Source organism: Meleagris gallopavo, chromosome 17 (genome assembly GCF_905368555.1).
Source record: "Meleagris gallopavo chromosome 17, MGAL_WU_HG_1.1, whole genome shotgun sequence".
Lineage (NCBI taxonomy): Eukaryota > Metazoa > Chordata > Aves > Galliformes > Phasianidae > Meleagris > Meleagris gallopavo.
In genome coordinates, this window is record NC_139420.1 from 10,384,665 (window position 1) to 10,528,843 (window position 144,179).

At 46.4% G+C, this 144,179-nt stretch overlaps 1 protein-coding gene and 1 long non-coding RNA gene across 2 annotated transcripts; both read left to right on the forward strand.

The window, feature by feature from the left end:
* Nucleotides 1-2,923: 2,923 nt before the first annotated feature.
* Nucleotides 2,924-68,364, forward strand: LOC100548206 (reticulon-4 receptor). The gene is made up of 2 exons (XM_085238664.1): nucleotides 2,924-3,485; nucleotides 66,719-68,364. Exons 1-2 carry the CDS (start codon nucleotides 3,464-3,466, stop codon nucleotides 68,146-68,148), a joined length of 1,452 nt encoding a protein of 483 aa, XP_085094790.1. The 5' UTR covers nucleotides 2,924-3,463; the 3' UTR covers nucleotides 68,149-68,364.
* A 5,570-nt stretch (nucleotides 68,365-73,934) lies between these two features.
* On the forward strand, nucleotides 73,935-78,665 carry LOC146543200 (uncharacterized). The gene is made up of 3 exons (XR_014886995.1): nucleotides 73,935-75,773; nucleotides 75,843-76,035; nucleotides 78,062-78,665. It is a non-coding gene; the product is annotated as an uncharacterized LOC146543200 (long non-coding RNA).
* Nucleotides 78,666-144,179: the final 65,514 nt, after the last annotated feature.

The following is a 144,179-nucleotide window of genomic DNA, read 5'->3' on the forward strand; positions in this document are numbered from 1 at the left end:
CCTCCCGTGTCTTATAACATGAGATTGGAAAGCCAGCTGGCACAAGGGTGAGCCACTTTGCATGCCAGGGTCACAGCCACCACCTTCCTTCATGGTGTCCTGTGTGCTACAGACTGTTGGGTCTTAAACCAGCCCAAAGTGGGGCAGGGATCTGCAGGAAAAGTGGGGCCAGCACTCTGCGGACGTGCTCTCTCCACTTCAAGATTAACCTTTCAGAAATGTCAGCCAAACAGCCGCATACAGCCTGCTGCCTTGGTGTTAGAACCTGTAATTTTTGGCCTTGTGACTATAGCTTCAGTTAACTCCTTCATTGCCTGTGTTCACTTTCCTGCTCTCCCTCAGACAATTCCAGCTCCAAGGTCCTTTTATCTGCAGTGATCTTCATGCTCTGCATGTAGGTGACCTCTCTTTCCCAATGCACTGCTTGGGATGGCAATGTCAGAGGGCACTACTCAAACACGAGTGCTTGGAGGTGTGTTTACAAGGAGGAGCAGCATATTGCTGACTTGCAGGAGCTGGACTGTCACTGCAGAAAGAGTAGGGCAGGGTGGGATCATCCTTCCTTACCTCCCCAGATGTCCAAAAATCAACAAAGTGTGCTACCAGCAGATAGCATAGGGACTCCATGTCTACTCCCAGAATTCACCTTTCCTTTAGACCTAAAACTCTTTCCATCTGCTTTTTCAGGGCAGATCTGCTACCTGTCATAGGACCCAAGGGAAACAGCAAACTGCTAAATGGGCCATGGTTCCATCTGAGCCAGGAGGGTTAGAAATTGAAAGCACAGCACTCCCTAGACAGTATGTTCTCAAAGAGTTTGGGGCAATGTGTGCAGGACAGGCAGAGAAGAGAGGGGCTGTATGGTGCAGGGTGGGGTTGGGCAGCATGCAGTGTATTGGGTGCAGGCTGGGAGTCGAGATGGGCAGGAGTACAGCTGGAGATTGCCCTTATGCAGAATGAGCAGAGGAAATGGTATGCAAAGCAAGTTGAGTAGGGAAGAATGGAATGAGATGGGATGGGATGGGATGGGATGGGATGGGATGGGATGGGATGGGATGGGATGGGATGGGATGGGATGGGATGGGATGGGATGGGATGGAGGCAATCCCCTGCCTTTGAGCCAAGCTGGGGAGGGAGCTGCCTCCAGGACCCCACACATCTAGTCCTGGCACAGGCGTTGTCCAAAGTCGAGGTGAGGGCATCCCTCAAAGCACATCCCGCTTCCAGCTGTTCCCCAGTTGGTGCCCCAAACATAAGCCTCCAACAGTGAGTGTTACTGCATAAGAGTGGGACTACTTTTACATTTGGGAGGCTCTGTCTTGTCCTGAGGAAAGCCAGATTCATCTCTATCTATTGGTGCCCTGAAAGACCTGCATGTGGAGTAGGTTCTGGAGAAGAGCCATACTGTAGGCTGTCTGGTGCTCAGGGTCCTACCTTGGCCTCTAAATCTTGAACTGCAGCAGAACATGACAGCTATTTCAGAACCTCTCCAGCTTTGTGCACTTCTATGACTTGGTGATGACACGGTGCCAAAAAGCCCCAAGCACTGTAAAAAATAAAGCTGTACTCCCACAGCTTGGCCAAGACACATTGCTCTGTTTGCAGTCCCTGAGACCATCTGTGGGACCCTTACATAGCTCTGCCAGCTGCAGCTGACCTGATGATCTGACATTGTTCCCAGAGGGAACCTTTCCCCAGCTCCACATTTACACTTTGCTTGTGGATGATGGGTAAAATGACAGCAAAAGGTATCTAGAAGACATCTGGAAGGCACACAACCCAGATGCTAGTGGACAGCTGAGGCTGCTTTCCTAATTAGAGCCCACTCTTAATAAATGCCCTCCAGCTGCCTCAGATGCCCAATTGAACTTTTCTTCGGTTGCTTTTTTTTTCTTTTTTCCCCCATAGATGACTAGAGGTATTGAAGGTCTTTGGTTGAGAGGAGGCACCTGACTCATTTGATACCATCCTTACAGAGCAAACTGGGTAGACCTTCAAGAATGTGGTTGCAGCACAAGCCCTGGGTGCAAGCAGCTCTGGAGATGGCCAAGATAAGGGTGGCAAGTCATAAGAGATATATGAATATTCAATAGTATACATACCTCCATATATATATAGGTAACTGCTATCTATATCTATATGTATAAACATATATACACATACATATATACAGGTAGCAGTTTGAAACCTCTCATTAGCAGAGCCACCATGTCTTCCTGTTCAAAATGTTCTGCTGTTTCTGGCACCATCCTTCCTGTCTCCTTTGCCCGTTGAGCAAATGAGTTCAGTTTAATGAGATCTGGCTTCCTGCTCCTCAGGACAGCTGCAGATGGGAGTTGCCCATGCAGTAAGCATTGTCTGCTCCAGGACAGGGAAACTAGTGAGAGGGATGAGGATGGAAAACCACCTTCACTTTGTTTCATCTCCAACCAGTGTAAATATTATGCTTGTAGGTAAACTGAGGTAAGCTCTTCTCCTTGCATCACGCAGGAGAACGATCCCAAAAGCATACGGGTGGAATGAGATCGGCTAGAGGTGGAGGAGTGGAGATGTGGCCTCTGCCTTCTCTGGGCCTCCCCGGGGAACGCAGTGACCCCACAGCAGCAGAAACGAACCCTGGCAGTGGGCCCTGCGGCAGAGCAGAGCCGAGCCGTGTGCCTCGCAATCTGCCCGGATAGGAGCCGGCTCGGGAGCGCCCGGATCCTTTCGTGAGCCCCGTGCCGAGCGCTGCGGGCTGCGGGCGGCTCCCGGAGATGCTGCCGGTTGGAGGCGGGGGAGCGACCGGCCCGATGCCCGCAGCCGCCCGGCCGGCCCTATCCGCGGCATCCTTTAGGTGGCACCTCTCCTCCAGGAATGAGCCTCCCGGCCCCGCACCGCCCTGCCCGGGCACCGCGGGGACCCGCCGCCGTCGGAACGGCTCCGGCTGCCCCCGGAGCGGCCCCTCCCTCCCTTCCTTCCTTCCATCCCGTGCCCGTCTCCCCCGTCCTCCCTCTCACTCCTCCAGCCAGTAAATCCGAGCTAGGCTGATTCCTCTCACGTCAAACCACATGATCCCATAAAACATTCATCGCCTCTCCAAGCCCCGCGCCCCGCTCGCTCGCTCCCGGGATCCGCTGCTGCAAGGCTCCGCGCTCCCCTCCGCCGCCTCCGGCTCTGCCTCCGCGGGATCCGCCGCAGCTCCGGTCCCGGCCCCGTGCGTGCGGCGGGCGGGAGGGAGGACGGAGGGAGGAGGCAGGCGGGCGGGCAGGGAGGGAGGGGGAGCCTCGCCTGGATGCTGACTCCCGCTCGGGGGCTGCTCATTCCCCCGATGAGCGAGGGCACCGGCACAGGGAGAGCCCCCTCCCCGCGCTCCGCTCCGCGCTCGGGCTGAAGTTTTTGCACGAGGACCTGCTCCGCTATCTCAAGGATTGTACCGCTGCCGCTCGACTTTGCGCCTCCAGACGTGCCTTCCCCGACCCCTAAGATGAAGAGGGCGATAGCTGAAGGTAGGTGCGTCCCCCCACCCCCGATACCCCCCCCCACCGAGACTCCCCAGGGCAGGGCAGGGCAGAGCGAGGTGGCCACATCCCCCGGTGCGGTGCGAACTCGGAACTTCCCTGCCTGCAACTTTCTTCGTCGAAACGGCCGGGTTGGGCTCCCCAGCGGTGGGCCGTTGGGGGAGCGCGGCCGGAGCCCACGGGCTGGGGATCCGCATCTCTCTGGGCCCGGGAGAGGCGGAGGGGTGAGCGGAGGCTGAGGCCGGGTTGGATGGGGGTAACACGGCTGCGAGCTGCGGGCTGAGGCCCCTCCTGCCCTCTCTACCCCCGCCTCGGTGCGGCCGGGCTCCCCCCGAAGTTGGGGCAGGCAAAGTGTTAAGGAGGTTGGGCCGGGGGAAAAAGCGGCATCCTCCGCTCTCAAGGCTGCCTCCCACCGGGGCGCAGCCCGTGCTGCTGGGGGAGGTGGCCGGAACGGCGGAGCCTGAGAGGAGGGCGGAGGCAGCCAGCCCGGCTTTTCCTCCGCTCCTTTCTGGGCTGCCGAGGAGCGATGCTCCGCTCCCGACGAGGCTGCGGAGGAGCTGCGGGTGCCTCCGGCCGGGGAAGTTGGCGGAGGTTGCGCGATCCTCGAGACCGGGGCTGTGCGGGGATGTGCACGGGGCTGACTCCTCTCTAAGGGACCCCCGCCCGCTTCGGTGCCCACCAGCGAGAGGAGCTCGTGGAGAAGCCCGGCAGAGCAGCCTCCTCTCGCTGCAGATCGCCCTTTTCCATCTGCTCGGGCGGCCCTTTTGCTTTTCAGTTGCCGGTGCGGAAAGATCGGGCTGCAGCCCCCCGTGAGGGGATGCCCCTCTGTAAGCTCGTGGCTTCGCCCATCCCATTTGCAGTCCCTCCGGGTGAAACCCGACATGAAGACCTGCTTTCGGAGGAACACACACACTCAGGTTCGGGCCACTTGGAGAAGCGTGCCCAGGTGTGCTGCTGGAAACCCAGCCCGAGGGCTGCAATACTGAACTCGAGCCATCAGCCCCTCGTAGCAGCTCCACCGCTGCCCAGGCTGCTGGCTGAGGGAGCGTTTGGCACGCAGAGCTGCACGGAGTCCCTTTCCCATGTGTGCCATCTTCTGCCCGCTTCCTTTCTCCATCAAAGATAGCCTATTTTTTTTCCATTTCATTTTTATTTTTATCTTTATTTTTTTTATTTTTCTTTATGGAAAGTACTCCAGCTCATTCATTTATGCCGGTCAAAAGGATGCTCCCCAGCTCTGCTCCAAACACACCACCTCTTTTGGAGGGCTCGAATCCTTTTCAAGTTCCAAAATGACCAATTGCTTTCTGTTCAGCAAACACCTTGGGGAGGAGCAGGGGGGAGCAGGTTGTGGTGCCAGCCTGCAGGGCCCTTGGGTGATGCTGAGATGCCAGCATCCCTTTGCTATGTGCTGCAGGCTTTTTGTTGACCCGTTGATCTGAGCCCCATGGCTGCCTGCTGTGATGCTGGCAGTGGTACCCAGGTGATGGGTGATGGGTGTGGTGCAGCACTGGGGCACTCTGTGATGCTGCAGTGCTGTCTCTGCACCGTGACTTTCTTGTATTTCCAGCTGCTACCGAAGATAATGAAATACAAAACCCTTGTTACAACAGCTTTATTTATAGAACAAAGCTTTGAGGGGGTTGACTTCTTATTTTTGATTTTTTTTTTTCTTTTTCTCTCCCTACTGCTTATGAGAGGCTATCGGTTGCTGGTAGGTGTGACTGTGAAGTCCTTATAAACCTTAGGAGACGATGTTTGGATGAGTGACCATCCTCCTGCATTTGGGCTATGTTTCCCACTGTGGGCTGCCAGGATGCTCCGAGTGCTTTGTAAGCCAGAAATAGCCACCAGGGGCAGTTAGAGACAGAGCTTTCACCTGGTGTTCTCAGCACTTACTGCTTTATTAACACAATTTGTTTATATTGAAAAAGGTTTTTCCAAGCGTTTTCTTTCTTTCTTTCTTTTTTTTTTTTAATAGAATTTCTTATGTATTACAAAATCCTGTACTATAAGAACCCACACCAACCTTGGAGAATATTTATTTGGAGATGCAGCAGCAGCTCCTTCTTTTCCTTAAGAGAAGACACCATTCATCAGTGCATTATTTTATATTTCCTTTCTGTACTTTGTTCATTCATTTCAAGGAGCCTCAGCATTTCCTGAGCTTTGTTCCCAGTTCCCCACCAGGCAGCACAATGCTTCGGTCCAACGTTCTGTGGGTCCATCCATGGATGTGTTCTGAGAGGCTTTTTGAAGTGGAATATCACAGCCCAAGTGTCGAGATGCCGTTGTGCTGCTCCATGCTGTGAGGTTGTGTCAGTGCAGATGTGGTTGCTGGCAGATGTGTCTCTGCTGGTTTGGTGATATTTTCCCCTCTAAGAGAAAGCTGGCCCAGAAAATAAGGGAATTGGAAGCAGTGAGAGCTGCCACTGCCCTCTGCACTGCTGTGGTTTGTGGGCAGCAGGTGTTCGTGCTGCTGACCAGAACGTGGGGAATGTGGCAGCCCTGTCCTTGCAAGCCCTGCTCTTTGTTAATTACCTGCATCCCATGTTTGGGTGCTTTGGGCTTTGTATAGTTGCAACTATGTTGGCAGCTCATAAAGTGCAGAAGTGGTGGTGGTGGGGAGGAAGGGAGTAAAATCAGCAAATCCAGCAGCACTTCTATTAATATTGGCTCAGAAGCAGTGAGAGAGACTGAAATGAGGGCAGAGAAGGGAAGGATGCTCCGAATCCCATCTCCTGGGCATGCTGCCACGGGCCCTGCATGCCCAGTGATGCTGCTTCATGGAGCTGCTGCCTGCCCCGAAAGCGCAGCATCCTCCTTCCCTCCCCAATCCAAGCCCCAAAGGAGGGGAGGAGGAAGAGGGAGAGGGGAGATCGGTTGAGCCAGAGCCTCGGCACAAAGCAGGACAAGGAAGATTGTGAGGAGCTGAGCTTTAATCCTTGTGCTGAGCCTGCCTGTGGCTGCTGTACCCACTGCGTGTGGCTCGGCTGTGCTGCAGGATGTTCCCCAGTGGAGAGGCTGAGGCCATGGGAAGCAGAACTGAAGGGAGAAGAAAGGAGTTGGTCTAATTAAGCATGTGCTCTCTTGCCTTGGATTTGCAATGCTCCACGCTGCCTTCACCTTCATTAAGACATTTCTCAGAGTGCCAAGTGCCTCTTTTGATGTTCCTAAAGGGGTTTGTTTATCCAGGAGACGCACGCACAAGGAAGCAGAAGCATCCTGTACCATTGCAGCACTGCATTGTGGTGCCTGCAAGGGTTGGGAATTGCACAAGGGTTTCTCCCTCCCATCCTCCTGCTGTATCCTGGAGCCAATTGGGTCTGTGTACTGTATGTGTGGGAGGGAGGTGGGAGCTTGTGATCCACGGAGCCCAACCTCTCCTTCCCTTTTTGCTACGGTTGCAACTCCTGGAGGTTTCCAGAGGCTGAAGGAAAAGGGAAAAAAACGATACTGTAAAGTTAAGAAGCAAAGGGTGGATCCTCCCATGTTTGGCATAGAAATGCCAAAGTAATTCCTACAGTGTGCAAACTCACCTCTCTTACAGCTACAGCCGCACGCAGCTGCATGAGATTTGGGTGATTTTTCCTATGGAGGTGTTCAGTGATGACTCAGAGCAGGGTGGCTTCAAAGTGATTATTTCCTACAGTGTGTTTGCAGCACACATGGAAATCCTACCTGGATTTGAGGCAGAAAGCATCTGCATGTGGCGTGCATGGGCTTTGTCCCTATTTCCTTTGCCTCACAGAGGTCTGGGCTTCTGCACCTTGCTCCAGGTTGTGCTTTTGACTTCTCTGTACCCTTGAGCAGATTGCTTAGCTTTTCTAGCTCTAATGATGAGAAAGTGATGCTGAGCTATCTCCCAGGGGGCCCAGAGTGCATACAGAGGTCGGCCCTGAGCTGAAGCATTCGGGTCCAGGCAGCAGTGACACGGCATCAGGACAGATGATGGACGGTGTTCTCCTTAGGGCTGGTGCTGCAGGTTTCTCTCTCCACTCTGGCCTTCCTCGTTGCCTTAGCATTGCAGCTTGGAGCCAAACATCGGCACCAGCACATTTTGCAGTATTTACTGTCTCTCTGCTCCTGGAATCAAGGGATTAGAAAAGTGCTTCGTTTTATTTTATAGCCTTCCTTCCTGGAGCTGCCAATGGAAGTCAAAGCATCGTACAAGAGCGTGCAAAAACACTTGAGAATTTTGGAAGCAAGGAAGTTCTTGCATATCGTGATTCTTAGTGCCATTTCTGGAAGTCTCATCAGGGCCTGCATCCTCTGGGATGCACTTGCCTTATTCACAATGTGAGCCACCATTTGCTCATATGCAGATGGGGTCCATGGTTCATTTCCACGCTGTGCTCAAGTGTTCTTTAGCTGTGAGTTGGAAACCCTTGAGGAAATCCAGGATTACCCTCCAAACACCTTGCTCTGCTCTGCTGTTGGCTTCCCCTTTTGCCCAAATTCCAGCTAAGAAGAAATCAGCCTTTGACCTCTGTCCCTTTTGCCACCAACATCCTTAAGTGATCAAAGTCCTTTTGCTAAATGATGCTGTTTGCTTCCTGGAATCTAGACTCAGAAAACCTTGCTTGCATTGCATGTTTCTGTACTTCATCTGTGGACATCTCCTCAAAGGTCTGGAGAGCCTTTGCTGCCAGCTATATCTCGATTGATTCCCATCCACATTTGCAATTCCATGTGGAAATGAGGAAAAAGCACAGAGAAAACAGGTGTTCCATGGGCAGAGTGAGGTTCACTGCCTGGATGGGAGTTTCCAGGTAGTCACAGCTTTGCTCCATCCCAGAGGAACTGGGTGCAGCCCTCAGATGGCTCTTTGCATTTGTTGCCTTTCTAAGGATGATGTTTTCTTTCATCTCATTGCCTTCCATTCAGCTTCCATTGGAAACAAAGGAATGTTTGTGTGTTCGAATGTGGTGCTTTCTTTTCTGCCCTCAAAAAAAAAAAAAAAAAAAAGGGATCATTATAGAGCCTTGCATGGATGTGCACGAACTGATCTGTTATTAGCGATAATTATAATTTACATGACTGTCTAGGAAGAGGGGTCATTAATACAGCAGAACCAACAACAACAACAGCAATAGCGGTTCAGCTTTGCTTACTGATGTGTCAGATTCTCTCCTGTGTGCTGCCCACTGGGGAAACTGGTTACATTTCACTTCTTTTCCCCGAGAATGAATCTTTTGCTAGAACCATCTGGCTGCTAAATTCTTCTCCTGAAGCTGTGCAGTTTGCTGGGAGTTCATTTGCGTCTTTAGCTACTAAGGAGGAAGTAAAAGTGACTGATGAGGCTGAGGCTGGGACCGTTCCCATCAAAGTGACAGCTTTTGTTAGCTGGATTGGGGAAAGTGTTTAAAATTGGTGTGTTTTCATTAAATTTTGAATACCGTGGGCAGAACTTCACTCTCGGCGCTCCGGTGCAGCTCTTGACTCTGCACCCTGCGTCGTTATGTCAGAGTGAATTGTGTGGCTGTTAAGATTTGTGCGCTCTTGTTTGATGACTTTAAATATTGATTTTAATTGGGTGCTTTTCTTAAAGCTGTGAGTGATGGCTGGGGCCGTGTGTGATGCACAGTGACGTGTGTGGGAAGGGGATGCCAACCCAGCTTGACTCTTAAATACACAGCAGGAGGAGGGGGACGGGGAAAACCTTTGCAGGACCTGGATTTGGCTTTCCTTGCTTCTAGCCAAGGGCTCTTCCAAGTGTGTGTGGCCAGCGTGATTGATGCTTCCCATGGCCGTGCTGACGTGGTTAGCGTTGGCTTTACACTAGAGGGCTGTCTGTCCCTTTCCCTTCAGAGGAAAGGCATTAGCGTGAGCGCTGGGATCGCTCCTGTCTTTCACAGCTTCCCAGCAATTTGACAGCAGCCCGTTTTGTTGGCTGGGTAACGCCATGAGGGTTTTATTTACTGCTCCCCACCTCCCTTGGTGCTGTGTAAGAGCATCCACCTCCTGGTCTGCAGGGTGCTTGGGAGCTGTCTGTTCAGAGTGATGTGGAAGCTTTCTGGTTTCATTGCAAGTCACTCCATCCTCAGGTCAGTAGTCTTTTTGTAGATCCAGCGGCCTTCAAACCCGTGGGACTTTTCCCCTCTTGTTCATCCAGGCATCCCTTGTGCCTGTGGGGAGCTGCAGCCCTGGGTGTCAGCAGCACAGCTCTGAGTGCTGTAGGGTGCACCGGGCTTGAGATGCTCTGGAAATGGCTTTCCTGGGGCTGGAGAGAGTCTTCAGTGCCCCAGTCTGAAAGATCTGGTAGTTTCCTTTCCACACATTTGGGTGGGACATCTTCCTCTGAACCATAGATTCATTAGGGTTGGAAAAGACCTCCCAGGTCCCCAAGCCCAACCCCAGCCCACCCCCAACATGCCTACTGCCCATGTCCGTTATGTCCCCCACATCTCCATGGTTCTGGATCACCTCCAGGGATGATGACCCCAGCACTCCCTGGACAGCTGTGCCACTGCATCACCGCTCTTTTGAAGAAGGAATGTTTCCTAACATCCAACCTGAACCTCTCCTGATGCAACTTAATACCATCACCTCTTGTCCTGAGAGAAGATTGACTGCTGACAACAGTGCTGGGCCTCTATGGGACCACTGGCTCTTGGCCACCACAGAGGGTAACTGTTTTGTCTCCACATGGGCACTTGTACTTCTGCTTTCCTTCATTCTGTTCCTGGTCACTTGGGGCTGTGCCTGGTGTGCACTGAGGTGTGGGCATCGCTCCTCTGCCAGCAGCTGATTTATCAACTTCAGGGACTTCTCTCCCTTCCTCCCTCCCTCCCCCCCTCTTCTCTCAATTTGCAGCTAATATGTCGTGAAGGGAGGGGGGGGAGGAATTAATAATGGTAATTACAGCAGCTCACGGTCCTGAACGCTGACACTAACCACGTGCACAGTGATGGATGGTGGGAGAACACAGTGCTGCAGGGATGCCACGAGTGGTGGTGGCTGCATGGAGCTGAACCCAGCAGGAGTCAGGTGGGCAGCAGGCTGCTTAAATGGCATCCCCAGCTCAGCAACCACTATTTCAGTTTTCCTAAGGCTGGGGCTGCCTGGGCCCTGCTCTGTTGTTCAGAGATTGGTGCTGAGTGAGAAAAAGGGGCCCTTGTTCTCCCAGGTTGGAAGGCAGCACCGAGGGAGCTGCACAGCCAAAGAGAGACATTTATATGAGTGGCAGAATAAATGAATCTGAGCTGCCTCCTGGGAACCAGCCCAGAAGAGACTGACTTTACTTGGCCATGGCTTTCCAGTGGGAAATGTTTTTCTTTCGCTGTATTTATTTTTGGCTTTCCTAGTGTTTTGCTAGGCTTACAATTAATCCTACGCTTCTGGGTGGCCAGCTGGGCTGCAGGGACAAAGTCTTCTTGAAAGCAGTTTGCTTGGTCACTTCCTGAGGACCTTGGATTTACGGGAAGCCTGGAAGTGCTTGACCTGATGCACTGATGGAGAAGTGCTTGGGTGCTGGGGCCAGGCTCAACTCTCCCCAAGGTGCACCTCTCCTGCTTTGGTTGCACTGAGCATCTCCCCCAGCAGTTGTTGGGAGGGCTCCCTGTGCTGATCTCCTCCTTTGTTGCTGGAGGGGGATCCCACCTCTCTGATGTGTTCAGTGTCTTTTGTGCGTGTTTATGGCCAGCACCCCACGGATGCCAGCCAACGCAGTTCTCCACATGCCATGGGCCCATTTCCCCACCTGCAGCCCCCTCCCTCCTCTTGCTGCAGCTGAGATGGATGTGTTGGGCTGTGTCAGCTGCAGTTTCTGAGCATTTCTATTTTGTTCCTCTACTCCTGAAGCGAAGGCTTTGTTGCTTGTCTGAATGTGACCCCCTTGCCCAAACTCCTAAAAAAGCACAGGGGTGAGAATGGGGCACCCACTGCCATCTGCTGCAATGCAGGCAGAGCACGAGGCTGGGGCACGAGGTGCAGCTTTGCTGTCAGATAGATCGCCGAGCACCTGACATGCTGCCCCAGTGTGTGACTGCAGGGCACAGACCCCAGGGAGGAGATGGGGCAAGCTGTGATCCTGTTGCTCTGAGCCTGAGGGGCACAGTGCTGGGCTGCTGAATATATGAGCTCTCCGTGTATGCAGGGCTGGAGCAGCACAGGCTCTCTGCAACGCTGAGGGATGCTGTGAGTGAAAGGGACGAGCCTGCCACTTGGCACGAGGAGAGGTGGGAAGTGATAATTGGAGACAATGATGGCACAGGAATGTCTCAATGTGATAGGAGCTAAATGACACGGTGAGGAATATTACACCTTGTTGCAAGTGTCAAAACCTGCACAGAGGCAAGGGAGAGGAGCAGGCCTTAGTGCAATCCAGCAGCTCCTGCAGAAGGGCCTTAACCAAGCTTTGGCTCCAGCTGCAGCCCACCTACCCCAGCAGCTCCCTCCACCCAATTCCCCAAAGCTCTCGTGCTTGGGGATGAAGGTGATGAGTAGGAATTGTCATTTATGCCAAGTAGCCTCTGGGCCTTTCTGGATTGTTAGGCAGGATGTGTGGTTGTTAGACCAAAATGTCCATCACAGAGTGCACATGTGCCTGGGTGCACGATGTGTTGGGGCAACTGCCTGTTGCAGGGGCAGTGGGGTGGGCTGAGCTGGGCTGTGTGGCCCAGTGGGTTGGAGCTGGTGAGGAAAGTGTTTGTAGCATCCAGGAGAAAGCATGGTGACAAATGGGATGATAGCTTGGCTGTTCCTTCTGGTATGACATAGGAGGAGAGTGTTTTGCAAGTGAAAGAGAACTCTGGAGCTGCCTTCCACAAGGTCCTGCTGAAAGTCCACTGAAGATGCAGCAAAGGCTGGATCTTTATATTTTCAGGAAAGCATCCAGCAATGCCAGCCTGCAGGCTCTCTCTCCTTGTTAGTACAGAATTGTCTCCATTGCTTCTTCCCAGGACACATCCAGCCCTGATTGTTCCTGGCAGATAACACGCCTTCCTCCTCAATGACCTTCTGCAGAATCATGGCCAAAGCTTCATCCATTGCTGTGGTCCTTCACTTTTGTCTCTCTCAGAACCAGGATTTGCTGTGCAAAGGGTCCCATGGGCAGCTCCACTGGGTGCAAGGTGGGTGCTCCCTGCATGGCAGGCTGGCAGCAGCCTATCTCAGTAGTAGTGATTGGTTCTTCCCAGCAGCCCTGGGAAATATGCAAATTTAACCTTTGAATTTACTGTGCTGTTCTTTTCCTGGGAAATGTCATTCAGGGCATCAAGCTGGGACTGCTGGCAGGGGAGTGGGCATCGTTGGCATATGCTCTGTCTGTGGGGGTTAAGTGAGGCTCCCCAGGGAACCTTCCCCACAAGCAGGAGCTTGCCATACTCACTGCCTTCATTGCCAGCAGAAGCTGTCCCAATGGGTGGAACAAGTCTGGGAGTGTTGAGCTGGCTCCTGGGTGGTGTAAGAAGGGTTCTGTCCCTGTTGTGGGTGCTGGGAGGAGCTGGCAGCAGTGGCACAGCAGTGCTGGGATGTTCCTCTGCCTCGAGGGATGGAGCTCATGGAGCTCTTATGGGATGTGACCTAAGCGATGCTGCAGGAGGGAGCTCCCAGCCTGGCTGGATGTGCAGAGCTGAAGGGAATCCCAGGTGTAGTGGCTGGCAGTGACTGATGGGACCATTCTAGCTTGGGCCGACACTACACTGAAGGGCTGAGTTTCCAGGCTGCCCCTGGGAGGTGTCTATGGAGCAAAACAAAGATGTGATTACAGCGCGGGCAGGAGTGACAGAGCAAGGAAGATGGATTTCAGCATGACTGAATAACCAAAGGCCATCTCCATGTCCCAGGAGGGCTCTGCTCTGCTTGCTGGGCCGGTCGTGCTGAAGCCATCCCTGTCACATCAACTCTGTTACTGCTGCTGGCTCCTGTCAGCATGGATGTGCCTCTCTGCAATCTTCCCATTGCATCTACGTGGGCTGTGCCAGCTGTAGAACTCAACAGTGGTTTGGGAAGGTGGAACAAACCTGTGCATGGCTCTGGTTGTGGTGCAGGTGTCCCCTACAGCTTTTCTGCAGAGTTATTACACTTCCCAGTGCTGTCTCTGTGGAGGAGAAGTGCTTTGGGATCAGCAACGCAGGAGCTCCCAAAGAACAAGGTGTGCAGCTGGGCTCTCCTGCAGCACCCTCCAGAACAGCCAGCGTGGCAGCTCTGGGCCAGCAGCACCCTGAGCTAACAGAGCAGGGTGCCTTCACAGGCATCCTTAAAAATAGCCAAGCAGAATGTCCATGTGATGGGTTTCAATAGGAAAATAGATTCATTTCCGAGCTCCTGGAGGGCTTTTTTGAAACAGCAGAGAGTAAATAAGGGTTTGGAAAGCGATGACAAATACCTTGGAGGTGCCCTTCCAAGCTGTTTGAAATTACATTCACATCTCCAGTGGCTCTGAGATGGGGAGCATGAGGCCCCAAAGATCTCCAGATCTAGCATGCTCTTATTTGCTTGGGTGCTAATTAAGAGAACGTCGAAGCTCTGATATGTATTCTGTAACTCCCTGTAAATTCAGATAAGAGACATTACAAATCCATCACAGGTGTATTAAAATCTCCTTAATTAATAAAATATAAACACAGCAGTCCCCTGGAGAATGACTGAGCAATGGATGAGGGCAGACAAAATGCAGAGCTATGAGGTGAGGTGGGGAGGATGCTGCCCATACTGTCCTCATTCCCCAGGAGAAAGATGGTATTGCAAAGATTTTCTGTACAGGAAAACTGCTGGTGGTTAAACATTCAAGCTATTGCCAGAGCCCTTGGTTTGGCCACCTGTGCTGCCTGGGGACCAAAAAGGCATCATGTTTGTGTACCTGCAGTGGTTGGAAAGATGAGTGCAGTGCAGGGATGGGTTTCCTTGTCCTGTGCAACTTGGGAGTGTGTAGCCCTGTGTCACCTAAGGGACACTGGTTGAAGCCCCTGTGCCAGATACATCTACAAAAGTCAGCCTGTCCCGAGGCTATGCAAGAATTCTGCACTGAAAAATGCTAAATGAAGTACACAGAGAAGAATAGATCCAAATGGAGACCAGGTTTAGAGTGTCATCCCCTCACAGCAATGGTTTGAAGCCAGTGGAAAAATGGGCTCTGTTGGTTCAAAGCATGGGGGACTGCTGTGACCATTAGGGCATCTCTGGACTTTGTGTGCTCCTTGACCGCAGATACCTTCCTGGCTCAGAGAGAACCCCTTTGTGACTAAAATTCCTTAAAACCAGTGTTATTATATGGAGCTTCCACCATATTCATGTTTTCTGGTTCAGAAGGATCATAGAATCATAGGATTATTCAGGTTGGAAAAGATCACTAAGATCATCAAGTCCAACCATCAGATGCTGGGGTTTGAGCTGCTGGTGTTGTTAATACACAGAGATGTAAGAAGGAGGTGGATTCCTGGATAGAGAACTCAAGTCCAGAGTTGTGATGAGCTTATGCCCCTTAAAACCTATAGAAAGAACTGCCCTGCTTCCAAATGTTAACAGTGCAGAGCAACCCCATGAGTTGTCCTTCAGAGGGCAGGAGCTGCTTCTCTTCTGGAAGATGGAGCATGTTGCATCTTTTAGCACCGATGGTGCAGTTTATTCAGCAGCAAGAAAGTAGTTGTGCCCCCTGTTTGGTGGGTTCAGTGGTCGGAATGTCCCTAACAAGGCTTATTGCTCTGATAACAGTGTTTGAGCCCACTGAGAAGTGTGCCTTGTCCAAACTGCCTTGCACTCCACGTGGTACCCTGTGTTGTGTCAGCTGGGGGTGATGAGGCTGTGTGATAGCTGGCTGGGTGCTGCACTCACAAATCAGCCTGGCTAAAGGGCAGCTCACCATGCAAAGATGCAAGATCTACATAATCCTGATAGCACCTTCAAGCTCTGAGAAGCTCCAGATGTGCTGCCTACAACAGACTCTATTCCTTTCCTGCCCTGGGGAAGAAAATCTGTGCCCTGTTGGCTGCACTGGCAGTATGTTCAGCCCCTCATGAGCCCAGGATGTCCTTCAGTGTCCATTACTGGCACCCAGACCCTATCCTGGCCATTCTCCATCCTGGATGATGACGTGCAGAGCTGCCAGCAATCCTGGCCCTGCAACACCTGCAAGGCAGCTGCAGCCAGCCATGAGATTGTCCCTCAGAGACACAGTTTGGGACCTCAGAGCCTGGCCTGAGAAGAGCAGGATTGTTGTGTCTCTGTGAGAAATTCTGCCTGGTTTTGAGCTTCACTGTCTAGACAGAGAGCAGTGAAAGAGCAGGGGGGGGTCATGCAGTGATGGTACTCAGAAAAGCAGCTGTATCCCCCATCCCCAGCAAGGGAACCCAAGCCCACCTCCTTGTGTTCCCACCATAGAGGTTTCCAGGCACCAAACCACTTCTACAGATGGGTAACAAGTCCAGTTTGTGTGATGTCCAGGCTCCCAAGAGCCTGTAAGCAGTTCACACCTGCTTCTGGAGCATCAGGCCTTCCATCAGAAGGTCTCTGCAGGTGCCCGTGGGAGCTGTGAGGGCAGGGCAGAATGCTGTGGTGCAGGCTTTGTGTTCCTCCTGGACACCTCAGTTCTGGGACACACCAGGAATCCTTGTCCCCACATTCACTGGTGCCCTACTGGGGAGTTTTGCTGTGACTTTGGTACACCAAGGGCAGCTCTGAAGGTCTAGAGAGGGATGCCTAGGGATTGCACATCCTGAAGGTTCTGCCATAGGTTGAGCAGATTAAAGCACCTGGGGTCTACCTGGCACTCTGTAACGATTCTTCACTGTCTTCTCTGCTGTTTAAGCAATGATTTGATGAGGGTATGGCCAGTCAGGCGTGTGGGAACAGCTGCTGCTCCAGTCCCTGCTGGAGTGCTCTGCCTCCTGGGTGCAGCTCAGGCTGATGGGGCTGGATGTCCTCCAGAGAGTGGGTTGTGGAGGCAGGTCCTATACAGGCCTGGGGCTCTCCATGTCATGTTCTACCTAAGAGATCATGTGCTTTGCCCTCCAGATTGGATGCAAAGGCTGCTTAGAAGGTGGATGGACCTCGATGTGCCCTCAGAGATTGGCCTACCACCCAGATGGTTTCTCTGACATACATCTTGCCTCCAAAGGTGTGGGCTGCAAGGACAAAAAGATGTCTGTCCCCTTTACCATGTTCCTCACTCTGCTTTGCTTGGCTGTGGAAACTTTGCTGTACACTATCTGATCTGTGTGTAACGTCTGTGGGTCCCTTGCTGTCTGGGGAAAAATGGGGCTGCTTAAAACCCCATTATGGTTAAAACCATAGGAATAAATTACTTGTCCTTATTGCGCTGCTAGGATTCACCCAAATCCCCACCAGAGGTAAGGGATGTTAGTCGTGACTGAGCTATGGGTGACACAGCCTGGTCCCATTAACCTATGCACTGCTGTATGGGAAGTGCTGAATCACGGCCTGAACCTCTGATTGACCACCTGAGGTGAGCAATGAGCCAGCCCTGGGAGCACAGGTGAAGGCAATTCACCTGTGCTACCAGAAGGGGTGGAGCCTGGCTGCACCTCTCCTAGACCCATTGAAGAGCTGACTACCTGTAGGGAAGGATCTCTTTTTCTGGAAAACCCTCCTTTGGGCCCAGGATGAGGGTAAGCACTCTATCTATTCTCTTTTTGGTATACTAACCTGCTTTGCTAAAACTCTCTTGTTTATTTCATAGATATAACATCTGTATATTCATTGATTATACAATCACCCTCTTGGCGCTCTCCTGAGGAGGGAACAGAAGTGATATGGGAGTCAACCCCTGGCTTGCTCTGCTCTGCAGAGACCTTGGCTGGGAATGTCTAGTGAGCGTTGGGTCTTGCAAGATGGATATATGCACACTTGTGGCTTCCCTGCCCCAGCTCAATAGACTTGATGCCTTTCCCATGCCTGGCAATATCATGGTTATATACAACCACAGCTGGAAGACATCTTGAGAGAGGGAGAGCCACAAGTCTAGCAGAGCTGTCTGTGCTCTGGGGTACAAGGCTTTCTTCCCAAATGCTTTCAGGAGCTGCTTGTCTAACTGCAGCTGTAAAGGAAAACAACAGAGCTTTCAGGTGGCACTGCCTGTTTTACTCTTTCAGGAGGAAGAGTGTCTTATTATAATTGCCTTGCTTATTTGGAAGAAAAAGACCACTGTAGTTACTAGAAATTCAATATAGAAATTACTGGTTACTACCCTCTGTGGACTAATTCTGAGGGTAGCAGAAGAATGAGGAATTTAATGCACACTATAATGAATGTCAATCTTCTCCCTTAATGAATAGGAATCACAGTTTGCTGCACATTGTAGAGAAATGAAAAGCATCCAAAGTTCAATCCACTCTTTCCTTTCTTTTTTTTCCTTTTTCTTTCTTTCTCTCCCCCCCTTTCCCCTCTTTTTTTTTTTTTTTTCTTTTTGAAGAGAGATAATACTATGCACAGCAGATGGGTACATCCATTTGTCAGTGCTGAGGATTTTTATCTTGTACCATACAAGTCAGGGTTTTCCTTTAACTGAGCTTTGTAAAATTTTCTATACAAGCAGGGGCATAATGCCATTCACGGAACTGGATCCTTCTGAGAAAGTGGATTTTTCCCTTCCTTCCTGTAGTAAACCATCCAGGCAATTAAAAGCAGAGATGATCCACTCTTTGTTTGGTGTGTACCAGCTATTCCCAGCCACGGCTCTGCTTGCTGGGTGCACAGAGGAGCATTTGTGTATGAGCGACAGTTGTGCAATGGGATCCCTTGGAGGGATGCACTGCCACGAGCTGCAGGCCACATTTGCAGCTTTACATCTGGAAAAGTCTTTAGGGTGAGCATGGACAGCATCACTCCTGGCTGAGGGAGCTGTGCAGGAATTGGTGTTTAAGAGCAGGGAGAGGATGTGCTCCTCAGCACAACATGGCCCACATGGCCTGCTATGGCTTTGTTGGCTTGAGGCAGGCTTGTAAAGCGTTATTCCTTAAGCCTGGGTGTCTTTTAGGATCATAAAGGCTGGAAATGACCTCTAAGTTGCCTAACTCCAACCCCAGTGCTCCCTCAGTGCCACATCTCCATAGTTTTGGAACATCTCCAGGGATGGTGACCCACCACTCCAGGGATGGTGACCCCACCACTCCCTGGGCAGCTCTGCCAGTGTCCAGCCATTCTTTCTGAGAATGAATTTTGGTTGGCTTTTTGGCTTTCTCCTTGCATCTCTCAGTCACAGAACCTGTCTGCGTGGGAGAACTAAGCTCACCTGAGTGCTAAGCCAAGCCCCAGTGCAACGAAGGAACACCAGTGGCACAAAGCCATGCTGCAGCTAATGTGATGCAGGGACTGAGAGCTGCAGAAAGAATCTGCCCCTACTGTAAGGTGATCCTCTAGTTCCCTGAGCTGAAGTGTCTGCATGCTTTTAGGCATCTCCATCATTGTGAGAATAGTACTTTACCATGACCTGTGCAACCGTCTGCCAGCATTGCAGACTTTGGGGTGCATGTGAGAATTCAGGAGTCCTACACACAGCTCCCAGGGCTCAGGGTAGGATGTATGGGTGCAACAAGGTGGCCCCTTTGGGAGGTAGAGGATGGGGAATATCTCCCACAGGCTGAGCTATGCCATCATGGGACTGGAGAGCTTCCTTGCTGCTGTGGTCCTGGGGATCCGGAAGGCGTTGTTCCATCTGTTCTCTCTCATGTGCAAATGCAGGCTCCAGCTGAGCAGATGCCGGCTCCGTGCCAGAGGAGTTTAGAGTTCCACTGTTTTAAAATATTTATTAATGTGAAGATGTAGTTATCACTTAAGCTGAAGCAATACAGTGGAAGTCTTTTTGTTGAAATGGAAGTTAGTGATGCTGAAAAGCCATTAAGCTGTAAATATAAACTATATTAAGTGCTCAGTAGCAACCTTAAATATCCCTTTGTTGGTTGCTTTTCTTCTTCAAGGCTGAGTGTCTGTTGAGGGGATTACTCAATGCTATCGCTCCGCAGCATGCCCAGCTCTGCCCGATAGCTCAGAGGGGCATGAATGGCTTTGCAGCAAGATTTCCCCACCAGCTCAGCTCAGTGCTGTGCCTTCCAGCAGCTGAAGGCTCCACAGCCATGTGAGTGCTCGATGGGAGTGGGATGAGATGGCCGAGCATCTCTGCTGCTCCTCCACCTGGAGAAATGGTGCTGGGTTCCCACACCCAAACTACATGTGGATGCCCTTTTTCTCTTGCCTTGCCCACTGGTATAGAGTCATATAATCATTAAGGCTGGAAAAAGCTGCAGTATTTTGCAGCAGCTTCTTGCTTGCCCTCTGCTAGGATCAGGGCTGCATTCCTCTCTTGTTCTGGATGGAGTGAGTGCAGTGCAGTAGGGATGCTCTGAGTGAGATATAGAGTGAATGAGTGCTGCCCATGGACGTGGCTCACAGCCTTCTGCATTCAGCCCTGCTGAGGAGCTCCCTCTCAGCCAAATAGGCTCCTTGCCCAGTACGGCATCAGGCTTGATCCTCTCGTCTCTGCAGATCAGTCAGAAGAGATGGGCTTTTCTCAGAAAATGCTATCAGAGCTCAAAGCAAGTGTCATTGGGTCTCTTCTAATCACACTGCCTCTGAGCCCTTCCCTGAAAAAGGAAGGGAGGAAAGAAGAAAGGGAGGGAGGGGGGAAGAAAGGAGGGAAGGAAGGAAAGAAAAAGACTCCTCTGCTTTGGTTGCTGAGAGCATGTATGGGTTTCTTAGGCAATTAAATTTTACATAATAGAGTAACTAAACTGTACAAATTTAAAGAGCACCTGGAATACGCAGGCATATTCTAAAATATCTGGTCCCGTATTTCAGCCCTAGCTCATTAATCTGTCATGTTTCTTGCTTCTTTTTCTTTCCTATCCACTCTGCTTCATGGCTGGGATATCTCTGGGAAATGCACCTCATCCTTGTTTGCCTATGGATCCTATTCTGTTTGTGCTCTTCTCTCATACACCATGGACATGAGCACATTTGCTCTTCAGACCTTGTGCTCGGCGTGCTGAGCATCACCTCTGAGCATGGCTCTTTGCTCTGCTTCTGCCTTGCTGCCAGCAGCCAAGCTGAGGTGATGCTGCAGAGCCCTGCTGTGCCAGCCTCTGCCCAGCCTGCCCTTCCTTGACTCCTCTCCTTCCCCCTCCTGCCAGCCCTGGCTGCTGCCTTGTCCCCAGGACATGCCAAAGCATGTAATCCCCTTTCCTCGGGGTGGCTAATTCTGGCACGCTGGCTCCTTCCCTGCCGCTGTCATCTGCTCACTTCCCCCCTAAGCTGCTTTTCCAGGTCAAGTGGACGGCAGGGATATTTCTGCTGCTGTTTCTGAGCAGGAGGTGCTCTCTGCCTGTGAGCTTATTTCAGAAACCCAAGCTGTTGGTTATGCCCTTGGGGCACCTCCGATGTTGTTGGGTTGTGTGGGTTTTCTCCCCACTGCTTGCAGGGCACAGCACTCATAAAGTTACTGCTGAAGTTACAAAGGACATTTTTCCCTTTACCCATCACAACAGCATCTCCAGCTCTCCAGATGAGCCCTCTCAGTCTTCCTTGGGGTTGCAGATGTTGGAAACAGCAGCCAGTAGAGTTTTGTACATTGCTTGCAGGAAATCACTGCTCTCCATTCAGTAAATCACCTTTGACTCCACTTTATACACTCTGGATAAAAACAGCAGGCTTTATTCCAGCAAAGCATAGAGCTGAAGTCTTGGTTATAACACTGGAGAGTTCTCCAGCAAAGGGTAAAACAAACATGAATTGCAGGTCGTATCGATTGCTGAGCTTCATCATCCCTTGCTCCTCCTGTGTTTTTGGTAGCTGGACAAGCCAGCCAGCACACATCATTGCCACCCAATGCAACAGCTGCCCTCAGAGGTTTTGCTATCACAGCACTTTATTGCAGCTCTGTCCCCTCTTCGTGGGATAAATCCAGCTCTTTTCAGCAGGAATTGTGTCTGCAGGAGCATCCAACATGGTGGGGGTCTGATTTAGAAGTGGACCATGATGCTTGCACAGTGCTGGTGGTATACAACCAAGGAGCACTTGTTAACAACAGGGGTTGTTCAGACCCTGCTCAGCTCCACCAAAACCAGGGTGTGGGTTGGAATGGTTGTGCCAAAGCCCTACCAGGTATCACTGGGGAATGCCTTGAGGGGTACCTCCAAACTAAAGGATCTCTCAAAAGAAAGCTTTATGACTTCTTGCTTTTCTGCTTGAGATGGAGGAAGGTGGCAGCCCTGCCCCTTGGCTGCAGCTTTTGGGGGCTGGAGAGAAGTAAGGAGAGCATCCAGGAGGCTGGATGGGCTTCTGGCCTTTCTATCCCTTTGTGATGCAGCTTGATTCAACCTCAGCCACTTCTGGGAGCTCCACTGAAATCCATCTGGAGGGAAAAAGGGAGAAAAAAGATATGATGACCTTCTGTTTGCCTGCGTGTACAACCCAGGCGCCTTGGTTGCTTCAGGCTTCTGGCCTAGATTACTACAGAATAGATTATTTTCGCATGGAATTGTTCATAAAGAGAGGTTTGGGATGCTGTTAATTTGCTCTTTGTTGCCCCTGAGAGAAGCAAAAGGTTTGGGAGCCCACAGTGGCTCCATAGGAACAGCAGCTGGTTTGTTTGTGAGACAAAAGTTGGAGGGATTTACTTTGCAAAGCAAAGTGAGCAAGAAAGGAAAGAAAAAGATGTGAATGCCATCTCCGGAGAGCCTTAAAAGTCTGAGCATCTCTGAGAGGCTTTAGAATTTTAAAGAGAAATAAATAAATAAATAAAATGCCTCCATCCCCCCCCTCAACCCCCCTTTCCCCATCCCCAACATTCTTTGTGGAGATTTCAGAAAGACTCCAAAATGTGCTGGCTGCTGAATTAATTATGAGCAGGTTTCCTCTGGCAGAGCCCTCGTTGAAGGCTGTATGTCCGACAGAAAATTAAAGGCTTTTTGGTGGAATTGGAACTCTTTGGTTCATTTTGAGGACTTCAAGTTCTTTCTCTTGTGCTGCATGGGAAGGGAATGAGAGTGTGCAGGGGTGGGGTGGGAGATGGTCCGTGCTGCTCTTGCTCTGTGCAGTGTGCTTGCAGAGGAGGGCTCAGGAGGCAATGTTTAAATCATGCAAGCAAGCAGAAGCCAGGAAAGCCCATCCTGTGGGCTGTGGGAGGGTTCCCCAGCACCTGCCTTGTAAGCAGGGTTAGAGTCAGCACTTCTCCTTTGGTTTTATGAGCACTGTGCCCTGCATCAGGCAGGGCTCGGCGGAGTGGCTCACAAGCAGCATCACCAGAAGGATGGTTCGTAGCCCCAGGATGAGGTGCTCTCCAAAACAGAGGGTTGTGCTGAGGATGGTAGAGTGATGCTGTCCCTCTGCTGCTCAGGGTCCCACACCTCCAAGAGCTGTATGGTGATGCGATGCCCCAGCTTGACCAGTTTGCTTTCACCACAGGAGGTGGTAAGGGTAGCTACCAGTCATAGATTGACTTCCAAATATTAAATAAAATCCAGCTATTGAATATGGCAAAATCTAGAGCTCGACCCTAAACTCAAACTCTACCCAAAGGAGACCAAAAACCTTAAATCAGTGCCTGCAGGAAGGTTAGGATAGAATCACAGAGTGGCGTAGGAAGGAAGGGACTTTAAACATCATCCACTTCCACCCCCCCTGCCATGGGCTGGTTGCCCCCCACTAGATCAGGCTGACCAGAACCCCACCTAGCTTAGGTTTGAATATCTCTTGAATATTTGGCTCTGGGAAGCCTGGTCTGGTGGTTGGTGACCCTGCACATGCAAGGGGAGTTGAAACTAGATGATCATTGTGGTTCTCTTCAACCCAGGCCATTCTGTGATCTCCAGGCGTAGGGCACCCACAGCTCCTCTAAGCAGCCTGTTTCAGTGCTTCACCACCCTTTGAGTAAAACATTTCTTCCTAAAATCTAATCTAAGTTTCCCTCCTTAGAGTAGTTGCCAGGCAAAGATGTACTTCTTCCAAAAATGACAACAGTTTCCAGCTACCAAATCTGGCAAAATGCTGGGCTGCAGTCCTGAACTCAAACTCTCAACACGTGCCAACAAAAAACTGAAATCAATGCCTGCAAGAAGGCAAGGCTAGCAAACCAGGCATGGGTCTACTTCCAAAAATGTCAGAATATCTCAGCTACACAATGCAGGGCTCAATTCTAATTCAGCAGAACCTCCATCTCTGGGTCATCACATGAGCCCTCTGCTGAGCCCAGCAGCATGACTTGCAAGGAGAGAAGTGGGTCCAGGGCTGCTCTAATTTTGCACAGGCAATGGGAAAAGTAACGGTTGAACACTTATACATTAAGTTATTTAAGGATATAATAGCACATGATGTTGTAGAGCTACCTAAACTGTGCTTCATCACCCCTTCTTCTGGCTTTCTGCCCACGAGCTGGATGTGTGATGTGTCAGGTCCAGCCAGCGTCAGTCCCCAGTGTGAATTATCAGCTCAATTTCAGACAGGGCTCTAAGTATATTTGAAACACAAAAGGGAACAGAATCCCCTTCCATCTCCTCCATGAGCAGAGCCCAATCAGAAATATTACAGATTGATCAGTATTTTATCTGGGAAGGAGGACAGCTCCTTAACATCGTTAAGTAGTGACCTTTAAAACTCATATTCTCCTGCCAGCCAGATTTGGCAATGGATAGAGAGGAGACGGATGGCGGCAATGGGGAATAAAATCAATTGTTTGCTGAGATCAGTGTGTGTGTGTTTTCAGTGGCATGGAGGTCCCTGGGCCGCTGTTCACAGTCTCTTTCAGCACATTTCTTTTTTACAGCAGAATAAATTCTGTTTGGGGCCCGAGATGAATTTTCAGAGTCATACGTCATGTTTTACAAGGGGCTGACAGCACAAATTGGGGGAGAATAATGGTGCCCAGCCCTAACTCACCTCAATGACTTTATTAGATTTCTCATCCAGAAGCAGATGAGCAGGCTGGGTTCTCGGGGATGTTTTCTGTTGGGAACCCCATCTGCTTAGTTTCAGGTTCAAATTTCAGTGTGTGTTAATGCTCTGTCTGGATTAGGCTGTAAAAGTGCTGGGTGGCAGCACCAGAGCCAGAGATGGAGCTGTTCGTTGGGTGCACGGTGCCTCACATTGGGCTGCCTTATATTTGGGTACCAGCCTCTGGTACAACCTGTCCATCGTTTGGGAATGAGGTTGTTTCGTGAGGTGTCAACCCCAAGTGATTCTGGGCAGGTTTGTTTTGAACAGCTCAGTTTATGGCAGCCCATGGCTATGTGGTAGTGGGAATCTACAGCTGTGATGCTCTATGTGTGGTCACATGTGCTTTAAGATCATGCTGGAGATGTGAAAACAAGATCTCAAGCCACAAAGATGGATCATAGAACTATTTAAAAGTCGTCTGGTCCAAATCCCCTCTGATGAACCCACAGCTTCATCACTGCTCAGAGCCCCTACAGCCTGACCTTGGGTGTCTGCAGGAACCACCACCTCTCTGGGACACGTATTCCAGTGCTTCACATCATCATGTCCCCACGGCAGCACCTCAGTGCCCTTGATTGTCACCATCTTAGTCCTCTGCAGAGTGATGGCACGTCCAGCTGCTTGTGCCTGTAGTGCACTCCTGCCGTGTGCCACAGCCACCCTCTGGTCCTGCAGATATTTGTCACCTGTGCATTCGTGGGTGGCTGGGACTTCAGCTGAAGGTGGACGGATGTGTTGGTGCTCAGGGTAGGGTTTCTGTCGCCTGTGGTTTTGGAGCTCTCAGCACAGCCTGAAGCATCTGTATGGGCAGCTGGGGGTGGGGGTGAGACCGGGCTTGGTGAGCTTGGAGGGTCAACTGTGAGGCCAGATCCTGAGCACAGATACTTGGTGTAAGGCTACAGTGACCCACTTATGTCTGAGGGGACATAGGGGGAACAAGGGACCAACCTCAGTGTTGGCCTGGAGGTGTCTCAGCTCCTTCCAATGTACCCTGCAGTGTCATCACAGGGCAGCGAGCTTTTAGAGATTAGCAGAGAAGTGCTGCATCTCTTTTACAGCCTTCTTCTCTGACCTCTGAGAGGTGATGGTGAGGACTCACTGCTCTTTCCCATGCATTTGTTGTAGGACAGTGGGATGGTCACTTATCCACACGATAGGCCTGGTGACAGTGACAGAGAGCAGCTGTGTTTCCTGGTCCTGGTGACAGCAGGAGTGGGGACACCACCACAAAATCATGAGTCACATAGACCAGCTTTGGTCTCCCATCACCTCTAAGAATGGAAATGTGTGTGTTTTTTTTTTCCCCCCTGATCCCTGAGCAAATACAGCAGTTGGCATTGCTTGTCTGTGCCCCTGAGCTGCGTGAACTCACTTCTCAACCCAGGGCAATTGCAGACAAAGCACCGATGTCTCCAATGAGGATTTCCCTGACTTTGGGATGCCTTTGCAGAGCTCAGACAGCCCTTAAAACAGAAGGTTACCCTAATTTACAGTCTCTGGATTTATGGCAGGCGTATATCAAAGGAGAATGTAATAGCTTTCCTTTAGCCCATTGGCAGAGGGGGGACTGTCCTCAGGACTGGGAGCAGGGACAGCTGTGGGCACATCCACCAAGGTAACTGTCTTAACTCTTTCACTTCAGAGCTTGTACTGATCTTGCTGGGCTCTCTCTGTCTTTTGGCCCAGCACTGAGGACTTGGAGTCGTCCCTTCCTTCAGCATCCTTTCTTGGTGCTCCCACTTGTAAAAGTGCCTTTGGTGTCCTTTGTTCTGCCTGACTTTGGTCTAAAGGTGGAAAGGCCAGATTAGTTCCTATGTTGCTCCTTGTCGCTATTCTAAGCAGCCAGAGAGCTGTGGGGTGTCATCTCTGTCCTCTCGTGGGATGCCCCATCACCTCTGCATTTCCTGCCCAATATGACAGAACTGGAGCAGCGTCCTGGGACCTGCAGTCTGCCCTGAGCTCTGCCCTTCCAGTGTCTCACTGTCTGCAGGAATGATGAAGCCCCAAGTGATGCCCTGGCTGTGGAGGTGCCATAGCCAGGAGAGAGCTGGTGGTGGCTGGAATCACAGAATCGCAGAATTGTAGGGCTTCAGCTGAATGGCTTCAGCTCTTTTTTGCTTCACACAGAGGGAATGCAGGGCTGTGGGTGCCAGCCCCATCTAACACACGACAGCTATTTGTAGATGGAAATTTGGGAGCTGGGGAAATAGGAGGACATCTGTAGGTATAGGAGGATGGTAGTTGAAAAGCTGTGTTCTTGTGGTCCAAGCTCTTGCATCTTTCCTAATCCTCTGCAATTGCCTGTGTGCAAATGGCTGTTTCCCTCTCCAGAATCCGGCATTGCTGCTAGAATATATTCTGCTTCTTTAGCAGTTCAAGAACTTCAGCAGTTACAAAAACTTCTCTTTAAAAATTCATGCTGTTCTGTATCATGTTAAATATTTATTCTTAAGGAACAATGCGTTCCCCTTCCCCCATTCTGCTATGATACCTCTTTTGCATATGAACTGATTAATAATTAAGAGTCTTACATTTTATTTTCACTAGCAGAAGATGTGCTCCGGCCAAGTGCATGCCTGCTGTGTTCTGCTGAGCTGTGAATTCACCTTTGCTCTCCAGACTGAAGGATCTTATCTGGTTGCAACTTGCAGCTCTCCTGCATTGAAGGTCCGTGTTGGCCAGGGTCAGTCTGGGACCTCCTTCAGATATGTAATACTGCAAAGTTTGGCTGTTAATGCCTTGGGGAGGATTGCCCCTTCACTTACCACGCAGCATGAAGCCAGGATGGCTTCTTCAGCCACGCACATTTTAAGGCGGAGAGCTCTTCTCTAAGCTGGGGCAGGAAATTACTAATGTGCCCATTGCTGGAAAGCTATGTGCCAACAGTAATGAATGCCTTGGGACCAACCTTTACCTCTGCTAGAGGAAGGAATGGAGAAGATATTGGATGCCTTGGCCAAAGTCAGTTGTGTCTATGAGTACCAGCTCCATGACTAACATCAGGGTGGTGGCACTCCTGATGCAGCTTTGAGTTCCTCTGGGCAACTCCTGGCAACAGCACTGTCACTGCAGAGCTCATGACCTGAGGCTGAAAAAAGAGCTGACATAAGGGCGAGCTGCACCCTGGGATTAGAAGGAATTAGTCCTGCTAAAAAGACAGGATTACCATTCAGAAGAAATGCTGAGGAAACAGCATTTTGTAATTCTCTGGGGGATTTCAGCATTATCCCCCTCTTCCTCCTTGCAGATTTCCCACAGAAAACAAAACTAACTCCCAATACAATCCCAGCTGGTTTGCAAACATGGGAACACCTTGCTTGCAGTAATTCACAGACATCATGAGTAATATTACTATTGCTTTTTTTCCCACCAATGAAAATGAGGCTTCAGGATCCATTTTAGAAGAGGTGTTTGAGGGTTTGGGAAAGAGATGTGATTCTTCAGAGCTCTGACAAAAACATCTCAGCTGGCTCTGCCCTTTAGGCCAGAATTACAGCATGAAGAGACCATGCAACACCCAGGTTTACGAATGCATTTGGGTGCAGATTCACCTGAAATGTTTGTCTCTGGCTGAGTTTTAGCAGCCTGGGTTGTAAGCACTGTCATAAAGAGCAAAGATTGCCTGGAGGGCTGCAAGCAGAGGAGAGGGATGGGTGATGGGAGGGATGGGCAATGGGAAGGATGGGTGATAGGATGGATGGGGTGCTGTGGCTGTGCCTGGGGTGCAGGGAGCTTGCATGGCAATAAGTTCTTCTTATTTAACAGCTTCATTAGTGAGCTGGAGGCAGGGAGAGGCAGAATGAGAGCAAGCACTGCAGGTGGTGGTGCTACAAGCAGGAAATAGTAGCAAAGGCAGATCCAGGGCTTTGCCTGCTTCTGGGCAGGCAGTGTGCTATAGCAAGGGCTCACTAAGAAGGCAAAATCTTGTGTTTGAGAACAGGAATGTGAGAGATGCGTTGTGACCTGGTAGAGCTCTCTGAACCTGTTACAATAGCTAGGCTGTGTGTGGGAATGCAGCTTGTGGTTTGGACAGACTGGCTTTGAAGGCACTAGAAGATGGAGATGCTACTGTTTCTCTTTGTTGTTCATGGTTATGGCTAATCAGTGTGGCTCATTTCTGATTTAGGTTCTAACCTTAAACAGCTAGGTCTTGCTTTTACACCCTCTGCTGAATTAAAGAGCCTTTGAGTACCCTCTTGTTTTCTTCCCCGAAAATGCTTAGATGCTGTTATCAGGTCACCTATTTTAGTTTCTCTTTAGAGGAGAGGCAGATCACGTGTCTTCCATCCCACACCATTTTTCCTGGCTGTTGGTACCATTCCACGCTCTTCTTTGCTGCTGCTTCTGCTCTTCTGCAGGGATTCAGGCCTCACCCTGGCTGTGACCACAGAATTGCAGAATCACAGATATCCTGAGTTGGAAGGGACCCACAAGGATTGTGGAAGCATCCTTGGAATATGACCTTAAAGAGCCTTAAAGATCCAATTCCAGTGTCCTGCCATGGGCTGGTTGCCCCCACCAGCTCAGGCTGCCCAGCGCCCATCCATGCCTGGACAACCGCTGGGGATGGAGCACCCACAGCTCTGGGCAGCCTGGGCCTCATCACCCTCTGAGTAATGAATTTCCCCCTCACATCTGACCTAAATCTCCCCTCTTTTAGTATAAAGCCATTCTCCTTGTCCTATCAGCATCAGCCCATGTAAAGATTTGCTTTCCCTCCTGGATCCCGTTGTCCCTTTTGGCTGGCAGGGCACACTGCTGACTCACATTCAGCTTGCTGTCAAGATATGCCTTTCTCCACACTCACTCGGAATGGCCTTGGACTGGAGCAATATTTTCCTCGTGCTTTCCCTGTGCTGCCAATTCCCTTCTGGACTTGCAGCAGGCCACGACTGTGTGCTCACATTTGTTGCTGGCATTCCGTCTGAGCACTGTGACTTGAGCTATGACACTGGCTGGGTGCTGAATTTGCAGTGAGCAGTTATTGCTTTCAGACATGCCCTGGCAGATTCACAGACTTGGGAAGGAGGCGGGGTTGGATCTGATGCGTTTGGGCACGGGCAATGAAGTTTATTTTATTCCTCTCTGTGCAAGGCTGATTGTCCTCATGCCAACCCTGCCCTCGTCGTGGAAAGCAGAAGCCTCTCTCCTTCCTTCCTCTGCCTTTACCTGGTGTTCCATGCTACCCTTCTCTTTCTCACTGGAGTTCCAAGCTGTTTCTAAAGCCTGGGCTCAGATGATAATGGAAGTGAGATGGCTTTGCTCTCAGTGACCTCTCCACACATGCAGAATGGGTGCACAGTCTTGGCTCAGGGCTTACTTGAGGTTTCCTTGTGCCAGGTGATGGAGACAGGACTGGGGCTCAGTCCCAGTTCTCTGTCCCAAGGTTTGACTCCTAGGCCCTCTGAGATGCAAGAGCCATGATCGTGCTATGACTCCCAAAGACAATCCAGCAGCCAAATTATTGCTGAGATTCTGTTTACAGAAGCTTTCTGATGCAAAGGTGAAAGTTTAATTCTCTAATAAGGGGCAGAGATCCAGGCTCTGCTGTAGGGAAGAGGAATTCTGGAATTCCAGCCCTCCAAAGATTGCTCAAGACAATATCCAAAGCAGGTACAACTTGTGAGGCCCAAGCCAGATGAGACAGTGATCCCACAGGTCCTGGTGGGCTGCATCCCAACCCAACATCCCAGCCCATATTTCCTCCTGGCAAGGTAAAGGCAGCTGAAACTAGGAAAATGAGGATAACCTGCCAAATGCCAGGGGAGAGCAGTGCCAAGATTGGCCTTTTATTTGTCAACTTGCAGACACTGCCTAGATGTGGCCACCTGTTGTCCTCCCCAAGTAGTCAGCATTTCTCAGATGGGAAGATGGGTAGATACATTTCAAATTAGGCAGAATGGGATCCTACAAAACCTCCCTGCTGAGTTGGGTGCTGCCCACGCACACCTGTGGTCCAGCCAGCTTGGCCTCCTGTTCTGAGCTTCTTGGTGTCCATCTCCTTCCTAAGACATATGGTGACTCTCAATTTCACTTGTCTCATTGTCCCTGCCCCTGCAGGGCTGCTCTCGTGCTGAGATCTCCCTGTTGTCTCCATCAACAGCAGTGAGCAGAGGTGTCAGCAAGTCCATGGCTGGAGCAGAGTGAGACAAAATTCAGCTGAGGGAGCTCATGTCCATAAAACTCTTAGCCAGGAGCACGAGCCTGCTCTGGTTAGCAGCCAGGAAGTTGCACTTGGGTCTGCGCAATGCCTCTAGTTCTGTAGCCCATACATGTTCTCCTTGTCCATGCTCAGCCATACTTTCTGCAGGTGTTCCCTCCTCCCTGTGTTCTTCAACACCCATTTCAGGCATTTACAGGCATTTCAGGTGAAGCCAGGCCAGGGTTTTGCTGGCAGCAAAGCTTTCATAGACAATATGTAGTAAGGCTAAAACTCCTTTCCTACAATCTGCGCCAAACTTGTCTCATGGGAAATTCCCCTCTTTAAATAGCAGGCTGAGTGTTTTTAGGTTGCAGAGTGGTTTTGCAAAGAATTTCATCAAGGACTCTCACCGCTTGACCTTTCCCATCTTGATGCAATTTCTGAGTGTGCAGCTTAGGCTGTGAAGTGCCACCAACAGCCCGATCTCCTTTGCAGAGACTGAAGCTCGTGAAGATCAGGGCCAGTTTTGAATAGATGATGCTGGTCAGTAGCACCTGCCCCTGGGAATGCTGTCAGGTCACAGCCTTTACACGTGGTTCTTACTACATGTGCTGTGCATGAGCTGTTCCTGTTCTGGGATGATGGTGTCATAGTGCCATAGATTCATAGAAACATTAAGGTTGGAAAAGACCTCTGAAATCATCAAGTCCAACTGTCCACTTACCACCAACTTAACCATGTCCCTCAGTGCCACATCTCCATGGTTCTTGAACAACTCCAAGGACGGTGACCCCACCAGCTCCCTAGGCAGCCTATTCCAACGCATTACCACTCTTTTGGAGAAGCAGCTTTTCATAATATCTAACCTGAATCTCCTCTGATGTAGCCCAAAGTCATCACCTTTCATCTTATTGCTGTTACTTGAGAGCAGAGGCTGACTCTCACCTCACTGCAACCTCCTTTCAGGATGTTGTAGAGAGGTCTAAGGTCTTCCCTGAGCCTCCTCCAAACTGAACCATCTCTGTTTTCCCAGCTGCTCCATGTAAGTCTCGTGCTCCAGACCCTTCACAGCTCTGTTGCTCTTTGAATGCTCTTTAATAGTTTTATATCTGGAGCTGCTCGAGCTGGCCATCTGCTGGAGTGGCTCTCAGCCATTACACCCTGTTAAAAAGACATCTAAGTGAAAAGGGCTCTCCAGACTGATAGCCAAAGGTGGAATGAGGGCTGATGCCAGGAGCTGGAGATAAAGCACACGTGCTATAACAGGAGCAGGTGGCAGGTATCACTGACATGTTCAGGTGACACAGTTTCTCCTAGGCTTTACTAACAAGTGACCATGGACCAGGCAGGGATGCTGTCTTAGGGACAGATTTGTTCTCCTTACAGGTCCCTGACCCATCTTCTCTGAGGCCAGGCCTCCTTCTTGCCCCATGGCACACACAGCTGCTGGAGATAGGTTACCATACCAATGGGCTCCATGCCTGGCCTTGTGGTCTGAGATGGACTGCATGGGTTAAGAGGAGGAATGTTCTCATGGAAGGCAAATACACTGCCTTGGATGCTGCTCCTGACCCAGTCTGATGAGATTTTGTTGGCTTGGACAAGCAGAGATCTGCTTGAAACCCAGCTTGGCAGAGGCCTAGCGATGTGCATACATATGAAGTGGCAATAGCTGAGCTGTTATGTGTAGGGAAAACAGGATAAACACAAAACAACAACAACAAGAAGATGCTTTTAAAACTTAAATTAGTTTTACTTCTTTTCTTGTCGTGAGCCTGAATTTTTTTCTCGTCTTCCAAGCTTGTGTTGTTAAGGTGGAGATTTTGTGCTTGTTTCTTTAATTAGTTTCTTAACATTTTCCCAGTTTTTCCATAGAGATGTTCTCTTCTAAAGAAGTCTGTTCCTTAAGGTTAGTTCTTAAAATGCTCATCCGTACTGAAAAATGGTGCCAAAGCCCAAGGAAAATCTTTCCTATATGAAAGATAAAGACATTTGCTGAGCAACAAACTGCTCTCTGATATGCTGAGGAGTCTCCCAGTAAAGAAGTCAAGGGGTTTTGGTTTAACAATATCCATCATCAAGGTTTGTGGGTTGAATTTACAGGGACTTTGGCTTTCCAAGAAGTCAAACGCTTTAGAAAAGCCCTTCTAATTCCCTGCAGATGGAGTATGAGGCTAATTTTAGACTGCTTCGTTTGGAGGTGTCAACTTGTGTATACAAGGATCTTACAGCAACTTTGTTCGAGCGTTGAAAACAGAAATCCTTTTTTAATGTTAACAAGGGATCAATGTGTTTTGAATGTGCAAAGATTTTATGCCACTGGGAGGGAAGATTTTTTATTTGTATATAATAAGCCCGTGGCGTGCCCGTGTTCTGAATAATCCATATTTTTCTTGTTGCTCTGCTTCAGGAAAGATGCTGTAGTAATGGAAAAGCTTGTGAGAAGGGCAATCAGGGTGGTCAGGGACATGAAATCTTGAACTGGGGAGGACCTGCAAAGCATTGTGTGGGGCAGAGCAGATGAGCAAGGAGCAATTAGTCTCTAATCACTGATAACACTTAGTGGAATGGTGAGGATGGAGCATTGCCTCGCGTCCGTCAGTTCTGGAACTCTTTGCCCCAGGATTCTGTGAGTCGAGTTAAAAGGGAAGAAAAGTAAATTGTCTTTCAGATGGATCCCTCTGTTTTAAAAAGCAGATGGTTCACATGAAATCCCAATTTTGGAAATCTCCAAACTGCTGACTGTTACCTCCGACAATGCGCTGGGAGAAGGGCTCTCCCATTCTTGCCCCATTTCCTCTGCTCTTATCTAAGCAGAGGATGCTATCTGTGCCAGAGGCAGGATGAAAGCTCTAATGATCTTTGTTCTGGTTCAATATGCCAGTTCTTATGTATATATATATATAAAAAAAAGAATTTCAAAAAGGTTTTGCAGGAGCAGCTAAGACCCAGATTCAGAGCTGCTTAAGTGTTGCAGAAATAGGGATTTAACTTTTAGAAGCTTGAGATTTCTTTCTCTATATGTCTTTTTTTTTTTTTTTTTTTAATCACCTTTCTAAAATTACAGTAAAGCGTCCCACAGATGCTTTTTTATTCTGGTTCAGTCCTGTGTGTGTGTGAGAGAGAGAGAGAGAGAAACCCCACACTAACTAAGTGCTTCATTTTCAAAGGCAAGGATACTATTCAAATGCTTGGTCAAACCTATGGAAATCACAGAATGGTCAGGGTTGGAAGGGACCTCAAGGATCATGAATCTCCAACCCCCAAAATCACGCAGTAAACATAAGTATTGAAAAAAGTTGCAGATGCTCTGAAACAGTATGAATTATTTTTAAACAAAAGCTCCCAAATAATTGTATTGGCTTTCCTTCTTCATCTCTGTCTGATTTAATCAGATTGAGGCTTTGCTGTGAGACCAACGGACCAAAGGCAACTAACCTTCCCAAGATATCCCCCAGCTGGAAAGGATGCTTCTCTTTGCAGTCAGGACATGTGACATTACCAGTTCACAACTACCCCTTGTAGGATGGTGACAGGTGTCTGCCCAGCTTTTCATGCCCAGCTCATGGAACGTGCTGTTGGAGGGGTGACTCAGGCTGGACAACCATTTGCCTTCAGCAAGACTCTGCCACCATAGGACTGCTGTTTCATGTGTCACAGCTTGGCATGGAGATCACACCTACATATTCATTGGGTTAAAGGAATAAAAGTAAGTTTGGCCTATTTATTACTGGTCTCTTGTGGTGTCACACTGGAACAGTTGCCCAAGGAGGTTGTGGATGCCCCATCCCTGCAGGCATTCAAGGCCAGGCTGGATGTGGCTCTGGGCAGCCTGGTCTGCTGGTTGGTGACCCTGCACACAGCAGGGGGTTGAATCTGGATGAGCATTGTGGTCCTTTTCAACCCAGGCCATTCTATGATTCTATGATTCTATGATTCTATGATTCTGTGATTCTATGATTCTATGATTCTGTGATTCTATTTCACCAAAGTCATCCTCCTAATACCAGCCCATTACAAAAAGTGAAAAACACATAGCACGTAGGCTAAGCTGACCAGGAAAACCATCTCAACTCCCAGCTCTCAGTCTGGATGATTCCCTTTGGCCTCTGCTCAACCACCACCATCCCTCCTTGCATGCTCTCCTGGATAAGAGGAGAATGGGAACAGCAGGTGGCTCTTTGGGGCATGGCTGACTGCTTGGATATGTCCTTGGCAGGGGAAAACATAGAGTTCAGAAGCAGGTTGGAACGATGTCCTGGGGACTCTTGAAAATTTCCATCCACATCACAGAATAGCTGTGCTCAGAGGAGACCTCTGGAGATCCTTCATCTCGAGGTTCTTTTTATTCTACTACTCTTGGAGCTTCCTTATATCGTGGTCTTGCCGCCAGCCTTTGAGCATCTGCCAGCCTGCTAACGAAATGCTCCTAAGCTGATTTGAGAAGAAATCTCTTTGATGAACAAAAAGGGACCCTCAAGTGCTGATTTTCTACCCGTTTCGTTTTTTTTTTTTTTCAAGATGTAATTGAACTGCAGTCATAGGAACATACTGTAGCAGTTTGCAAATTACATGCTGTAGAAGGTCCTCAGTGTCCTTTTGCAGTTTGAACTGTGTTTTCCCTCTCCTTCCCAGCATGCCTTGCAACAGGAACCTTTTCACAGCTCCACAAAGAACTTGAAATAAGACTATTTCAGAAATCATTGTTTATGCAATGTTTATAACGATCCTGGGATTCAAATTAAGCTGAAATAAACTAGTGCTCTGGTGGTTACTCTGCTAACACACAATATCTAAATTACCATTATGGAGCCTTTTTTTTTCCATGGCTTTGAACATCTTGAATTTTCCCAGCATTAACTGTCTAGAACAGCCAGTTAAGTCTCTAGTTTGCATCCTAAGTGTCATGGGCCTTTATACATGTGTATGGCTTTCTCTATGAGTAGTCTTGGTGAGCTCTTGCTCACCTCCTTAACCCCCAGCCCAGCAAAGTTTGATGTAGATATTGTGCCATCCTCTCACCCATCCTTCCCTGTTGCTCTGTGAGCAGCTATCATCTTGCTTCAAGATCCATGGAATTCTATTTCTGTTCTCCGTGTCTCCAGGTTGGACATGAACCTTTCCTTCAGGGCTTCCTGAGGTGCCACTTACCAATTGGTTAGACTGGGTGATCTTGGAGGTCTGTTCCAACATTGGTGATTCTGTGATCTTATGATTCTGTGATTCTGTGATAATAGAGTGATTGTCCCATGATGTCAGTGTTCTTATTCCCAAAACCAGCTTTTTCTTTCACTGTGACGCTCAAGCCTCGTGCTCTCCTGAGATATATATTAATAGTCTGCTCACCTCCTGTCTGCCTGAAGGAAGAGTGACCTACATGTGCTAGTCACTTAGAATCATTGAGTCATAGAATCTGTAAGGTTGGAAAAGACGTCTAAGATCTCTAAGTCCAACTCCAACCCATCCACACCGTGCCCATTAACCATTCCCCTCAGTGCCACATCTCCATGGTTCTTGAACACCTCCAGGAACGGTGACACCACTGACATGCAGAGGTCTTGCCTATCGTTCTCCAAAGCAAAAAGCAAAATGGCAGCTCTTATATTTAGCACAAAAGCAAAAGCTGTGTTTGTTGCACCAAAAACTTTGCTACTTCTTCCAAGTTTCTATTCTCTGACAGCTGGAATGGTGCACAGAGCAGATCATTAAGATTTAATTCAACCCATTGCTTTGGGCATGATCTGTGTAGCTTGTCCTGCAGCCCTTCCCCTTCTCTAGGCTGACCCGAGGAGCCAGTGGCACATTTACCCCAAATTATCTGCCACCCCTTTCAGCCCTCATCAAGGGCTGCATCCCTGCTTTATATGGTGGAGCTGCTGCCCAGGCAGGAGCCAGATCCTGGTTGGTTTTTAATGGCTGAACATGCATTTGTTGTATCAGGTGGTCTGGAGAGGGAGCAGCTGTAATGTTCCTCTGTCCGTAGTGACCCTATAAATGACCCAGCCCATCCATGTGATTCTCTGGATGATGGGTGCTCTCCTGGAGTTGCAACATGAGTAGAGGTTTCCCAGTGAAGAGCTCTGACTATTTCCCTCTAACTCAAGTTGGGATGATGTTTTTGAACTCTTCCATGTTTGCACTTAAAGCATTTACAGGACATCACTCACCCATTTATATGTGCTGTGTCAACTCCCAAGCACTGCTTGCATTCAGCCTTGCTGGAGCATGACGAAGCTCACACCTCAGCACATGAGCTGGGCATGCTACCTTGATCTACTCTCTGTGTCTGTGTGATGTCACAGCGTTACAGACAAACCCTCTGGGGATGCCTGGAGGCTCATTGCCAGGCAGCATCACGTCCCACCTTGGAGACCTTCCCTTGCAGAGTCAGCACTGGGCTTGCAGGGCTGTGGACACTGGGGGTCAAGGGGCAGTAGGAACCAATGGGATACATTCCCATCCCTGCTGGCATATTTTGTCATGGAGAAGCCATCCTCCTGCCATCAGACCTTGTCCTTGGGTGTGAATGGCTGGGCAGGATGTGCCAGCATCGCAGCACCCGGCTCGCCGTGTTGACACAGGCTCCGGGGATAACAGCATCAATACTAGGAGAATATTAATACTAACAGAAGGCAGAACCATTGTTTACCTTGCTTTTGTTAATCAGTTTGTTTCCATTCGTGATCCCAAAATGAAATTAAAATGCTCTGTTTACATAGCTGAATTATCATCTGCTCCAGCAGGTAAAGCACTTTGGCAGAGAATTAATGGAGCCACGGACAGATTTGTGTCAAAAATATGTGCATATTTTCTCACTGAAGGATTTGTTTGAAATGAGCTGGAATCCCATGCCTTTGTGTTTAAATAAAACATCATCCACCAACCACCCACACATACAGCTGCAGTGCGGTGGCCCTGAAACGAGTTCACCTTTAAAACAACTGACTGGAAGGCACTTCCCGTGCTGGTGATTCTGAGACCAAAGATGGCCTTGGAAGGTAGCTTAGGGATTCAGAATATGCTTGAAGGAAAAGAAGGAAAAGTGCAGTCTTGATGCCAGGGAAAGAAGGATTGGCTTCAGGTTGTCCTCGAGAGCTTGTGCTGAATATTGCTGGGGGGGGATCCAGGAATGGGTGTATTTCTGCCTCAACAAGAAGAGCCAAATTATCTTCTCCTGCACTGCAATGCACCCCAGCACCTGCCTCAGAAAGGCTGAAAAAATCCAGTTCTGATCATTTCTGCTCCAGCAGCACTAAATTTATAACCCAGCACAAGGAAGACAAGATCTAAAAACTAATTTAGCAAAAAATAGCCTTTGCAACTAAAAATTAATGCTTCAAGTGGCCTAAATGAAGCTTGAAAATAGCTTTTTTTTTTTTTTCTTGCTCCATCTGATGATCCACGTGCCTATTTGCAAACAATTCAAATGTAGTAAATTGAGAGGAAATATAAATCAGGTTCCTAAGTGAAGCCGCATAAATCCAATAAATGATTGATGAGAGAATCCTGTTTTAAGACATTGCTGTCTGTCTCCAGTGCTGAGGCAGAAAATAATGGGGCCGTCTCCTCTTTGGGCTGTGCTGAATGCAGCAAGCTTGCACCAACCTGTGATCCCAGCTCAGAGTCAGAGGTGACCTTCTCTATACACCCATCCAAGCTGCCCAAAACGAGAGCTGCAAAATTAGGCTGTGCTCACCAAAGATCTGGCACTGATCTTTGTGGTCTCTCCTCCAAGATGGGAATGGATCCATCAGCTGTGAGTCTGACCTTGAAGTGTTATGCTGCAAAGGGTTCATTGGCTCCACCAGTATGGACCTGCTGCAAAGGGACATCTCCTTTTGTGGGATGTTGTAAACATCAGCCCTGCTTCTCTCTTTGTGGGAACAAAGCATGCTGTGCATGTGCTAGCTGGCTCAGCGCAGGCATTAATGGTTTTGTGGGTCTCCATTTTCCTTCAGATCATAGAACCATAGAACCATTTGGGTTGGAAGGGACCTTAAAGATCATCTAGTTCCATTACTCTGCTATGGGCAGGGACAACTCTCACTAGACCAGGTTGCCCGAAGCCCCATCCAGCCTGGCCTTGAACACCTCCAGGGACACAGCACCCACAGCTTCTCCTGGCAGCCTGTGCTTCACCACCCTCATAGCAAAGGATTTCTTCCTAATATCTAATCTAAATCTATTCTCTTAAGCTCTTACCCCTTGAGCTATGACTACACCCCTTGAGCTATGACTACACCCCATGGCAAAGAGTTCCTTTCCAGCTTTCCTGTAGCCACCTTCAGTTTCTGGAAGGCTGCAGTGAGGTCTCCCTGGAGCCCTTTTTTCCATGCTGAACAATCCCACCCATCTCAGTCTCTTTACAGGGCTTCAGCCCTGTTGAGCATCCTTGTGGTCTCCTCTGGATTTGCTCCAACAGATCCATGCTCTTCTTATGCTGGGGGCCCCAGAGCTCAATGCAGTCCTCCAGGTGGGTTCTCCCAAGAACAAGGGAGACGGTTGCCCTGCTGGTCATGCCTTCTTTATGCAGTCCAGGATATAGTTGGTCTTCCAGGTTGCAAGCACACACTGCTGCTCACACTCAGTTTTATAACTACCAATACCCCAAGTCCTTCTGTTGTCCTACTCTGTTCCTAGCACAGTCTCCCATGCAATGGCTCTGGAACCCTCCAAGACAGCAGCTTGTAACCCAGGAACCGTTGTGAGCACCCAGCAGTTGTTAGCAATGCCTTAATGGAAGACTGTGAGATAGGGAGGGGACCTGGCCACTTCACCTAGCTGCCAGCATCCTGCCCTCCAGCACAAAGCTGATGTCAGAACATTCCGAGTTCCCTGAAGGGCCATTTACTCGTCCTGCTCAGATTGAACATCTCTGCAGGCTTTTGCAAACTGGGATATGACACATGCTGCTGATGCAGCCCTGAGGGCTGGCAATCACCAGCAGATTTTTCCATCCACAGAGTGAAGGGTGTTTCGGGACAGGGACAGACCTCATACAAGTTGTTCTGCAGCCTTAGAGCAGAGTAAAATGTGTTGAGGGTGCAACTTTCCCCATCTGTTCTGGGGATAAAGAATGTGAGGAACTGTGGGCTAATGGGGACCATCTGGTGCTGAGCTGTCCCACTGCCTCTGCTTTGAGTTATGTCAGCTTGGGTTGTAATGGGGTGCATCATCCTGAACAGGGCTTTCTTTTCACCTCAACCTATTGCTCTCATCTTTCTCCACCATTAGGTTACCCACAAGTGAAGGGAGAGGATGGTTTGCTTAGGGTAGCAACAGGGCAACGTGCAATATCGTGGAATCATAGAATCATAGAATCATAGAATGGCCTGGGTTGAAAAGGAGCACAATGATCATCTAGTTTCAACCCCTCTGCTATGTGCAGCCCAGGCTGCCCAGAGCCACATCCAGCCTGGCCTTGAATGCCTGCAGGGATGGGGCATCCACAGCCTCCTTTAGCAAACTGTTCAATGCAGTATGATGCTCTGGCAGCCTGGGACAAGTCTGCACCAAACCCAGAGACACACTGCTCCCTGCTTTGTATTGGGATTGGAGATTCAACCACTTTTTCCTGTCCCTGACAGGTGAAGACAGCTGCCATCAGCTCCTACTTCCAGACAGCTTGGCATAAATCATTGTGAATGGGAGGAGGTGGTATGTCTCTGCTCCAGGTTGTCCCTGTTTGGATTCAGCTCTGACACAGTTTTCATGAAAAATTTATATTGCAAGAAAATGGATTTTCGATCAAACCAGGCATTTCTGCATAAAATATTGTTTGGGCTGACATTCTCCCCCCTCCTCCTCCCCCCCATATTTTTCTACGATGCAGTTCCCTTCCTTTCTTCTCTCACCCTCTTCCAAAGATACGAGCATAAAAATAATTCTGAAACAGTGTTAATTTTTCAGTGAAAGCATCTGGGCTTAGGTGACAGAGGGCTGCATATTTTTAGTGGGGGAAAACAAACATCAAAACTAAAGAAAAGTCAGTTTTCAGAGATAATACCAACAGTCGTTATGGTAGAAATGCCAGCTATCTGGAAAATACTTTGTAGGAGAGAGAACGTGGTTTGCCTCGTGCTGCTAACCTGTAGCACAGCCCATCTTCTGGCAAGCCTTAGCTGTTCCCATGAGGATATTGTGGTGCTTGGCCATTAAGTCCCAAGGCCAATAGTCAAAACACAGCCAGCCAGCTGCCCCAGACCTACTCCCCACTGAGCTCCTTGACTCATCCTTTCTCCCACTCCCTTCCTCCCCTCCCATCTCTCCCAGATTCCCAAATCCTGTTGCTTTTCTTTCCCATCTCCCAGACTGTACTCACCCTTGGGACATGAGTGACGTTGTTTAATGGCAAGGTGGTAATGGGCTGATGGTTGGGCTGGATGATCTTAGTGGTCTTTCCCAACCTATGATTCTGTGATTCAGTGATTCTATGAGAAGAGCTGGTGTCATGGCCAAAGCTCAGAGGTCCACAGAGGAGCACACTGTGTCCCACTTGGCCCTCAGCTCTGCAGTCCTGGCCATGCAGAACTATGAGTGGAGTAGGGACAGCAGTGTTAATGGCCTTGGCTCCCTCCTTTTTCATATGGCCAAAAGCCCATGATGCCATTCTCACTGATGGCATTCACTGTGACATCCCTAAGCAGTCCTGCTTTGGATCCAGTGACAAACAGCCCAGGGAGGAGGAAGCAGTGCCTGTGGTTCCAAGGATGCCTTCTCTGCTGTGGAGCCAATTTCCATGAGTCCCATTAGGGCTGGCTTCTGCTGGTCAGCCCTCAGTGCCCCAGAATCAGCTTCCCTTCCCCCTATTTCTCTCTGGGCCATTGGCAGCCCCAGAGCAGCTTGTCTTTCCAAAAGCTCCACGTGACAAAAGCCTCTTGCAAAAGCAAAAGCAAAAGCTTTATTTCATCAAGCAGTGGATTGCTTTCCCCTGTTCTCATCCTTCAGGAGTATGACTGCAGAAGTGAGTGCCCCATGTATTTTGGGGTGCAGAAATCTCCCTGCACATCCCTTTGCCTTTACAGCAGCTGAGCTAATCAGAACAGGTCACCCAGGGGTCCCCATCTGTCCTTTCTGAAGTCATCTGATGTTTGGTTGCAGTCTCTGATGCCACTCCAATCCACTCCACTGTGAGAACTCACAATCCCAGTATTCCCACTCCCTGTGCTGGGAGCAAAGGGCTCCGGTGAAAGAGAGGGGCTGGGGCTGAGGGTCTGTAGCTCAGTGGAAGCTCTCAAGCAGGGGTTCCTGCTGGCTGCCCTTCAAAGGAGCAGAGCTGGCTCCGGAGAGACCCTGGCGAGATTCCCCCTGCCAGATGTGGCTGGCAGCTGGTGAGGCGCACAGCCCTGAGAAATTCTTGCCATTTTCCAGCTCTTGCTCTTTTGCAGGACTAGCAGAATTTCTCAGTGTAGAGACATTTGTCAATTTACATAATTAAAGCACTGCAAGCTCATCCAGATTCACAGATCCCTGTGCTAGCTCCCCAGAGACTCACCACTTCTCTCCCATGAATTATTTATTGGCAGCGCTGTTTCAAATGGGCCCCTTTGTCTGCTGTGTTTGCTCCAGATTTCATTTCTCCAAGGCGGGGATGATGCTGTGGTCCTCTGAGGCAGAGCACGGGGAAAGGAAAGACTCCATTTGCTGCAGCCCTTGGTTGTAACTCTGCCCATCAGGTGCTATCCCCATTGCAGCACAAAGCCTGGGCCCAGGAGCTCTGGGGACCCCAGTTTGGGGTGCTCACCTTTTATGGTCACCTTGCTCCTCTCGAAGCAGCATTGCTTTGCCTCTGCTACCCACTGAACGGGCTCCCCTGCCAGAAGAAGCTGTCCCTTGTTTGGACACAGAGAAAATAATGGATAACATGAGAGAGAGACAGAGGAAGGCAGCAGCAAGCAGTAGGTACATAGAGATGTTGCTCATACTTGCAGGATCTCCCTGCTGGAACTGTGTGCTTCTGAGTCCCACATCAGAGGAATACAAATATTTATGCTGCAGAAAGTCTTCTAATGAAATCTTGGACTCAATTCACTTCAGCCTTTTGAGGCCTGTTTGTTTTCCACTCCTGCAGCTGTGATGGTTGCAGCATCAGGAGCTCAGCATCGCCCAGCTGCTTTCCTCTCATCTCTCATGTGTCTGCAGAGCAGAATGGGGCCATGGCAGCCAGGTCGAGAGGGAAGCATGAAATCAAAAAGCAATGACCCCAGTGCTGAGTTAATCAGAGTGAGTCTGGCTGTCAGGTGCTGCATGCAGCTTTGCTAACAGCCGAGTGAAATGCTGAGAACAGAGCACACAATCATGGGATGGTCCTGGGATGGTCTATGGGACGGTGGGGCATGGAGTGGTCCAGCAATACCAGGGATGCTCATTCCTCTTTTCCACAGAGCTGATGGTTCATCCCAGACCAGGAGCTGGAGAGGGAGGTTGCAGTTGTAAATTCAGCCTGAAGAAGTTGCAGGCTGCCACAGTGAGAGATGCTTGTGTAGCATTCCTCCTCTCCCCATCCATGAATACCCACGTATGGTGATGTGGCCCTTCGCAGCCCATAGAGCAAGAGGACCAGGAGGCTCCCACACTAGAGACGGCAGGTTTGGCTGGTTGTACAACAGAGGGTTTCTCACCAGGAGCCTGCAGGGTTTATTCCTTCATCAGAAGGTGTGATCACACCTGCAGCGCACTCACAGGTGTAATTTTCAGCTCCTATCCCCTTCCTTAAATCAGATAGGGCAAGAAATGGTACAATGCAAGTGGGGGCTATTGTGGAAAACACACACACACACACAAAAAAAACAAAACAAAACCTCTGCAAAGGATTTTCACAGTGTGATGGAAGCTAAGAGAATTCATCTGGGCCTCTCAGTTTTTATTTTTATTTATTTATTTCTTCTTTTTTTTTTTCCTGGAGACTGCTGTTGCTGATGTATTATTTATACAGCGGGAAATTAGACTCCGAGGACTCAAGTATTCTTCAAATAAGCTTCCTAATTCTGTCAATTAAGAATGCACAGGCTGCTGGGTCTCTGGCTTGGGAAGAGCCACAGAGGAGTGAAAGCTGCCCCTGGTCATTGCTCTGATGTGCTGCATTGCCGGCGTGTTGCAAACATTTCAGCTGGAGGAAAAAAAGATCTCTGTCCCAAAATCAAAAGCTTCCTAGGAGCTCTGTGTACAGAAGCTCTTGCAGATTTCAATGGGACAAATAACTTTCTTGTGCTCTGGAGGGGGAGTATTGAAGCTGCAAACGAGCGGCCTCGCTTTGTTGTGCTCTGAAATCAAATCTGGTGCTGTTAACGGATGGCTGCCAAAGCTGGAAGACCACTGTTGTGAATTAGGGGGCGTTTGCTCTCTAATTAATGCTTTTAATTTTTCCTGTGTTCCCAGTGTAGTTTTAGAGCAAATTAGTTGACATGTAATTAGCATCCTCACTTCTTTACAGCCTTCACTTAACCAAGTGGAAGTCCGTTCCTGCACCAGGACATGGGGAGGTGTCCTTGGCCATGGAAGAGGGTTTGGGCATGGAGCTGCAGGACAGGCTGTTCTCACCTCCTGCAGCACAGGCTGCATCCCAAGGTGGAGAAAAGAAGGAAACAGACTGTTCCTGAAACTGTAAAATGCTCAGCCCTGGTCTGTGGCTGAAGGTGAGATGCTCAAGGTCAGGCTGGAGGGGCTGTGAGCATCTGATCAGCTGTGGGTGTCCCAGTTCAGTGCAGGGGAGGTGGACCAGATGGCCTTTAATGGTCTCTTCCAACTCACACGATTCTATGATTTGATGATGCTGTGTTCATTTCATAGCCAAAAAAAAGCAACAGGGGGTAGGGCAGTGCTTGCCAGCACACTTACAAATGCTTTGGAGCTCAGTGACATTAGGCACGGGAAGATGCTAAATGCTTGTCCTCCCCTTAGTGTTGTTATGAGGAAGGTGAGGAGGAAGGTGAGACCTCCCAGAGGACAAGTCTTTTTATCCCTTCTTATGGGTTGGACCCATCCCTTCTACCACCCCAGGATCACTTTGTGTTGAGGGAAGGAGGTTTACGTCTGCAGCAAGGCATTTCTTTTCTTTCCTTGCTCTGAATTTAGTGTCTGAAGGAGGAATAAATGCCTGCACTGAGATTGCCACAAAGGGACACTCTGCTCTGGGTCAGGGCTGGATAGGTGATCCCTCTGCTCCTGGAGAGCTGGAAGGCATTGGCACCACTATTGCCCCACCACTGGCTGCAGCTGGCTGCACACTAGGAAGAGACTTGCAGAGAAGGTGGAAGGTATGCTTGCAGATAGATCTCAAGGCTTCTGTTTGGCCACAGTAAGGTTCTTTGTTGGCAAAACGAAGTCAGAAATAGCAGTGCTCAGAATTTCTCTTCAGTAGTGCATGCCAGGGACTGGTTCAGCATGGGATTGACTCCTATGTGCCCGTGGGAGCATTGGTTCTTACACAAACAGTGATGCTCCCACCACCCTCCAGCTCATCATCCCAGTTCCCCTCATGCAGATGACACCACAGTGACCAGTTGCACACAGTCTGTGTGAGACGAGCTGTGGATCCCCAGCCAAAGACATGTCCATCTGCAATTACAGATGTATACAGATATTCACGAGCTGATGCTAAACCTTTGTGTCCTGGGAAGGCTGTAAAAGGAGAATGGGATGGGAAGGGCTGCCTGAGACATCATCCCAGCCCAGCAGTCTTGATAGACAGGGAAAGAAGCAGCAAACTGTGGCCTTGCCAGGTGATTTGTGCTAGGTTCACTGTTCCATCAAGTCCTCGATTTCATCACACTGAGTTATCCCAGCTTGCCCTTGAAACTGGGAGTGATGGAGATCCCACCACCCTCCCCAGAGATCTGCCCCACTGTTCTGACTGCTCAGGTCCTTCCTCAGGAATGGTCTCAATCTTCAGTCCTGCATTTGAAGCCCATTATTTCCTGGCGTGACCACAAGCAGGGAGAAATACTCTCTCTTGCTTTCTGCAATCCTTTATAGCCTTAGCTATGTGTATCTCACTCTCCATTGTGGGTTGAACAGGCTTTCCCTCCCAGCCTGCTGTAATACCATCCTTTATTGAAAACCTTAGCTTCTGGGAACATTGAAGTCATTTTAAAGGTGGTTTATAATCATGATGGCTGTGGAAAAAGCTGAAATAACTCACCCACCAGGATTCACACAGTAGAACCTCAAATCAATGGTTCTGCAAGACTGATTAGCTGGAAGAAATGCTGGGTTCTGCTTTAGGCATCACTATTAGTGCTTGTGTATCACAGAAACTTGTGCACGGGGCTGCTCCCCATCTTCCGCAGGTCATAGAATCAAAGAATTGCAGAATATCCCAAGCTGGAAGGGACTCATAAGGATCAATGAGTCCAACTGATTTCTAGTTCTGGTTTCTAGCTCTGCTTCTTAGTTAAAAGCAGCACATCCTCCCTCTTGGCACAGCATGGCCCACAACTGACCCTGGGATACTGCGGGAAGCCAACAAGCTGATAAATAGGGAGCAAGACTCAGCTCTGAATCGCAAAGCTTCAGCTCGTATTGAGCTAGAGAGGGAAAGCCTGCCAGCATGCACTCACTGGAAGGCTATTTCTGCTTTGAAGAAGATCGCGAAATATAAACCACACGTGATGTTAGATTTCTCCCCGTCCTTTGTGCTTATGGGGAATAAATGCTTTTCAGCTACAGTGAGCGCAGGGTTGAACCTCTCTATCTGAAAATGTTGGGTTTGCTATGGAAACCTGTCCCTGTTCCAACAGCTCTCCAGTCCTCATCCTGGGAGAAATCACAGATAACGCTTCTGAAGGGCCAACAGTGACTCAGAGGGGGGCACTGGTCCTCTCCTGCACCTCGCTGGGGCAAGTGTGGGGTAATACCCTGCTTTGCTGGCTGTGCTCTCCATTTGGGAGTTGGAGACTCGGTGCAGAGGTGGAAGCACAGCAGGAAGATCCCATCCTGCTTATTTCTAAACTAATCCTTTTCTTCCTTGCTGTTCTTATCCTTTTACTTTTTCAGTCCTTCCAGATGGGAGCGTATGGAGATATAAGCCTCAGTGTTTTAAAGAGGCAGCACACTTGCAAAACAAATACATACATGGTTAAAACTTTTGTTTTCCTTTTCCACTCAGTGCCCTGGTGCTATTTGGACTCTGCAGTGCCAAGCCCATCATCCCTCCCTTTGCAACTGGGTACAGGTCAATGAGGCCAAGAGCTCTCCCTTTGCCACCAGAGATGGACTGTGTTGTCATCTGTCTCTTTGAAGCTTATCCTAACAGCAGGAATATGTGGTTGCCTTCAGTGGGCTCTAAGCTAAAGAACTCATGGCTAGCAAGGTTTGACAGAGGAAATTCTCCCAGTCTGCAGAACGTGTTGACAAGGACTGTGTGTGGGAGGGCTCCTGTGCTGTTGGTGAGCTCCTGTCCGCCTGTCACTACAAGCACTGTAATCAGTTTGTCAGTGCAACGACCTTGGGAATAGATGATGTTTGCATTGTGTTCTTCTGTGAAAGAAAAAATGACTGAATTGGGCTTACGTGGTAAAGTTTGGGTAGCAAGGAGTGCCATCTGCTAGCAGCTCACCACAAAAACAAATCAGAAACCAAACGAAACCTATTCAGTGGGCAGGATGCTTGCTGTGTCTCAGGATAATGTGGCAAAGAGGTGATGACATGGGATGGTACTCACTGAACTACAAAACCAACTCGGTGTCGGCTTGTTTGAGTGTAGTTTTCCCCCATTCCTAGCTGCTGGGTTGCCAAGGTGTGGCTGGGACAGGGTGCCAGAGGCTGCAGGTGCTGGGTTCAGAGCTGAAATTATGAGAACTGAGAAATGTAAATGCTTTGGTTGAAGGGAGATCCAGACAGAAATTAGCGTGGTATGTACTGAGCACCCAGTTTGGGAAGTGGGCAAACACATGACAGGCACTGGGAGGTGAAGCTGGGAGACCAGGGAGCAGCAGGGCTTTAAGATGCATCTCCTTTGGTGCTGTGCATCCAAGAACCTCATAGTATCACAGGTTCATAGAATTACGAAGGTTGGAAAAGACCACCAAGATCATCAAGTCCAACCCCAAACCACCCCTACCATACCCACTGGCTGTGTCCCTCAGACCCTTTTCTTGAACATCTCTAAGGATGACTTCACCACTTCCCCGGGCCAGCTATTCCAGTTCATTACCATTCTCTCCAAGCAGAAATTTCCCCTGATATCCAACCTGATATTTCAGTAGCTGGCAGTGCTGTGGACCAGGAACCCTGTGGACTGGGAAGGGCTTCATCCACACTGTGATGCTGAGAATGAGGCCTATGGCTGATATTTTCTTATCGTCAGCTGCATCTGGAAAAGAAGAATCACGACCCAAACCTCCATCTTCTTCTGCTGGCACCATGCCCATTGCAACATCTCCCACTGGCAACTTCCGTGCTGGCATGCTGATCTGTTTGAACCCTGTACCTCTGACACAGCCATCAGTGATGCTCCCTCACTGCTTTGCTCGAAAGTGTACTCTGAATTTGCAGACAGCAGGATGGCCTTAAGTCCATAGAAAACAAGGCCACATGTCAAGCAGTGTGTGAAGTCCCCACACAAGTTCCTTGCTTGAGCAGCTGCAATTCAGGGACTGACATTGTGGAGAAACACATCTTTGTGGCCTCTTCTTTCCTTCTCGTGTCTGTTTTGGAGCATTTGCACTCTTTTAGTTTGTTCCTTCTTTCCTACTTCTTATCAGGCAATGGAGCTTTGCAGGGACCTCACTCAGAGGGTGGTGAGGCACTGGAACAGGTTGCCCAAGGAGGCTGTGGATGCCCCATCCCTGCAGGCATTCAAGGCCAGGCTGGATGTGGCTCTGGGCAGCCTGGTCTGGTGGAGACCCTGCACATAGCAGGGGGTTGGAACTGGATGATCACTGTGGTCCTTTTCAACCCAGGCCATTCTATGATTTCTATGATTCTGTGACCTGTTTGGGGATTCCTGGGTGACAGCAAAGTAGGTCAGTCCTACTGTCCCTGTCCTGTAGGACACTTGTCTCTCATTCTCAGACATCTCTGCTATGGGCGTGATGCTCAGCATAGATGCTGAGAAAGGTACAAATGCACAACGAGATTGAATCAGCTGCTCTGATAAAAGTTAGGCTGGTCTTTAGGAAAAATTTCTTCTCAGAAAGAGCAGTGATGCAGTGGCACAGGCTGCCCATGGGGCGGTGTGGTCACCGTCCCTGGAGGTGTCTGAGGAACATGGAGATGTGGCACTGAGGGATGTAGTTAAAGGGCATGGATGGGCTGATGGTTGGACTCCAGGATCTGAGTGGTCTTTCCAACCTTAATGATCCTGTGATTTCATAAAGAGGAGAAAACAGGGCTTTGTAAGGTTTATAACTGCCACTGATCATCTCCAGGATCATTTTGGGGATTTCTGGCCCTCACTCTCCCTAGGAACCTATTGTCAACCCCAGCACTGCTGCATCAGATGGGAGAGTCTCTGCTGCTCTGTGCCTGGCACCAGATCTGTAAATCTCAGCTCCCCCTCCTGCCTGCCTAGTCTCCCCAGCAGTACTTAAATCAACCCTAAATGAGCTCTTTTAAGAAAATGTAGGCAATCAGCAGTGAATTATCATGAGGCACAAGAGCTTTCTTAAAAGCGATGAGCACTTATTGGTCATCTGGACCACAGAAGGCACAGTTCTTTAAATCAAAGCCCACAGGTCAGCTGGAGAGCTGGAGCAGTGCCTCCTTCTGTGCTTCTTTAAACAGATTCTGCCCTGGGTTGTCAGCATCTTCTTCTCTCCCTCCTATCTGTTCCTTCAAACCATCTTCTTCGACACGATTCCTGGTGTGTTCTCCTTCCTTTTATCAAACTTGCTTTTATTAGCTGTTTGGTGTTGTTTGTTTGTTTGTTTGTTTTTTAAACAAAATTCTCAGAGAACAGATTGCTTGGGACCTTTTCATTCACCTCTTTCTGTCTGAGGTTTTGGGAGATAGACAGATAGATGAATTAATGCTTTCATCTCCTTTGCTGGAACAAAAAGGAAAAAATAACATTCTGAAAGATGGCTGAGTTGAGTTCCTGAGTCCAGAATTGGGATTTAAAAAAATAAATTGCTACATATCTTATGATCAGTGACAAAATCCTGAAAGTAATCATGACCTGCAGAGCTCCCAGAGCTCTCCTTGCCTTAATGGCTTGGCTGAGTCTCAGGGGGACTCCTTGCCTTCCCTCTCCTTTCCTTCCCTGTACAAGTGAGGGGGACAGTGGGATCAGAGCAGGCTGTGTGTAACAAGGAAGCAATACATTCATCATCATCCTGATCTGCTAATTTCTGTGTTGTGCCATAGCAGTGACAGCACTGTAATCTCACTCGGGAAAATCATCACCGTGGATCGCATTCTGTCAAGGAAACCACAAGGTAATGTTGTGACTTGCTTGTTTGATTTTCCTAGGTTTAAAAGCTTGTCAGAGCTCCCCCTTATTTTGTATGCGATGTTAATGTCAAGGGAGTTGTGATGGAATGTCATTCCTCCCCAAAATATTTTTCCTGCAAGTGAAAGAGATGCTTTGGTTTAAGGCGAATAAAGTGGAGCAAAGGCTGGAGTTCAGCACAAGAGAAGAGGCTGAAACAGCAGTGGCAGCATGCAGTGATACAGGAGGAAAGGGAGAAAAGGATGGCAGGGTTCTCCTCAGATACCTCTCTCTCTGACATCTTTTCAATGAAGTTGTTTATCAGTCATTTCTCAGCATGAAGCCTGCCACATTTGGTGCCTGATTTTGAAGGTATTTCTCCAGCCTTTGTCACCCTAACCTAGCACCAAGTCCTTCACCTGCAACGCGCTGAGCCGTGTGACCCCACTGTATAATAACTGGGGTAGAGAAGATGTCCCTGCTGCTCAGGGGATGCAGTGTCCAAGTGCTGCACTCTGAATGAATGCAAAAGGTCTTAAAGCCAGTGAATCTCATAATTTCCCTCAGTTTGGAGTGTATTCCCATGGGGCAATGAACTGTAGGGCGGCAGCAGCCAGGCTGGTGTTGGGTACTTGAGGCAGCTTTGCGCAGGATGCTCCTCTCCCTACAACTCTGACTGAATGTACAGGTATGAACTAGCTTCACTGCAGCTGTGGGGTTGGGTTGTGTCTGAACATGAGCAAGAAATAAGCTCCAAATAAGTCATGGAGGCTTCCAAGTGAAGAGTCTACCTACACTGCTGCCACCAGAGTGAGAGAAAGATTTAGGAGCCAAGACTGATGCAGAAGGCTGCTTGGTCCATCCTGCCAGGCTTTCACTGGCCACTCTCAAATGGTGTATTAAATATGGAAGGGATGATGTACTCTGCAGTTTCTCTTTCTAAACCTAGTGTAACCCCAGAGCAAGGACTGAAATAGGATTCCTTCCTCCTCTGTCCTTCTCTTAGCTTCATGTCCTGCCCCACTCTTTTGTTGTATATGTCATAGTAGACCCCTGCTCAGCATATTTCATCTCACAGGTTCCTCTTGAGCCAACTTGAATGTGGTTCTAATCTTGAGAGTTCAGGTTCTTGAAGCTGCTCCCCTTCCTCTGGAGTCTCCCCAGGATCACTGAGCTGCCACTTAGCGATGCACAAGAATAGCTTTGAGCTTGTGCCTTTGCCAGAGAAGAGCAGTTAGACGTGTTCAAGTTACATAGGGCACCAGATCTATGAGGAGACATGTGCCACGATGCTAATAAACCATCATCACCATTATGAATTGGTATCATTGGCTTCTTTTGTCAGAAACTGGTGATTTTTAACTGGCATATGGGATTTGATGTCTCTGCACAGAGGATATAGATATATGCCTCGGGCCAGCCCTGAGCAATTACTGAGGAATATCTCCTCTCTCTTGGCTGATGTGTGGGACCACCACTTTGTTTTGGGATCTCACCAGTTTCAGACCATGGTCAGGCTAGACAGTTTGAAAAACATTGTGTGACACCACGATGAGGGCTTCAGCTGATAATTCATGAGGGATGTTCTTGACTGTTAAAAGATCACATTTTACAACCAAGAGCTTTGCTTTCCACTTTTTAAAATAGTCTTTTTCTTTTCCTAGGATCTCTCTCATGCTGTGCCCTCTAACTATTTGTGTTGAAATGGTCTAAAAATATTTTGTACTACTTACATACAAGATTACTTCAGTTCACTTCTTTATTTCTGCAATGGCAGTCATAGAATCATAGAATCACCAAGGTTGGAAAAGACCTCCAAGATCATCCAGCCTAACCATCCACCAACCACCAATATTTCCCCACTAAACCACATCCCTCAGTACAACATCTAAACGCTTCTAGAACATCTCCAGGGTTGGTGACTCCACTGGGCAGCCTGTTCCAGAGTCTGTCCACTCTTTCAGAGAATAAATTTTTCCTATTATCCAACCTGGCATCCACTTTTGCTTGGAAAATGTCCTGTCGGTCACCCTCTCTAACTCAGTCCTTCCAGAGTCCAATCTGGCATGTCAGTGCTGTAAGAGTGGCTAGCACGGCACTTCTAGTGTTGACTTAATTATTTTCAGTTAGCCTGGATTTCCAGGCCTGGTGTAAACTGTTCTCTTAGTCTAAAGCTGTTTTCTCTTTCTAATGTCAGAATCTCTGGAAAGGCCATGTTCTAAAATGTCAGAATATTTGTTCTTTCTTCTGGGGATAACAGGTCAGCGACTCCATCAGGTGTTCAACTCAAACCATTTCACTTAAAAGTTGGCCCTTCTCAGTGTCATGTTGGTGTACTCATTAATTCGTATTTCATGCAAATATGGTTTGAAATGTTCGTGATGATCTTAGACAAAGCTACGATACCGCTCCCTTACTTTGCATATTATTTCAGACAGTCCACAGAGAAAAGGTGATTGATGGCAGTTTTATATCAGGGTCCAGCTGGCTGCTCATGAGAAGCGTGGGTGAGCAAGTGCAGAAGAGGCAGAGGTGATGATGTGCCTCTTTAGAGGATGTGTCACTGGTGGGACTTGCTGTTCCATCAAAGCCAATTCAGGATGTGCTTTGAAGTATCACACATTACCCATCTCTACCAACACAGAACGAAATCAAACGACTTCTGGTCTGTTCTTATTATTCTGTAGGTTTCTTCTCTTGGGTTGTACTTATAAACTACCCAACTGATTCATAAGTTAAAATGCTGATTTTGTGCATCCCGTATTTCATATGTTTCCTCTGCTGAATTGTTTGCTCCTAGATGTGATCTGATCAACGATTATAAAACATAGAAACACAGGAGGGGTGTGTAGATGGCATCTATTAATTTATATACTTGTTTATTTTTGCAAATAAGTGCCATATATTACCCATCCATTAATTTCCATGGGCGGCCTGCAAGGCACCAAAGCTTACAAATATCTTAATGGAGACCTTAACTGCAAATGTTTTTTTTTTATTTATTCTCTGCTTTTCTTTCTCATTTGGATATTCTCCCACATGTTTTTTGACAGTGTCTTTCAGCCATGGTTATTCCTTTTATTTTTATGACAGTCAGAGATGGTTGATCTGTGCATGTGGGACTCCTGGGTTTCTGGAAGCTGTAGGTCTGATCCTCCTGACATTGCTAACATTATTTTGTCAGCATTTGAGAAACAGTTTTAGTTGTGTGCATTCATTCCTGTGTCAAACCAACATTTATTTTATTTCGGAGTCTGAATTGTTGTCCTGCCTGTTACCAGTTGCTGTTTTAAATAATCAGACTTCCACATTTGACTCGAATTCTCCTTGTTTTTGGAAGATGTTCTCTTTAGAAATGATTTTAAGTGCTCTTAGTCTCTCTCAAAGGGTTTTGTCTCTCATTTGCTTCTCCTCTGGAGAGAAATTTCCTGTGTTTCATGGGACGTGACTTTCACTGCTGTTATTTCAGAGAATTCTTGGGCTGCAGCTGGGTTTGCACTGACAAATTTCAGTGATGATCTGCCTTGTGCAGAGCAGAACTGGGGGGACCTGTATTGCAATCTGTCATGGAATGAGATTACTTTTACCTTGTAAAGGTGATATTTTGGTGTCTCTTTTTTTTTTTTTTTGTCTTTTTTTTTTTTTCTCAAACACTTCTTCGGTCTTTGGAAAATCTTTTTTTCTTTTTTTTTATGCAACACTGAGTATCCTTTCCTTCCCTCAAATAAGGACAACATGAAGGAAACTCAAGAAAATTGACCTCTGGTGCTGCGTTGGCCTGAGTGATGGTTTTAAATCCAGATGCTCTATTCCAACTGGGGCCAGAAATTGTGCAGTGACTACTTTGTCTGGAAGTTTCTCGTTTTCTTCCATCCAGTTCTTTGCAAACAAATCCAATTGCCAGGTGCTTGGTTCACTGCCTTGCTGAACCAACCTGACCACACTGGGTAGCCTGCCATTGCCCAGCTCATTTCTGAGGTTCAAATTTGAAATAAAGAGGAGGAACGATATGATTCTTTCTGTGGTTTTTCCATGTTTTGATGTGCCTTGTTGATGAACCTTGCTCTAGTGCCTGGTAGACCTTCTTCCTTCTACCCAGTTAACTTACTACACTGCTTCTACTGTATTTTCCAGGATTCTGTAGCCCTAAGGACACATAATTGCCTGTGCACAGAGCTGGTACTCCAAGGTCATGTGCGAATAGGGATTCTCCTTTTCTTGCCACATCCATAACTTTCCTGGTGTTTTAGTTAAGCAAAAACATTAAACTCTGAGAACTGATGGAACTGGGATCAATAATAACAATTGTGTTCTTTCTGATAGTCTCTAGGAGCCCCAGGCAGGAACTAACATTAGGGCACAAATTCAGTCCCAAGTAAACCACTTTCCCTTCTCTCATTATCAGCCATCGTCTTGCAACTCCCAGGCAGTTCTTCAGATATGCCTCTTTTATCTGCAGCCTTTCCCCCTTCACACAGATTACTTGGAAGGTAGATCATTTTCCCCAGAATTAGCTGCATCTTTCTATCTTCTATCAATATGCCGTTTCTTCTATGAATCCCCTATCATTTGTCTATCCCACTAATACTGAAAGCCTCTCCAGCTCAGCAGGGGCAAATTTAATTAACCTGCTATCTTCTCCCTCCCTCATCTAGATCATTCATGAAAGTGCCTAATGAGTCTGGGTCTAATGGTTGTCCCAATGGCCTCACACAGCACACATCCCCCTCTCAATAGATCAAGGAGTTAACATGAAGCTTCAGTAAGGATCATGCAGAGAGTAGTAATCATTTCTCCAATCTAGTATTAGCCCCTGTTTCATGTACCACATCACTAGTGAGTCAGCTGATGCCATTTTACATCATTCCTCTGCTTGCTTTGTCCAGTCAATGGGAGATGGAGGTACAGGTGCCTGCCTTGAGTTAGGCACTGTGGGGATGTGACAACCAGCTCCCTCAGCACACAGGGTTTATGAATCAAACAGACATCCATCAGTGGGCACCCCCCAAAGCCTCTCCATGCTCCTTTGGCCAGCCAGTGCTGATGTCTGTTAACACCTCACACTGGTAGGAGTGTATGTGCTTTGCAGACAAGGGAGATGAGTTCTGAGAATACTTTGGCAATGACATTTTAAGGGCTGACAGCCCTTGGGGAGGTTTCCATTGCACCAGCTGCCCTTGTTTCAGTGACCATCCATCACTGCTGTTTCACACACCTTGCTGTTCTCCAACCAGCCAGAAAAGAGGGGATGCCGTGCTATGCAAACAGGCCAGGATCCCAGGGGGTACAGTGAAGAGGACACTGAACACGTCTGATTTCACTTCCTGCAGCAATTTTAAACAAACCAAGTCATCAGACTCTCCCCAACCCCCAACCCCATCACAGGAAAACCCAGAGGGACCTTCCAAATCTAGGATTAGCCTGTTCCCTGATAATAGCCTCTGGGCACCAGCAGCTAACATGAGGACTAAGAGCCATGCGTCACCTTCAGCAGGATTTAAACACGTAAGAGGAGAGAAGAAAGAAATAGCTGCCGGATTTTAACATTATCAAATGTCAAGCCACACATTTGGGAATGGAAAAAAACTTAAGGTGACCTCCAGACTGCTGGGAAAGGAACTGGAGTATTTTGATAATGAAGTGGATTTTGAGATTTGGAACACATTTTCTTGAAGATGGAGGACACATGGTGGCTTCACTGAAGGATGCCAGCAGGACCCCGGGCACCATCCATCCTGGGAAAAACTGGCATCCTGAAGATACTTTATCAATGTAGAAGCCCAGTGAAGCCACCAGCAGAACTCATTTTGGTCTGTTTTCTCAGCTAAAGGTGGAGGTAAGAGGGATGTCACCCCGGATAACATCTCACAAGAAAAATACCATCAGGTGCCAAGTGTGGTGAGGGAGAAATGGCAGCACCTGCATTGCAGGTGGAAGGAAGTTTCCCAGAGGAGGTATTTAGCACTGGAAAGAACCTCTCTGACTCTTTTTAACTGAGCAGAGATTGTCCCAGTTTGCTTAATTCTACCCCTCTGATACAAACCCTAGGAGAAGGCAGAGTGTGCCCTAATTCCCCATATAAGCCTGCATGGGATTTGCTGAGCTGAGCATCTTTCTTAGAGTTTTGCTTTTGGGAGGTGGTGGCATTGGAAAGGTTTACATGCTGAGGCTGTTGTAAAGAGAGCTTGTTTTGAAGCATGTTGTCTGGACAGTGCCTGGTGGAACCAGCAGGGATTGCTCCTCTTGTCCTTGTTGCTGTCAGAAGCTGCAAAAACTATTTCCCCAAAGGAAGGAGAGTTTGCTTCCAGTTTGGCAGGGATAAGAGAGCCGGGGGAATGAGGAGGCATGTTTTCCTGTCTTCAGATCTGCTAATCTCAAGCTCTGCTATTGTCACCACAACCGTATGCATGAGCGTGAGAGCATAAAAGTGGTGGCTGAGAACTTAATAGTTTATTTTGTTTCATTACGAGACCAAGAAAGGCCCTGAAGAGGTATTTCCAGGTTGTGAGATATGAGATATTCTGCCTGTAAATGTATGCATTCCCTATCAGGTGCCATTTTGCTGCCTGATATCATTGCTCTGACAATAGGCATATCCTGCAAGATTGAGTTTCCCAGTTATTTTGATTCTCTTTTCCCCTAAAACAGCAGTTGCTTCTTGGTCTCCCTCCCAGGGCTGGGGAATGTGAATTAAACAAATAAAGATGGCAAATGAAATGGAAAAAAAAAAAAAAAAAGTTCTCTTAATATAATGAAATATTAATAGCCACTTAATATTAGGAGAAATTAGTCCTGCTGTGCTAAAACTGCTCTGCATGGAACGATTGAACTGCAGGGTGTAAAGTCTGTGTCCCCATGGAGATGTGCATGTCCTGGCTGTAGGTTGGAGATTGTCTTCAATAAGCTTCAGGGTTTGGATCTTTTAATTAAGTAATTCACTTCAGGGTTTCAGGGGCTGAAGCAAAATGTGCTTCTACCACCTCTTTCTCAGACAAGAATGGCCATAGGAAACCAATGCCTTATGTGCCCAAAGTGGGAGGCAAAGGCCATTGGTTTGGCAGAAGTCAGTGCTAAGGAAATGCTTGGTTTTCTCTGAAATGATGCTAAATGTTTAAGCAGTTTGCCTAGGGGGGCTCAGGAGTAGCACCTCTGGAGGGGGATGTCCCATTGAGGTGAGCCTCCATCCATCAGGAGTGGTTTATGGAAAGTCACAATAATCCAGCTGTGGGCTGACATGCAAACCTCCCCCTGAGGACCGAGTGTGAGAATGCTGTCAAAATTAGCAGATGAGGTCCTGTTTCCAATTTCTTAGGAACATCATAAAACTGAAGAAGTCCCAGAGACCAAAGGCATAGAAAGACTGTCAATTCCAACCAACATATTCCCCAGAAAATATTCTTACACTTCACAGAGTTATTTTTTTCTTATTTTTCTCCCCCCAAACCCAGGGGGATTGTTTTTAAACATATTGCTGTTGCAATTATCTATTAATTATATTGCAACAATGCCAACAAGCCCCAGGCATGGACTGATGTCCTGGTGTACTGCATGCAGCCAAGAAAAACACTCTCTGCTCAAGTATCTGGATTCTCAATATACATTTTGCCTTAATGTTAGGCACTTGCTTTACTTGCTCAAAAACACGCTATTGAATCAATGGGCAGTTATTAAATGGATTAAGAAACAGGCAGCTAAAAGCTCTGAAAATGCAATTGTTCTAGGAGAATCATTGACAAACAGGCTGCTTGCACGGTAGCTTTGTAGGCTTCAGCTTTCACCCCCCGTGTATTTCACTATTTTCATGAATGATCTAGAAAATAGATATAAATTAGTTGCCTGTAAAGTTTGCAGCTGACTCAAATTTCACCGTGATAAATAATGATGAAGGCAAGCCTCTAATGCAGAGCGATTGCAGTTGCTTGGTAGACCGGCAACGGTGGAACACCATGAATTTTAATAGGGCGAAATGCTTGGTCATCCATCTCTGAGCACAGAATGTAGGGCACTCCGTCAGGATGGGAGACTGCCTGCTTCAGGGCAGCGGCCCTACAGTTGATTTAAGGGCCATACTGGAAAAACAGGTGTTTATGAACATTTAGTGCCCTGTAGTGGCAAAATGGATGAATGTGATCTCTGGGTGAAGAGGGAAAGCTGAAGGCAGGGTAGGGAGTTTTTATCCACCTTGATTAAAAAGCTAGAATGTGCTGTCATCTACTGTATGGAATGGAAGCTAATGGTTGAACCGAGAGCTTTTGACGTGGAAATCTGGTGCAAATCCCTAATGTTCTATTATAGGATCTTTGAACTCGGGGTGGATGGCTGCTGTGGGAAATGTGGGCAGCTCAGTAGGGGCTGGTGGCAGGAGCTGCTGCTTCCCGTGAGGCTCGAGGCTGTGGGCTGGGATCCCTTCCCTGATTTCCCTGCAAACAGGAAGGTGTATCATTAGCATCGCATTGTACTCCTGTTTAGCTCAGCTTCACAGAGCCTGCACATCTCAGGGAAGTGTGTTTATAGACTTGTGGGTGTTGCGTTTCTTATCTGGCGAGAGTGGATGAGAGAGCTGCAGAAAAGCAGGCAAGCATGTCTAATACTGAAACTGCAAAGGAGACAAAGCCAACACCTGATAAAGACAGCGGCGGTTGAATTTGCACGCTTATTAAAAATCAATCCTAGCTTTTATTTCGGAGTGAAAAAATGAGCCGTGTGAATATGATGCATGCCTGGAAACAGCAGGGAGGGATGCAAAGAGAGACAAGGGAAAGGAGGCAGGCAACAGCTAGCCTGGCCTGGTGCCCCTATGTGTGGATGGAGGGCCAGGTGACCAAGGCACACCGAAAAATGGGCTCTGTTTCCATTATGGAGTTTTCTCTAAGACAGACCTTCTATGTGATTGCATGACTCTGGTGCTCTACCATCCAAAGGGATAATTTAGTAATGCATTGGCATAGGCTGCCCAGGGAGGTGGTGGAGTCACTGTCCCTGGAGGCTTTCAAGAAAAGGGCAGATGTTGCACTGAATGACATGGTCTGGAGCGATTGCAGGCATGGGTTGGTGGTTGGGCTGGATGATCTTAGTGGTCTTACCAACCTTAATGACACTGTGATTGCTGGGGTGGAGCGCTCTGGTCCTCCAGGCTCAAAGAGGAAGACATCAAGTTGTGAGCTGGGTAGAGAAATATGATCCTCACCACCCACAAACCTCCACTCTCTTGTTTTCATTTCTAGCTGCTCTTTGAAAAAGTTATGGTGTTGAAAGCTGAAATTAAAATGCCCTTCTTCTCTCCATCCCACATTTGCTCCTGAGCTGCAAAGGTTGTCTGCCTCCATGCTGACAACAAAACTGAGATCATGGGCTATTTTCAGATTATATGCAACAACATTTCCTCTCTCTCTTTCCTAGACTTCCACCTATCGTTCCACATTATCTGCAGATGCTAGGTCTTCAGCAAAAGCTGACATAAGTGTTACTTTGGAAGAAAACCAAGAAAAATACTGCCTAGTGCAATGGGGCACTTCCAGTGCTGAAAGTGTGGGGGTGGGATGCGCAGCTGCCAGGTGGGGTGCAGTCCCAGATGGCTGGGGGAGAGCAGGTGTAAATGCCATCTGGAGCTTTACCTCCCCTGTTCTGAGTCACCCTCACAGCGCTGCATTTGGATGTGCAGGAAATTCTGCTTCGGAGTGACAATATTTTGAAGCATTTCAGATATACTTTGTGCTCCATGGGAGATTTAAGCCATCTCAGGAACCGGAGGTTTTTTTCCCTTTGGAACACCTATTTGTCCCTGATTTTTGACAAATATGGCATAGATAATACCAAAGCCTGTAGTTCGTGATTCACGGTGCATGTTGTCTCACTTCACTCCTCATGGTGTGATGATGATGCCATAGATGATCCTGTCCATGCAGTGTGCTGGATGTGTCCCTTCCATACATTTTCCCTTTTCCCCTTTCTTTTTTCCCCTTTCCCTTTTCCCTTTCCTCTTTCCCTTTCTTATTTTCCTTTTTCCTTACCTTTCCTCCTTCCCCTTTCTTCTTTTCCTTACCCTCCTTCTCCTTCTCCTTCCCCTTCCCCTTTCTCTTTTCCCCTTCTCATTCCCATCACCTTCCCTCTTCCCCTTCCTGTTTATTTTTCCCATGGGCATCCTGTCTGCTCCAAATGCTCTTTGCAGTCCGTGTCATCTAAGAGATAAACCCCATATTAAAAATATGAGAGAAGTTAACTCTTCTTGCATAAACCATTTTAAAGGAGTGGGACGATGTCAGTGCTTAAAACCAACGTGCATTTTAAGGTTTGGGCAGAACTGTGAGCTATGATAATATTTCTGCTTGAGGGAAAGTGGGTATTTGGGCACAGGATTTGTTGCAGCAAGAGGTTTCATGGTAAAATACACAGCCACAGAGTAGATGGCAGATGCAATTCAGCATTTATAAATACAAAGTAATGTACGCTGGCAAACAGCCCAGACCCTTACCTAAACAAACCCAGTGATGGGCTCTGAACGAGCTATTGCCACTCAGCAAAGTGATGTTGGGGATTTTGTGGAAGGCTTTTTGGAAACCTCAGCCTGATGCTGAACCATGTCCTAAATGGCCATCAGGGTTCACGAGCTGCAAGGGACAGAACAGGACATCTAAACCTCTATAGAAGTCCATGGTGAGATTGCACCCTGAGTCCTCCTTCCACATATGGTGGTGAGAAGGACCTGGAAAAGATGCAGAGGAATGGAGCAAAAATGTCTGGAGCGGCATTTGTAGGATCGAAGAGAAATAGAAGCCTGGTTCAGGCAGACCCTGAGCCACTGCTTCCGTGAGAATAGTGTTTCCCACACCATTTTGTATTGCTGTTCCTTCTGCTTCAGCTCCTGACCACTGCCTCAGAGCGGCCCAAATGAGGTACAGCTCTTCTCATGTTCCTGTGTTATAAAGAACTGTGCTTTTCTCTTTCTTATTTCCTGGCCTCGCAGGGAATTACTAGGCTACAATAATTGGTACAAGTGTTATTGTTCTATGGGGACCTCATGACTCCTGCATTTAAATCCCCTGATATGTTCCCCTATAAAGGATTCTCGTGACCTTTTCTTTGTGAATCTTTCACACCTCCATGGCTTGCAGCACATCTTTGAAATTCAGCAGGAGGAAAACCCTCTGGCTAGAGGGGAAGCTTCATGAAATTCGTATTCAGATTGGCTGAAGTATAACCCGTTAAATATCACCTTTTCCTTCCTCTCCCTGATGTTGCTGAGAGAAACGCTGGCAAATCACCAAAAAAATGAAGAACCCTGCCCAAACGTTGTTAGTGCTGCTGCCAAAGTGTAGGGAGCACTGGAGAGCCCCTGGCAGGGATGTGGAGCACTGGAGGCAGCCAGGAGCAGCTTTGGCAACTGCCCTTCGAGCACACGGAGCTGCCCCAGTAAAGGTTTGAGTTGCACACAGCTCACGTACCAAATCTTGCAGTTCAACCCTAAGCAGTGCTGAAGAATCAGCATTCAGACCCCCCTGGAGATCGGTGAGGAAGGAGTGGAAGAATTGCACATGATCTATCTTGCTTTAAGTTCAAAAATCACATTAAGGGAGCATGATTTAAGAGGAAAAGATGAACACTTGGAAGTCAGGAAATGGCACATCTATTGCCTGGATGCATTATGGAATTGACCTTTCATTTCTGACCGCATATGGCGTTCTTTCTGCTGAAATCATTCAGGTTAGAGACTGGATATATTAAAGAGGAGAGCTGAAGTTGCACTGATAAAGGGAATGAAGAGCAGCGCGGTCCCAAAAGTTCTTGGATATGCATGCAGTCCCTGAGCATGTGGGAGCAGAGACTGTAGTAGTTAGGGACGGGATGCTGGTGCCTGTACATTGCTCCCATGTGCCATTGATGACACACAACAGCTGCTGAGCACTGGTCTCCCAGAGGAGCACTCACACTGGCACCTTGTACCCTCAAGAGCATCTACGAGGGAATTAGCCACCTATTTTTAGACAGCTGTGATTCAGCACCGGAAAAAGATTGATGCCTTTGCTGTGAGCTGGGATGCTGAACTCCAGCAACAGCCCGTGGAAATTGAGCACACTTGTTCAGCTGAGCCTGCAGAGGAATGGAGCCCTTTGTGACAGACGTGGAGCTCAAGTGACCCCGTGGAGGGTTTGCCTCCATAGGGCCTGACAGCCCGACATCCCCATGGATCTGCAGATGTGCATCAGCCCCAAAATCTCCTGCTGCAGCTGTCTGCCAGGAGTCCGCCTGAGGGTGTGTGCCAGATGGGAGCTGCTCAGCCGGTACTGCTCCAAGCCCTTGCTTTCCCAGAGCTGTAACTCACCCGGGTGCTTAAGTGCTGATTCCTATCTCCCCTCCTTCTCACCCTAAAGCCACTCAGCTGCACCACCACAAAGGTTATGAACCTCTGCAGTAGAGGGACGAGGCAGCAGAAGAGGGAGAAGCTGCAGCCTGGGGAGACGCTCATCCAAACCAATTTTCCTTCCTCGTTCAATTCTTAATTCTTCAGCTAGAGATGCATATAAGTGCTGCCCTCCTCCTTTTGGTGCGCCTGCTCTGTTAAAGTTCAACAAGTCCACAGGTCAAAGCAGAAGACTCTGAAGCTGCTTTGCAGAGTATCTGTCAGAATTGTGCTGAATTTCAAACAACAGCAGTTCAGAATAGGGAATTTAGCAGCTATGGTGTTTCTGTGCTATAAACAAAGGAAAAATGCTGTGTGCATCAGCAAAAGGCTTTGTATTGTAAAGCACTCCCTTTATGCCCGACCAGGAGAGAATTCAAATGATTATTGACCCTCGGCTGTAGGAAAGCCGCATTATAATATCTCCAAATCAATAGAGACAAGAGCAGAGCGGCAGAGAAAGGCCACGGCTCTGCAAACTGCAGAAAATTGCATTTTGCTTTGGCCTCTTAAAAAGTTTGCAAAGCATCTATTAGAGGCCCCCAGAGCCTTTTCTTTCTAATTGCCGTGTTTGACAATGCAGTCGCACAGGGGACTGGCGGAAAGACAGATAATGGACCCACTTTAATTGCTTCCCAGTTCCATGAGTCATAACACTTCTGAGATGGCAAAGGGGAAACGTGGCAGTCTGACTGAAGGAGGATCCTGGCTTTTAAGAAAGCTCTGGAGGAACAAATGCTAAACTCAAAGCCAAACTCTTGGAGAGACTGAAGGTTCCAGGTGCTGGATTTTCTTTCATCTTCTGCTTTTGACTGGGACTATTCAATTAAGTTTTAATCATGTTTGGTAGGGGTGTGTAGGAATGGCTGTTCATCTATAGGGCGAGGGAAAGAGCTGAGGGCAAGGCAGGATGGGTTAGGGTTAGGATTAGAGTTAGGGTTAGGGTTAGGGTTAGGATTAGGGTTAGGGTTAGAGTTAGGGTTAGGGTTAGGGTTAGGATTAGGAGGTCCTTGGTTTGTGCAACCCGTAGCAGAGGGAGTGGAGGGTCAGCACTGAGCTCTGCCCTCTGGTGACATTGACAGGGCCCAAGAGAATTGCATGGAGCTGTGTCAGGTGGGGTTAGGGAAAGGTCCCCAGGGCTGTGGGCATGGCCCTGAGCTGCTGGAGTTCAGGGAGCATTGGGACACCACTCTCTTTTTGGGTCATGCTGTATGGGATTAGGGGTGGAACTCCATGATCTCTGGAGGTTCCTTCAAACTTGGGATATTCTGTGATTCCATGACTTGTGCTATGCCACTGGGCCCCAGAACAGGGACATGTTTCCAACAAATGGACTCGGGCCCCAGCAGTGTTACATCTGACCTATTTTGGTCTTATTCTGTGCGGTTGCTTTAACATGCACCAATGCCAAATGTTTGGAACCTTCCTGTGCCACGACCCTGTCTTGTGCTCATCCCTAAAATTGTCACTTAGCTCCTGGGTTGACAGAGCCAGCTAATGTTTGTCTAGGGTTACACAGGTGAAACTATCGTGGTGCAAGAGCTGGGTGCCCCATAGCACTTGGTGGATTCTACAGCTGGGACAAAGCGAGCACAAGCTGGTCCAACTCTGAACACCAGTGGCAGAGAAGCCCCTGAGAGGAGCAAGGGCAGGGCAGGACACAGTCTCTGCCACGGGACTGGGAAGAAAGGGGATGCAGCATCAGTGTGACTCCCCAAGGCTGTCTTGTGGTCCTATGCTTTCTCCAAGAACTGCACTAGATGGATGCTGGTGCCTGCTGGGTGCTGAGCTCAGCCAGGACTGAGCTGCGCAGTGGGAGGAAGGCTGGAGAAAAGCTATGGGGGATGATTGACAAGCAACAGTCTCTGATGGAAAAAGCAAATCCGAGCAGCTCATGAACACCAGGTCCCTAATTAAAGCACACAGGGTAGCCCTGCCAGTAATTAATTTCCCTATGCTGCTCCGCTGGCGGCCGACTATTGGTGCCACTGACTCACAGCTCCTGGCAGCTGCAGCAGCAGCAGCAATGGGAGGGGAAAGGAGTGGAGCAGGATTTGCTCCTACCTTCTGCTCCTATGTGCTGGGAGAAGCTGTAGCACATCTTGAGTGACTGTTGGACGAGGAGAGCCCAGTTGTCCAGAGGGGTTAGCACAGGGCAGGGTGGTATTCATATGCATGGCTTGTTTTCTGCTGGCTGCTTCATGTTCTCTCTTTCTCTCTCCATGTATACATATATTTATTATGGGCTTCCCTCTTCTGTCTGAGGCTGGAACAGAAGTGTTGTCATTGTGATTCCTCTCCCACAGGACCTGCGCTTTGCATTCATTCTACTGTGAATGTGGCACACATCTATAAGGTGTGGGGGATGCATTTGGGTTGTGGCTGGATATTCCCTGAGTAGGCTGCAGCCCCGGTGCTATTACTGGATGGGAATTGCTGAGGACTCTGCAGCAGTGTGGTGTGGCTACCATACTACTTGTCACCCCAGTCCTGGATCATGGAAGAGGTTCCAGAAATGCTTATTCCTCTGCTACAACATTTCATTATCAGCTGGAGAGGAATTGGGTTGGTCAGAGGGATGCTGGCATTGTTTTAATTTCCCAGGAGGTTCCTCTTGGTGTGACATGTCTACAGCAGGGGATTTCAGTTGTCTCGTGTTACTTTGCTCCCTACAATGGGACGTGATATGTCAAAACATGACAAGCCAGCCAGAATGTGTCATAATACTGCACTCAACACACTGCCTTCCAGGGATGCTCAGCAGCTAATAATATCAGGCTCAAATTATCTCTGCATGCTGAGCTGTTATTTTCCTCCCATGTTAAGTGTGATGTATAGGAGTCTCCTGTCTATATTGGACTGTTGAATCAGCACAGATTGATTAGCTGCACGTGGTGAATTATTTTGACTAGATGGAAACTCAGGCTTAGGATACCAGACTTTCATGACAAAAGAAGCGACCACCATCCTGCCTTCTTTGATAGCTCTTTTTTTCTCTTTTTCCTGACTTTGTGAACTCTGGTATTCTACCTTTAAGTGTAATGAGGCATCAAAATGCCTGAACAACAGGTGCAGCCTTTCAAGGAAGAGAAAGCCTCCCACAGCTGTGGTGTGTGCCCAGGCTGGGACTCCCTAGTGAGGGGGAGGAGAGCATCCCTTAGCCAGAGGTGCTGTGATGAGCTAGGAAGGAGGCACACGTGTCCCTGTTTGCACGTGGTATTGCACAAGTGGAGCTTCCCACTGCTATGGTCGCTGCCCATTCGTTTTAGCTTCAGCATGTGATTTAGAGAAAGCAATCTAATGACTTGCTTTTAATCGTAATGGTAAAGTATTGCTGAAACTGTCCCTGTTCACAGTGACTCTTTCTCAGGTCCCCTTTCAGAAGCTGATGTTAGCTGCATGGCTTCTGCCCATCTCTGCCCATCTTCCACGCCCCTCCCAAGCACAATGAATCAAAAGTCAAAATACTTCATTGTGATTCGAGGGCCCATTCAGCCCAGATCCTGAGAAGGCAGGGGGTCATGAGCATGGAAAAATGTTCTTTCAAGGGCTCTTCAACCCAAGTGGGCTGCCTGCGTTCTTGGGATGAGGAAACCTACTTCTGCCTTGCAAGCTCTGAGGAATCCCTGAATCAAGCCTCGCATAGGATTTCCTCCAGGAAGAGCACTGCCCTCTGGAAAACACGCTCTTTTCACCTCTTCATCAATGCCAGAGTTTCAGGGGGGAGGTAGGAGAGAGGAAGGGAAGCATGAGTGTATGGTGCAAAGGTCTGACTGGTGTTGAAGGAGAAGGAAAGGGCACTCTTGGCTCTGAGGCTTCTACAGGCAGTTCTGACCTGTAAGTTATTCTGAGAATCCCCTGCAGTTATGTCTTGCAGGAAGACTGGATCAATCAGAAATTGTTCATGGAAAGTCACAAAATCTTACATTTTAAGTGCAGGAAACCAAGGAGATAGCAGCAGTGGATGGGACACAGAGTAGCATAGTGTAACCCAGGCAGGTACCTTCCCACAGGCTGAATTGTCCTAAATGCTCCTGTGACAGATAAATAGCCCCAAGGAGACAAGGAGACAGCTGCAGGTAAGCACCCTGAACCAACTTTACATTAGCTGTGTTTCCAGGACTGATGGTGCAAATACGCAGTGAAGATGGCTTATTTCTCTGACCAAGGTCAGATGCCTCCCAGATGTGAAAGGCTGAGGAGGCGCTCAGGATTTCTCACTATGAGTGTGTATTTTTTTTAACTGTTGCGTTGAGTGGTAGAAGATTTTTAATCCTTCGTTTTAATTGTTTGGCTCCCCTGGCACGTGTTGTTTGTGGTTAATGGCAACGTGCTAAGAAGAGTGATTTTCAGGCTTATCTGTTAGTTACAAAGAAAAGTGCTCTCCTGTGATCCTGGCTAATTTTCATACTATTTCTGTTGTCCTTTAGGAAGCAAACTGCTGATTTTGGTGCTTTGCTTGAACATCCAGTCAGAAGTGGAGTCTTGCCCTGGAGCGTGTGTGTGCTACAGTGAACCGAAGATCACAATAAGTTGTCAGCAGCAAGGACTGACAGCAATCCCCACGGAGATACCCATCCAGAGCCAGCGCATCTTCTTGCACAACAACAAGATAACCCTTGTGAGGTCCACCAGCTTCACGTCTTGTCGCAACATGACAATTCTTTGGATCCACTCCAACAACATCAGCCTCATTGAGCCTGGAGCCTTCTATGGACTCAACAAACTGGAGGAGTTGGATCTCAGTGACAACACGAACCTGAAGTCTATCAATCCTGTCACTTTCCGTGGTCTTGTTCACCTCCACACCTTACATCTGGATCGCTGTGGGCTCATGGAGCTCTCCACGGGGCTTTTTCGAGGGTTGTTTTCCTTGCAATATCTCTACCTTCAGGATAATAACCTGCAGAACCTGCTGGATGACACCTTCATAGATCTGGCGAACCTCACCTACCTGTTTTTGCACGGTAACAAAATCAAGAGCTTATCAGAGAACGTCTTTCGTGGGTTAATCAACCTCGACCGGTTGCTTCTACACCAGAACAGAGTCAGCCTGGTCCACCGCCGGTCTTTTCACGACCTTGGGAAAGTGATGACCTTGTATCTGTTTAACAACAACCTGACCGTGCTCACAGGGGAAACCATGGCACCCCTGGTGTCCCTCCAGTATCTGCGCTTAAATGGCAACCAATGGATCTGTGACTGCCAGGCTCGGTCTCTCTGGAATTGGTTTAAGCAGTTTAAAGGGTCATCTTCAGAGCTGGAGTGCCACCTTCCCCCACACTTGGCAGGGAGAGACCTCAAAAGGCTGCAGAGCTCTGACTTGGAAGGATGCATCGACTCTTTCAATCAGATTCGAACGAGCGTTTTTAGCACTAAGACCAGATCTGGTAAACTGGCCACCGGGAGTCCCCCTCTCAGCTCCCACGATGGCTCCATGAAGTGCTGTCAGCCAGAAATGGATAAATCTTTTATATACGAAGCTAAAGGCAAGGCAGGTCCTTCTTCCCACAGCAGCCGGCCGTCCTCCAACAACCCTCTCAAGGATAAGGAGAACATGTCCAAAACCAAGTACGTTGAGACGGACCCTTCCAAAAATGGCAGCAACAAGCAGATAAACGATTCCCCTTTTGGGACCTTCCCCAGCATTGTAGACCCTCCATTGACCAAGTTGAGACCAGAGTTTCTAGAGCCTATTGAACCTTCCACAGTCCCAACCAAAAAGAGGCAGGGCTGCTCTAAAAAGAACAAATCAAAGGCCCAGTGCCGCCTCACCCAGCAAGGAAACAGCTCCACGTTACAGCTCAGCCTAAGCCTTTTGATCCCCCCTTTGGTGTGGAGCTTACTGTTACTCTGCTAAAATTAACTCTTTTTCCTGGGTTGATGACACTTTAATACTAGACTTTTGCTGACCTCCATAAATGTTGCAAACAAAAGCAAACTACCATCCACCCTGAGAAAGCTTTGTTACACAAAAGTTAACTGGATGCCTTTATATAAAAACAAAACACACACACACACAAAAAAAAAAAACAAAACCCACAAAACAAAAGCAAACAAAAAAGACAAACAAAAAGATGTACATAATTTATTTGTCCTGATACCTGTGAATTATACCTTTGGTCTTCGGAACTGCACTTACTCACAAAGCAGGTTTTGCTACAGCAGATGAGAAAGAAATATGGTTTATTTACAGGAAAAAAAAAAAAAAAAAGTGTAAGAAATGGTCTGAAAAGAATGTCTGAAATCTGTTTGTAACTTGACATCACACTGAACAGTATTGCAGGTTCCCATTTGCAGAGGTAATGAATTTGATGCTGTTTTAATCCTATGTTTATGAATATTGCAGTTTTTTCCGTATCCATTCCATCACACCACGTTTACGGGCAGCATTTGTTAAAGAATGCTACCTTTTCCTTCACAAGATTGCAGTATATATAGATATGCATTTTATTTTACTTGTGTACAAGTATAAAAAAAAAAAATAAAATAAAGATTTCTTTTTCCTAAGTGGTTGTCATCTGCAAGGGACAAAGCACAGCTAAAAAGCTGAAAAATTAAAAGGGTGTTGAGTAATACCCAATCTGAAAGCTAGCTCAGCATTTAACATGACAGTAATAAATAAGACATATTTGGCACAGTTATGCAAGCTTTAATTGGTGCCAACAAAGGGTTTGTTTGCACAAAGCACTCTCTCCTGATGCTCCTGCTTCCCTTCGAGCTGTCCCATATGCTCCCCCAACGCCATTCATATTTCAGGATGCTCAGAATAGTAGGACTTTTTAGCTGGAGCTGAAGACTCCAGGTTGCAGGTAGAGGTGAATAACCTCTAGAAGTCAGATAGGGCTCGAAGTATTGATGTCTATGCATGCAAGACCAGTCTGTCACAGGCAGGTGGCATGCAGTGCTAAATGGGAGGACCTCGTGCTCAGGCACTGCCCAAAGAAGAGAAAGAGCGTTGTTCCAGGTGTACCCAAGGCCTTGGGAACATGTGCTAGAGGAATATTTGTGCAAGTGAGGCTGAGGGTCTCCAGGCTTCCTGGGCACCAGTGAGGTTTGCAGCACTGGGATTGGTGCTGAGCTTTACAGAAGAGCTATGCGTGGAGGAGGGAAGGGGAGAAAGACAGCAGCAGTGCCACAGTTTAATATGAGCCTGCGTGCATGCTGATGGCTCCTGAGGAGGAGAAGGCAACCATGGGAAGGAGGGAGGCAGGGTGACTGTGTGACAGCATGAAGCTGGGATCCCAGTAGAGCTGCTTGATACCCTTACAGCTCTATGACCAACACGAGCACTGATTTCTGCAGCTAAGCCAGGCAGGTTTCTGTCCAAATGCACTGCTCAGCCCAAGAGGTGAAGCAAGAATTCAGTATCCTGTGCTGGGATTCACAAATGCCTTGATACAGCCCTGACAGTCCCTGTGCCTGCATGCATGTTCAGTGTGTGTACACACAGGTGAGTAATCAGCACCTTGCTGGCTGCTTTCTGCCATCCTTGCTTGGATTTGTCCCCTTCATGCCAGTGCTGAAAGTTTTTCTGGATATTGCATGCCTGAGGCAGGAGCTGTCCTAAAACACCTGAGAGCATCTTTATGAGTCTTGAGGTGTTCAACCCTATAGCTGAAGCTGAAGTGCAGTAGCAGAGAGCAGCTCAGCCTGGCTTGGCTGCAGGATAAACACCACTTCAAAGCCTGTAGAAGGGTTGCTGGATGCTGTGCTGGATGCTGGAGAAACTTCTATGTTTGGACATAGCCTTGGGGTCTCCTCAAAATGCTTGGATGGATGCCTACAGTTCTACATGCATGAGGAAACCAGAGGAAGTGGCAAGAGTCAGAACAAACATGATAAAAACAGCTTTTTTCCCCATGAAAATGAAACCAGCCCTGAACAGAACTCAGATCTGAGTTTGTCTGTCTCCAAATTGGTATCACAGGACTTAGGCTTCAGTGTTTCCCATGGTTAGCACAGAGCAGACAAGTGTATTACTGTCACTTATCCTGCGACTCCAAGTGACTTTATGCCACCCCAGTGACACTCTTCTTGCTTTCTAGAGCTTGACTCTGCTGTGCTTTCAGTGGCTCATAGGACTGTACATTGGCCATAAGCCCAGAAGAATCCCTTGTGCTCATTTCCTAGATTTCCTGCTGTCCAGATGCCAATTTCTCTGTTTACAGGCATTAGAAAGCCATTTGAAAGACATGCTATTGAAGGAGGGGGATGTGGTGGACAGCAAGAATAGCTGTGGGAAGTTGGACGAGGCAGGCGGTGAGCTCTGACATAGGTGAGGGTAGGAAGGGCTCAAAGAGGGCAGTTTCTCTTCTGCTTTATGCTTTGCAGATACAAGAATTCCAGATGTGCCTCGATCTGTTTTACACTCAGATGCCACTCAGTTCAGTGGGATTTACACAGCTGGGCTCAGGGCCTTGTTGACTCTTCCATGTATCGTGATGCTTGCTCTCTCTTTTCTTGCTGTGCAAGTCACAGACAATTTCCCGCTCAAGTGCTTGATGCCATGAGTGAAATCAAGTAAACAAAATCATCTTTGAGGGACAAGAAGCCAGACAGGGGCTCTGAGTGTGTCAGAAATGAAGAGTAGGAAGTCCTGGGAAGAGTGGGCTCCACATCTCAGAGTGCAGAGCTGCACACCTTTGCACGTTAGTAGAACCCTGCAGACCTTTGGCAACGCAGAACCTGCTCTTGAAGATGCAGCATGGATGCGAATGTGAAGACGTCCACCACCTTCAGCAGTGAGGACAGGCACTGTGTTTAGGCTCACTTATGTGACTGCATTCGACTGCATAGATCCACAGTTATCCTTTGCTGACAGCTCCACATTCATGCCAAAAGACAGTCCTTCTTTCCAGGTTTTCAGGTCCATCTGTAAGCACTGCTGACCTCAAAGCTAGCCAGAGAGCTCATTCTTTTTCCCCTTCTCATGGTACCAAGAAAATATACTTGTCTTCCATCCCTGCCCTCTCCCCTTCCTCCCATTCTCATGCAGAGGGCAGGAAGATAGAACTGTGTCTCTGCCTACAGATGGTGTCCAAAAGCACACATCCTCAGGTGGCCATTTGTCCCATTCTAAATGAGCGCGCTGAGCCACACTCCAGAGTTTCCACTCTCTCTTATCATGGTGCCAAGCTGCAACATCTGACACAGGCACATTTCATGTAGAAGTGATTTCACCAAAATGATTTTGAAAGCATTCTTCTTCCTTTTCTTCTGCATAACTGTGATTCACCAAGATCAAAACTTTATACAGGGATGCTGTGGCTTTGACATCATTTCCATCAGCAAAGCTTTTTTATCAAAGGTATGGAGGAAGAGAGGGGTAATGTGATGTGAAAGAAACCCACTAATGGTCTGGTTCCTAAGAAACCATAGATGTGGATTGGAAAAGGCCTAGATACTCTGAGTTAAGGAGCTCAGATGGTTCTGGTGTAAGCTAGAGGGAATTCACAAACTATTCGTGCACTGCAAGTACATCGTAGGGATAGGTGTGAGCCTTATTGCTATAGCTGCTGGAAACACCATCAGGTGACAGGAGAGGCTGGGAGCAGGACGAGCTCAGGGACTGCTGACTATGGCCAAAGACTGGGCCTTGGAAGCTCTGCTCTTGGCCTGCTGTGCACAGCAGATGCACTCCCAGCAGTGTTTCAGGAGCAGTCATTTCACTGCATGCAAGGATCTAGGAGAACTGCAGTGCCCTGAGTAGACAGTCTCACGGGCTCTCTTGGATTCAGACTTTCTGAGTCTACCGCTGCTTTGCATGGGTTTGTGGTGGCTGCTTTCCTCCCCTCTTGCCCAGGACATCACTAGGTGTGCAAGGACATAAAAATTGCCTCTCTTGCCCTTTGCCTAAACCAGAGGGCTCCAATGTTCAAGCTGGAATTCCAGACAGCACTAGAAAAAGTGCTCTCTGGAAAAAAAAAAAAGCATTACTTGAATCCCCAGATTGAAATCAGCTTTAATAACTGCTGCTTCTTAATGAAGCTCTTCTGGTTTCTGCTTCACTGCATGGAGACCAGGTTTCCAACCTTTTCTCAGATGAGATTGAAGTCCTCAAGCAACTGCTCAACACCAAACCTCTCAATAATGAGGACTGTACTGGGAGAGCTGGCAGTGTTGGGCCAGATACTGGATACAGATACAGATACAGATACAGGAACAGTTCCTGGACCCTCCAGTAGCTCATAGAAGACCATGGGGCCAAATGCTCAGCTGCCTATGGTGCAGGGTTAGTGGCACTCAACCTACGCAGGATCTCTTAAACCTCTTGAGTCATTGAGGTTTCCTCATCCTTCTGCTCTGAATTTCAGAATTTCCCTAGATGCAAAGTGATGCATAGAAATAATAAAAGGTGGAAGGTTTTCTAAGTCCAAGCCATGTTTCCATTAGTTCTCTATTATTAGATCATGCAGAAACGCTATTATCTTCTGCCTCCCTCTCAGAATCAGAAGAGTTTACAAATAAACAGAGTCCTTTTAAGATGGTGGTGGGCAGCAGAGAGGAGAAGACAGACAAGAAGAGCAGGTCTGGGCAGCCTGGTCTGGTGGTTGGCAACCCTTCATACAGCAAGGGGCCTGAAACTAGATGGTCACTGTGGCCCTTTTCAACCCAGGCCATTCTATGATTCTATGATATGATTCTAACATTTCTTAGGGTTGATAGTGTACCGCTGCATTGTGATTGCAGATGGAAAGCTCCAGAGACAGAACAGACTGGGTACAGCCATAGCCAGGACAAGGAATGTGTGAAATTACACAGAGACCATCCTTGTAAAGCCAGGCCCAAAAACGTGAGTCTGAGTAGAGGCAGAAATACTAATTAGAGAGCCCCCAGTTTGTGCCAGAACTAGGGCACTGCATGGGGAGATGCTGATGCAGGTGAGGCTGAACGGAATTGCTTCCTGGGGCATCTATAAATAGGGAAAATGGGGACTCAGCAAAGCAGAGGCATGATGAAAATAAAGGGACACGGTGCCCACTCACTGAACGATGAGGCACTTCAAATGAGCCACCTTCAGCACAGACTGAGAGGCTTGTTCTAGGTCAGCAGGTACCAAAAAGGCCCAGCTGTCATCAAGCACAAAAACAGCACATCTTTCAGGATGAAATCATAGACGTGATAGGCTGCTGCTCCCCGCACGGCAGTGGCACAGGCACGATAGCTGGGATGAGTCACAGGCTGGGCTCCTTTGCAGCATTTCACTTGTGGGTGGCTCCATCTGCAGCGGTTTACTTGTGTCAGGGTCCATCTGCAGTGGTATATTGGTGGGTCTGTTGGCAATTTGCTCGTGGCTCAGCTCCTTCGTGGTGGTGAGGTTGAGGATGGCCCCCGCTTGCATTTGTTGTCCGAGCGTTTTTAAAGCAGAAAAAAAGAAAGGCTGGAAAATTTGGTTTGGGAAGGGATAGTGAAGATGCTCCTATTGGTTGGTTATAGCCAGAGGGATTTGAACTGGTGCTCCTGCAATTTGCTGCATGTGTATTGGATGCCGCATGATCTGCTCTGCTTTCTGCCCAAACTTGTCTTGTGCAACTCCTCTAGAGAAAAACCATCCCTGCAGACACCCAAGGTCAAGGAACAGGGCTCTGAGCACCTGATGGAGCTGTGGGTGTCCCTGTTCATTGCAGTTGAACCAGATGGCCTTTAAGGGTTCCTTCCCACTCAAATGATTCTATCATTCTATGACCAAGCAATCCATGGCATGCACAGTGTGGCCCACCATGTCTGCTCTGTGCTCCCTACCATCACCCCAATGGGGTGCCAGCAAGCAGAGAGTTGCCTTATGCACCAGCATGTCCACATCTGGGAGGAGCGACATGGCATCTTTCTCTCACAGAACCCACATGGACCGCTCCCAAATACACATGGAGCTACTCCCTAGCCCTTCAGACATCAGTCACCCCATCTCTGCCTTGAACAACCCTATATTCAGCCTCTGAGTCCTAAGGCAAAGCAGTGGAGACAACTCCTTCACACGTACCGTGTAAATGAGTGTTATTTGGTGAGCACGGATCCTCGGGTGAGGCACTTCACCTCCCTCACAGTGCCCATCTGGGTGTGGGTGCATTGGTCATGGGAGGTGGTATCGGGTCCTCATTCACATCCAAGCTTCTCCATTGGCAGAAGGGCAGGATGTTTAACTGTGCTTCGTTTTCACTTGGATCAAAGCCCTGGCTTTGGACTCTAATTTAGCTGCACGCTTGCGAACTCAGGGCAGAGCTGCTCTTTTCTCCCCTGGTGTTTCTAATCAAACCACAACAACAGCGGTTGGAGGAGCAGCCACTCCCATGGAATATTTATAAGTTGTTTGCAGAAATGTCAGGAAGAGCCAGTGGTTGTATTAACTCACTCTCAGAGCAGCAGTGTTGGAAAGTTATCTTACCATAGTCTTTATGTAATAGTTACAAGTGCTCACAAATCCCAAGGACATTTTCTAGTTTCATGACAAACAGCCGTGTGCTGCCCTGACACCGAGACACAAATCAATCACTTTCATTAGGTCATTAGCTGTCTCCATCCTCCCCTCTGCCCTGCAGTGCAATTAACACTGAGTTACCTGCGAGGTGCTGACAATTAGAGACCAAGCTCCAGCGCAATGCAGCAGCACTGGATAACAGGCATGCTCATCACCAGTGTCAGACTTTCAGGTTGACTTCAGCGCTCTGGGACTGAATGTTCCAATTCTCTCTGGGCAGTAGAAGTTGAAATTTTAACGTTTCCAATCAAGACAGTGAAATTCTGCATTTTGTTAAACGCTGATTTTGCTTCTCACTCCCCCTCCTGCCTAATTGACCTCATTGGAACTGTAGGGGTGGGGATGAAGGGCACTGAAGGGAAAGCAACTTCAGTCCTCCTAAATGGGGAGACCTGAGAATGTCAGGAATGTTTAGGTGCAGTCAGAGGAGCGCTTGGCTTCTGATTTGCTTCTGCACTAGGAGCATATGACTTATTTCCATGAGAGCTGAGGGCTTTGAACAACCTGAAGAGATCATTTCCAAACCACTGAGTGAAACAGAGGCTGTCCTAGAAGGAGTGTTTTTGTTTGTTTGTTTGTTTGTTTGTTTGTTTGTTTTTTGTGGGGAAAAAAGAAATTTCCCTGTTAGAATGGTTCAGTAGTTCTGGAAAGATGAATACCTTAACAACTGGGCATCTCAGTTTTCAGCGTATGCATTTAAACGCTGGTTGCTCTGAAAGTAATGCCTCCCATTTATTTCTACGGATACTATGACAGATACAAAGAGCACAATAGTGACAATTCTCAACTACAGAGCAGTATTTCTCAGCATAGGCACATCCATTAGCTATGCATTAGGTATGCCTGCCTATGGAGCCCTGCTGCTCTGGACCCCAACTGTAGTCTGATTTCCTGGCTTGGCCTTGGAGACTGCCTCATCCTTATGGACCTGCATGGTGATCCCTGGACCTGGTCCCGACTTATGAATTGACTTCCTGGCTTCATCCTGGAGTTGTCTCATCCACAAGGTATTGCCCTACGATGTGGACTTCTGACTGGACTTAACACCATCTAATGGTCTTTGCTTCCTCATTTAGGTGCAGTGGTACAGGCTGTGGTTGGTGGGATGCCTGGCAGCCAAGGACCTTCCTCAGCTCCTGGCTTGCCTTCCAGAGGAAGCAGCCTTTCTCTTGCTGCTCCATGGCACATCTCACCAAACCAGACACATTACAGACACCAGAAGGGCCAGCGAGGCAAAAGGGACCCTAGGTGGCCTGAAGCTTTTCAAAGGTATGACCCCAGCCTCCTCCAGAGTCACTGCTTGTAAAACCCTTATGTGGGGTGGAAAAATGCATATTTGCATAAAGGGTTTCTATCAAAGCTTTATACTTTTCAGGTTCTTTCTGGTTTGCTTGAAAAAAATAAGAGGGAGGGTGGGCTGCAAACTGTGTGTCAAAGACTGGAAAGAAAGCATCTGGTGTACCCAGGGGTTGTCATAGTGAAGCTGAGTGACACATAATAATGATGAATTCAGAAACTTTCACCTTGATTTCCCTGCCTATTTGAGCTTTGAAGTGAGCTTCTAATATTATGTTAGCAGTTTATTGTGTGTGCTTCATTAAAAATACATCACAGACTTTTTGGAGCTAGAAGGGACGCAAATTAGGTCATCCAGTCCAGCCTCCTGCTGTTCTGCCAGGACTCTGATCTCGCTAATGACTCCAGCCCAGCCCTGACAGGTGCTCGTCTGGTTGCCAATTGACGCTCTCAGCTGACAGAGGGGGACCAGGCTCAATCCGAGACCATTTCACTTTTTATAAAGTTTCAGGTTTCTTGTTAAATGGGGTTTTGTTTCATGTTTCAGTCCACCTGCCTGGCTGGTGCTTGAGCTGTGAGGAAAGAGGTTTTATTTCTCCCAGTGGGGTGCAGTTCTCGTCTGTTCTTTGAGCTGGACAAGTTCAGCAATGCAGGAGTAGGTGGTGTGGCACAGCTTTCTTGGTCTGACTCTTTCTATGGAGTGGTGCAACCCTTGAGTTTTGGTGGGCCCTCAGCAACGCATGGCTAGCTTCATCATAGAACAGCTTGGGCTGGTTGGAAGGGACTTCATTGCTGAGATTGAGCCCCACACACGTGTCTTCCTGCCCCTAGCAAAGCTGAGCTGAACTCTCAGCAGTGTTAGCTTCCATGGAGAAGCACAAGACTGGCTCCATGTGAACTCAAGAGCTAGCTCGCCTAACGATACAGGATGTGCATAAAAGGGCAATAGGACCCATCAGCCAAGTCTCTTACTGGCAGCATCGGAGCTGTGTGTGTACTCATGTGCAGCTGACACAGGCTGGAGCTGCCAGGTCCTCCTTGGAGAGGGTCTGTGCCAGCTTTCTGCATCCTGAGATGTGCATCTGAGATGTGTCCTGGTGAGGAACGGGCAGAGTGTCACCTGGCATTTGCTGCTCCTGGAGCAAAGGGGTTTGGCAGGGGTCAGCATGATGCTGGCAGATCCAGCAAGGAGAAACCAGGCTTTTTTTTGGCCTGAAAGAGCATTGTGACACAGTGTTGTAATGTTCTGGACTGAGCTCTATGAGCTTGGTTACATCCCATGTGGAGATGGGGTGGAAGCTTCACCTCTGCACCAGGAGCTGGAAACTCTAAGCGGTCTGACCTGCTGGAATTTGAGGCAGAAGAGACTGAAGATGTTCCTGGGTTTTTCTCAGGCTCTGTGCCTCCTCCAGAGGAAGGAAAGCACAGCCCTTCATTAGCTGTAATGACTGTCTGCATTTGAGATGAGACCATGGGCCCTGGCTCTGCACTGCTTGGCAGAGCACTGTGCTGAGCAGCCTTGATGACCTAGAAAAACCCCTTAATGTGTTGTTCATTTTGAAAGGGGCAATGGTCTTATCTAATCACAAACCACATCCTTCAGCACCAGAGACTCTGCAGCCAAGTTAACTCAATCAGTAAATCACCATGCCGAGCTATTTAGAGACAGTTTTTAATGGCTGTAGCAACAGGAGGATAGATAATAATAATATAGAAACAAAGTGCACTGAAAGGTTGTGATGGGATCACTGGTGTCCCTCCCCACCACTGCAGGGCCTTTGCACTCCAGTGCTGCTATATGGAGCTTTGGACTTTCCGCAGAGCCCCTTTCCAAGTGCTCCTTTTTTTTCTCTGCAGCCTCAGAGAAAGTCACACATTTCAAAAGCATGTGAATTTGAGAGGGTGTATGAGCCTTTTTTCTTTTTCTTTTTTTTTTTTTCCTCTTGCTTTCCCCAACAATCTTATTTTGAGTCTGTCCTCCCCCTCTTCCCTCCTCCAGGTCTGTTTCGCCTTGTGTTAGCCCACTTGGGAGCTGAGCATCTGCACTTGGACTTGCTGTCTCGTGGCTGTGGGACTGCGGGGACGTGCAGGCTGCATGGTTGTCCCTGGGTCAGGACCAGCTGCTCCATCCCTGGGGCCAGGTACCCACTGAGGCAGAGTCCTACTGCTGTATTGGCCATAGGAGATACACCAAAGAAGGGGAGCCAGTCCCAGGAAGGGTTCTTGTGTCCCAAGACCCATGCCCATGCCACTGGGCTTGCAGGCTAAAGGACTGCTAAAGGACATCTGGGACCAGTTCTCCATGTGTTTCCTGACCTGCACTGTCAAAGCCAAGCAAAGCAGAGGGGATAGAAGAGTGACTAGAAAGGCAGAGCTCCTGCACAGTACTCACCTTCCACAGACTTCAGATTCTCTAGGAAGGGCTCAGCCCAGTGTTATTACTCACGGGAGAAATGGAGGCTCTGAGTGTGGCCTTAAAGAGAAATGACAGCAGTGGAGTTTGGACATCCAGGACTCATAGAATAAATATGCAGAGAATTTAAATTCTTAACTAAGCACCATTCAGCATCATCCTGGAATAAAGCTGAAGTCTGATTTTCACTTTTTACTGATGAACGGTTTGCATTTATTTTCATTTTTCCATAACAGTGAAATTTGGCAGGTCAGAGCCAGCTTTGGAGATGCTCATTTCCCCACACACCATACGGGCAGCTGTAGCTGGAAAGCTTGGCTTTAAAGAGTGACCTGGAAGTGGTAAAGCAATGCACACTCCTGTGCAGAATTAGGAGCACCAAGGCTGCCTCTCCATGCAGGCTGGCTGTGAAACACGCCTTGGGTGATGAATGAAATGATCTCATAGTTTGCTCACAAGGTCTCACCTCACTTAGCATGGAGTGCAGCTGGGGTGGAACAACAGCTCTCTTCCCTTTCTTGCAGGCATTGTTTAATGTGTGGCCTGTTTTGCCCAGCCTTGCTCTGAATACAGCACTCTAAATGGCCTGGTGTTTATTGCTATGTTACCTGCGTGCTTCCCAGCCCTCTCTGAATGTTGTCAAGCCCTTTGTAAAATAGCGAAGTTGTTGTAATGCTGTTGCAGGCAGCAATCTCCAGGTGTTTGCAGAGCAGGGCATTTGGAGAGCAGGATGTGGTGCTGCTTCGCTCTCATCAGCTCAAAGCACACCTGGGATTTGGCTTATCAGAGCAGCAAGCTGCTAGAAAGTTGCTCCCCTTTAACAAGCAGAATTCCTTTGACTTGGCTACTTTGAGGACACCACGCAGGTTAAAAATATATTAAAAAGTGCTACTTTTCATCCCCGTTTAGCTAGCTCGTACAATTGCTCAACCACTTCTACTGGGAAAGGTATAAATACAAATCCTTGAGGGATTAAGTGGTCAAAAGAGGGAAAAGAAGAGCATGGACCCAAGAAAAAATGTCAGTGTTCTTCCTTTAAAGGAAAAAAAAACCACCTCTTCAGTAGGACTGAAAAGAAGAAAACTGTGTGTTCAACAGAAAGTCTGCTACGCTGATTCTATTTCAGGTTTCTACTGTGGAAGCAAAAGCTTGGAAATAGCAACCTGATCCCTGAGCATGTCAGGTGCAGGCCATGGCCTCCCATCCGAGCTGTGTTGTGGCTGAGGGACACATTCTGACCCCACGCTGACTCCCTGGTTTACTCCCCTACACTCAGAAGCCAGCCTTTACCTTCAGCATCTCAGTGGCTGCCAGCTCATGATGCGCTTCTGCTCCTTGCAGCTCAGCAAGCGTTTTTTCCCCATAGCATCGCTCCTTGGGGCAGATTGGAAAGCTCAGCACTTTGTGTCTTGAGAAGCTGAGTTACAAGAACACTAAAAGCAACGATGAGCAAAACATCTCCCCTCCAAAAATGGCCTTTTGCCCCAAATGCCCATAAATGTATCCTATCAAGGAAAGGGCAGATATCACAGTGAGTGTCACAGTGCTGTTCTGGTGATGGGGTCAGACTTCATCTCTGTGATCTTTCCAGCCTTAAAGGTTCTCTATGATTCCATGATTGAATGTGTTTGTGCAGATATCAGTTTGCTTCTCTTTTCCTCAAGTTTTCACTGAAAATATGGCAACAGGAAAATGCTAGATTTCACACACACACACACACCAAAAAAAACCCACCCCAAACACCGACCCAACAGAATGGTTAATTGTAGTGGAAAAGTGCAAATCCTGGGCGGTTTCCTTTTCCAGCACTAAGGGAAAATCTTGCAAAAAAGTTGACTTCTCCTGCAAAGACGTGTGAGCTGTGCTATTTTTCAAGCAGCTGTAGCATGAGCTCATATAGGCAAAATAGAAACGTAGCCTGTGCACCGGGGGCGAGAGGCATCTGGTGAACAAGAGCAGATTGTTACACCAGTGAAAGGCATTAAGATTCAACAAGTGAAAACTGACAGTCTTGAGAAAGGAGCGTGGAGGGAGAGGATCAGGTTAATTAGCCTCCCAGGAGAATCAGAGGCCACTAGCTCAGCAGAACTTTGTAGAGGAATTAATTAAAGGTTTGCTTGTAGCTGAGCTTGACAATAAAAGAAGAATGAAATAAATAAATAAATAAATAAACAAAAATCCCCACTGCAAGTTGCCTATTGCATCCTGACACTTTGAGCTGCTCTTGGGCTGCTGCCAAGCGCGCACACAGCCCAGTGTTTACACCTTGAAAGAGTCAGTGGACAGGAGGGAGAATTAATTGTGAACCCAACCTGAAGAGCTGCTGCTCCTGTCCGCCTCGGTGTGTGGGCAGTGTGGCAAGAGCTGGTGGGCTGCCTCTAAGTAAAGCTGTATGGAGGGGATGGGGCCAAGACACTGTAACATGGCTGGAGGGATGTAGGGATGAGTCAGACATCACGTGTTGCCGGAGTGTTCTTGGGGTCAGAGCTGGGATGACTTGGACAGCAACGAGTCTGCTGAGCATAGTCCTTGCAAAGCACATTTCCCAGCCCCTTATGGGTTGCCCATTCACTGTGCCCGTGGCACCATTGGGGTGCAGCAGGGTTAGGTCAGCATCTTGCAAGCAGGTCGTGTTATTGCTGGAGTTCCACAAGACTTCCTACAGAGGAGCAGCAGGGAATATGGGAGCTCTGCTGCAGCAGGGTCACTCCTCAGGGCAGAGCTAATCCTTCTTTGGACTGAGTTCCTTGAACCTTGAAGTCTGAATATTGGTTCTGCAGAGACATGTCACCAGGCTCAAGGACCATTGTGTACAGCATGAATAAAGCAGGACAGACTGACATAATAGCTGGGTTTTATGGCACTGAAGTCTCCCTCAGCACGGAGCGGACAGATATAGCCCACAAAAGGCTTAAGGGATATGACATCATATTCTGTTTTTAAACATTAGTATTGGGCATTACCTAATCTGTGCTAAATGGGTTGGGAAGTGACAACAAGCTACAAAACACAAATCAACACAAAACTGTCATTGAATAAGAACATTTCTATCGGGATCTCAAGGAAACAGTGAAGCCTTGGTGCTTCTCAATGTTTCTATCAATTATCTAAAAATAAATCTGAAATTTGCAGATGGCATGGGCTGGCAGAGTTGCATATAGAGATAAGAGCAGGCAGCTTTACAGACTTAGCTAAAATCCTGCATGAGCAGGACCATTCAATTAAAATGTGTTTTCACACAGGCAGATGAGCTTTATCTGGCTTGGTACAGGGCAGACACAAAGGCACCAGCTCTGACAGGGACATGCTGAAAGTGAGAGGGCTGGCCATCATTCCCAAGGCAGCAAATTGGGGTAAGATTTAAGAGGATCAAGAAGAAGATGAAAAAGGTAATTTTAAATCTATATAGGGTACAAGACCATCAGATTGGTAGAAGGATGCTTTCCTTTGATCTTCTCTGCTTAGTGGGTCCCAAGAAATCATCGAATCATGGAATTATTAAGGTTGAAAAGACCACTAAGATCATCCGGTCCAACCATCAACCCATGCCTGTGACTGCTGTGGGATTACTGTTGTCTCCCTGAGCACCATGCCTGCTGTTACTGGTGGGCAGACAAAGGCCAGGTGTTGTAAGCCCACAGACCCAAACACTCTCTTATTTAGGGCATTGCCACCTCATGGTTATCCTCCCTTCTTTGGACAGCCTTGCTTTCCCATTGCTGTTTGGGTTATGCAGCCCTCTTTAGGTAGGGATCATAGTGTGGCTTCAATACCCCAAATCCTGACAGATGGCAGTGGAGGGGTTGCTTGGTGATGGGCTGTATGCTATTAGATGCTCTGGGACATTTATAGAATTGTAGAATCATTGGATCATTTGATTTGGAAGGGATCCTTAAAGGCCAACTCCTCTGCAACAAACAGAGATACCTACAGCTGATCAGGTGCTCAGAGCCCCCAGCCTGACCTTGAGTATGTCCAAGGAGAACATTTCAGAAGTCAATGCCCAAGGTATCTCCTGTCATTTTCTCTATGGGGACCACTGGAGACTGTTTCTATCAGTCTTGGATGCATCAGGATGGGCTCTCACAAGCACTGCACTCAGCCTTACCCTGCCATGGGCACTGGATTTGTCTCTGGCATTGGTGCCCAGAGTGACAGCGTGGCTGCATCTGACTCTAGAAACGTTCCTTAGTGTGTCATGTACCTTCATGATGAATTGAAATGTCAGTTCTTGACCCTAAAATGCTCTCCTACCTCACCTTCCCAATGCAGTGCTGAGTGAAGAGAAAAATCAGGCCTTGCAAATCTTCCAAGTGCATAAGGGAACATCCCACGTGTAGCTTCATTGAGACAATGAAAGTAAGACTTTGCATCCAAACTCCTAAAACAACATGTCTTTTTTCAATGGTAGGAAATAACAGGACAATGCACTGCAATGGGGGCTGCTTAGAAAGTAAGTGTGTGAGCGCTTTTTCAAGCTACAGAGACAAAGAAAAAGGAGGTGAGGCCAAAGGAGAGGGAGGTGGAAATGTTCCCACGGGGATGTTGGTTGGGATGGCTTCAGTGGCAAAGCTTTGCAAGAACACTTTTCTCAGAGATCAGTGCAGAACTAACGACACAGCTGAAGAAGGAGATGAAATGATACACAGCTACTGAGATCAGAAGGAAGATAAACAGATGTAAACATCTCAAATGCCTACAATAGCAGGATTTTGTTTCTGAAGGTGATGAAGAGAAAAAAATCTTACCAGCAGCGCTGAAGCTGATTGAAGGTGAAACAGCAGCCCCAAGCCTCCCGAGATGGGGGGATTTATTTAGAAGACGACCAGAGGCAAATATGCTTTTTTTTTTTTTGCTTTTTGATGAGGAATATTGCTGTAGTCAGCTGAAGGAGGGAGGGAGGGAGGGAGGGAAGGAGGCTTTGATCATGCTTTCGTGGAGCAAGAAAATCTGCTTTGAATTCTGGCACAAGCCAAATCCCAAGAGGGACTGCGTGCGTGGTGTTCACACTGGTGCAGAGGCCCCTGTTCAGAAAATGGGAACTCTCCTCTATCCCCTCCTCACATCCCACAGCTAAAATAGCAATGCATGGGCAATAGAGCACTGATGTCCTTGTAGTGATCCTGCTGACAATCAGAGCAGTTAAAGATAGTTGCCCAATCTGAGCTAGCCCCTGCAGAGGAGCCCAAAGCACCAAAGGACAACTTGTATGGATCATTCTAGTACCTATTTTCATGGAATCATGGAATCACAGAATGGCTTGGGTTGGAAGGGACTTCAAGGATCATCAATTTCTAACCCCCTGCCACAGGCAGGGCCACCAACCTCCAGATCTGGTACTGGACCAGGCTGCTAAGGGCTCCATCCAACCTGGCCTTGAACACCTCCAGGAACGGAGCATCCTCAGCCTCTCTGCAAAACCTGTGCCAGCACCTCACTGCTCCCTCAGTGAAAAACTTCCCCCTGACATCCAATCTGAACCTTCCTTCCTTTAGTTTAAAACCATTCCCCCTGTCACTGTCTAACTGCATAAAAAATTGATATTCCTCATTTCTTATGATTTTTTATTATCACATATTTTGCGATAAAAAGAGCTCCTTCCAGGCAGTGTGCCAAAGTTGACACAGAGGAACCCCTGGTCAAACTGCAAACATCATCCGGTGTCATAAGAACCAGGGTTTCCTCCAGCTCTGCTTCTTGGGCTCTGTGGTAAAACCACCATCCAGGTAAGGTCCCTTTTGTGGCATGGGGCGCATCCGTGGCAGGAGCTCTTAAACCTACTGACCATGTCAAGAGTAGCTGTGGGATCAGCAAATGTCTAAAAAGAACATTTTCTGTGTAGGCGTGGGTCAAAAATAAGTTTCACTCATGAAAATCGCCATTGAGTTCTTTGAATAATGTCATTAGATCTGTCGGAGTACAGGAAAGATCTATATTCAGAGCTGTAACAATGTGGTAAGAGCAATATGTGATGATTTTGCTGGTTTTGGCCTATAGTAGCAAATAAGAGTGTTTGTTTAGTTGACGATAATTGGAATAGCATGAAAAAATTCCAAAAATAACATGTATATTTTTTTTCTTTCCCAGGAAACTGTTTCTCTGAAGGAAATTGCTCTTCAAGGAGTGGCACTAATTTTCAATTACTTTTTCATTCCCTGCTTCTTTTTTAAGCACGATGGTTGAGAGGCAGAACTTCTTTTCAAGACTTTGAAGTGCACAGTGTTGTGTGCAGATTTTTCCTCTCTTTTGTCACCAGAAAGTCTTCTCCCATATAGATGTTGACTTCCTTGCTCACAGCACCCAATAAAATTGAATTTTTTCCCAAGGACAGCTTTCTCTCCAAAAAAAAAAAAACAAAAAAAAAACCATTAAGAATCATAATAATCTCAGAGAAAAGCTTTGCCTTTTGAAAATAAGTTCTCCTCCACCTGCCCAAGGTTTTCGTGCTCTTTCTGAAGTGGGTAAAGATTTAATGAGAGGAAAGCCATGAACTCTGCGTAGGAAACCAGAATCTTCCCATGAAAGTAATTCTAAAGAGACTTCTTTTGCATTTTTTTTCCCCTGAAAATACAGTAATTGAAAAAAAAAAACCAACCAACCAACCAGACCTCCTTAGTTTCCTTAGCAGTTTTAGCTCTATTATTTCTCTGAGCCATCTTGAAAGATTTTCTCAGACAAGATGGAGGCAAACCAAGTTAAATTTATTCCCAGCACCTGTACAAAGTGGCACAGCGCCGTACATTCCGCGATAGGCAGTGGAGATAATTGCTGTGGCATCCTTCCTTTTCAGCACAAGCTTGCCCTAGCACGGTAGCTTTCATCATGGAAATACATTTCATTCCCTTTGCATGGCTCCATGCGTGCACTGCATGGATCCTCCAGTATCCAGGCCAGCTGGGCTGAAACACAAACTTCTCCTTCTACATCTTTCCCCAAGGCCTGCTTGTGTGGCTATTCCATGTTATTGCATGCGGAACGTGGTTTGACAGTGTGGGAAGAGAAGGAAGTACGTACGTTCCAGGGAGCCCAAGCTGACACTCCCCCTCTCTCCACATCCAGCTCTTCCATATGCAAGCTGATGCGTTTCCAATTTCTGCTGAAACTGGCCCTTCTGCCAGCAACCTGCTCTGCCCTCCGGCTCCCCATCCCCAGGGTCTTGCACCCCAAAGCACTTGGTTTTGCATTTGGCTGAAGCTTTGTTCTCCTTTCATCTTGCCTTCATCATTTACAGTTCTCGTTTGTAGACAGCCAGCACTTCCAACCTGACAATTAATGGCTGCAATTAAGAGTTGCAGAGGTAGGTGTTTCCCCTCCAAAGGGACCCGATGTTTTCCATGCTGAACATGAGATAGATTCCCACTGAGGGAGCTAATTTGTGCTGCTAAATTAATGCAGCTGAATATTGTCCTTGTGATCTGGCTAGCTAAATTTGGGATAGAAGCCTAAAAAGCTGCACAGTATTTAAAAAACCTGCATTTCTACCTCTTTACTGACATCCCAAATTTCTGACAAAAGTGAAGGAACACCTGAATGTTAGATGGCAGGAGCACTGACTCTGCTCTTAATCAGTTCAGAAAACGAGGTAAACAATGAGGAAAACCAGCAGATACCCAGTAAAGGTTTATTTAAGGGGAGGATTGTTAGATGAAAGGTAGGGATATTGGGGTTCTCTATAGAACACAACCACAGAAGTGACAGTACTAAGTAGACGGTGCATTAAGATGTTTCTATTGAGCTCTTTTAGGTAACGATGAAGTAGTAGAAGCTGGGAAACAATGGATAAGGATGATCTGGACCTGGATAGAAAAAGGATATCAGCAAAAAAAATCAAAACAAATTGTCAGTTACACAGTGCATTTCCACTGAATTTTAATCCCTGAATTCAGAAATGCTGCTGGTGTTTAATAATGACATTTTATTCCTTGTGCAGCGAGTGCCAGTATGAAATTAAGAGTGGAAATATTTATTTTACAAATACGACTGTGTCTCAGCCTCTGCAGTGAAAAATATGTTTAGATACTGCTCTGCTTGTTGCTAAAAGTGATCTAATGTCATAAGCGAAGCAAGAAAAGCCTCCAACAACGTCTGTCTGGTGATGAGAAATGATTAATATAATACCTGCTGGAACAGCTTCGAAGGCATCCCCAGGACAGCTGGATGGATTGTACACTACACAGGGATGTAGCAGCGTGCAAATAAAACAATGAAGAATAAGGAAGTGTTATTGATAGAGATTATTTCTCCCCTTTCTTGATCATAACAGTTTTATATCTTTGTAAAAATGAATCCTCGACTGTAATGTGGTCTCTGGGAGTTGTATTTATTCTGTTTATTGGTATGAGGAACTTATTGTTTTGCATAAATTATTCATGTGAATTAGACATGCTTGTGATACTCACATTATTTGTATGTAGAGGGATGGATGGTAGGAAGCCACCTTCGTACTTCTATTTATTTATTTGTTTGTCTTGTGGAAAGTGATTGGGAATCGTGGGGCATGAGAAAATCCCAACACTAATGTCATCCTGTTGTGCACTCCATCAAATGCTCCTGGCCACAGAACAATGAGGGTATGGGGCATCTCCATCACACATATCACAGCACTGTGCAGAGCCTCCCTATACCAGCACTGATGGAGCTCCATGGTCCTCCATGGTGGCACAGCAAGGGCCCTCCAAGTGTCACAGCCATGTGGGAAGAATGGCTTTCCAGTTGGTTTTTCATCCTCTCAGAGCACTCTACCTGGCGTGGTATTGTAGTGTTTGGTGATGGCAAAATTCTTGTGCAAGTCAAAAATATGACACAGGTTGCTTCTTTCCCAGCCTTGACTGCTTTTACCTTCCAATGAGTGGTAAATGGATTCACCTGCTTCATTCATAAAAGCAGTATTAGCTATTCTTCATCTTTTTGTCTTTTAGGTGAGTACAGACGTTTTCTTGATTTAAGATCTCTGACCTCTGCTGCCTTGGATCTAATATTTATTTCACACTTACATGCACTGACTTCAACATTCACCTCTTTACCAGTATTCCACCCACCCTCCTCCAAATCTCAGAGGACCATTGCTGACTGTGAGAGGCTTCACCTAGTTCTTGAAGGCTAAAATTCATCACTGTCAACAGACTGCCCACTACCAGCCCATCTCATTGCTCACCAGCCATTATTTCCATGCTCCAGCCCAGAGGTTGAGGCATTTCTCAGGGGAGCCAACCACCCGTAGTTGTTGCACTTTCCAGTGAAAACTCACATTTAAGTCCTCAACACCATGGACACTTGGTCTTGCCTTTCTTTTATGCTCACATTTGATGAAAAGATTTAGAAACTGCTGTGTGGCCGGAGTGCAGATGTTCTGTGTGCAGTGGGTGCCATCCTTTTTTGAGGCCCTAAGACCTTTCCAGGATAAAGAGGACATTTCCCCTCTCCCCTATCAAAGTACAAAGTTCATCTCACAGCATTTAAACACGGAGGATTCAGGATGCAGACACAGCGTTTAGGTGAAGATTTAACATCTTGCTGGAGTATCTGTTCTTCTTTAGCCGTAAAACAAAGGCTGGAAGGCAAATGCTTTGTGATCATGGGGAGATAGGAACAGATAACATAACATCCCCTCTGGTTATGAGTTTGTAACTGGGAAGCACAACCCACTCATTCAGTGCCCTCCATTGGCAACCCCCAGGCAGGGACATCCCATAAGGTGGGTAATAAACCTCTGGGATTTCTTGTATAGCCATGACCCACGGTTCACTCATCAGGGGCACATGTTGTCCTCAGCTTTGTGGTTTGCTACAAACCAACTTGTCTCTGTTTCCCTCTGCAGCAATCGTTTGCCCAAAAGCCTGTTTGCTTCTTAATAGGAGTTTTGGATAAAATAATGTTGAAGTGCAGTACTGATCAGAGGAGATGGATTTGGCAGTGGTGCTGTGGAGATGGATCCCATGCAGATAATATCGCCCGAGGTGATCTTTCGTTCCCAGGACTGTTGTTTCTGCACAAGCTGTCCCCAAAGCAGTTGCTGTATTGTGGCTTTTCTGAAAGCGGTAATTCAAAAGACCTGTCTGACATGCACTTTTTTCAAAGAGTTGTTGAAATTTCTGGGGTGTTTTTCTGTCCACCTGAGCCATGTTCTTGTCCCATCACAGCTGGACCCTCATTAATCATTCCCCCACGGAGATGAACTCAGCAAGCTACAAAATGCAGTTGCCGGGCAGCCGCTCTTACTATTTCACTCAGAGCAAAGCCAGAAATTCCTCAGGTGCTTTTTCCTCCAGCTGGTGGATGTGTTTTCTGTACCGTATCCAAATCTCACACCTGCCCAGCAGCGTGGTAAACACAACAGCCACGTCCATCCCGATTTGGGTGAAGAGCAGAGAAAGCCTACAGTGAAGCTCTTATGGCTTTATTATGAAAAGAAAGGAGCACCCTGTGAGCACATCAGGCACCAGACTGCAACGCAGGGGCTGGGTGTAATGTCTTAGCTGTCAATAACAGAGTGGATCCATCTTCCTCCAGAAGGCTGGGCAGCAGAGAGTGAAATGGCCAGGTGCTTTGTGGCTTGATGAGGGAGGAATTGAACACCCAGACAAAACCCATCCATCACTGATAACAGAAAACAAAAGGGAAAGAGTAAGGTGTCCTCAAGAGAACAATGCGCATCTTCATCCAACTAACCCATGGATGTGCACTAGACACAGACTGCAAAGGTGACACCTCTCATTTGGTAAGTGTTGAAGCCATGACACCACAAATGACTTGGGGATGATTTCAGATAGTCATCTAATGGAAGCTCACTCTAAGATAAGGAAACTAGGTAGGTGAATATGAGTCATAATTTCATTCATAGGAAAATACTAACTGGATAGATAGAGATGGTGTGATTCCTGCATTAGCAAGAATGAGATAAACTACTGGCTCTATATCTGATATCCGTGTTGTTAAAATATGTTGTCAACAGGAAAAGATAGACAAAGACTTGCAAGGATGAGTCAAGGTTTGGAAAACCTACCTGTCTGTGACAAACAGAGGGGTTCCATCTTTCAGTTTATTAAATTGAAGATCATGACTAATATAAAAATCCATTCATAGAGTGAAGATTGCTGATAGTAAAACGCTGTTCAATTTGGACAGATCAGGATCCAGTGGTAGGAAATTGAAGCACGGAATATTGAGCATGAAAATTATGCACAATTCACAGTAGCGTTAGCAGTTTAAGTAGTGCTTAGCTTTTGGCTAGAGTCAATAAGGAATTAGGCATGTTGTAGCCCTGTGATGTGCACATCCGAAGTGCTGGATATCAAACAGAAATCCTGAGCCCTGCGGACCAAGATTTGGGTGGCTCTAGAGCCCAGAGTTGCTAGCAGCCTGAGACAGCAGTTTAGGAATGAAATTTAGGGTATGTGCTCCTAAATTGTGTATTACACTCAGAGGCATGGCACTCATCCTTCCTTATCTGTTGCCTTGGTGGACCCTAATTCTTTGGCTGGCTTCAAGAAGGAGGAAATACTAAGTCCAAAGTTCACATCTCAGGAAGAAATAGCAAGGTCAGGAGACCTTGTGGTGTGGAAGGTCAGGTTGGCCTACTCTAAATCCCAATAATTGGGATTGTACCCATCTCAGAGGGTACAGTCTGCATGGTGGTAGGGTACTTGGCAGCATCACGAAGGATTACCTCCAGATCCCTGACATAGAAGTTAAGGACAAACAGAAGTCAGAAGTGCTGTCTCAGTCTTGCAGCTCCACAATGGATAGCAGTACAATTCTCTTCATTTCGAGAGGTAATTTGCTTCCACAGATTGCCTCTGTCTCTGGAGAAAGAAACTGTACCCAAGGGATGTAATAGAAACTGCAATGGAAACGCATTTTCTTCCTGTTTTCTGCATGTCTGATTTACATGCAGTCGTTGAAAGAACTGTCAGCAACAGGAGAAGAGCCTTCCTCCAGTGCATGCACTAAGAACTGCCCACCAGGACATCTCTAAGAAACGATCACTATTCAATAACCAATAGCTTTGGGCCAGCATCGGAGCTGATGAGATCACTTCTGTCATAAATCTAATTGGGCACAGCACTTGAGAGAGGTGCTGGACCCTCATTCAATGCCTTCTCAAAGGATCACACGTGTTTTCCTGGAAACACAAGTGACAGCAGGGATGCCATTTGTTTTCCTTTACTAACCTCTGCCCATGCTTTCGTGAATCCCCAAGCCACGTACAATCTCTGAATCACAGCTCCATCTCTCTTTCACTGCTCCAGGAAAAAAAAGCTCAAGAAATAATTAACTTTACCACTTCCTGTAAAATCACTTGTTTTTCTTGGCCCTGGAAGGCAGGAGTTGGTAACACTGTCTGTGTGTGACAGCTCAGATCTTTTGCCTCCTTCTGCTGTTGTTGCAAATGGAGGGCAAGATTGCCTTGTCTGATTGTCACAAGCAGAGATATGCAAGTAATTGTTTTCTTGGTTTGGCCAGCGATCCAGAAAAAAATAATTGTTTGAGGTTGACCTGAAACCAGAACTTTACAGAATTTTTGGTAAAGTGAAACAGATTGTACTGGGTTAAAGTGTCAGATGAAACACTTCTTCTGATACGAGGTGAATTATTTTATTTGGGGGGGGGGGGGGGGGGGGGGGGGGCATTCCTTCTAATCTGACTTGAGGTGGATGGAGAGGGGAGATTTATTCCATGGCTTCTCACCTTGCCCACACTGGAAAACCAGAACTACAGGCTGGATGCACTCAACACATACTAGGCTATAAGATGGGAAGGACAGAGCCTTATTCTGCCAAACTTACCTAATGTGCTGAGCTCTTAATCATAGGAATGGCAGAGAGCCCCTTCTGATGCACAGGCATGTGTCAAAGTGATGGGGCCCTAACAGGTTTCATCTGCCTGAACATCGATGCAGAGCAGAGATGTCTCGATTTGAGTAATCATCTGGAGTCCCATTATGGTCAACAGTGAGTAATCATCTCTGCCAGAGAGCCATCCGTCTTGCTTTCAGGGAGATACCTAAGTATGCAAAAGCAGTGACTTGCATGCTGAAACCTGCATTTCTTTCTAACTTCTGCACACGCCTAGACTGTAGAAGTGCAAATTTGGGCTGACAAATATCTCTTTCCCTTGTTCCTTCCCTAGATTCCAGCTTTACTCCTGCAAATGCCACTGGGCAGATGCCTGGAACTGCAATGGTAGATGTGCAGATGTGAGGGATGCATTCCCCCACAGACATGCCTGGATGCTGCACACCCAAGCACAGGCACCACCTTCTACATCTCCAGCATCTGACATTTTGGAAACTGCTCTACTGGAGAGCTGTCTGCTGGACCTGAGCTTCTCTATGTACACAGCTTGAAAAAGGAGATGAGAACAAAGAAATAAACACAGCTGGAAACCCCAAGTACACATTATTTTTTCCTTTCCTTCCTTTTTTCCTTATCGTACTCCCAGGAAACAAAAACACTCTTCTGTCTTCTCCTGCAAGAGAAGTCTCACAAGAAGAGAAGGGATCTGCACTGTTCTACAAAGGCATCAACTGGGGATAGCCTTCCCTAGTCTGCAGCCTGACCTTCCTCACTGTATAATCAATGAATATACAGATATTATAAATATGAAATATACCAGAGAGTTCGACTAAGCAGGTTATTACCCCAAAAGAGAATAGATAGAGTGCTTACCTGCGCCCTGGGCTCGCTGTAAAACTCCAAAGGAGGGATCTCCAAAAGAGATCCTTCCCACCTGGCAGTCAGCACTTAAATGGGGTCTAGGAGAGATGGAGCCAGGCTCCACCCCTTCTGGTAACACAGGTGAATTGCCTTCACCTGTGCTCCCAGGGCTGGCTCATGGCTCGCCTCAGGTGGTCAATCAGAGGTTCAGGCTGTGATTCAGCACATTCACACATAATAAAATAATTTTTAAAAATGGCAATTTTTCAGAGTGGAAGAGGATTTAAGAGGACAGAACATTTATGTATGGAGAATGTCCCTACGTGTGTCCTTCAGTTCCCAGCACCAACTACCACAGATTTCATCATGAAAGGACTTTATACTTGAAAGGAAGAAGAAAGGAAGAAAAAAAGATTTCAGACTAATTTGCTGACTAAATATTTACTAAAATAGAAAGCAGCAATAAAAGTTAAAAGCTGCCTGAAATTAAGATGCAAATTGGAGAACTAGAAAAATGCAAAGGGAAAGGCTGAGGCAGAAGATTTTACTCCGTCCTAGCTTATGAACGGACCCAGATTTTTCATAGAATCAGATTTTTCTTCAAGGCTAAAGCAGAAATAAAAGTGAAAATTTTGGAAAATTAGAAACTCAGAGCTAAATTTGTTTTGGGTACAATCAAACTGTGTTTGACAGCCCCCAAACATTTCAATTTATAATTGGAACCGTCTTTTTTTTTTTTTTTTTTTTTTTGTTCCCCCAATTAACCCAAAACTATAAAAAGCACAATTATTGGAAAACGAAGAAAGTGACGTTGCCCAAATGTCTTAATAAATGCACGAGCTGCAAAACAAATGTGGTTTTGAAAAACATCTCTGTGTTGATGCATTTACATTTTAACTGAATGAAAGTAGCCCTACGAAATTTCAGCCAATTTCCTCTCTGATATTCTGCCTCCTTAATGCAACCATTTAATACTGATTTAAAGTCTGTGAAATGAGGAGGATGAAGAGCTGATATTTCTCCGTAACCTTTTATTTTTTTCTGTTCTGATTTCAGCCCATTTGATCCAGAGCATCACAGATTTCAGTAGCATAAGGGATTTTTTTTACATTTATTTTCATAATTTAATGTTTGTTTTAGAAAAAGGAGGGGAGGGAGAGCTGCCAGGGCTTAATCATGCAGCAATCTCGAATCTTTCCATGACTGGGGGAGGAAAGGAAGGTTTGGCATCTTTGCTGCAGTGCTAATTTACATTGAGGAGGATTTTTACCCTTCGCAGCTAAAAAAGATGAAGTGCTAACTTCCAAAGTGACATTTTGGAATTTGTGTGGAGGTTCTCACGCTGCCAAGGCTGCAGTTAACGCTCTGCCTGTTTCTTTTATTAAGCTGAGGATGGCAAATTTGTCCAGAGGGACAAATGCTGGGGGGTTTAATATGGGGAGAGGAACTTATCCCTGCATATAAATTGATATCATAGTGTTAGTCTCCACTCTGGACACCTGGGAAGCAAAGGATGCTGATCACCAATGCAGACATTGCTCTGTTCTGCTCTGCAAAGCGGGTACCTCTGTCCCCTCCAAAGGGCATTTCTCACCTTTCTGAGCCAAAACCAGCGAAGACAAACAGCTGTGCTTACCTGCGGGGTGGCAAATGCTCTAACCTCTGCAGATGGGGCTGTTTCACATCTCTGTGCCCTGTCTTACGACTTGGTTTCTCAGTATGCTGCAGGATATCTGCGTGGATGGCTAAGTGATATCTGGGGTATGAGCACAGTGAAACATGCCCTTATTCTACGGTTCTGCCTGAGAAAAGGTTAGATACAGCTTTTATGGCCAGGCTTCAGGCTGTGATTTAAACCACTTGTGCATCAGTGTGACGCTGGTTTGCTGCATGGTGCTGCCTTCATCCCACTTCCATAAGCTCCCAGCTTTTCTTAGCAAGCATGGCCAGGAGTATGTATTAGTGTGTATGCATGTGTGTGTGTCTATGTACCCGTGTGTGACAGCAAGGGGAACATTCTTCTCTTCTGTCCCTGCTGATGCAGCCCACTCTCCTTAGCAGTCTCCTTGGAAATGGGGAAGGCTGAAGGCTCAGGACAGCAGCTTTAATAATCCAGGTGGTTTCTTTCTAGTTACAATTCAGGAAGCATTACTTCTCATAACATGTTAATGAGGAGCCTGAGCAACGTGCAGTGCCAGCATGGTGTGGCTCTTGCAGCTCCTGCTCCTGCCAGCCCAAGCCCTATGCCGTGAGTTTGTGCATTGCACTCAGCTCATGGGTTGGAAAGGCTCATGTGGAACAGTGAGCAGTGGTCATTTCTCCTTCACTTCCACAAATAAGCACAGAAAGCTCCTCTAATATTATGTATTGATGAGTTACAGGCTGTGGTACAGTAGAAAAGCATGGTCTTGGGTAGAAAAGGAGCTCAGAATTGTGTTTTATATTCCCTGATAGAGGGTAGAGTTTTTCCCAACCTTTGAATAAGGGCTTTAGAGCTTTTTAGAAGTAATGATGGGAAAGAGAAGAGGGCCAAGTGTGCTGTGGCATCGGGAACATTAGGTTCCATATATAGTGTTTATGAACTGTACTCTCAATCTACTCCCTCCCTCCCTTTGTGTCCCTCAGGTGAGCTGGATCTGGATGTGACACACACATTATTTTGAGGCCAGGAACATGTCAGGTTTGGATAGACATTTTCCTTCCCTCTGCTGGAAGGGGTTGGTCGCAGGAGGGATGTCATGGGGGGTTGCACAAGAGGAGGAGTGACATTTTCTCTCCAAGGCTATTTTGAACAACTACACAGGACTCCTTACACACTTATAAAAGCTCCTGTCTTCCACACGCCTCAGTTCCAAGCCCAGCCATGGAGGACTGGTGGGAAGTCTAAGCAGATCATGTAGCTTGCTTGTTTCATGCGTGGCTGATTGAGCTGTCCCAGCTGATTGAAGGACACCTTGAAGAAACTGTTTTTGTATTCTCCTCATCAGGACATCGTATTAGTTAAGGCTGGTCATTTAGCCTTGCATGGGAAAAGAAGACAAAAGAAGGCAAAGCCTTTATGGATCCTCTTCAATTCTGCTCAGTCCTTCAGTGCTAAGGAGATGCCACCAGGAAACCTGCTGCAGACCTGGAGGAACCAAAGGGTGCCCTAGGTGTGGAGAAGTGCTCAGGAAGGCAAAGAGATAAGAGAAAAATTATTTCTTTGCACCAGAGTATGGAGGCATTCCTTCAGTGGGACATTTGGATTGTGGAATAGACAAGTCAGAGCAACAACCTCACATTGAAGTGTCAGCAAAGGGGATTTGAGGATGAATTGATTAAGTGAATAACGACAGGACCAGATGGTATTCACACAAGCACTGTAAAGGGGCTCAGATATGAAATTGCTGAGCTGCTCACTGCGGCTTGTAACCTATAGCTTAAATTAGCCTCAGCACCAAAGGAATGGCAAATGAGATGCCAAGTTTTACAACCAACTCCAGGGGAATGTGGGGAAGCACAGAACAGAAAGACTGACTTCCGCACTGGGAAAAGTGGTAAAGGTTATAAATTAGCAGTCATGGATGTAGAGTGGGAAGAAATCCTTCAGACATTCATCGAAGCTCTTTGAAGGAACTGACAGGCATGTAGAGAAGGGTGATCCAGCTCGACGTACTGCACATGGATTTCCCAAGTGCACCTTTCATGCTCTCTCATTAGGAGATCCTCAAGAGCTGGCTGCCTTCGTGTAAGTGGGAGCATGTCACAGGTTAAAGGAGAGGAATAAATAGCAGGAGTAAGCGAAACTGGCTTGCCAGTAGAGTTCCACAAAGGTCTGTGCTGAGATTTTAATTGTATGAAGTTCCTAAACTGCCTGAAAAGCAAGCAAATCGAAAGGAGACTGCATCTGCATATGATATTCTCTTCCTCAGAGCAGCCAGATCTGAAACAGTGAAGAAATGAAGCAGTATTTGGCCATACAGAAGGGCTGTGAGCTATGTGGCATACACCAGTGTTATAAAGGCAAAATAAAGCACACGGGGAGATCAATCCTTCCTACATTAGTAGCGTGGCAGACTGTAAATGGACTCTTGCTGATCAAGGAGAAGAACTTGACATCACTCTAAAAGCATTAGCACACTGATCAGCGGGAGGTGAGAGTTTAGGATAGTTTAGGAAAGGGCAGTGAGGATTAAGAGGGATACAGGTCAGCTCTCATGGGGGAATAGATTCCTTCAGTTTTGCAAAGAAAGGATTTGATGGCAGAGTGTGGTGCGGGGTGAAACCACAGAACGTTTGTTGTCACCAGTTGTTGAAGCAGGGTTAGCCCAAATTGCCTATGATAATACCAATGTGTTTTGTTTTGATTTTAACAGAGGTGCTGGGAATTGTCACGTTATAAAGTGTGGCAAATCCAAACTTCCACCATGATGGAGGCACTACTGATGGGATCCAGCTCATCACCTGGAGATGGAGCTGTGAAAGTTACATGTCCCAGGGCTGTCCAGGACCATGCTTCATAGTCCAGGGAAAGAAGTAGGCTTGGGACACGATTCACCAACACTTTCATCAAGCAGGATCAGCTAAATAGGATACAGCTATATTATGATATCCCTTGCAGTGTGGAAAGAGTCTGTCTGTGATTTGACTGCATGGCTTTGAGTGTATTGCTTAAAAGCAAAGCAAGCAAAATCTGACTCTCCTGGTACATGAGCTCACTTTGGCTCCATTGCCACAGAGCAGAGATGGCAACAGTTCCTACAGGCATTTGGAAATACCTTGTACCTTGTGTTGTAACCATGTCCCCACTGTGTTGTAACTGGGGTGGGTGATGGTCAGATGGAAGGGGCCCAAAGGACAGTAACAACTCCCAGCTCAGGAGAACAGCTTTGGTAGAATCATAGAATCGTGGAATCACTGAGGTTGGAAAAGACCTCTAAGATCCCCAAACCCAACCCCACCCCACCCTGCCTACTGACCGCATCCTTCAGTGCCACATCTCCACAGCTCTGAAACACCTCGAGGGATGGTTTCTAAACACAAGTGACATTTTTTTCTTTCTGTGTCCACAAGTGCACGTGGTAGTTAGTGCCACCAAAACCAAAGGGCATGGACAAACCCCATGGCTGAGGTGCTGAGGTGTTCAAACTGCTGTTAGCTCTGCACGCCATGCAACACTTCAGTCCAGGTGCATGGCTGCTTCTACTTGTCATAGTAGTCAGGGACTTGCAGGGGCTGACGCTCACTGCAAATTGAGCTTGTGCTGAATGGACTCCTGGTAAATATCCTGATACAGAATCTCATTAGCAAGCACAGCACATTACCCAAGCAGCAGCAGCAGTAGCAAACACAGCAGCCGCTTCTCAGGGATGTCAGATTAGCTGCTTAGCTTTGTAACAAATATACCATGGTTCATTATCTTTTATATGAATCCACCTCTCCAGTGCTTCTAAGATCTTGTGAAATGAGCATTTATTTGCTTTTTGCTCACGCGGCACCTAATTCTCCAATTACAAGTTTGTTTCGGAGACCCCATACACAAAGCCTGAGGCCAAAGCCTTCTGCAGAGGGCACGGGGCTCCCAGCTGGACAGGAGTTTGCTTTGACAAGGCTCTTTTGTAAAGCCTTTCGTGGCAGCATGAAAGCGTCAGCATTTCCCTCAGCCTCCCCCATCTTCCCTCTCACCACAATGTGGGAATGGGGAGGATTTTGCTGATGGAAGAAGTCAAATTAAGAGATGAGCAAACAGCCCCTTTGATGATAAGGAAGGCTGAAATGTTGCATGCAGAGCACCCATGGGGATCATTCCTTGCCCAGTAAGGATATCTTTCTGCACTGCTTTGGTGGTCTGGGAACTCATCCTGGATATGAAAATAGGGATAGATGCAGATTTAGAGAATGAGGAAAACCTCTGAAAAGCTTAAAACCTATTTCTGCATTTATCATAATGGTGTCCACAGGAAACAGAATGGTGTAAAGTGGTCTGATGTTTAACAGGGATTTACCTGGTACAAACAGGATAGCTCATTCATTGTAATGCACCAACACAAAGTCATGCCAATCAAACATTTATAACACGCTATCAATTATTCTGTACACAGAACAGCGGCCAAAGGTTTATAGCAAAAAGAGCTCCTGCAGACCCGTGGCATTAATATGCAACTAATTTGATAAAACAATTAATGTTTGAGGGAGACCATTATACTGATCCTAGCTGCAAGTCCCAGCACGTGCAAGAAGTCTATGCACCTACCTGCAGTCCATGCAGGTAAAGCTGTCATCATGCTCAGAAGTGGAAAAAAGAGTAAAAATAAATAAATAAATAAATAAATAAATAAATAAATAAATAAATAAATAAAGGGGGAGGGGGGAAGAAAAGGGAAGAGGAGGGGGGAAAAAAAAGAAAGAAAACAGCTAGGAGGGGATAAAGACCAAGAACTGCTTAATGACCTCTTCAGGGACTATGAGTGTTTCAGAACAAATTCAACAGCAATGTCTGTGATGTGTGAAAGAGGGATCTTGGGGGAGGAGAAGAGGGTGGCATTTGAAGTGGGGAGAGAAAGGCAAGCACTTTGTGCCCAGCCTGCTTCTGGATGGAAAGCTGGATTCTTGACTAAACGAAATTGATTTCAGAAAGCACCCGATTCCTGTGAGGATACAAAATCATATTTTCAATTGAAATTTTTAGGCAGGAAAACTTGAGAGTTTTGATGAAAAGTCAGCTCTGAGAAATAAGATTCTATCTGCAGCTATTTCCCTCCTGATCCAATATTGTTAAAGCTGGTTAATATTTCTCCGTTTAAGCTCTATTTTGGTGGAGAATTGAATATTTTTCATGAAACCACTTATTATTTTTGAGAAATTTCTCCTTTTGCAGGCTGGGACGAATATTTAACAAAAACGTTTCAGATAAACCCTCCTTTTTAATTTTTTAATGAAGAACAGAAAATGCGTGGGGAAACATTAAAATCACTTTCTACCATAGTTTTCATTCAAAGGAAACTCATCATTCAGTCAGCCCCGAAAGCAAGATTTCCCCAGCTTTATTTTCCTCTCTAGGCTGCATTTTCTTTAAAGTTTAAACTGCCTGAGAACAGAGAAGCCCCCAGGTCCCCTTGCACCAGGCAAATCTTTGAGGAATCATTGAATATTCCAAGCTGGAAGGAACCAACAAGGATTGAGTTCAACCCCTGGCTCCACATAGCACCACCCAACCCTTATGGCTGAGAGTGGTGTTCCAGCGCTCCCTGAGCTCCAGCAGCTTGAAGCCATGCCCACAGCCCTGGGGATCTGTGCCGTGCCCACTGCCCTCTGGGGCAGCACCATTTCCTAACCCCCATCCTGACCCTTACACATCTCCATGCTATTCCCTCAGGCCCTGTCTCTGATGAGCAAGGGAAGTGAATGAGGCATATGACGTTGGTACAGCTGCAGTGTAAGCTCCATTGATTTTTTATTTTTTATTTTTTTTTTCCCTATGAGTTATCTGAAAATGATTCGTTTTATTGTCTTTTCTGGATTACTTGGTCTTTCACTTGACGATAAGGTCAAGCTCTGTTCCGGTGGGCAGTGCAGCAAAGATGGTTTGAAAGCTCTGTCTGACAGCTGGGAGCAGTGTGGAAAGCTGACAAACACAGAAGAGGAAAGGCTAAGACATTTCTTTCCAGATAAAATGAGAGCTGCAATGCAGAGATGTCACTTCAGGCAACCAACAGAAAGGATGGAGAAGGTATGGCACCAGAGGTTGGTGTTCATGGAGAAAGTAAAGGACAAGAGAGGGATCAGCTGGTGAGAGAAGCAGGGGCTGGGGAGCGTGAGAAGTTCTGGGGTCTGCTCAGAAATGTTGGCAAAATGCAGTGGTCCTACACATCATTATGGTCCTTTTCAACCCAGGCCATTCTATGACTGTGCAAAGGGAAAGGCACTGAGAGAGCCTCATGGCGAAATCCATTAATACTTGAGTGAGTTGGCTGCTCCTGAACAGGATTTGAATTTCACACCATGATTGGAAACCTCAAAATAGACCTTTCCCCTTCCCAGTGCGTCAGAGATCTTGTCTTAAAAGGCAGTATTGCCTGCTGGATGTTGTGGGGGAGAAAAGGGGGAGAAAATAGACCTGGGAGCTCCTCTCCCTTGCATCTCTCCAGCCCTTCGTCTTGCTTTGGTTCCTGGATTGCAACAGAACTGGAAAGGCTTTTTTTTTTTTCTTTCACCCCTTCCCCTCCCTCCCCTCCCCCCGGTGCTGGGAGAGAGGAGAATTCCCACGGGATGAGGAGCCACAAAATTACAATTTCTGATTGACTGCCTGCAGTCAACTTAGCATCCTGCTGCTTGTTAGAGAAAAATGGAGGAGAAAATATATATATAAAAGGCATCAACTGGCTAGGTGTGCTCTCCTGGGAGCTCCTGCCCTGCCTTGCTGGCAAGATGCGGAGTCGGGGGAGTTCAGTTCCACTGATGGTTTGAGCAGGCTGAATTTCAGTCTAAATCAGTTGCTAAGCAGAGCAGGGGGATGTTTATAATGGGACTTAATGAAGCAGAGAATCGGTGTTGTCCTCTGCATCAAAGGGGCTTCCAGTTAAGAGGAACGCAAAGCTTTTCATTACCAAATGAGCGCAGCAATACCCACCTGATAATCTTTGGTACTTACTGAGCAGTTCCTCACTTCAAACAGCTTTGCCCGCCCCAGGGAAAATCCTGGCAGGGCTGCCTGGGGAGCTTGCAGTTCCATGGGTACCTCAATGAGGGCATCAAGGCCACAGGCAGCAGCTGTGGGGCACATGGACTCGTCCACCGTTTCTAATCAGTGTGCTGAGTATTTGAGCCCCGCTTGCTGCTCCACCCCTATTTCCATATATCCAGTTATTTTTCAGGTACAGGCAGTGGGCACAGCATTGCACAGCTTGAAGGTTTTGGACTGGATGCCTACAAACCCGTTCATCCATCACTTGCCATATGAGTTCCCAAATTTCTGCTACATCAAGATGGTTTTGCAAGGGATTCTTCCAAGGGATAGGTCATGAAGAGGGTCTTTGGAAACAGCCTGTGTCGTAGAAACATAGAGTCATTAAAGTTGGAAAAAAACCCTAGGATCCTCAAGTCCAACCCCAACCCACCCCCACCATGACCACTGACCACATCCCTCAATGCCACATCCCCATGGCTCCTGAACGCCTCCAGGGAAGGTCACCCCACCACCTCCCTGAGCAGCCTGTGCCACTGCATCACCCCTCTTTCAGAGAAGTTTTTCCTGATATCCAACCTGAACCTCTCCTAGTGCATCTTGAGGCCATTCCCCTTGTCCTGTCTGTCCCGGACCTCCTCCCTCTCACCTGGATTCAATACCTGCTAAGAAAGCCTTGTCTCTGCGGGCATATTTTCTTGCTGCTATGCAGTTCTCTTGCTACATGAAGACTGAGCTGATACTTTGGTCCCATGTGTATAAATAACATAGTTTTCACCTGTATCTAAGAAACTTAAATATTTATGATCTTGGGGAACATCTCCTTAATGAATCTATAGAGCTGAGAGAAATAATTACTTCTGTGGTAGATTATACTTAGCATATTTACTAAGGGATAAAAGGATAAATTTATTCCTTCTGATAAGGTTAGTCAGATGAGGGGCCTCAGCTGCCCTGTTCTTCATCACATCCCACTGTATGCCCTACCCTGCATCCATGCAGCCCTGTGGGATGTCTGCCATCCTTTTCCATGGGAAAGGGCCACAGAGCTCTTCTTCTGCCAGGCACCATATGGGGAAAATCTAGTGTCTTCTAACAGGTTCTTTCCACTGTATTAGGAAGGAACTCCACTGAGATTGGACGTATTTCTCCTGTCTCAGTAATGCTCATGGGACTCTATCTCCCAGTCTTGCCATAGCTATTAACATATGTATCTGCATCCTTCCTCCTGGTCTCATTGATCCTGCCCAGCACTGTGCATGGACAGTATCTCTGCCTGCTTGCCATTGTGGGTGGATGAATGGAAGAATGGAAGGGTGGATGTATAGGTGGATGAATGGAGAGATGGTTGGATGGGTGGATGGAGGGGTGGATGAATGGATGGAAGGATGGTTGAATGGGTGGATGGATGGGTGGTTGGTTGGATAGATAGTGTATAGCTGACAACAACCATCACCTGCACTCGTGGTGCCAGACTCCAATCTGACCATTGCTATCTCTGCTTCCAGAGGAGACTGACTTGGTGCCCAGCAGCACCAACCCTTACAGCAGTTCCAGCCAAATCATTTCCTGACCGTCATGATGCAGAAGTAATGAAATGGAATGGATCCAGCAGTTTCCCACAACCTGCCTTCAGACTGGCTGCATGGGAAGCACAGAGACAACCTGCTGTCCTTGATGCCAGCACCCATCATTCCCCCATCAGAAGATCCTCTGCAGGTTGACAACCTGCAGAGAGAATGAGTTAAGACAAACCCTGCTTCTTGTGTGTCAGCTGTTCACTTTTGGCCAATCCATCCTTCCCTTAATGGTGATTTATTTCACAACATCTCAGCAGAGGTAATTTCCATATGGCACAGACTGCCAGAGTGGGCATTTTTCATGATATTTAGAAGCCAAGTCACTTCAATTTGCATAATATTCAAATGATTTCTAAATGTTGAAAACAGTTCACAGGAGAAAAACAAAAAGGTTACTCATAAATTCCACATCTTTTCTCCTGCCTCTGGGTGCAGGGAAGCTGGTCATGGCACAAAGGGTGCACCTTGGGTTACTGCTGGGAGAGCAGCAAGTGTACTTGGATTCTGGTTTGTTGGTCGGGGAAACCTGGTGGAGAGGGAAATGTGCAAACTCACCTACAGGTGCACAGCAAGGGGACCTGCATCGAGTTACTGTTGTCAGCCAGAAAGATACTTTGCTCTGGGAATATGGCAGTGTTTCCTCCAGCCTGATGTTGATGGTCCCAAAAGCTTCTGTGGAAATGTGAAGAGGGAGCCAAGAAACCTGGCATCTCACCTTACAGCTTCTGCCCAGGTGGACAAGACCCCATGTGCATGGGGAGAGGACTCAGCTGGTCAGGAGCTGCCAGAAACACAACTGTCTCATACTGGACCCCAATTCAGGGCTGAGTGCTGTAGTTGATGGGATCTCAGCCTTGCTCCCTGGAGCTGGTCTCTGCAGCAGACTCTACTCCAGCAAACATTCCGTCTTCCTTAAGTTCACTCCAGGATGGCACAGCGCTGTGTATTATTTCCACTTAAGTAACCCTTTTCTCTTTGTTTACCTTTGGCAAATATTTGCAGATTTAGTAGCTCACATCCCTGGGAGAGATTATAAAGAAATCACTGTAGCCCTCTGCCTCCCATGCAGCATTCATAGCTGAGATCTAATAAGCTCAAACCTTTCCCATGTAAAGCTTTTGCCTTCACTTTACCTTAAGTACCCCACATGCTCCCAGTTGCCTGTGATTACCCAAGAAGGCTCTGTAGATTCTGGGCAGAACTTATCCCTTGATTTAGCTGAAATGGTATAAATAGGAAGGCAGGGAAAAAAAGACCTCGTCTATTTATACTGCAAATTCTTTTCATCCCATTGGCTTTGAAATAGATCCAGAGTTTGTTTGCTTTTTAATTTTTTTGCATTAAAAATACATAAGATCCAAGTGGTTGGCGGTGGTTGTTTATTTATTTATTTATTTATTTTCATTCCTTGCTTTCCCTCTCCCCACCCTGCCTGTGGTCTTTAGGTATTTTTCACAGCTGATGGAAGAGGGCTCTCAGCTGGGGGCTGCAGGCAGGGCGAGGCTCTGATTCATTGCTGCTCCAATGGGAAGCACCTTTGAATATCATCTCAAGCGTCGTCTCTGTTCTTCTGTAGCATAACTGTCCTTAATGACTCTGTTCTTGTTAAGAGGAAGCTTCATTTGGGAGTTGCGTGCAGTCACTTAACATGCACTGTGCATCTTGCTGACTCTGAGTGTCTCTGTGATCCCACAATGCCATAGATGGTGCAGAGCAGAGACCCTGCACGCATTTCCCTCCTGTAGGTTCTCACCCTGCTCTTGTCCTCTGCAAGGCACTCACTGGTGGTGGGCAATGGGGGATGCTCTGCCAGCATTTGTGTGCCAGTGACCTGAGGATGCTGTAATACCTCCTTCACCATCTGCTTTGAGGATCCATTTGTGCTTTGCACATCCCATGCATGAGGGCACGACGCACTTGGCATCACGGTGGCATGCAATCTGACAGTGGCTTCCCAAAATACGTTCAGTTTGCAGCCCCATCCTGGCCAGGATGGTCTCCTGCACCCTACAGCTTGCTGGCTACAGTCTTCTCATCTCTTTTTTTCCCACACTTGACGCTCTCTGGGGAAGGAGCTTATGTTTCATGCATTTAGACCCCAGTATAGTGGGATCTTGGACCACGGTTGGAATGCTCGCATGTTCTGTGAATACAAATGTAATTAATTAATGAAAATAACCAGTGGGAAGACAGAGCTCATTGCTAGAGGGGCTGATTCAATGCAACAATATTTCTTTTATTCATTCCAAGCTCTTCAGTGCAGGAAGCTGCTCTGTAGCTGGCATGGATATCCAGAAGTACTTCCACCTAGTCTCAGCATTAACCTTTTCAGTGCTGGACATACGAACCAAGTGGAATCCCAACTGCCTGCCTAGTTGGTGGGTCTTGAGCAATGACCCTAAGCACCTCTGGAAAGAGCCACGAGGCTCCTCATCAATAAGCCATCATGCAGGGAAAATCTATCAGGCAGCTGCCTTTTAATTAGAGGATAGCTAAGTGCTACCTTATGATCCACGAGGTGATACATATTTAATAACACCAGCTCCCATCTGCCGTTGCCTAGTGCTGCGTTTTAGGAAGTGCAGACTGGAAAGCCCTCTTTGATGTTTCTTCACGCTGGCTGCTCTTTGAAACAGGAAAAGCACAGTAACTCTTTGGCCACAGGTGCTTCAGCCATTCCAAGTACAGGGGAAAGCCATTTTGTGAAGGAAGAGCCCTCACCTGGTTGAGCAATGCATTGGTCTGTCTGCTTTGGGTTGTAAACCCAGAAGTATCTGCAGTCATGCTCATGTTCCAGCCCTTGGTAACAATGCTGGAGGTATTCTTCTCACAGTATTTACTACTTGCTCTTCTGCCCTGTGTTCTCCATGTAGTTCACTAGATATTTCCATATCTATCTTCTCCATTTCCCGACCCTCCCTGAGGCATTTTGCAATTTTAAATTACAGTGCTTTGGCACTTCCTCCCTTTCCAACTCAGCGCATTTTGGTGTCACTGAGTTGCTCTCAGTGTCTTTATTTTTCCTCCTGGGATGTCAAGAATGGGCTCTGCAACATTCAGGTAAAATCCCAGTGTGAGCAGCTGTCCATAGAGAAGCAAACCTTCCCACCTGAATATGAAACCATACTTTAGAGCAAGCAGGGATTGAAGGAAGAAGCAGCTCTCAGCAAGAGCAAACCTGACTGCACTGATTTTCATTGTCTGACACGAGCAAAATGCAAAAGAAAAAAAAAAAAGAGATAATAAATAGCTGGAAAGGAGGAGGAATCAGACTCAGCATTTCTGCAATGTGGTGTTAGTAATGTGGGCCAAACAAAAAACTCCACATGCCAGTGATGCCACACCAGTGTCCTACTCCAGCACAGGCAGGTGGACTTGGAGCCGCTCGAAGTGGGGCACCAGGATCATTCCAGATGACACAGCTGGCATAAACACTTGCTCTAGGAGCCTCTCTTATCTTGCAGGGGTGAGGAGCAGGCCATACAGTGAGCTGACAAGACCTGGAGCAGCCCTCCAGATGTGTTGGTGGCACTGGGTAGCACTTGTGGTCACCCATCCCATTGCAACTGCGCTGCTGGTGTCGGCCCTGTCCTCTGCTTGAAACCTTGAAACCAGGAGAGCAGCATCTACAAGTCAGTGATTACTCATAGAGAGGTATGCCCAGCTGTTCTGATTGCTGCTGGGATGTTCCCCAGGCAAGGAGTTGCTCCATCATCTCCAACTTGTTGCTCCCAGTTGGCCAAGTGGACTCTGCAGCCCAGGACTATGCTCACACCATTCCTCTGGACATCCCTACCCCCAGGAGCCCAGGGGTACCAGCAACTCAGAAGAACCAGATGCCTAATTGCTCTGGATCTATCCATTTGGAAGGACAGGCACAAGCAGCTCTGCAGCTAGCCAACGAAGGATGCCTGCAGGCTTCATTTGCAGGAACAGAAACAGATTTCAGATGGGATGGAGACAGCCAAGAGGCTGACCGGGGAATTTGCTAAATAAAATATTTTCACCAACCTTGTTTGTTTGTTTATTTTTGTCAAAAGTGAAATGCCTTGCTGGAAAGTCTCCATCAAACCTGAACTGGGAAGACTGCCAATGTCTGGGACGGGATCTCTGTTCAAAACCAGTGTGCTGGGGAGCCAGTCTAAAAAGCAAGTATCTTGTATGGAGGATTTGCCATGTAGAGGGAGTTCAGTGCTTCAGTCCCTTCTGGAGGATTACATGTTAGGTCTCTTCAGTCTTATGTTATTGCCCCAAGCACTGGGCAAAAATTTATTGTGTGTTTGTCACTCATTTGTTGAAAGTTTGCTCCTGGACCAAAGAAGCTGCTTTCCCATGAATGTTTTATTGCAACTGATCTGTTCTTGTGAAAGATTTTGCTATTCTCTATAAAACAAATATGCACTGTGTCAAAAACTGATTCAGTACAGAATTCCTGCCTATTCCCACTCCTGTTTCCACTGTTGCTTACCTGGGTTCCACCAGACCCTTGGAGCTAATCCCAAGCAATGGGAGCTGTTTTTTGTCTAGGTTTATGCCCTGACCTATTCTTCCTTTCTAAAGTAGATGAAGGGCCATTTCACCCCTCATAGAGTCACAGAATCATAGAATGGCATGGATTGGAATGGACCCCAAGGATCATCAAGTTCCAGGCCCCCCTGGTCTGCAGGGCCACCAACTTCCAGATGTCTTACAGGACCAGGTTGCCCAGAGCCCCATCCAACCTGGTCTTGAAAGACCCTTAATTAAGTCAATCTCTCACCTGCAAAAACAGACTGGAAAAGAAGAAAAGGACCATTTCCTTGCATTATATGCCCGCCTGGCCATGAACGCTGCTGCTACCATCAGGGCTGAGTGAGAGGAGATGTCCTGGAGGCACCAAATTGTACATCGTAGCTGCACACTTTGCTCCATCTCAGCCCACTCTAGGAGGGAACTTGATTAATATTTCAATAACAAATCTCCTAAACTTGGGCTCCCCATGAGGCTGGCATTGATCACTGATCCTCAGAGCTTCACTCTTCCTTCAAATCTTCCCTAGGCTGGAGAGGCGGCTGCTTATTGATATTCAGAGGCAAACATTGCAGTCTTTTCAAATGCTGCCAGGCTTTATGAAGAGCTGTTAATAAAATGGGTTTATCCAGCAGCAGAAGCAAACCAAAGTGCAAAAAAATGGCTGGGAGGAGGCAGAAGGAGCATTTCCTGGCAATCATGGTCTTTTCCCTACACTGCCCTGAAGATCTTGCCTGGGATTGCTCAGCAGCCAGAATTTCAAGGCCAGGTTGTTGGATTTTGCATGCGAGCAAAGAGATTTTGAAGGGTTTGGATTGAGCCATCACCGAACGTTCAAGATCTCTACTCCCTTGGGCACCTTTTACTTAACAGTTGATCTCTGGAGAGCAAGTTTGCAGCTATCTTTCAAACAGTTCTCCATCACTTGGGCACATGAAATACTGAAGCGGCATTCAAAGCTGACATACTACAGCTGGGGCAGAAGATCAGGCGCTTTCACTGTGTGCTCAGCTCAGAGCATTGCAGTTGGTGACTCAGTATCACTACAAAATGCTCCATTTCCTGCACATACTTTTGCAGAAAGAGCATCACGTCTATAGGTGCACCTCAGGGCCTCTGTTCCACAGAGAAACTTTCAGGGCAGCTTGGTCAGCAGTGTACAGTCTTTTCCCAAACTGCTAATTTCTGTCTTCAGTATGAGGGAAAAAATCTCAATCTTTTAAGAAGCCTTAGGGAATTTGTATTGTACCCATGGAATTAAGCACACATTTATGCTTAAATATAGAAAGATTTAATGAGTAATGTATTGGACAGCATCCTACCAGCACGACCCTCTGGCATTTCTGTTCCCACCTTAACCTGTTCTGCACCCACATTGACTCACTCCCTGCTCAGATTATTCACTGGTCGCAAATTACCATTGCTGAACAGTTACAGTTTGACTTTCCCTTTCACAGCTATCAACTTGGAAGAACGTGTCAAAGATAAAACAGGCTTTCCAGTAATGACTTAAATCAAGGCACTTCCTAGGTGTTGACAGCAAGGAGGAGGAAGGAGGTATACTTGGATACTTGGCTCTCAGCAGCTGGAAGAGATATCCAAATGCAGCATCCTTCTGCACTGCAAGAAGTGCTGTAGCTTCCCCCTCCCTGAGTTCTCTGGTCACAGTGTTGCTTAGTGTCTGCATGGGGGCTGTGGTGGTTGGGTTGATGGGCTGAGGAGCAGTTTCCAGAAAGGCCATGCAGTGCTCACACCTCTGCAGATCTGACATGGGTGCTATCTGTTCCTCTTAATTCCTGGGGTGGATGGGGTAAGTGGGTGACATGTGCTTTCATCAGAAGAATCATAGAATATCCCCAAACTGGAAGGGACCCGTAAGAATCATAGTGTTCAACTCCTGGCTTCACAAAGGATCATCCATAAGTGAGACATACAAAGAAGATATAAGAAGAATTGCCCTTCTGTTCCATACAACGCATGCTGTAAGAGACTGCATTTTTACAGGAGGCTGAAAAACAGCATCCTACAAAGAGGAGAGGTGGGCAATGTGCGGTGGGGCTGTGTGTGTCATCAAAACCCCATGCTCTGTATTATATTTGTATCCTTTTGCCATCACAGTCCTTGCTTTCCTTGATACTGGCATCGTGGTGCAGTCATTACAGAGCTCCTGCATAACAGTTGCTGTGTCTAGGGAGCAAGTTACTTGATTTCTCAATTTGGAAGATCTTTTGGGATTTGGTGGTGAATGGCTATTGTTTACTGCAGGTCTACAAAGGACATCAGCAAAGATGCCCACAGTGCAGGGCTGGGATATTTATGGGAATGTGGCACTACAACACGAAGAGTTTGGGATGCCACAAGACACAGAGTGACTCATCTTGCTTCATAAATGACTTTCAGCATTCGCAAAGGTCTATGCTGTTTGCCTTCACTTCTGGAAGAGCTGATGTTGTTTACATCAGTGTAAAACCCTCGAGAAGGGTCATGAGGAAGATGAGGCATTTTCATCCTTCCACAAGTCCCCATGGCCAGCCCCCATTCTCTTGTGTCTCACAAAAATGCAGAGGTGTCTTGACATCCCAGCCATTCTGTTTTGGAAGGGCTGAGAGGCATTAACTGCTACAGGAGAGGGAAAAAAGAGCCCTTCTGACGGTGATCCTGGTGATGGCAATGCAGATTCTGGTCTTGCATCTGCTTTGTGACCCTTGCTTTGAGGCACCATACTAATACTCAGCAACTCAGCACAGCTCCAGTCCACCATTAGTTGAGGGCTGAAAGAGAGGTAGAGAGGAGTGGAGATGACTTATTTTGTCTTCCAGCCCAGGATTAGCTCATTAGCAAAGAACGCTTTGTTTTTTTAATATCTTAAAGTTCGGGCCACAGGAAAGGTCAGTGATGTCTGGCAGAAACTCCCTCCTGAGCCTACCCTTCAGCCAAAGCACACGAATAGCTCGAGGACATGAGAGGTCACATACATAGTAATCAAATGAGCATTGCATATAGAAGCCCTCAGGGAGGAAGGCTGGGGTGTGCTGGGGACTCTGCTGCTGTGAGAGGACAGGGTTTGCAGAGGACAGGGGCAGAGGGAGTGGGGAAGCAGATGGGGAGGAGGAGGGCAATGACTTGACAGGAATTATGCAACGTCTCATGCTGTGGAGCAGTGCCTTTGACCTGGCTCCTCTCAGAAACTTGGTTCAATTTGCACGTTCCCTTTTGAAAGGGCATTTTCATTAAAGCTGTGCTGTGGCTGATATGCTGGGATAGGCAGCTGAACACTCTGACGTCCCATGCTGGACTCCTGTAGCAGACAGCAATGTAGCATCACCCAACAGGATGTCAAGAAACAGATAGATTGCTGCTTAATTATTTATATCTCTTGCTCTATTATTAAAACTTGGTCTTCCACCCTCTTTCTCAAGATCTCAGAGCACGTTTGTAATATGACAGTTTTTTTCTTTTCTTTTCTTTTTCTTTTTTTTTTTTTTGAATTTAATATATATCTACATGTCGTATTCATCTCAAGGGCAGTAGCTGGGAAACTGACAAGAAGGAGGTGGGTGCCATGTGCTGTCTGCTGAACACAGAGGTGGCCCTGGGGAACAGAGTGCCCATTCCCTGGTAGATATGGGGCAGAGACACTTCCAGCACATGCACAGAAGGGAGAAAAGAAGAGAAGAAAGCAGAACGTGAGCACCCATTGGGTTATGTGTTTCTGGCAGCACATGGGGCTAGAGCACCGTGGTAGAGAACTAAAAGGGAGGTTGCTCTGCAGGTATCAGCTGCTCTTCTCTACTGGGATGCTATGCAAAGCAAATGCAGCTGCAAACATCTCCCCACACCTTCCCAACCTTCCTCATTCAGGCAGCCAAGCTACCAGGCAGTGGAGGGGCAACCACTGACATAAGGCATTAATACTAGGGTTAGGAGGAGTGATGAGCTGTGCATCACCCTTCTGACGATATTTTGTCTCCTAAGTACCATCTTTCCCAACACAAAACCTATTACCTTTTGGAATTTGAATGGGATTGAATCACTCTAGGAGCCTGTGCTGGAAGGGACATCCAGATGTCATGGGAGGACTCTCATCCCTTTTGTTAAGCCTAGAATCATAGAATCATAGAATCACCAAGGTTGGAAAAGACCTAAAAGATCATCCAGTCCAACTGTTCACCTATTACCAATAGCTCCCACTAAACCATGTCCCTCAACACAACATCCAGTCTTTCCTTGAACGCCCCCAGGGTCGGCGACTCCACCACCTCCCTGGGCAGCCCATTCCAGTGCCAACTCAGGACAACTCAGTTGTTCATTGGCAGCTCCCCACCTATCTGAAGCACTTTAGAGTCCCTCTATCTCAACACTGCTTCAAGCAAAGGCACGGGGAAGTGTTAGAGCTTTTGCAAGAGTTTCTTTCCCCTATCTTTTCCTGTACTTGCAGTGAGATGCTTCCATTCTGGATCACAGTATCCCAACTGCTGCAGCATACATAATCCTCTCCTGCCTTTGTTTTTTTCCGTGGCCTGGCTGAGTTTGCCTCCCTCTAATCACATCCCTGCTGCCTACGATGAGGTGAAAGCCTGTTTGCTTGTGTCAGCAATCTGCAGCAACCGCCCCTTCTTCAGAAAGTGCAAAGATATTTTAGGCATCTCCAGAGGATGCACTGGGAGCCCTTCTCAAGGGAATAAGACACCCTCTATAATCTGGCTTTCTTGTAATGCACATGTAAATCCCCTCCCCACATGAAGCACCCCTAGGATATATCTCCTGCCTGCTGCTGATGCATCCCTCACAGTGCAGCACTTGCATCCACCTGCTCCATCTCCTCCTGCCTCCTGCAGCCTCCTCCTGCTGCTCACACCTGCCCTCGGGCCACTGCAGCAGTTCTAGCAACAGCCACCAGGCTGCTGTATTTCCCTGGAAATACAAGAAGAGGTCTGAATATATAAGAGCCTGCCTGGTGTCTTGGAGGAAGGGCGCTGATGAATAATTGTGAAGGCAAATATTCCCATCCGCCTGGCGCACTGAGCATCGCTTTGCTGTCACAAGGGAGCCTGCATGGACACAAGGAAGGCTCAAATTAGAAAATGCCCATCAGGAAGACACTTTTTGCTGTTATTTTTCCCTTCCTTGCTTCTCAAGAGCTTATTTCTTGGTTAACGTGTTCTTTGGACTTATGGTCCATTTATACTGAGCCCCACGTTCTGATCGTTATTGTTTAGAAAGCCACATCTCCAGCATGATCCCTGGATTTGTGCACCATTCCCCTGGTTTCATGCCATGTTGTTGTCCTATGAGTAGCTTTTAATCTAGAATTTGACCTTGGAAAGCCCTGATGAGCAGAAGTGCTGCGTTTCAGTCCATTTGGTCTAAACTCAATGCATATCAAACAGCACGGTATACACGAAAACCTTTAGAGAACTTTGTTGAGCAATAATAATGCATTTTGCTAGAAACAAACATTAAGCAACTTTGTGATTAAACTTTTTTATGTTAAGCATTTAAAAAAACAACAGCTCGAGTGAGCAGCATGTGTGAATGTTGCTCAGAGATAAGCCAAGAATCCGCTATGAATATGTATCGAAAAGGCTTCGTGGTGCAACTCCATCATAAAATCTGTGTGTGTGAGGTTGTTTGACAAACTAGCCACAGGAAGGGGAAAACTATGCCAGAAAAAAAAGATTACAACCATGCACTTGGTTGAGTATGTCCATTTGAAAGGTATCAGGTGATATCCTTCTCTGAAAAGGGCATCGTATGGGAATTTTGGTGGTAAACAGGCACAGTGTGTGCGACATTTGGGGGCACGTAAGATCAATGTAGCTGCTGTTGGAAACATTTTTCTCTTTCCTTGCAAACACTGTGATTCGAATAAGCTTGCTATGGAAACTAAAAGCTCTGGCCCAGATCCTGCCAAACGTTCTGCATGCAGACAGCAGGAACGGGGCTTCCCTTCTGAGTCTGTCTTCATGGAGCTCTGGGGCTCTGCAGGGGCAGAGGGAAGGACTGGGGTGCACATGGATGCTCTCCCTGGGTACCACAGGCTCAGGGCTGGGGGCTGAGGCAATCCTTCCTTGAGGCACTGGCACAGGCTGCCCAGGGAGGTGGTAGAGTCACTGTCCCTGGACGTGTTCAAAGGATGTGGACATGTGGACTGAGGGACAAGGTCAGTGAGCATGGTAGGGGTGGGCTGAATTTGGGCTTGGCAATCTTAGTGGTCTTTTCCAATTGTAACAACTTCATGATTCCCTCAGCACCTGCCCAGCAGCCAGTCCTTCCTTTTATCCCACCCCAACTCTGTCCTGCTTACCACCAACCGTGCATATGTGAAATCCTCTGTGGTTTGCAGCAGGTTTAATTTTTGCTCTGATATTGGCACCTAAAGTAGGGCAGTTTTGCCTTATCCCTGCAGTGAGCTCTTCCTCCCTATGTAGGTTAATAAGGTTTTCCTTCATTATTTAAACAAGGTTGTTGGTTTGTTTACGTTTCTCCAAGAATATTTAACAGTGTAAAATGCTACCAGGAGCAAAGAAAAGAGTAATTTTATAACTTTTAGGTTTCTTAGGGAAAGAAAACAGCGCAGGAAAATGATACCTCCAAATAAAACAACGTCTAAGGCAGAATGAAGTCCTCAGAGATGCCTTCGGTCACTCAGAACAGCATAAGTAAAGTTCAGAGTTATCTCAAAATCCTCTCTGACCTTTGAAAGTCAGAAAAATTGAGGACTTCAGCCACCACCCATCGTTTAATGTGCACTGTGAGTCATGGGATAAAGCCCTGTGTACCAGCCTGAACGCTGCAAAGCCCATGAGAAAAGCTGGGGGATAAAAAGCAAAATGTAATGCTGATAAGTGATATTACGGCTATTACTAATGCTCTGCTATCAAATATAAAGAATGGAGCTGAGGTTAACAATGATGAATAAATACTGGGACTTTGCCATAGCTAAGGAAAGCTAAAGATAGTTCTAATACAGCAGTAGCTACTAAGCTAACAAAAAAAAAAAAAAACAACAACAACAAAACAACCAACAAGAGAGATTAAAAAATGTACCCAGACCAAAAGTAGGTCTGGCAGTCCACCAAATCATTTAGTAGATAGCAGTGATGAAATCTGCAATGATGGAGTAAAACAAGCAGAAGTATTAAATAGCTGCTGTGTTTGGAGAGATGATGGAAGAGCTGCCACATGGCATAGAGACTGAGCTTCTCCATCCCATAGCAGCTAAGGATGATGCTAAATGGCAGCAGATGAAGGTGATGCATTTAAATCTGAAGGCACATGAACCATGAGCTTGTAAGACATGACCATGAAGGCCTTTACAAAATTGGTGTTAGTTCTAATGAACTTCTGGTATATTGAGGGTGGAAAGAGCTTTGCTTCTCCACTAGGGGTTGTTGCAGCTGGATGGGATGGCACAGGGAGGGTCAGGCATGGCTGGCCCTGGTTGTGAGCAAAACAGTGGGACCCTTTTTGCACGAATCAGCAGCTTGCCAGTCACAAGGAGATAAAATAAGGAAATCCCAGTTCAATATAAATCCACACTACTCTTACATGCACAACTTGAAGGAACTGTTTGGACAGCCAGGGTCAAATTCCGTACCTCTTTGCTGGTGATGGGTCAGGGGATGGGATCCTGCATCCTTCATGCTCCCCCTGCAGCAGGATATAGACTTCAGGCTCATGCACGTGGCCTCAGATCTCTCTTAATACCCAAGAAGAATATTAATGGGATTTGAAGGGAATTAACAGGGACAAAAGATGGGCAGACTGAGACCCTTTGGTGAACAAAAGCAAGATGTAACTGAGAAGGAAAGAGTCACGTTAATTCTGAACAATTATTTAAATCTATGGCTGTGAATAAGAGGAAACTCATTTCCTTAGATGACTGTGGTGTCAAACAGCAATTTGTTCTGGGTGAGAAGCCAGCAGAGCAGAAATGAAACCAAGTGATCACAGAATCCACTATGTACTAGGGTAAATAACAACATGCAAACCAAAACAATGATGGATGTCGCTTTCTCCTGCCCTTCATCTGTCCTTTCTTCCTGTGTTTCCATGGACCTAAGCGTGGCACAGACAACATGCTATTACAGTATTCCTATCTCCACTCTGCCACCTTCAATGTCCTCTGTCTCCATCTTTAGACAATCGTGGACATACTCTCTCAGGTGGGTAAAGATTGCTATAAACCCTCCAGACATCCTTGCTGTCTGCTTAAGAGTATTCAGTAGCAGGGAGACAGGCAGAAATAAACCAACATGTTGTTCTTTACAAATAATTTGGCCTACTCCAATTACTAACTACAAAAAAGCTGTAGAGAAAGTGGCACACTTATTTGCACAGGAGTTCAAATACGCTTCTCCTTGTTAAGACTCAGTGCAACCACTTTCATATCTGAAATAAGAGATGAAGAGGGCAATCATCATCTGCTTCTTAACGTTTTCTGCCAAAGTTTTATGAGGATTTTTGGTGAGAATTGTTAATGGTGCTTGAAAGCAATGCTCCATGTTGCATAGGATTTATTTCAGCACGACCAACTGGTACAGATACATTAAAAGTTACCAAAATCGGAAGATGATTGCAGCATCCATATCTTTTTATTGGCTTGAAAGAGTATTTTCTTGCACATTCTTTACTGCCATCATGCATGTTTACCATAGCTGAATATGCTGACATTTCCCACATTGAGAGGTGGGACAGTAGCTGATAATTGCTGCACTTCTTCCTGTTGCAAGTGGATTATTTGCACAGCTTTTGCCCTCAAAGAGTCTTTACCTATGGTTACAGCCTTTCCTCTGGAGAAGGTGTTTTCATGAGCATAAAATGAAAATCCATCAATTCAGGCTCTGTGCTCAGAGGGAGCATCACAAAGGTGAAGATGGGAACAAGAGATTGGCTCTTCTCTTGTGCAGAAGATAATTACGTGGGAGGTGACAAGGTGGTTGTCTGACTTTCCTCATGCTGTTGGCAGGCTAAGGCAAAAAGAGAGGATGAGCAAACTGTTCCTAAAGTAAAGTACCAGCACCACAGAGGCAAGTGACAGAGAGAAGTGAGGGCTTTTTTTTTTGCTATGGTGTAAGTTTATGGATTTTTGCCAGTTACTTGAGCGAACATTTCACTTTCAAAATCAACTCCCACTGTAGGTGAGGTCCTGTTTGGAACTCTTCTTCTTTAGGAAACACAGCTTTTCCAGCACCTGCACTTGCTCATGATATCTTTTGGAGGCTGATCCCTGTGCCGTGCTGGGTTGCCATAGGCAGTCATCATATCCCCTGACATGCAGGGGACAGGTGGAGGATGTGCTGCAGCTCCCCTGTGTTTTGAGCTTCTTCCTAAATGGGAAAAAGGAAGATCTGAAGCATTTCAACTCTCTCAGATGTATGGTTTAAATTTTGGGTAGTCTCATATGGAGCAAGGAGTTGGGCTCAATGATTCCTGAGTGTTCCTTCCAACTCAAGATACCTTACAATGCTGTGATTTCTTGTTGGCCAGCACTGCAGTCAAAACTAGATGATCTTAGTGGTTTTTCCAACCTCAATGATTCTACGATCTTCCCTGTGTCCAGTCCTTTCAAAGCATCATTCATCAAGGACAATTTCCTGTAATCTTTTGACACAGTAATGTCATACACAACATCCCAGGGACAGACTTAGGGTTCCCAGCTCTGCCAGGAAGCCAGGCCCTTTCTTTGGGTGCAGAATCAGTTCCCACTTTTCCAGTGATCCCCAGCTCTTTAGGAGCCAAAGCACCAGACTTCTCTGTGCACTGGGATGAGAAAGGTGAGCGGTGGGAGATGTTGCCCTGCTTATTCTTTTCCAACTCTCTTCCTCAGTCCTTTCCTTCTTTCTCAAGGGACTGAGCACAGCTGTCCCCAGCTCTGTTCCATCCTGACCACACCACATGGGGGTCATGGACGAAAGGCAGAGAGTGTCCTGTTGAACATCATGGCTTTGTGAGCCAAATTATTTACAGACCTACTTTACTCCCATCTGCACCCCTTTGGCGAGATGTCATCATGCCTGGAGAAACTGGCTGCTGAGCTCCACTGGAAGCCAGTAGTTGAGCCCTACCTCCCTTTGGCGAGATGTCATCATGCTTGGAGAAACTGGCTGCTGAGCTCCACTGGAAGCCAGTAGTTGAGCCCTACCTCCACCCTCAACTTACAGGCAGGGGGACTTACAGGCAGGGGATGTGCAGGTGGCCAATGGGTCAGAGCACCACAACACCATGGTGGGAGGTTGTCCCTGGGTAGCAGTGACATGGCTCCTGTTCTACAAAGCCTCCTCGGTCAGGAAAGCCACATTTACTGCAGTTGGCATCTGTGCAAAGAGAAGCAAGATGTTGTTCCACTGAAATCAAATAATGCGCACCGGAATTCACTTAATCTTTGGCCTGCACACCTCTCCATGCTTTCTGATGAACCAGAGGGAGTATGCTGTAGATCCTTGAGCATGTGCTAGCCAGGGTGTGCAGCATGTAACCATCGAGTTCACAACTTCACAGCCAGCTTCCACTACTTTAAACTCTTCAAAGCAATCAGCTGGAAAGCACATTAGAGACTTTTCCCTTTCATTCAGCCATATTCTAGCCAAGAAGCAGTGAACAGTGGGGACAGCTCTAGTATATCAGGAAGAATGGGAGAGCAGGTACTGTAGCTATATGAAAGTATAAAAGGCATTCACAGTTAAGTTAGATTCATGTATAAGCACAGGACTTGCATGTCACTCAAATTTTGAGGAAAAGGCGAGGGTTGGGCAGAAGAACTGGAAAGAATACAGAAAACAGAAGATAAACCTCAGTAAATCTGAGAAGATGTGTGCAGGGGAGTATTTAGATCAGGGGAAGTAGATTTTGGACCCCAAAATCATTCATAGTACCACAGTTCCAATGTGCAAAACTGCTATGCAAGAACCTATGGAGAATCTGATGCTCTTTCAGTAAAAGCAATGCATTTTCTGCATGATAAATGTGTTTGGGTAAGTGATCACTATACAGAAGTTGGCATCTTTCTGCCAACTCTTCCCTTTGGGTGATAAACTACCATTTTTAGCTCTCACCTATCATTCTTCTACTTTTGGTGGTAACATTCTGAATTTTGGACAAGTAACATGCCCTGGGCTTACACTGTGCAGCCTGAAGAGTTGGTAGGTGCTGATGTGCTGTGAACTCACATGTCAGCTTGTGGCACCTGGTGATGACAAGTTCACAAATAATTCAGGCACTGGGGAAAATAAGCACCAGAATCCTGGTCAGATGGAGATGCTCAAGCCAGTTTCAAATGAGCAGACTCTTGTAACCGAACTGAACTTCAAGATATTAATTAAGTTAGAATTGATTGGGTGAGATGCTCCAGTTTGAGCTCAGCAAGACACTGTTATGATGTACTGCATCTTGTTCTGAGTTTGCAGCATTGTGCCCACGACATTTTGATATTTGCATCTTTTTCTTGAGGTATTTGTCTCTTTGTCTGGTCTATAAATGTATCACAGGTCTGTAGATCTGTTGGATAACCTATGGGGGCACATGCAACACTACCCAAAGCACTGCATACCTGGAGCCAAGTGCTCCTCTGTCCCAGATTACTTTAGTAACAGCACATAGCAGCAGAGGTGTTGCAGTTTGCCCCTTGTACAAAGCCATTGGCTCACCAGCTCAAAGAATGGAGAGCTGGATGTCTTTGGTGCCCATCTCCTCCAGAATGACTTGCTATAAATCGTCGTAAAGAACCACTTTTCCCAAAGACCTGAGGGCATGAGTATTTTTTCATCTGCCTTCTGATAATGAGATGACATTTATCAAGTGCTGTTAGAAAGGAGGGCAGGGAAGGGAAACTGTTTCTAATCAAACAAAACAGGAGGTTGCAAAGAAAAAAAATGCTGAAATATTGTTTTGGGCTCACCCAAACAGTTTCGTTCCATCAAAAAGAGAATCTTTTGTCTTTTATTTTTTTTCTAGAGTCCTTAAAATAAAAGGTTTGACTAACAGGGAAAATGTTGGTCAATTTTAAACAACAAAGAACCTGTCATTTGGAAAGAAAGAAGTCTGAACGCTGTCACATAGGGAATATCAAATTGAAGCATTTTCTCATTTCCAAACCAAAACATTTCCATCTAGAAAACGTGAAAATGAGGTGTTTTGACATGTTCAAAAAACTCTCTTTTACTACCTTCTTGGCTGAAAGCATTTGGCACACTCAGTCAGCATCGATGCATTAAAGTTTCAGCTCCTGAAACATCCAGCTCACAGATAACTGAACCCATCACAGAGCATGACAAGGCTTGGGCAGCTCTGAAACTGCAAGGGCCCGGAGCAGCAGAGAGATGCCCATCGATTGAAACATCTACGTCTGCAACTGGTTGGTTAACCTCATTCTGACCCTCATGTAGAAGTGCTGTGAGTCTTTGGGTCTTAGGAGAAGACGGATGGAGGTGCCCTGTTGGCAGCAAAGAGACCCTGCGTGCAGCTCTCTCCGCACGGCTAAGAGGACAGACAGCCCTGCCTTCTTCTTGGAACCAAGCCCACATCTTGCAGCTGACATCAGTCCACTTATTAGTAATACATTAAATCCCAATTGTTTCTTAATTCTTTTGAAATGGGATAACAGGGCAGTTAATTAGCACACAGTGAAACATGCAATTCTGATGAGGAAGCGCTGGTTAACACACCAACCACCAAATGTCAAGATGCGTTTTTAGCACTGAATGGAATTAATTTGCCGGTGTTCCCTTGTTAAATGTCAGCTCCTTATGACTTGTATACATTAAACAATTCAGGAATTGGAAAGCACTTGTGTAATCAAGTTAAGCGTGAGGCAGGCAGAATTCTTTCACCTAAACAAACCTGAAATTTTCCTTTTCCAATTAATATTTCATTTTATAACAGCCGCCACATTAATTCTTAATTAAATGCTTATTTGAGACACTCTACTGATTAGTGTGAACTAATGAGGAACAATATGAATTGTTTATCCAGCTTCTAGTTATTTTCCTTCATAAAAGGAATGGTGTTTGGAGAACTTCTGCCATGTCTCGCAGCGCCCTAAAATGACTTCCTTGCAGAGTAACTTTCATAAGGGCCACAAGAGCATCATAAATATGGGGAGAGGTGACCACAAGTTGTTACGCTTGTCCTCTCTGCTCTGCTTTGCTCCAGGCAAGCTCAAGATAGCATTTCCTCCAGTACATCCCCCAGCTTTCAGTAAAACACAGTCTAGAGAATTTCTGAACGTAGGGTGACATACACAGCCTTGTAGTCAGCCTCCCAGCAAGAAGTCTCCAGCAGGAGTTGCCTGTGTGCTGGCTTTGGCACTGCTGAGGGCATGAGCAGGCATTTCTATGGTACTTTCTACACTACCAAGATCTATTTCATTCACACCCTGTGATTATGTGTGTATAGTCAGGGCTGTTTTCATCTCCGTTTATGACTTGGCGTTTATTGACCATGAACTACTTCTGCTATTTTACCACCGAATCATTCAGAATTGTGAGCTCTTCCTTCAGCTTTTCATAGGCACATTCAGATTTGGCTCTTGTAAAGGCTTCATTCTTGTTGATCCTCAGCAAATTTTGTGAGTTTGATGGCCAGCACTGATGAGAAAGTAAAAGATTCTCTAATGAAAAAGTAGAAAAGTGTAGGAAGAATGCCCCAAGATCCTACTGGCATTTTATCTTCATTGTAAAAACTCATCATTTACTTTTACCTCCGTCTCAATCACTGACTAATTATGAAGAGGCCTTTCATTTCCTCAGGACAGCTTCGTTTCCTCATGAGTTGTTACTGAAGGGATCCCACTGAAAGCTTTTTGGAAATACAAATGCATCAGTTGGATTTATCAACTATGTACCTATCAACTCCTTCAAAGAACTCTCATATTTTTAAAGAGAGACTACGCTTTGTATCTATTTAGCCACTTTTTTTGACTGGTTTTTACCAATCCACAATCACGTCTGTAGTCTTCCAGATGCTTCAGATCTTCCTTTAAAAGCTTGTTCCTCATTTGTTGTCTTACACTGATGTAACATTGGCATTGATTTAAGCAATACTTTGCACAACACAACAAGTAGATCAGCAATTTCATATTGAATTCCTTTAAACCTCTTGGGTGAACGCCATCTGTTCCTGCTCATTTCCCACTGTTCGTTGTATCATTTCTTTAAAAGCCTGTTCTTTAAGTTCTGATGGTTGGTCAGACACCCTCTGTAAAGAAAGACTTCCCTGAGCTCACAATAATAAGCAAAGAAATAATTTTTCCTCTTTTCTAGGATTCTTAACTTCCTGTACTTTTAAACCTCCATCACCTAGCAGTTTTCTAGCAGGCCTTCTTTTGATGTATTTGAAAAAAAAGAAAGATTTTATTTAAGCTTTATTTCTTTAGCAGGTAGTTTCTTAGAAGATAATCCAACTTACAATCTTATCATTTCATATTTAAGTTAAAAGAGCTACTCTATGTTCATCCTGTTTTAAAAAATGACTTATGCTTTTTAAACAATTTCTGTTTGACTTAAACTGATCCCTTTACTCTGTTGTTCCACTGGCATCCCCTATTTTAGGGCTGCTATGTCTATTTCAGTGGATGGTATGCCCTTGCTACACGCTTTTCATTCTGTATCTCTAAATGGGTTTATGCCATCCAAAGATATTTCACCCTTTCTGCTGCTCCTTTACCTTTATTTTTAGCAAGATTTCTCCCTTTTATGTCATCTCTTCTTCGTGCCCTTTTAAAGGGAGTCTTTATTAAAGGGAATTCTCACCTGTGACTTTCTCACTTCCACAAAACTGCACAAATACAAGTATATAATGATCATCATTACAGAGTTACTTTTTGGTAAGTGAACATCTGGAACAACATCTTCTCAGTACGGAGGCTTAAATAAAGAATTTATTCTTTTCTGATGGGGTCTCTGAGCATTTGCTTCAAGAAGTTCTCATTCAGCATGTCTAAAAATTTGTTTCTGTACCTTAACATCTTCTGTACCGTAACATCTAACCTCTCCATATGGATGATGAAAGATCCCCATTAAGCTGTGGGTTTTCCTCCCACATTAACCTAGCTCTAACAGCATTCAAGTGAACTTCAGTCTATGCAAGGATTTGCAAAGTTATTAGGTTATGAGCAGCCTACCTGGCAATTCATTGGGATGTGCAGCATTTCTGCATCCTCTTTGCTACTTATGACTCCACGGAGTTTCTGTGCCCTATGCAAGCTTCATATACAGCAATTCAGTATTTTCTTTCTGGACATAAACAAAGACATTAAGTATTGTCAGATCAAAATTAACCACCTGTGGATGTCCACAGGAGTTTCCCCTCAGTGGAGCTCTTCTTGAACATTGCTGCAAAAGCATAAGAAATGATGCCAAATATCAAGAAATTACAAATAAAATAAAATAAATTGGGTGACCAAGGCCAGAAATTATCTCCCCAAACCAGTCTTCCTGAATTATTCTCACTCTTCTTTCCCAGCTTTAAACCAGAGTCTCTCTCTTCAGAAATTTCCATCAGCAATTCTACCACATCCCTCCTGATGGGATCTGACCTCAGCAGTGTATCCATGTGAATATGCCACACGTTAATTCAGCAGCACTGCAAGTTCTGCTGCTGAGACTCCCTTTAGACTCCCGGTAAAACCCTGACCACACAGAATTTCACGTTCAAGTCCCTTTTTGCAGCAGTGAAGCTATAATTTCTCCCCTGACTCTCTTGTTCTGTGTAGGCAAGTCTGGCTCTGGCCCTGCATAGGCAGCGTGCATACAGGAGGATAGGCAATGCCATGTTTGGAGCTTGTCAGGCTTGTTGGATTATTATTTTCTCATCTTTCTGCAGATTTCTCAATTCTGCTGCCTGTGGATGGTGTGTCTTGCCACCCACTCCATTTCTATAATCAGGGCAGAAGTAGTAGTTAGAGAGAATAGCTCAAACTAGGCAAATCTCCTTCTCTCAGAGATTAAGAAACTAGCTGTAGCTCTGGCATAATTATTGTTTTTACATAATTAACTCTGGTCTGGGGGTTGCAGACAAAATTTCATCGAGGTATGAGAAAATTCCCCCTTCAACCTTCCCAGCAGAGACAGAGGGTGCAGGCAGCAGCACCCCCAGTCCAACAGGCAGAATCAGCAGAGTCAGCCAACTATCAGCATCAAAGAGTGGTTTCAGCTGGCACATAGGAACTGTGATGTGTCTTGGCTATGGCAGCAGAGAACAAAAAAAAAATAGGAGGCAAAGTGTTAGAAAACGATGGCAAATTGGGGTACCATGCCATGAGGGTTGCTGGCCGTACCATCAGTGTGAGAGCCATCTCAAATGGAAATCTTTATGGTCTTTGGCCTGATGGGAGATCCTGCACATCCACCCCTGGAAAACAGACAGAAAATTTCCTTCAGGTTGGTGACTGAATGAAGATTTTCACAGAAAGAGAAATTTTTCCACCCAATTCTCTGAACTGTGGTAGCCCCCTGCCCCCCTCCCCTCCCCCCAGCCCCTTTTGTATTCTCGTTATTTCTGTTCAAATCCTAGGATGCTTAATTTGGAAATCTCAGGAATTTCACTTTTTTGAAGAAAGACATAAAGGCTTTGGAAAAATGTATTTGGTAAGTCTAAAATTTACCAAACTTTGGATTATTTTAATCAGAAGTTTTCGTGGAGAGGAGCAGTTCTCAAGCATCTCTCTCCAGGCACTGTAACAATGCTGTACAGGTACACATTAAAAAAAGAACACATTGTCCTTTGCAGCTGATCCTAATTGCCTTCGAAGGTCTACGAGTCCCTCTCCAACTCAGTAATGGATTCAGGCTCAGAACATTATTTATGATAATGCCAACAATGAAAAAAGACATAACTTTATTCTGCTTCCAGAGGTACCAGGCAGCTCGTTTTTGAAAATCTCAGAAATAGCCTGCTTATTCCTTTGTTATTCCTTTCTCCTGAGTGGAGGATGCAAGCAGATGCAATTATGTGCAGGCTGAACTTGTGTCACGTACAATTTCCTACCACCCAGAATTATAATTAATATGTTTTTGGGACCTGTGCATCAGCAGTTCTGCAGAAAGTCCCCATCTTTTATCATCATCCGGGGCCACGCAGGGCAACTTCCAAAGCGAAGCATGAGATGGCCTTGCTCCCTGCTACATTGCAGCAGACCCTTTTTTGAAGGGCAGGAAAAAAAAAAACCATTTGCCCTCTGCTCATGTAAATCAATACTAATGCCAGCAAAAAAATACGGCTTGGCTGAAAGGAAAGAAAGATGTAGATAGGATGGCAGTTCTCAGCTGGTGTTTCACTCTCTTAAGGATGGTTTTTTTCTGGGTGTGAGTTAGCAATTTCTACGTTCCCTTTAAATTCTGTTTATCTTAAATATTAAATAAGAAATGGGATTTAGGAGAGTTGGATCGATTCTCACTGTCCTTGCAGAGATACGGGGATTTTGAGTGTCTTGAAAGCAGCAGACCCCAACTCCACCTCTCCCTGCACAGACAGGACTGTGCAGATGGGGCACTCTGACTAAATCCATTCTGGTGCTCTTGGTGAGAGGTAAGGTGAAGGATATTTCTCCAACGTGCATATTTTAACTGACCGTTTCTGCCTGGGTCAGAAAGAGAGACACACACAAGCCAGTCAGGTTGTTATATTAGTGGAGCAGTGGAAAAATAACAACCCAGTTAGCCCAATGAATATTGATTTGTTCCTAATCAAGCCCAGGATGTGTCACATGGTAGTTTCAGTGCAATGCATGTGATCCCATACACATGCAGCTGATAATTGCCCACTAAATCATGTGATCCATGTCCTGGAAGCATCAGGGCAGTGTGGAAGTGATGCTGGCATGAGAGGATTAGCAATGAATGCCTGACCCTCAGGAAAGGGTTAGCTGCCTCTGAGCTGAGGTAAAGTTTTGTATAAAAATGCTGGGGCAGAGGATTTTAGCCAGGTTGGTTTGTACACATCAGGCACACTGACCATGCATACATACCCTCACCCTCACCTCCAGGAGTGCTCTCCAAGGGACATCTGCCATGCACATCTCCAAAAGCCCATATGGTTACTGAGCCAAGCTGTCCCATGTTTGACACCATCCTGGTACTTCCAACTACTTTTGCTGCAGTGAAACGCAAGCTCAGGCTCCAAGCAACAAAAGCTGTCCATCGTATGAGAAGAACAGCCCTGTTTTATTCACAGCAGTAGGTCTTCAATCAATTTTGTATCTGAAGGGACACATTTGATCCTTCTCCTCCTCTGGGTCATGCATCTTTCATCCTCACTCTTTTCCAATTGATGCCCAAAGGCTGGTGCTTCTACATTTCACTCCAAAATGCTACTGGGACTTTTCTCCTAACTCTGTTTGTGGGAAGCTGGAAAGGTACATTGGGTTCCTCTGTGCACATCACCGCTGACCACAATGGGACTGTCATGAGCTGGTTACCTGAACTTTTCACATCTGTCTGCAAGATGAATCCATCCCATAGCAAAACGCAGAGCAGAACCTCTCAGCTCTGAAACTAGACCTGGGGAAAAAAAAAAAAAAAAAAAAAAAAAAAAGTCAGGCTCACGATGCGCTGATTTTCTGCTATTAATTTAGGTGGTTAATTTATTGTAACTATGGTTTCTAATGTTATTATGTAATCCTACTAACAGGATGAACTGCCCAGCTGGTACTTAGTGTGTCTGAAACTGTGAATTATACTGCTGGAAAAACATACCATGTGGAAGAGGGGCAGGGACTGACTTGCCAAAGCTTAAAGCTCACACAGGAATCTCTGAGGAGAAATTTGGACACTGCTGGGCCAGCAGAAAAAGGGGGAACTCGGGTTTAAGGAGTCCAGGTGTGATGGAGGGAGATGTATGCTCCATGAGAAAAAGACAGAAGGGATTTTAAAGCTGCCCAAGGTGGCCGTGTCTTCTTGGTCTACCACCCAACATTTAGTCATGGGTCCATTCCCAGGTATTGTGTGCTTGAGTGATCCCTGCACTGAACTTCTCTTCTACTTCTTTAGAATCTCAAGTGAAGCTCTCTCCTGAATGCTCTGTTCTACTCTGGGAACCTTTCTGACCACAGATCTCCATTTCTCAGACTCTCTGAGACTGAGATCTGAGCCCAAATTTGCATTCAAATCATGCACATGGACACAGCCCCAGAATTAATATTCCCAGAACCAGTGGGAAGTTCAGAGCATTTCCCTCCTTTTCCCTCCTCAACCTATGCTACAAATGATTGTTTTTCCAACCAAAAAAAAAAACAAAAAAAAAAACAAAAAAAAAAACAAGCATGAAAAAAGCAGATGATTCCTCCAAGCTCAAAGGACGAATGAGCACCAGAATGAAAGAGGAAATCTCATGGCTTTGACCTACCTGTGAACCATTGCAGCAGTTGTAGTCTTTGGCATGTACTTTTTTTACTCAACTTGTTTCCATCTTCGGGGATTCACCTTGGAACCCCTCTGTTGTCCACAAGAGATTGGCATCCCTGGCTGGTGGATTGCAATTTCACCTTTGCCAATAGAAAATGGATTGATGTAGTGGGATGGATGAGTTCTGCATGATGTTTAATGATTTAGCTGAGAGGGAGAAAACACAAAGATGAGATAGATCAGCTGGCTTAACTGGGCTGGCGACAATGAGGGTCACATTTGTTTGGTGTGTTTTGATAGGTATTATTTCTGGGTAATAGCAGCATGTCCTTCCAGAACTTGCAGGCTCAGCCTTCACCTGAACCTTTTAAACTATTTCAGAGCACAGGGAAGAAATAAAAATGACTGGAATGAAAATTTCAATTCAGTTGTGCAGCAACCGCAGAAAATTTGTTTCAAACTGGCCCCGCTTTGTCTGCACTGCTGTCTTCACCTCAGGAGAGCAGAGGAAGAAAATCCCAAATCATCATGCTACCCACCAGCTTTGCAATGCAGCAGAACCCATGGTAGTGCTCTGGGGAGAATCCATTTGTTTTGTCTGCTCTGATCTCTCCAGGTGATACATATTTAATCCAAGCTTGGCTGATCCCTGGTGACAAACTAGAGCAGTCCAGTATAGACACATCTGGACTATCTCACTTGTAGGATCAATTTTCCAAGCACTGCTCTGGAGATGTACAAGTTAAAATTGTTTATGAGTCACTTCATAGGCTTGGTTGAACACACCTGGGGATGAGCAAACAGGACTTTCTTGAAGAGTTTCAAGGCAGAGATGAATTCTCCCTGCCCAAGGAGTCCCAGGCTAGCTGCAGGTAAATCCACAAGTAGCAGGCAGGAGATGTCCTGGATGTATAAGCCTCAAGGGATCACAGTGATCAAGGAGGGCGAGTTTGGCTCAGTCACCAAATCCACCTCCCAGTTCTGGAATTCAACCCCATGTGTGATAGAGTACACAAATATCACAAAGGCTCTGAATCATGCCTCAAAGACTCCAGGCAATCAAGAAGCTACTTCTCACTTCAAAACCTGATCTCCCTTACAGTTCCCAGATAGCACCTTATTTCTGTCTTGAATCCATCTGCTTCTAACCTTTACTGACTGAATCTTATGCTGTCTTTGTTAGTTAGACTGAAAGCCCCCGGCTATCAGAAATCTTTTCCATCTGTTGGGACTTACACCCTATGATCAGTTTTCCTTTTAGGTTTGCTAAATAGATTCAAGTCTTTCTGCAAGTTTTCCTGAGTGCAACATTCTCACATAGCTCCTTCCTGTACTGGGGTTGGGAGTGGGGAGATGCTGTATTTTCCCTGTAGCTCATTAGCAAGCAGATTTCATTGCTTTCAGAAAGATATCATCTGTGAAAGACCATGTAATTCCAGTAGGAAGCACATTCTTATGCAGACTATATGCATTTGTGCAATCTAGGCAAAGTTATTTAAAATAAATCAATAAATAATATGAAATAAGAAGGTTCCTATTTTTCCTTCTGTAATATTCCATAGCACAAGTTGAGGAACTGCTTCTAAATATTCATGGAGAAGAAGAGATTAACTACTCCTTCTCTTCTACGGATATCCTCTCTCTTTTCCCTATTACCAGATCCTCACACGCTGTTCCTCGCTTTGGACTAACAGTTCCATATTACAAAGCTAGCTAGCATACATTCATGTTGAAAACGTTCAAGCATCTGAAGGGTGGTAGAAGGGTCAAATGTAGAGCTGTTTCCTGAAGATGAACTGCAAGGTGTTAAATAATGCTTTCATTCTCACCAAGACAGAAATGATGTGCACTAAGTAGACTTACTTAAAGTAGAGGCAGAATGTTCAGGGATATCAGATAGGTATTGAACTTCTCCAATGCGTTTCTCAGCCCTAGGTATGTGTATCCAGGTAGGATGTAAACTCAACCTCTTCCCAGATAAAGAACGGTGCTGCTGCCCAACTGAACGCTATCACCTACATTAGCTGCGTAACTCTGGAAAACTGCACTGGTAATTCTGCTTTTCTTCCTACAGTGCAACCATAAAAAGCTTCCCACTACTCTGCAGGTTCTTCAGGGGCCTTCATTACTTCTATACAGAACAATATCATGGCATTCTAGGCTGCAAGAGCACACTGCTGGCTCATGCATACAGCAAAAGAAGGCAACAGCTGGGCCTTCTAATGGAATACAAACACCACGGAGAATTAGCAGGTAACAAAGAAGGAAAATCAGCTCACCCTCTGCCAACAACCAGTGACAGCACAAGCAGCGCAATCTCTATCCAGAGAAATACCACCTGCTCAGTCGCTAACCCTTAAATGAGGGTTGAGGAGGGGTGGATCCAGGTTCCACACCTTCTGGTCACTCAGGTGCATGGCTTACACCTGAGCTTCCTGTGTTAGCCACACCTTCTCACTGGTGCTTAACTATTGGTTCAGGCTGTGACATGGTAATTCCACTGTGCTCATTTCTCACAGTAATGTCCCTGGCCTGAGCCCTACAGAGTCAGCATGATCTCCTACAGGTAGAGGCTGACCAATTTATGGGGCCTTCAGTTCTTCTCAGAAGGGAAAATCTCCCTTGAAAGTGTTCTTCATGGGAAGGCCACTTGCACTGTAGTGAAGTTTCTTGGCTGATGAAGATTGTGCTAACCCATCTGGGATTGTCCAGCAAACAACTCAATTTCTAGAGCATCTGCAAACAGAGATTGCTGTACTTCATTACCAGGGCTGCAAGGTTATTTTGATTAACTACTGAGCTTCAAACTTATGAGAAAACCCAAGGGATATATAGATCCATTCGCACTCTGTGGGGTGCCTGAGACTGCAGCTACAACATGCTGAGCTTTGCCCCAGGTAAAGACTTCTAATGGGGGAGACAATTCCCAGGGAAAATGGTTTGTCTCAAGAGTCAGGCTCCAACCCCTCTCAAGCTGTGAAAATTAACCATGTTCCTATATAAAATAGAACACTTAAATTAAAATTCACTACCCTTGTCGAATAACGACTGAGGTATATTACAGTGCTTATTTCTTTATGCTTCTCTGGAAGCTTGCTTCCTGGTTGTGCACTGTATTGGAATCAACTTTGTGTTTTCCTTAATCATCTCTGATATGAAAAGTGGTTTCAAATCTTTTGACAGATAACAATCATCCCATCTTCCAGGTAATGGCAAACTTATTTTGCCCAGGGAGGTGGTGGGGTCACCATCCCCGGAGATGTGCCAGAACAGCGGAGATGTGGCACTGAGAGACATGGATAGTGGGCATGGTGGGGGTAGGTTGGGCTTGAGCTTGGAGATCTGAGTGGTCTGCATTATAGTGCAGAGAAAGTCCTGTTCAGATGGAAAACGGCCTCCAAACTTCCAAGCTCAGATCCTTGCTGCCCCAGTTGAGTTCATTACTATGGAGAAACTCATCCTGGAGACCTTGGAGCCCAAGACTGGATGTTCCCTTTGCACAACACGCCCATTTGCAGTCAGGCTTGAACTATACCATACTGAGCACTGATTTTGACACAGATCTGCTTTTGTGGGATCGAGTTTTCTGGGGATCTTTGTGTGCGAATCATGTTTTGGTGCTCTGCAGCAGAAAAAGGTTGTACGTGGGCCCCGTGCTCCTGCAAGGAGCTGAGCACACTACTTAGTGAGCCACGCTATACAAACAGCTGGGGTGCAGGCACCAAGCTGAGAGATTCCTATTGCTCTGCTTAACTAACACATTAAGAAAATGTCCGTACAGTTAAGAAAGAGCAATTAAATATTGAATGGTTTGCTAGTATGTAGAACTGTTTGAAGAGCTCTCAAACTCTCCCAGAGACACGAGCCTGTCTATCATGGGCAAAGTTTTCCTAGCAAGCATAAGAAATAGTGTTTGAGGATGCAGAACACCAAGCCTTCTGAGCAGGCATCAATTATATTTAAGCTGAATGGATAGTCCTAGAAACATCAGAAGCAGGACTAATATGCTTAAAGCAGATAGCTGTTTATATGCCTTACAGATCCAGTACTTTAAAGAGGAATTGTCAAATTAAGTCAGTGTGCAGTAGCTAGGTAACATTTTCAACTTGATCTCCACCTTCTTGAAGCAGTCTTTCCAGCTGAGGTTCTAGAAACATTCCCCTGCTGAGCACTGCAGCACCGAAGCCCACGTTCTTCAGGATGCTCAGATGCCCAGCTTTAAATGAAATGTCAATCAGAGTGATGTGACTGAGCAGGAGATGCTGCTCATGAAGCAATGTACAGGAGACTCATGAAGACAAGAAGGAAGATGGAGACAAATTCTCCATCTTGCATTGGTGTTGTTCATTCCTCATGATGACTGAATGCAAAACATGGGCAATAAGACTGCACTGTAAACCTGCAACTCCCAGTACAGTCGGTGGAAGGATTCACACTGTATCTGCGTACTGTTTTTAATATGACATAATAAATTAAACTGTGTGTTAAACTATGAACCTCTCCCACCTCCTGTGCTGAATGCAAGTTCTTGTAGCCTGTGTGTCTCAGGATCAGACATCTGGGAACACTGATTCCTTTCTGCCATTAAGAGATGGCTGGGGCTGTTTCAGAGAAACATCAGTAGCAAAAAGGGTACCTCAGAGTCCCAGTTTATCAGTACAAATGACAATAATTACCCAGCTGACTGTCAGTGTCTCTGCAAGAGGAACAATAATTTGTCCCCATTAGCCTGCAATCAAAACCAAAGAGAGAAGTCAATGCAACAAAATGAAGTCTGGGCTGCCAAAGAGCATGGGACCTGATGGGTCACGTCAAGTGAAGAGATGACCTGCAAGGGGTTGGGAAGGTGGTTGGTCACAGGGACCTACCCTCTGGGGCTGGGGAACAGGAACGTGACAGAAGATTTCTTTCTTAGCACTCCAGACTGCACTGCTCGTGCCTGTAGAAAAGACAGAAATGCCATGACCTTCCAGAAGTCCTTTGCCCAAATCAAATGATACAGGGAAGAAGCCATTAGTTTTCATCTTAAGTCCCGACGAGCAATTTATTAGACACTGCTCAAAACTGTCTCTATAAATTATAATGCTAAAGAAGACAATTTATAGAAAAGGGAGTTATGGGGTGGGTTCTCAATGCACGGTGGATCTCTGGACTGCCAGTAGGGACTGAACTGAGATAAGATTTTAAAAATTAACATTTGGAGTAATTTTAAGCTGTCATTTTCTCAGACTGAAACATTTTCTCTGGATCAATGATTTCTTCCACTTTTTTTTTTTAAATTTCAATAGAATCACATTTCTCATAGCAATACAGTAAAGTTGGTTGGGTTTTTTTGTTTGTTTCTTTGTTTTTTGTTGGAAGATTTTCAACCAGTTCCACCCACTGCTGCTCATAGTTCTGATCCAATGCTTGTGACTCATTGCTGTTTTACTTCTTGTACCACTCTTGTTATTTGCTCAAGAAGATGAGGACCACCTTATCTTTCCAGCCTATCTCACATAGAGGTATGGAAAGGCAGTCCTTGCTCTGCTGAATGCTATTAATTCATTCTCCAACCAACCCCTCCAGTGTCTGTGCCTTTCTGTGCAGCCTAAGTCCTGCCACCAACTGAGAGTATGAATCCCTTGGGGGCAGTCTTTACATCATAGCCATGAGCAGAACACAAGAATGTCGTAACCATACAAGCTATGTATGATATAAGACTGAACAACCCTTCCCTATGCAATTTCTAAAGGCAACTCAGGCTCTTTAATTTCTTTAATTTCTTGTAATTTCTTTCTTTTCTCCAAAAAATAAATAAGGGATTCCCTCAGCTCCTGGGATAGTCTGATCCTGAACAAAATCATAGTGGTAGATGGGTAATTTTCTAATTTCTAACTTCAACTCCTCTGCTATAAAACAAGCCAATAACCATAAAGGAGATGAAGAGCAGTTATTCACTCCATGCTTCAGAACAATCTAGTACATATTTTACACATCCTTATTTGGGTAGCTTTACTTTTCTCAAGTGGAAACAGACTGACTGAATTTCTTCAATCATTTTTCATAGAGCCTATATTCTACAGGTTTCCATATAACCCAATTTTTCCCATTCAATCTCCTCTTCCCATTTAAGCTCTTTTTTTTTTTTTTTTTGCCTCCATGTTTCTTAAAGTGCAGTGCTCCACATGGGCATCATCTCCCTGATATGGACTGAGGATAGTAGAATTTCAGGACAGTTGAGGTTGGAAGGGACTTCATAAGGTCGTCTACTCCAACCTTCCCACTCTAATCCCCAGATCACTCTCTGCAATGGTGTTGCCACTCAATTAACCATACTTCATAGAGCCACAGAATCACTCTGGTTGGAAGGAACCTTAAAAATCATCCAGCTCCAACCCCTGCTGTGGGCTGGTGGCCCCCCCACCAGCTCCGCCTGCCCAGGGGCCCATCCAACCTGGCCTTAAATGCCTCCAGAGATGGGGCACCCACACCTTCTCTAGGACAGGGCCTCACCACTCTCTAGGTAAAGAATTTCTTCTTAACATCTAATCTGAATTTCCCCTCTTTTAGTTTAAAGTCCTTTAAACCCTTTGTCCTATCACTGTTAGACCACGCAAAACGTTGGTCCCTCTCCTGCTCATAAGGTCCCTTCCATTACTGGAAGGCAGGAGTTTCAGTCTATGTGTTTGTTTTCTCCTTATGCAAAGTGTTGATTTCTCATTTGCCTTCACAGCATTTCATCTCACTGATTTTGCAAGACCTTTCTAAACTCAATCAGGTTTATCCACAGCACCGTTGGGATATCTGCTCGGTTGTCACAGTGTATTTGTGGGGTGCCACATCAGATGTGTTGGGTACTCAAGAGAACCTGGAGCATCACGAGAACCTGGGGCTCACGGGAGAGCAGCACCCTGCTAAAAGCTGGAGGCCAGCTGGGGTATCTAAGGTTGAACAGATGTCCAGATGCTCTGGAGGTTGGTGGTCCTGCCTGTGGCAGGGGTTGGAACTTGATGATCCTTGGGGTCCCTTCCAACCTAAGGCATTCTATGATTCTGTGACTCTATATAGGTATTTGGCCTTGTCTGATCAGTTCCATCATGCTGTTAATAAAAAAGATTGAAACAAATTGCTGCTTTTCAATCTCTGCAAAGACATCACACTGCAAAACGTGGTGAATCATAAGGTTTGAACAATTCTGTGAGGTCAGAAATAGGGAGGGGGGAAAAAAAAAAAGCAAAATACTGAATAGCACCAGGGAATACTGAGTCTGTTCTTTAAGAGCAGACATTTATCAAAAGACAAACTTTTGTCCCCATTCTTGCAATATTGATGAGTAATTTAATTATTCATTAAAATTAAATTCGTGCCTTATTTATATATAAATATCAATATATATTTGAATGAGACGGAGAACACACAATTCTTTCTTGATATTTATTTTTGTGCATTTTCTCTCTGTAAAGTAGTCTTGGCATCAATTCCACACAATTTTTGTATATTCTGTGAGTTTCTGTTTTAACTTGCCTGAATTGTCAGAAAGTTTTGGAATGGAGCGGGTCCAGGACAGGTGCCTGAGAGACTTAAATCACTTTTCCTCTCTCAGAACAGATTCCTGATATTAAATTCAAAGTCATTTTTTTTAAAATGGTCCCTTCTGTGATTTGCTTTCAGTCCTATTTCCCTACTTGTAGAAAACTCATGTCAGACTATGTCAAAAGCCTTATGAAAGTCAAGGTCTATCATATCTATCACTTTTTTTTCTGTCCATAGGCCAATGACCCCATTAAAGAATGAGATTAGATTAGTTTGACATGATTTGTTCTTGACAAGTCTATGTTGGCTGTTTCTTACTGCCTTTTATCCTCTAAGTGCTTATAAAGTGATTGTTTAATGTTTTCTTCCAGTATTTTTTAGGATATCAAAGTCAAGCTGAGTAGTCTGTAGTTTCCCAGCTCTTCCTTTTGCCGAATCTGACAGAGGAGATTTGTAGGTTATGGGAAACTCGCCTGTGCTTTGGGAAAAGTAGTGCCCATTTCTGTTTCACGATGTGTGAAAGGCAGAAGCATTATAACCCACTTTTGTTGCAAGAGAAAAGATGATTTTGGCTCTGGGCAGACATGGGGAGCCGCTAATAACAAGAGAGCACATAGACCAAGGGATTCACACACTGCTGAACAACAAAAATAAAATAAATAGAGTAATAAATAAATAATAGAAAAGGAAATAATTATAAAATAAAATAATTAAATATGAAGGGGAAAAAAAAATAATCCCTGGCTTACCTAGATGCTCAGTGGTCCCACAGTCACCATAATGCACAACTGCCTTATGGGTACGTGGGAACAGTTGCGTGTAGGATAACCAAGGCAGAAGGGGACAGCAAGAGAAGGTTCAGATTGGAAAAACCTTGCTCTCACTTGGTTCTTGAGCAGTGATGATCTAGGCTACCTCCATGGCAGTTGTGACCTGGAAAATGTGTCCCATGGGTCCCTGGGTGACCTTGCCTTCTGCTAACTCCCAAAAGAAAAGAGACAGAACCCATTTCATGCATGCTAGCCATCTGCAAGACCCCTCATCCGGTAATAGGGACAGTTGGGATTGAAGGTTCTCCATTTCTTACTGCAGAGATGGCCCAGCAGCACTGTGGCTGTAAAACGCAGCTGTACGGCCTCCCAGCCTACAAGCATCTCCCATCCATGTTGCGAGCTGAAGCTGTGCATTGGCAATTCTGAAATCTCCTGGATGTTGTAAATGGGAGGCTGGTGCCAAGAAAACAGCATCTGCCATCAGCATGGATAGCTCAGCAAACTGTGGCTTTGCAGCTTAACTCAGTGCCATCAGCCCCTGGCCAATGGGGAACCAAAGCACCAGCACTGCAGGACAGCCCTGCAGGAAGAAATGTGTGAAACACTGCAACAGTGCCCTTCACTTGGGGGGCAGCCACATTCTCAGAGGGTGTTTGGTGAGACTCAGTGCTTTTCCTCCTCCACACACACACATGCTCAGGGATGCTTTGTGGCCAGAATTCCTCTCGGCTCTGTTTAATAGAGAAAAATAGCATAGAGATCTTCTGCACTTGCTGGTAGAGGTGGCAACTGATGAAGAGATAATGAAGGCTTTATTCTCCATTTGTTCAGCTGTTTGGGGGGGAAAAAATGAGTGAGAGCTCGAAGAGAGAGTCAGCGATGTGCTTTTGGATGTATGATAAAATAGATGCTATCCAATTGCTCCTTGGAAGTGAATTTGCTGCAGCAGCCAAAGCAAGCAGCAAAGCATGGAGCACCCTTTTGTAAGTTCCTTGGTCTCCAGGAAACACCATGTGAGCTATACACAAACCAGTCCCTTTTAATTGGGCACACAATGAGCCTATGAGCTACAAAGACATTTGACTGGTTTATGCTGTAATCAAGTTTAGTCATCATTATGCAAAGCTAATTAGCAAGTCAGAATCCCTTTCTGTCATCTCTAAGCTATCGCTGCTTTTAGACTTCAGATCCCAAGACCTTCCCTTTCCCTGCCCTTTCCTGCTGCTATTCTGGAATTAAACTTCCTTGCTCCATCACGACAAAGGATGTGGGGAATATAAAAAAGTCTTCAGCTCTTTCCTAAAATGTCAAAAACTGAAGAGCGCTTGGATTTCTTTCCCAATTATTCTGCTCTTAGAATTCATTATTTCAGGGAAAAAAAAAAAAAGATGTTTTGAGTCATTTATGTGACTTCTGATATAACACACTCATTTCTGCAATCTTTGGCAAGCAAGGCTTCCTGTTTGTCAGAATTGTTTGCTTAATATTCCTGTTTCCAAAATGGACTTAAGCAATGCTTCTTGTTTGTTTTTCAATTCTCACCAGTCAGAAAACATTTTGCAAAGACAAAAATAAATAAATAAATAAATAAATCCTTTCCAAAATAAGATAAACCTGCAGTGCCTGCTCTGAGTGCATCTTCTGTGCATGCTGATGTGAACTGACAGCTGAGGTGTTCATGTTCCCCATTCCATGACATTGCTGTGTGTCAGCATCCTGAGTTCTATATTATGAAATTCTTCCAGAGTTCGTTTTAATGACTGGGTCCTTACTTCTGGGATAATCTGACTTGCAGCTAGGAAGTATGGAAAGCTCACCCTCTTTGCATCACCTGATTGAGCCAGCAGTATGCCCAGGGGGTCAGAAGGGTGAAGTCATCCCTGGAGGTGTTCCAGAACCATGGAGACGTGGCACTGAAGAACACGGTTAGCAGGCACGGTGGGGGTGTGCTGGTGTTGGACTTGGGGATCTCAGTGGTCTTTCCCAGCCTTAATGGTTCTGTGATTCTGTGACTGTCATGGTTTAACACTGATGGGCAGCTCAGCACCACCACATCACACCCTCACTCCCCCTACTCCACAGAACAGGGGAAGAAACTGCAATGACAAATATTTAGGAGTTGAGAAAAGAACAGGGAGCAACCTGGCAACCTTCTCCTGTGCTCAACCATCCTCATCGTCTGGTTTCTCCTCGGCTGTCTTGTAACGCATTGGCTTGCTACCAGAGACTTCCCACACGACTTAGGATGTAATCCTTAGCTCTTGCATCACGTAGGGAAGAACCAGCAGCAGTTTCGAGTTGAGCGGCGAAATTCTGAAGGACTCAGAGAAATCAGAGGTATGATCTGTAAAACACTACACGCAACCGAATGGAGGCAAATGAGGAGCCTGCATTTAGATGCAAACCGCACCGAGCCAGGATAAGGAATGAGTGGCTACACACCATATTGCAGAGAAGCAACTGCATGTCACGAGCTGAGCATGCTAATGTAAAAAGAGGTGAATATTGTTCTGCATTGTGTTGGCAAGAGTGCCTCCAGAGGCATATGGCATCTGGTCTGGAGGCTCAAGAGGGATGAATGAAGAAGTTGAGCAGTGAGAATGGAAATTATTAGAGGTAGCCTGCAAAGAAAGGCTGAAATAATTGAAGTTATTTAGACTAGAGAAGACTTCGGGGAAACATAATAGTCTGCAGTTACATAAAAGGTTTCTGTGAGGAAGAAGAGAATAATTTGTTCCGCATGTTCATTCCTGGTTAGGAGATGGGGTAATTAAATCACAGTTAGGGAAATTCAGGTTAGTTATTAAGAAAAATCTTCTAACATAAGGAGAGTTAAGCACTGCTATTTGTTTTTTTCCTGGGTTTGCTGTGTATTTTTCATTATTGGAAGCTTCTAGGAACAGGATCATCTCTACAGACAGCTTTCCAGAATGCCACAGGGCTTTCTGTGGGTCAGGGAGATGGAAGAGGGGATCTCTTCAGGTCTAGTCCAGTGCTCTCTTCTATGTTTCTGGGATACGGGGAGGTGCTCTGACCCTCACACTCACTGCTCCAGACAATTCAGTCCCATCATGTTCTCTCCTGGGGTGTAGCATCCCACATGGTCATAATTTGGAAGGCTCCTGCTGATGTGGCAAAAATGGGGGTTGAAGATGTCGAGTCTCATCAGAGCCACAACTGCCTGACAACCCTATGTATTCTGCAGAAGAGACATGGGAGGGGAAATGTTTGCTCTCCTACAGAATGTATCTCCTCATTTTTCAATGAATCTCTGTGTAGACATGGCGACGTTTATCCTGACGCCGGTTGGGCAGTTGATCACCATTTCCTTACCATGAAACAATTATTTTAGTATCACTCTGAGTGCCAAGGACAAAGATGGACAGGGACAGATATCTATAAGCATAGAAGAGAAGTAACCAAGGCAACTCACACAACTCTGCAAAATAACAAGGGCTTTCAGTTCCCACTGCCTTTGCATGGCAGTGGTAATAACTACATGTTCTGGATTCGTTTTGGTATCACTCAAGATTTGATCCAATTCCTCTTTCTCAGCGAGTGCCCCTCAAAAAGACAAGTGTAGGCCTGCACCAAACCCTCCACTCTCAGGCAGGATCCAGACTCAGACCTCTTACATCTTTAATCAGCTGAAAATAGACCTGACAAATGGAGCAGCAAATGTGTTTCATGTATCTTCCTTTGACTGTAAAATAAACCTGAGCCAGGACTCATCTCTCTTCTCTACAACCCTGCCCAAGCAATGGAACTTTATTACTGTGACAGCCCGTGACACAGCACGTAGTGTGGCCAGGCCAAGTTTTCACTGGAAATGGTGGAGTTTGGTGTGTTTGGAAGGAGATTGATGTGTTCTTTGAAGCTGAAGCTCCATGAATAAAAAAAAACAAACAAACAAGGGCTGGCATAGATCTCATGAAGGGACCCTTAAAGGTCATCTGGTCCAATTCCTCTGCAGTGCACAGGGACACCCACAGCTCCATCAGTACTCACAGCCCCATCCCCTGACCTTGGGTGTCTGCAGGGATGGGGCACCATCACCTCTCTGGGCAACCAGTGCCTCACCACCCTTAGTGTAAAAAACAACTTCCTTATATCCAGTCTAAATCTGCCTCTTTTAGTCCAAAAACATTTCCCTTTTTTATCACAACAGATCCTGCTAAAAGTCTGTCCCCTTCTACCTTACAACCCCTATAGATATCGAAAGGCCTCATCAAATGTCCTCTTCAGTAGCACCTGGCTGCACTAATGCTTGAAGACAAGCTTCCACCACCATCTCCATGACGAAGCACAGTCACAGTGTCTGCTTTCTGCATTATAAAAAGGAATCTCATGATTCAGTGCGAAAAGACTCTGAATACTGATTTATCTCCAAATCTGCCCTTATTGCTGCAGTATCCACCAGCCCCCAGACATCGTAAGAACTGCAGCCTGGCCGCTTGTTCTAAACACTGAGTTTCACAGGTTGCTTATTTCCCGGCATGCATCGATGTCAAACTTCTGATGTGAGATATCTAGCAGGGAGAAGAATGGCATGTGCGAGATTTGCTTATGGTGCATTTTTCTGACTGCCATTAAACTGATCTATTGCTGGAACAAACAATAAAAAACTGATTAAAACTCAGCCCTTCATAAATTAAACATTGTTGTCTCTAGCTGGCAAGCCCGATGCTTGGCAGGGAGCTGGAACAACGGAACTTGGTGCAATGTGTATCTACAGAGTGACAGGCAGAGGGGATTTATTCCTCTTCCACACCACATTACCAAATAAAAGGTACATTGGCTAAATCAGAAAGCTCCTGAACCCTGCTCGGCTAATGGCGTTTGCAAAACACCTGTCCCAGGTGAGCTACTTTTCAAGCTGGAAAGCTATCAAGCTGCCTTTTTGGAGGGTTGGGGGGTTTTATGAATATGGATATTTTATTTAGGGAGATTTTTATTAACAGCAAGTGTTCTGTTGGGTGAATACTATGATAGACACTTGTGCTTGCTGCACTGTGTCCTCAGAGAAATCCAGAGCAGAATCTCTGGGCTAAGCAATGCAAGCACAGGATTGTAACAGAGCTCCTTTTCAACACAGTTTTATTGTAAGAAAAGGAAGAACAGGGGTAGGAAAGGGCTGAGAGATGGCACACAGGTTTTGTTCCTGTCCTGACAGGAGCAGTGCACTGCATCCCCATTGGGAACATCACTGCTTCTGCTCCACAGTTGCATGTAGACTGAACCTTAGGTAGCATGCAAGGACTGGTTTAAGCACAGCTCTTTGTCTCACGTTGCTCTTCTCTCACTCCCACTCCTGCTCCAACTCTGGAAAGCACCAAGAACAGGAGGAGGCATTTTTCAGAGCTACCTACTGTGCTTTGTAAGGCACCCAATAGCAGCCCAGCACTGCAGTGAAATGCAATGTTTCTTCTAAGGGCAGTTCACGAGGTATTCCTCTGCACTGAAGTTCCTCTGTAGTGTGATATCTTTAGCCATACAGACTCCATTGGGTAAAGCCCTGGTGCCATTTTCCCCCCAGGCTCTTTTCCCAGGAGATTCAGTTGCTGGAAACTGGAGCCAGAGATGTTCAGTTATAAGTCGGACACACTTTTAGGGGAAATATCATAGATAGACATCCTTACAAACTAACTGCCACCTCCTGGGTAAGTCCATTATAAATATTGCTGTCTCGCTTTTGTCTGAAACTTATTAAATGTGTTTGCAATGTGTTTTGTATTGTTTTCCAGTCACAGGACCTCACTGGCCTTCTTCCTGCTAAAAATGGCTCTTTACTTGTGTCAAAATCACCTACTTCTTCTCATGTCCCAGGTATGAAGGCCAAGGTCTTTAAAACCTAATCTACATGACTTCCAATGTACATCAAGTTGGGAGAGTGGGGGAATCCATTGTGGAGTTCACCCTCTCCAGCATCACCCTACACAGCCCTTGGAATTGACACTGACACATCTCCTAAACCTTTCTCTTCCTAAATTGTGACCTCCTGTCTGCTGTTTTCCCAGACAAAATGTGTGTAGCTGTAGAAGTGTTGGAAATAGAATTAGACTTTCTACTCCATTCAGACATAATGTGGGAAAGCACACAGTGCCAGATCCAGCTGAGCAGAACCACTCTAATGGAAATGGTGGGAGAAGCCAGAAAGTAGGGAACTTTGGTTGATGGATGAAGTACCGTCCTCTCCAGACACTATTCAAGGAGAAAAATCAGGCCAAATTTAAAACGTTTACTCCTGCCATGCTTGCCAGAAAAGAGCTCAAAGGCTAAAGAATATCCTGGCACCTCTTTCTCTGTCCCTGGCCTCCTCTGCAGCACTGAAGCTGGATTGCAAATATATCTATCAGCTTGAAATTAAAGCAGAGGATTCCCATACAGAGCTTGATAAAGGACTTAGTGAAGTGGTTCTGCATGGTATGATGAACAGCAGAGCTGAGGTGCATAAGTGCAAAGAGCCAAGACCTTCTTAAGATCTATGGCCATAACTGATTCTGACCGTGTGGACATGCTGAAGCTCTCACATAGCTTAGGCAGAGATTCAGCATGGGGGTCATTTGAGCAGTCACTGTCTAGCCATGATATAAACTTACATTTGTGATAATAGAGAGACCTTAAAATTCATGTCCTTGTGTCTTTCCTCTGCTTCTGAGCAATTTCTTTTTCAACCTTGATGCTACCTGGCTGCAGTTAAATAGCTCCAGCCTAAAGGACACCTCCTCAATATTGATTCTGACTGTTTAAACTTTGTTATTTCACTCAATCTTTTGCTCAGTACTGTACCACACGCGGACACCCTGGGCTGCATATTTAGTCTTCAGCTATTATTGGTTTGGTATTAAATGGTCTGTTTGAACATAAAACACACACAATATTCATCTTCATTTTCAGAAGCTAAAAACGTATATAAGTAGATGACATTTCCGATCAATTAGCTGGCTCCTTTTTCTTCCCCAAATTAGCTTTCCATGAGGGGTTTCTGAAGCATACAGCAAGGCAATGATGCCTTTAGGAAGAGAGGGGAGGAGCTCAGAATAGAACCATGCTGTCAGTTGGAGAATATCAGGAACCTGGAGTGGATGGGAGCTGCTCCAGTCTTGTCCCAAGCATTGAAACTTCACCAGGAATGGGAAGGAAGACTGGAAACATAGGACATACAGTGGTCAAATTTCTGCTGATGTGTGTCCTGGCTTTTCAGCATCCAGTCTGTGACAGAGGAACAGAAGTTCTGACTAAACACTAAAGGAAAAAGCTAGACGCAAGTCTTGCAAAAGCTGTCATGTGCTGTCATTGAAGCACTGCTGCTACAAGAGGGACTGAATCCTAAAAGCTTGAACTAGATACAAAGAAGGAATTATGAATTTGGCATTTTAGGCCGTGCATTCGCCTACAAAAAGGTTTTTCATTTGGCATGGATGGTGACAAACAAAACTCCGAGTTTAATCTTAAATATCCAGAGTTGGCAATTTCCAAGCTAACATTTTAATCATGTTTTAATGCTGTAATATGTGCACAGAGTCTTTTGTAACATAAGCTCAAAATGTCAGGCATCAGGACAGACCATGTGTAAATCTAAACTGTATGTATCCAAGCACCGATCTAAGTTAACTGAAGTAATATATGATCTGCATAGGTCCTGAGAGGGCATTTTCTTTGACCAGTTCCAGTAGAGAATGGCTGCTCAGACTCTTAAAAAAAAAAAAGAAGTTGGGGCTATCAGTGAAACTGCTGGGAAGCTGGCTAAAAAAAACCCACAAAGGTGCTGTTTTATCACATACATGTGATAAAATTTATCTGTTGACTTTGCTGCCACTGAGCATCCATGCCGATGATTACACTGGCCCAGAAGAGATGCAGAAAAGTCTTGGAAGTAAATTCCGTTAAGAATTTCAACACCATGGCGCTGGGACATCCCTGAGCCACCAAGGCCACAGCACATGGTGAATAATCATTATGTGATTCTATAAGTCATAGAATGGCTTAGATTGGAAGGGACCTCTAAGATCACCCAGTGCCAACCTCTGCCCTGGGCTGGTTGCCCCCCACCAGTTCAGGTTGTTCAGAGCCCCATCCATGGCCTTGAACTCCTCCAAGGATGGAGAACCCACAGATCTCGGGGCATCCCCTGTTCCTATAGTCTTCAGTTGCACATGTCAGCCCAAAGAGAGAAAGCAGCCAAGTTGCTCAGCGCACTGTAAGTAGGAGGCAATTTCAATGCAACGCCTGCTGCTAAAATGCACAGATATAAATTAGAGTTAACACCCGTGGCTACCTTGGATTTACACTAAAATGAGGTGTTAAGGTGAGAGACTGCTCTTGCTCGCTTAAGCCAGGTTCCCATATTTCAGCTAGATATGAACAAAAAGGGTAAAGTGCACTTAATAGCTACCAGACATACTGACTACTTACCCTGCATATTTATTTTGCCTGTGTGAATTCATTACACCAAAATTAAATATCGTTTCTAAATTATTAATATTCCTAAATGTTTATGAAAATACAGAGCAAATAAACATGACAAACACTGTGATTCAGATGAAAGAGAAGATAATGATAATCCACACATATTTGCATATGGAGGAGGAAGATTTTTGAGTTAATAAGATTTATCCTTCTCTCTGACCATTTTAGTGGATTATTTTTTAAAAATCTATTAAAGTTGAGATTTCTGCATAAAACAATACAAAATACTCCAAGAAAAAGACATTAGAGTCAATCTATTCTTCATGCTGGTCACAAAATCAATTGCATTTATTGTTCAGAAAAATTAAAATCCTTTCTACGTTTTATTAAAGTGCACATCTCAACCATATAGGGAGCTAAATAATTGATACATCTCAAATACATCACCTACCAAATATTTATTGGAAAAAAATAACTCTTTTAACACCCATTTCCTTCAATAGCAGTGCAGGGCTGTTATGTTGTTTACAACCTTAATGTGTTTTTCCTTACAAGAAAACATACCAGCTGCTTATTATTTCATTGTGCTTAACATTATTTTATAACAAACCATCAAATTTGCTGAAGATAAAACCCATTATCTGAGGAAAACAGTTGCACACTTACAGGTATGGCAATTTGGTCCACTTAGCGTGATAGTACTTCAGCATCTTCACACTGAGTCGTACATTTTTGCTGCACTGAAGAACCTATTGGTCTTTAAATTACCACTGCACTTCCGTGTAGGGGGTTGGTTTTTTACTGAACCATGGATTCAGCAGCAATTCTGCTCTCCTGGATTCAATAGCAGCACTGCCTGGACTTTATATCCCACTGCAGAGTACTCAAAGAGATTGTTACGTGGTCTTCACTCAGGCTCCTTCCTCCTCCCATCACTTTCTCTGTGGTTGAGAGAAACCAGTGTGACAGCCTTAACAGCTTTTTGAATTGGCATGCTTTTCTTAGCACATCTACACCGCCACACTTCCCTGTGTTACCCATATGAAGCCCTTCACAGTCTCTTGGCCTGAGGCACTGCTGTTGCCTACAGCTGGAGGTGGGAAGCCACAGAGAAATTATGGCATCCAGAAGAAGAATTGGCTAGGTCGTTGCTCATCTCAGGTCTTCCAAGTTCCTTGGGAATGTAGTAATATTTCCTTGGTAATATCCTTCATGTACTTTTGTTAAGATTTAGTTTTTTATAAGATAGGTAATGGCCTCG

Excerpts from the sequence above, each read along its gene's own strand:
- LOC100548206 (XM_085238664.1), top strand. The coding sequence starts at position 3,464 with ATGAAGAGGGCGATAGCTGAAG. Across the intron at positions 3,486-66,718 it reads GAAGAGGGCGATAGCTGAAG|GAAGCAAACTGCTGATTTTG; the intron begins GTAGGTGCGTCC and ends GTTGTCCTTTAG.